The sequence below is a fragment of the Centruroides vittatus genome, unplaced genomic scaffold (genome assembly GCF_030686945.1).
Source record: "Centruroides vittatus isolate TY-2023 unplaced genomic scaffold, ASM3068694v2 contig_563, whole genome shotgun sequence".
Taxonomy (NCBI): Eukaryota; Metazoa; Arthropoda; class Arachnida; order Scorpiones; family Buthidae; genus Centruroides; species Centruroides vittatus.
The window spans coordinates 9114-153253 of NW_027122334.1; the positions used below are offsets into that span (position 1 = coordinate 9114).

The window sequence follows — 144140 nt, forward strand, 5'->3', positions numbered from 1 at the left end:
GAATGAATATTTTGGATTAGAGATATCGTATTGGCAAGAATCTTGCCGAGATATTTTGTTGGATCGATAAAGAACTGATGTACAAAATAGGCTTATTCTTCGATTAAGATCTCTCGATAAAGAATACTATTTCGAGTAAGATTCGGTTGTTTTGTTCTTTGAATTAAATAATATATGATTACTGTATCTGTGTAGAATTTGTGTTAAATTTATTATTCTTTCCTCTTTATTCTGATGTTAGTTATCTCGGTTAACCACGTCGAACTTTCCGCCATTAAAACACCACGTGATTGTATTTTCTCACGTGACTGCCAGACGAAATGTTATTGGCTGATAGAAACGCGTCTTGGCGGCGGCCGCCGCGAAAGATAGAATTCGACCAACTTTCGCGGCATGAGAAAAGCGGCACGAAATAGACCTCTGCGGCGAGAAAAAGTGACGTCATTCTGCCGCTTTTCCTTGCCGCGCCGCATGTGTGCATCCGGCTTAAAGAGGAAAGAATAATAAATTTAACACAAATTCTACACAGATACAGTAATCTATATATTATTTAATTCAAAGAACAAAACAAACGAATCTTACTAGAAATTGTATTCTTTATCGAGAGATCTTAATCGAAGAATAAGCCTATTTTGTACAGTACATCAGTTCTTTATCGATCCAACAAAATATCTCGGCAAGATTCTTGCCAATATGATATCTCTAATCCAAAATATTCATTCGAATCTTCGACGAAATCTTCTAGCTAAATAAAACGAGCCGTACAAAACAAAATTTGTAAACACGTGGATAGCGGAGTGTCGATATCGTTCGCCATCTTAAAATACTGGACGCATGCGCCGAAATGTAAACGGATTGCCGCTTGTGTGGTCGTGCTGCCGCGCGGCGAAGACGCGTTTGCGTCACCGCTTTTCCTTGCCGCGCAGCATGTGTGCATCCTCCTTTACAGAGACATAATCAAGTAAAAAATATAACACATCAAGAGCTTGCGAAGAAACATAAATTAGTAGACATCCATGAACACAGACAGTATTGGAAAACAACACGCACAAAATGGACTATGACAGAGCCATAATCACAGATAAAACAATTTACCAGAACAGACCAGACATCACACTCATTGACAAACACAATAAAATCACATACATTATAGACATATCCATTTCAAACCTCACAATATACAAAACACATGCACTGAAAAAATTAGCAAGTACACAGAACTCGCCCAGGAAATAAAGACGTCTGTGGAGATGGATAGAGTGCTTATTGAACCGTCGTTCTCTCCTCTACAGGTGTCATACCACACACACTACACAAAAGCCTGGGAACATTACAATTGAATAGAAACACATATATCACACTACAGAAGGCCACTATATTGAATACATGTCATATTGTGAGAAATTCCTGAATACACACACACACACACCTGATACACTTCTTTAATTTTTGTTTCGGTTACTATGCCTTGACTTTGGTCCGCATAGTACACAGCCACCGGTGTTAACGAGTATATCTCACTTAACCCAACATAATAATAAGCGCAGAGCGCAATGGTTAGGAGTTGAAAGTTGAAATTTGGTACACAGTGAGGGTACGTCACGAGAACGTACACTAAGAACGGATTTTTTTGAAATTCCCCTGCGGGGAGAGGGAGAGGATTAAGGCTTATCCTAAAGAACTCAGCTTCTACTGTCCTATTTTAGATGCAATTTTTTAACTGCGTTTTAGTAGGGTACCACGTGGGGATGAAAGAAGTATATTCCTTAACAATGGAAGTGTTAAGAGAAAGCGGCGTTCAAGATTTACAGGCGCATATTTTTTTCCGTTTTTGCGGGAAATCCAACATATTTTTAGACCTATCTAAAAACCCTCTAATTAGTCTGGAAAGAGGGGGCCTAATTCTTGCATTCCGTGAAAACGGGTAACATTGGCTATAATGTAAAAATCTTAATCTTCGCTATCGTTACTTTTTGCCCGAGCAACGCCGGGTTTATCTGCTAGTATGCCAATACTAGCGAATAAGCTTCAGACGCTTTTTTTTTTTTTTTTTTTTTTTTTTTTATTTTGCAGAAAAGACCTCTTTCCGCTCAGAGAGCACTAAGAGGCCCAGGGAAGCCTAGGCATAGTTGGCACAAGAGAATAATATGATGGCACAAAGAAGGGACAGCGGGTGAAGCGACATACCCTATTCCAATATTAGAGTTGGAACAGAGCATACGACACCCACAAAAACACACACAAAAACTAGAAACAAGTACATACATCTAAATAAAACAACTATACAAAAACATATAATACCAAGATAGACCCAGTAGAAGCACTAAATAGCCCAGCCAGGAACAGTGACAGTAAGCCGCAGCCAGCAGAAAGAGTTTTATTGGGGACCGTAATGACTAGCACACTGAATAAAGCAATCTTTTAGTAAGTTAAAACCCTCAGTGTCCTCTACTAAAGCGTGGAGAGGAGCCGGCCAGACCTGCAACCGGTCGTAAAGGAAGGTGATCAATTTTCTTCGACAGATATCAAAAAGGCTACAGTCATACAAGATATGCTCAATAGTGTCCGGAACATGGCAACCACAGTTACAATTTGGGTTATTTATGATCTTGAATCTGTAAAGATAGCTATTTAGTTTACCATGCTGCGTTAATAAAGTCGTAGTGAAATGGTCATGATGTTCCCAATTAATTTTAATCCTGTGACTGACAGTAGGAAAGAAGCTATGCGTAACGGCACCATTTGTGTCTGCCTGCCATCTGGAGTCCCAGAGCTTAATTGAACTCTGCCGTAGAATATGCTTAGCATGCCCTAAAGGAAGAATAGAATAGTCTATATTACTATTTAAATGTGCACTAGTAGCCAGGAGGTCAGCCAAGTCATTCCCAGGGCAAGCAGAGTGTGCCTTAATCCAAGAGGCCTTAGTGTTGTACAAGGCGACGCACTTTTTGAATAAGTTGTAGATGTCTAAACTAAGCTTGGTGGATATCTTAGGCTTTTTTAAACAAGCCAATGCAGTCTGCGAATCAATGCAAAGTAACACCTGGTTCAGCTTGTTTTTAATTATGTAATTTAAAGCATGCCAGACAGCTAAAATTTCAGCCTGAACAATGGAACAATCCTGATGTAACTTAAAGTCTAAACAATGCAAAACTTGCATGCCTGACAGGAAAGCCACAGCTGCCCCCGTGCCGCACTCGGACTTCGACCCATCAGTGAATATCTTAAGCAGGTGGTGGTCAGCATAATCGATCAATGCATCTTCATGTGAATATGCAGGGTGAGGAAGCTGCTCCACACCAGCCTGGATAGCATACTGAACACAATAATTATTAAGGTGCAATGTACCTTCCCTCTTAATGTTAAAATAATCATAATGCTCTCTAAGCAGAAGATCCAATGGTAATTTGTTAGCTAAAAGTAAAGCAGTTTCTCTTGAAATAGTCCTATAACCCTTAATTATTTTAATACAAATACGCCGTTGAAACTTTAAAAGCATATCCCTATTCTTTTGGTACTTGAGAGCATCCCCCCAAACGCCTACAGCATATCCCAGATACGGTAGTACAGCACCCTCGTAAATAACATCTAAAGTCTTAGAAGCAAGTCCCCAACGCAGGGTCGCAATTCTATTAAACATGTGTAGCAGTTTCTCAGCCTTCCCCAACTGCACACGGATATGGGGCGACCAGCTAAGCTTGTCATGTAAAGTAACCCCCAGGTATTTAATTGAATTTACATACTCCAAGACCTTCCCATTTAAAGTCAGAGGTGGTTTACTAATCTTACGCTTCCTCGTTACAAATAGTAATTTAGTCTTGTCAGTATTAAAATTTAATTTAGTATCATTAGCCCAATTTTGAAGACTGGCTAGTATGGAACTAGCTTTCTTTTTAAGAGAATAAATATTTTTGTCAGTCACCGTCACAAGCAGGTCGTCGGCAAAGGCAAAGAGCTCACTACCGGCGGGAAGCTTGATCCTAAAAACAGTGTTCATTAAAATATTCCACAAAGCTGGGCCAGAAGCAGAACCCTGAGGAACACCCAGCGAAACATCCCTAGTGGATACTACAGTATTATACCTTAAAGATACCTTCCTGTCCTGAAAGTAACTAACCACGAGATCGTACAGATTCTTTGGTACTTCGGCAGTCCGAAGTTCGCGTAGAATGAAGACGGGCCAGGCGGTGTCAAATGCTGAGGAAATGTCCAGAGAGATAACAATGCATATATTTTTGTTACTTAAGGCATGCTGCATAATATCCCTAACTTTAATCAGGGGGTCAACAGTACTCATCTGAGGAGTGAAGCCAAATTGGTTTTTATTTAGGAATTTTTTAAGATTTAAGTGGTAATTTATCCTATTGATCATTAATTTTTCTAAAATTTTACCTAATACAGGGAGCAAACTAATTGGCCTAAAGGATTTCGGATTATCCAGAATTTTGCCTGGCTTCGGAATGAGTTTCACCACTGCATGCTTCCATGCTGTGGGGAAAACACCAACAGCTAAACACATATTGTAAATATTAACAAGGGAGTCAGGCGAGGTGTTAAAGGCATTTTTTATGATCTCCGCATTCAACCCATCCTGACCAGGCGCCTTCTTATTCTTTTGAGCCAGAATGACCTCTTTAATTTCCGAATGAACAAAGGGCAGATCATCGCCCATATGGTAAGGTTGCTGAATACAGTTCCTTATATCACTGTGAGAATCACTATCATTATCAGTATTATCCATATGAAAGAAATGATTTAAGAGCATATTGGCAATTTCTCTGTCATCGTACAGAGTCTTGCCTTGAACATTTTTGATAGTTAAATTGGGAGAACTAGTAATAAAGCTCTTCTTTAATAATTTATAAACGCGACCCCATGGATCAATGTTGCCCTTGTCTGTACAGAATCTCTTCCAGGATTCAGTTTTTGAAGACTTAATTAAATTTTGATAGCTTCGCCTAGCTTCTAGATAACGCTTCTTAAAATCTGTACGATCTGGACCACAAGATCGCTGAAACCTACGCCTTAACCTATTAACATCTGCTCTGGAGACCGTCAATTCACGACTCCACCAGGGAACAGAGTGCCTATACCATTTTTTGAGTGGAATACTTTTGTCAGCAGCTTTTTGAATAATTTCTATGTATTTTTGAATAATGTATTCCACCGGATGATTATGATGAATTAAATTATTAATCTCTGGAATATCTTCAGAGAATGTACCGCTAAAACTGCTCCAGTCAGCTCTATGGACATTGTAGTTTTTACTAAAAGGCTCGCTAGTTTCTTGAGTCCTAGCTGTACATAATTCAACGTCAAATAAAATATACCTATGGCCTGAAAGTGATTCAGCAAGCGAGACTCTCCAATTTTTGATATTAATGCTACCTTTAGTTAAGGTCAAATCAATATAGCTTTCTCCCTGGTGGGAAGAGAATGTAGGCGGTCCCCCTAAATTATGAATGACTAAATCTAAATCGTATATTAGTTCTAGTATTCTCACCCCTCTCGGATTTTGAAGTCTGTCAAACCAGACAGGCGACCTACCATTTGCATCAGTACCAATCACGTAAGGAAATTTAAAGGCAGAGAAAAGCCTATGAATGGCCAGAATCTGTTCATCAATATCACCAGATGGTTTTAAATAAGTAGAGTTTACAATAAATTTAGAAGTATTCGCACTAATTAAAACAGTGCTAGAAAACTCATTCGATAGCTCCTCGATAAGAGAGGACGAGATGCTTTTATTAAAAACCAGCACAGCAGAGGCCAAACCAAGGCTATAGCAATTGATCCACCCCGGAATACCCAGTATCCGAGAAGAAGCGTACGGATCTTGAATCAATGCTATATCGATCTTGTGGTCCAAAGCAAACTTAATTAAGTGATCTACAGCAGTAGAGCAGTGATCGAGGTTAATCTGCACTATTTTTAGCTCCATTATTGCTTAGTGCTGTCAGTACTTAGTTTAATGTAGTAGTTTAACACAGGGCAGCGATAGCTACGGGCCCCATGCCTGGGATCCACACGGTCCGCATCCTGGCTGCACCTCTTATTATAACGCAGGCAGTTAATACACAGCATTTCGTGAGGTTCCACGTTACATTCTCTTGAGCAATGATTTGCTTCTGCACATTCAGTACAGCGAAGTTCATTGTGGCACATTTTAGTAGTATGTCCGTATTCCCAACACTTGCCACATCTTTTGTAGTAGTGAAAAGTATATACTTTTCTCTTCCTCCAGCCCATGTATAGAGTGTCACCCGCCTCCACAAACATCCTCCTGAGCTCAGGGGTGATGACAAACACCCACGACCGAATACCCCTCTCTTCTCTGCCCAGGAAGAAGACGTGTTTAATATGGTCCTCAGTGAGCATGTGAGCATTTTGTTTTAGGATGTATTCTTTCATCTTCTCTTCACTGATCCCCCAAGAAACCCCTGGGATAATAATCCTTGGGTCCCTTAGACTGGGAGCTCTTACTTTTACATCTCCCCTGCTCTTTAGAGTGTTTAGCAACTTAACTGCTCCTTCTTTATTGTTGCAGTTTATAGCAAACCCTTTTTTGATTTTGCGGACACCCGCTACACCTATGCCCAAATTGGTGATGTCCACCTCCTTTTCAATTTTTCCAATAATCTCCTCGCTGTCAGCATTCTCATCTGGATAAACCAGTACAACTTTATCGTTAGCAGGACGTGAGGGCCTCCTCACAACGTCCGCATAAGTACACTTGTTTCTTGTGGGACTTAAATTCCCCAAACCGTCGCCATTATTAACAGGTTGCTGGAGGGAGTCAATGTGGAGTTTTTGCTGATTGATGACATTATTAAAGCTTTTCTCGAGCTCCTGCATCAGACTGCCCACACCAGCCAGACTCTGTATGGCTTTATCTTTGAGATCCGTCCGCATGTTGCGGGTTGCCTCTAAACATTCTTTGATGATGGACAGCTTCTTCTTTATTTCCTCTCCTAGCCCCATGAGGATATCTTGAGACTCAGCCATGTTAACACAAATCAGCAAAACTTCTTAACCGAAAGAGCAGACAATTGGGATGTCAAGAAAGATCCAGAAAAAATGCTTGAACTAGATTTCGCCAAATGGCTTGGCAGCGCGGACGGCTAGATAAAGACGGACAGCTGGACGACGCCGAAAGGAAAAAGATACGCCGATCAGCTAATGAGCCACGTGTACTGAGACAACTGGCTTTGTCCTTCCGCTACAACAGTTACCCTTATTGCGCCGTAAAAAATGGCTCGACTTTCACGAAAAATAATGTAAACAGTCGTGACAATGTACACAGCCAACAAGCTACAGTTGAGCTCGATCGCGACAATACGAGGCCCGCGATTTACACAATTATGGTCGAGTAGGTTTGCTGGCGTAACAGCACGAAAACAGTTTATAAATGTACAGTAATAGCACAGTGAATAGAGCTTCAGATGATGATCTCAGTAATACCCCACACAGAAGGGCCTTCACAGTAGAAGCGAAGAAAGCGACCACGTGGTTCTAAGAGAACAATGGTCTTTGTTCTGGTACTCCTAGATGAAGCGTATAACACCGTACAAAAGCGCTTGATTCATATAACATTTGATAAGATCACTTACGATATAGTCCACTAAGCTCCCGTGTCGGCGAAAAACTTTACTCCTACGCACGAAGCCCGCAATAAGCCCAAAGCCTACTAAAATGTCTTCGTTATAGTTCCTTATAAATGGCACGACACATAAAACACATATCAGATGAAGGCTCTCGTTGAGACAAGTCGAACGATATATATGTTCCACCAGTAAATCGAAATCGCCGCCGAAAAAAACGATCGAAAGCAGGAGCACATGTACCTACGTGCCTGCTCAAACCTTGACTTCGGTCCAAGGAAATATAATATGCCAATACTAGCGAATAAGCTTCAGACGCTACTGCAGATGGATAAAAAAGACAAGTTTGATATAAAAAATAGAGTAGCGTAGTCGCAGCATTTTTTTTAAATGTTAAAGTTACGGACATACTTTATGCACTCATGTTTGTTACACTTCAAGTACAACAATACAGTCATATTTGAAAATTAATATGAAGAGTTAAAAACTTTATTGAACGACATACAAGAATTAAATCTGCAGAGACTTCGTTTTCATAGGAAATGATGTCACGACTTTTATAGTCTTATAGACTCGGTTACCACTTTACAAGAAATAGAACTTCTGAAGACTTGTAAGCTAAATACTCAATCTTCAGAGGACCGTTTTTTCGGAAACGCTTGAGAAGTGAGTCCTATTATTTGGACTAGGAACTGTTTGTGTTTAGGGCTACATATTCACCAAGTTTCTGCTTGTAAGTTACCAGCTAGTTCAAAGTTAAAACTGCGTGACACCATCCGTTATGAGATTTTATTTGAAAATAATTTTATATTATTAATTATTATAAAAAGACAAAAGGCTCAATTTTGAGGATAGAGATGAGTTTACAAAAAACTATGAATTCCTATAACTAGCAAAGCGCCACTGTAGATATGATACAGGACTCCCCTCGATCTATCCACTTCCTTGACTTTAATTGTCGGAACGTAGTGACGACTAATACTTGACTTCGTGCATTCCTTGTCAACAAAATAACTCTGGAATGAGTTGTCCGATATTGATGAAATTTTCTACGACGACTCACCATCACTCAAGGATGAACTGATTAAAATTTCAACTTTCAAAAATGATCCGTTTTTGTAGAACTGGAAGATAGGGGTTTTTCTTCAGTATGGATCATTTTTGAGAGTTGAAATTTTAATCAGTTCGTCCTTGAGTGATGGTGAGTCGTCCGTAGAAAATTTCATCAAGATCGGACAACTCATTCTAGAGTTATTTTGTTGACAAGGAATGCATGAAGTCAAGTGTTAGTCGCTTCCTGCACGCACGTGAAAAAGTGGTCGGAAAATATGACAAGCATTAAAACGGTAATTTTGAAAGGTAAATGTTATCGCTAACTGGATACACAACAAATATAAAGAATCTTTATAGAATAATAAATTTAAAAAAGTTTTCTTTTTAAAACGTGGAGCAGCAGCGATCAATATTGATGGCTTTACGATCCATTCTCTCCTTCGTCTTCCTATCGTTAGTACGAAATTTCGATCTCTAAATGAAGAAGCTGCACAGAGATTCCAGATTGAGATGAAGTCGCTCAAATTCTTCATCACCGATGAAATGTCAATGATTGGTGCAAGAATGCTTTACATGATCGAGAGAAGATTGAGGGAGATAAACCCCGAGAAAGATGAGCCGTTTGGTGGATTCTTTATCTATTTGTTTGGTGATTTTCGTCAGCTTCCTCCTGTTAAAGATACTCCTCTCTACTCAAGTGTTTTTTACAATGCAATGTCCCAACAATGTAGGGACCCTGTTGGGACATTACATTACATTTGCATTTGATTCTTTTGAGAAGTTCATTGAACTTAGTAATTCTCATAGACAAAATAGCACAGATAGTTCCTTCACAGATGTCTTACAACATCTAGCTTCGGGTGATTTCTCTGATACAGATCTGAACATTCTGACGACAAGAAATCGAGCGTGTTTATCCAGAGATGAACTCGATCAGTTCCAAACGGCAGTAGAGCTATATCCAACAAACGAGCAAGTTAAACAAAGCAAAGAAAACTACTTGCAGTCAACTGGATGCCCTCCTGCTTATATAGCATCTGAAAACACTCCAGATATTGTCCCGCCTTCGTCCAAAGATGACTCAGCTCTTGGTCTCTCCAAGTATTTGTATCTCTCAGTTAATGCCAGAATCATGCTGAGAGTCAACTTATGGGTGCAATGAGGTCTCGTCAATGGTTCACTAGGAACTATACGCTACATTATATATGCTCCTAATGCTCGCCCTCCAGCTCTTCCTCTGTTTATTTTAGTGGAATTCGATAGCTATCAGGGACCTTTCATCTATGGTAATCTGTTTCCAATAATCCCCATAACACGCTTTTCGAACGATGGCAGTATATTTCGATCTCGTAGACAATTTCCCTTTAGCGTACTCGATGACCATACATAAATCACAGGGATTAACTCTTCAAAAAATCAAAATAGCTGTCTCTTTTTTCCCTATATCTATCTGTCTTACCTATGTTACATTGAGTCGAGTGAAAAAAATAACTGACTCAGTATTTTTAAAGAGTCATAATACAGATTGACTCGTAGCGATCTTTAAGTCCAAGGCCCATAGTGATAGACAGAATTTCGTGAGACGTTGGCATAGCAATTAATGGCTTATCTGACCTTATATTTGTACCTTTAAATGATCCAATAGAAATCAAATATATTGTTGACAACGAATGATTTTGTTTTTTTCCCTCATAATCTAGAAAATAAAGGTGCGAGCAGCTTCGTTCCGACTACACGCTAATACAGCGTTACTTAACTAGTTATCATAACTTAATAGCGTCAAAGTCCTATGTATAGAAATAACTCTGCCAAGAATGAAAATTTCCGTTTTATATTTTACAGCCAGGAAAGTAAAAGCTGTAAAAAATAAAACTTTCATAAAGCTTCTGAATTTTTGTGTTTATATTCACTACATAGGGCTTAAATACAAATAAAAAGAAGACACGGTCTCGAAATACATATTTATAACTTCTGAATTTTCAAAATAGATGCTATGTTATAGGAATGGCATGCCTGCCTAAATTGACAACGTCGGGAGAAATTATCTGTCACGCAATATATACGATTTAGTTTAGTTTTTGGTTACTGATAAATTTCAGTTTTTATTGTGGTTTTATGTTCAGTTCAGTATATCACCATACTTTTTTAAATATGTTTCTTTGCATTTCAATTGAATATAATTTTTATTCGAATGTTTACATTTTAATAATAGATAACTGAAAACGTATCCCTCATATTCCGCATCTGTTATTATTTCAGATGCAATTTAATTTTAAATACGATTTTGCTGCGATACCCCAGCTGGTTTGCAGATTGCCTGTCAATGCTTCAGTTCTGTTCAGTATTTTCAAATAGTTGAACTGAGTTAATTATTTAGTTCTATTTTTCAGAATTTTCTCTAAAACATAATTAGAGATTTTCAAATGCACAGAATCTATGAAAGGTGAGATTTAAAAAGAAAACCTCGAAAACGTTGACGACAAATTTGGCCGAAAATATTTTTCGGTTCAATTAGTTAATCGTCAGTAATAATTCAGATCACTCATCTACATTAAAGGAATAAAAATTTGTTCAGAGTACCGTGTATATTTCGGTCTTTAATTTTGTCCTTTGCAACTTTAAATTAGAAGATTAAAATACATATATATTTACTTAAATAAATTATTCTTTTAATGTTATGAATTGATAGACTGAGTCTTTATTCAGTATTGTCTTTTTCCTCTTGTGAAAATCTTGTCAATCCACCAATTTAGACGAAATTGTTTTATATCGATAATGTAAACTCCGCTAAATCGTCGAAGGCTTTATTTAAAATGTAAGTGTATTATTCTCGTAAATAATGTAAATAGTATTTAGAAAACCTTATTACAGTGGAACTTCACTTAACGAGCATAATTCGTTCCAGAGTCTTACTCGTAATGCGAAACACTCGTTAACGAAACAATTTTTCCCATAGAAATTAATGTAAAATACGATAATGCGTTCCACGCTGAAAAATATACTCAAATATTTTATGAATAATGTTTATTCAAAAAAAAAAAAAATTGTACAATATACACTGTTAAGGAGCATGAATCATCATCATCATCTTTTCTTCTAGCGCGGAATGAACCAACCTGAAATGCAAATTCGATTTGCAGAAACAAAAAAAAAGAAAAAATCACAGCTAATCAGTGGCCTGCCCCGGGCGGCACTTTTAGGGGGCGGCAAAATTTCACAATAAATACACAATACACATTACACCTGTACAGTACACAATAATGTTAATTGTTCTCTGACGAAAAGTTCATTGGAATTACTGTATATTTTAGTTTTTTGAATTGAGATACCTAAATAAGGGGGCGGCGAAATTTTCCTCCGCCCCGGGCGGCTGACACCCACGCTACGCCACTGCAGCTAATATGTTTGATAAACACTCCAAACGATATGCCAAATTTTTAGATTATGTAAAGGCTATAATTAAATATTAGAAATTAATTAATTTGACTAGAGGTAGGCAGTTATGTTTCCATCTCGTATTTAAATTTAATAATTATAAATAATTAATTTTAATTCATGACATTTCTAAAATTTAATTTGTAATCGGTCGTTAAATTTAATGACCCAAGGATTTGGCATATCGTTTGGCGTGTTTATTATATAACGGGCTATGGTTGTTGATGTTTATAAGTAATATGTGTGAATACAAGTTTGGAAAATATGCGATCACAAGCGACACCGCTATCATCTTAGTGTCGCTTGTGATCACATATTTTCCAAACTTCCCTAGACGCTCGGACAAGAGTTCTGAATTAGACATAACCGTTTTTCTGATTCATTTTTTCGACATCAATTTGATTGTTTTTTTTCGTTTGTTTGTTTGTATTAAAAACTGATAATTTGGTAAAAGCTGCGCGCCCTCTTGCAATAGTCTCAAGCTCCACAGATTAGAGAACACTGGAATAGGCCATTTTTTGGCGCATATAAACCGTTTTGCAAACATCTGCAGAGTTTTGTGTGGCAAAGCTCCACAAAGTTGCTCTTTGCCAATACAAAACTCTATAGACGGTTGGCGCCTCTATAGACAATGGCGATTCAAACTCGCGTTGCCGATTAATGCCCTGGCACTTTTTAATTTACAATCAAGCCCCTGGTACTAATCAGTCTGTTATGAAATTTAATCAATTTGTAATGAAAAACTGTCTAAATATCGATATTAATACATTATGATTACGAAAGACTTGACAACCGATAACGTTACCATGTTTAAATTACAACAATCGATAACGTTTCCAAGCCTAAATGTCGTGTAATATTATCTCTAGAACGAAACTATAAATAAGTTTACAGTCAGCTTTTAGATAAAATTTATAAATAGTTTTCCTCAGCTAATTCTTACATATATGAAAAATGTCGTTATCAGATTGATACGACTAGGAAAATTGTTCAATACAACGTAGAAATCATCGAAAATAAAGATCGAAAAGTAATCTTCTTCGTAACATTTGTCTGTAATGAAGCACTTTAGCATTGTGTTATATGAGTGTGTGCATAATGGATAGTGTTGTTTTAAATGTTGCTGTTTGAGCGTCGTTTCAAAGCCGGATGCTGTTTCTATCGCCAATCTTCTCACTTTTCATACATACAGCACAACAGGGCACTGGCTGGAATTTGACAATACCCAGCAATTCCGTATCATATCTGATAGTCAGGCTCCTCCATTAGAATTAGGTGATTTGATGAGAATCGTTATGTTCAGAAGAGTTAGCAGAACGTTCCTCCAACGATAAATTATACATGTATTTTGAATCATAATTTTTAAATGTAGATTACAAATAAATAGAAATAAAAAAGTGAACAATCGAAAAGAAAGACCTCTAGAAAGAAGATGTTAGATTTATTAGGCTATTAACAGCTTAAAGAGAATTAAAAAGCAATTATCACCTTGATTACAGTTGAAGGCGTTTGTTTAAATTTCAGAGAGAATCGCGTCCATTTACTGATTCTAGATCTTTAATACCACTCACCCTCGAAACTTATAACAGGACAAAAATCCACAAATGGCGCATTGGAGGAATAGTGGCAGATTAAAACTTGATGTATTTATTTGTTTATTTTCTGATAATATTATATAAAAACACTTATAAAACTAATGTTATTATGGATATACATATATCTTATATATCGACAGTAGTGTCTGAAACAATGGATATGAAATTTATATTCATATTTTTTTCACAATTTTTAGTTAAAAATTGGCTTTTTACACACGGCACGCGAATACTGACATTACTTTTTTCACGCGATTACCGCAAGAACAAATGGTAAATGATCATTTTAAAACTGCTAATAGAAAAATACTTCGTGTTACTTTCCCAGCTGTTAGATAAAACAAAGAGAAAATGTGGCGATCGTTTAAAAAGTTCCCAGATTTTTACATTTTTGGACTCAGGATACTTTGAAATGAAAAAAAAAAAAAAACTCGCGTGTTTATGTATGGATGTGTGCGTGTTTGCGTGTGATTAGTGTGTGTGTTTGCGTGGGTGGCGCGATTTTGTTTCCCTCTCTGAAGCTTAATAACTCCTGTGTTTTTGGTCGAAAATTTCTGAAATTTTGCAGGGAAGTTTATTTATTAAAGGAATTGATGCTATTAAATTTTGGTAATTAAGGGTAAAGGTGATGGGGAGATAAAGGGGATCGTGTGTATCTCCAGTAGGGTCGGACTTAATGACGATTTTATTCGTTAAGAGTATTTACAATTTTGTATAAAACCCATCCCTATCCTCAAAATTATGCTTTTTGTCATTTTATAATAGTTTAAAATGTCATGTTTTATTTTTTTTTAATTTTATAACAGATGGCGCAACTAAATGTTGCCGGGAAAGTTAAGCAACTCTTCATTCTTTTCATTATTTCGTCACTGGTTTATTTTGTAATAGCGAAAATATTGCTTCCTATTTTGCTCGTTCGGCTTATTACACAAATCACATTTTACTTTCCCTGTTGTTATACTTAGTATATATAGAGAAAGCAAAAGTATTGGAATCGTGTGAAATTTGATTCTCGGATTTTTTGCAACCTCCGTGTTGTGAGATCTCCTGAACCCAAAAAAGTCCATGTTCCATGGGAAGTTCCATGGGTATGTATATGTGTGTATGTTGGCGTCTATTTCGCTTAATATCTCAGGATGGGGGTAATAATTACAAAAAACAAAAAAAAAAACGAAATCTGGCACTGTAACTTGTGTATAAGGGGAATTGACGCTATTTAAGTTTTTTGGTGGTTAATGGTCGAAGAGATGGAGAGATAGTGGGTAGTCACGTGTCATCTCTCGAGTTGGGTCGGACTTAATGAAGATTTTACTCGTTATCAGCATTTACAATTTCTTATAAAACTCATCTCTACCCTCAAAATTAAGCCTTTTCCATTTCATAATAATAAATAAATTCTTTTAAATCAAATCTCATAACAGATGGCACCACACACAATTTTATTTATTATAATTACTAATAAAAATTATTTTTTAAAATAAAGTCTCTTAACAGTCGGAAAAGTTACGCAACTCGTTGCTGGATATTTTGTTTAATTGTTTAGGATAATAATTTCATATACAAGTAAAAAACTATCTTATTTTGGAACAATCGATTAACATATTTCCAATTATTTTATACACAATTCTTCTCATTATTTTTATTTATAATCTGTGATAATTATTGCATTTTCTACTTAATTATTGAATAATTGGAAAAGTATTATAAACTTTTAATATTTATATTACTTTAGCTTTTGTTATTTATAATTAAATTTATTTAGAACATGTTGCGTATAGATATAGAACAGTATAAGTAAATAATTTACTTAAACAACTCAATTAACTATAGAAATATATTTGTCTAATTATATGTACGAAAATTGTTCACGAATAGTTTCTTATATCTTCATAATCTAAATTTTAACATTATGATAAATTGTAATTTAACTATATATATACAACAATCAAATTTAATTGTTATATGATCAAAATCATTTACCTTTTTTCTTCCTTGGGGTATGGATTAAACGGTTTTCAGGAGTTGAAGACATTGTCATAAAGCTTTCAAATATACAGTAAATATAGATAAAACATCTGCTGGTAAAAACAAACTTCTTATGTAAAAACGTTCATTTTAATTGTAGCTAATAATGGACTGTATAACATGTGTATAATCTGGCAATGAGCGAGTCTACACAACTGTTACTAGAAAGCACTGATATCATCGAGCGACGAATTTAACAATAAAGCTTCATCGATTACTATACACACGCTTTGGGACATAACCTAAAATATCTCGAACAACCATCCCCAAAAAATTCCTAGGGTTTTTCGACCATCCGGATTCGTCCGAGTTCCCCATAGCTGTAGGCTGAATGGTTAATTTCGACGGCCTATGGCAAGACGATTAAGTCTTGCCATATGGCCGTCGAAATTAACCATTTTCAGTTCTAAAGAAAGAATAAAGAAGAGCGAAATCCATATCTGGCCGAGTGGATAAAAGTACTCGTAGTTGGTAATTGGTCGTGGGTTCGTCCTCTCCAACAGACTAGCCACATGGAGTTTTCTGTATTTTCTTCAAGTCTAAATATGGACGATCTCTTCAGCAGATTGCCCATGTGTCGTTTTGCCATATACAAATAAACCAAACCGAACCCTAAGAGGGAACATGATAACAACAACGAGGAACTCACTACAGAAATAATTATTAAAAATTCCACAGGATCATTGGTATAATGAATATCATAGTATTCCAATACTAAAACTGAAAAATGAGAACCCTCGTGTCTGTGTAATTTCTAATATAAAAGCCGTCGTCTCTGTGTGAATTCCTTATAACTCCTGCAATTTTTGTCCAATCCATTCGAAATTTTGGTTTTATTCGTTTTATCTTCTGACGGAAAGTATAGGCTTCTTATTTTGCTGAAAAACTATATTAGCAGTAGAATAAACGTTTTATCGATTTCGGATCGGTTACCGCTCATATAACTAACGTACTGTACTGTACAGTACATACAACTCATCTTTGTTTTGACAACGTGGTATTAAAAAGACTCGCTATTTTGTCAAAAAATGCCTAGGAGAAAGCGTAAGAGTAGAATTGGTCAAGTAAATTCTAGATGTAAAAGAATAAGAATCTCTGAAGGCCGTGAATTCCGACTTGAGCAACATCGAGTAAGAATGGCTTTGTCAAGAGCTGCATCTCTACTCTTCTCAATTCTTCAATCTTTACTTTTTCATAAAAAATATTCCGTCATGCTTGACGGGTGAATTTCTAGTAAGAATATACTATAATATTTAGAAATTAAAATGATATAAGGAAGGCTATAAGAATAACAAAAATAATCACTAATTACTCTCTTATAAGATAATGATTTGAGTATTTCATAAACTAACTAGAAAACAATTTTGAAATAATCTATTTATCAATTTTTAGAGTTTTTCTAAACGCGAAATACCTCGCATTATTATTTATTTGCAGTTTTCCCTTACCCGCGCCAACCGCAATCAGAAAATATTAAAAGGAAAATTCCGAAAATAACAGCTCGTAAGTTTTAAATTGCATCATGCTATTATTTAAAAATTATTTATAGCATGATGAAATATCGCTCTGACCCGCTTGGGAAGTGAATCACCTCTTTGTCCAGCAGGGTACACGAAAACTGGGCGACAAAAACTAAAAAATTTTTGCACACTTAGCAAGCATACGATTTGTTGGATATTTTTTTATTTTACAGTCGCTAAATCCCGAAAAAAATTCGCTATAGGGAAATTTTGTTTTACAAAAGTACACTTTTTGGTAAATAAAGTATTATTTTAACGTAAGTTTTTCGTTATTTTATGTAATTTAAATTAATATAAACGTTGTTTTAATTTTATGTAAGTTCAATTTATGTGTTAAAATACTTACAACCTGGTTAACTAAATTTTCGTAAAAAGAACTGAAAATTTTTATTGCACAAAACAATTTACAAAAACCAGCAACGAGTTGCTCAACTTTCCCGGCAACCTTTAAAATTTTGGTGGCGCTATCTGTTATCATATTTCATTTTAAATACTTTTTATATATTTATCTATTATAAAATGGCAAAAACCTTAATATTGAGAATAGAAATGAGTTTTATATAAAAAAAAAAAAAAACTAAATGCTACGAGGTAATTTCGAGTAAAATCGTCATTAAGTCCTACCCCAAGGACGACGCCAGCCAATGGGCCAGGGGGGGCAAGATGATGTAAATTGATAGAGGATATTGAATTGTATGTAGGTAAAATAAAAACGATTCATAAATTTTAATCATTTACTATCTACAGGAAAAGAAATATTTTAATTAAAACATTTTTTTAACTTACAAGAAGCCTAAGAAGATTATTTTAATTAAAACTTAGCATTTAAATAATTTTTTCGAATTTCTAGGGGAGAGCAGCTGCCCCTCCTACCCCCCTTGTCCGATCCTATTGGAGATACACGCAACCCCCATAAACTCCCCATCCCCTCGACCATTAACAACCAAAATAGCATCAATCCCCCTAATAAACAAACCTCCATGAAAAATTTCAGAAAGTGTTCAGGAGTTTTGTAAAGAACGGGCGTTATTAAGCTTCAAACAGGATGAACAAACCCTACACACACATTAGAATATTTAGTGGCATTGATCAATTTAAAATAAAACGTTTGTTTTGAATTTCCTTTTTCTTTTTTTTCAATTTGTTTTTGTTGTTTTAAATGTTTTAATTATCCTTATCTCAAACATCTTTTTATTTTATTGAATATCAAAGAATATAACAATCTGAATACCGATTATTGTAGTTTCAAAAAAGCATGTAAACGAATATCATATAATTCTTAACTTTTTTATTATCGTATTTTATATTATATACTTTTTAAACTGTATTTTAAATTATTTTTATTGTATACTATTTATTCGTCAATCAGTGTTTTTGTTTGCTTTTATGTATTTTATTTGGAGTTCAAATATTAATTAGGAGGAAGGAAATCTTTTGTCGTAAGACTTTTCCGAATGTAATTGTAACAAATAAATAAAGTTTATACCTAACCAAATGTATGTATGTATATATATACGGTATATATATATATACATACATACATTTGGTATATCATATATATATGATTCGGTATTATCTGAAGTGTCATGCATTTCCTAGGAATCGGTTTTTTAATTTTTTGACTCTTTCCGCCCTTGAACGCTAAAAGACTTTTTTCAATATCCACCATTGATTCGATCAGGCTCTCAATGAAGTGGCCGGATGCCGAGAGACGGATTAGAAGTGTTCGAAACAGACAGTCATATGATTTTTCGCTCAAAGGATTCCATTCTGGATTCCCCAGAGCGCTTTTAAATATCGCGGCCAACCAGTGGAGTCGTGAATCGAATCTCTCCAAGGTAAACGGGACTTCTTTTTAAACTCTTTCCGCCCCGTGGGCAGTAAGAGGGCCTCTTTTTGTTTGTTTGTCTGTTTAGTTATGTCAACGCAACACTTGGGCGGTCTGCCTAGGGAGAATGCCTTCCGGGAAGTATTTTTAAGGGAAACTGGCCCCTATTTAGGCGTTACAGACGAGGAGAAAACCCGGAAAACTCCACGTGGCCAGCCCGTCGAGCGAGGCGCAAACCCACGACCGCTGGGACGAACACTGGGAACGAAGACCGCTTGGTCACTTTTTTAAAAACTCTTTCCGCCCTGTAAGCACTAAGAGGGCCTCTTTTAGTAGGCCCATTATGGGTTCGACCAGGCCCACAATGGGGCGACCGGGTGGTGAGGGACGGGGCCCGACATATCCGAACGGACCACCCCCCGAAAAATTCCTGGAGATTTCTCGACCCGTTCGGATTCGATCCCGGGTTCCCCATCTTGGTACCAAGGTAGGCTGCCACCTTGACCTTTCGCCATCTAGCCAAAGGTAAACAGAAACGGGAATAGAAACTAAACATTAAAAAATTAAATGTATTCAAATCTAAATTATGAAATTCACATTTAGAAAATTTAGTTTAAAAAATAAATAATCTGATACAATCTTTGCATTAAAAATATTTCAAACAAAAATGTATGCATTATAACTTAACTATTCCAATACTGAAATACAATCTGATATTATTACTTATGACAGAATACTTCAACAGTAAATTTTACACATCAGAATGAACAAAATTTTCCATGTGTGAATTTGTACATGTAAAAATTTTAAATATATAACTAATATTAATTTAGTATACATAAAGTTTGAGATTAAATATAATCTAGTTAAAAATATTTCCCTCTACTATAATTTATTTGCAAAAATAATTAAATTCGACATAAACGAGTGGTGCCCAAACCGGCCTGCGAATCACTTATAAACGATTTTGTCGTGCGGAAAATACAAAATACAGTAGAGACTCGTAAATCGGCACCCCGGTAATCAGAATCGCCGGTAATCGGCACGATTTTCAGTCGGACTGTGTCGTGCTGAATCGAACGTTTTTGATACTAAATTTACTTCTAAAGTATAATTTTCATGTTTTTATATTCTTCAATATATTTATTTTGTTTGTGCAAAATGCAGAAATAATTTTTAACGATACGATAGCCTCAATTATTATTATAAAAATTTTCGTTAGGCTTAAAATCGACGAAAATTCAACACGAAGCGACACGCAACGGAGAAAAATTTGAACATCGGACAGGTTAATATATTTTTTCGTACATAAACCGTAATCGGAACAAATCCCTAATCTGAACAACCCCAGTCCCCAATTGATTCCGATTTTCGGTTCACTACTTATTCGTCGGCGACTTACGCTCAATTCGGGCACCGCCGTGAAGAAAAAGCAATCATTTATTGACGGTCTGTTGGTGTTCGGCCATGTGAGTGTCGACCCTTCTTTTCAGAGGAAATCTCAAACCACAAACCCCGCAAATGTATCGTTCGCTTCTGTGATCGGCCAGATGAATTTCCAAGTGATTCTTGGACGAGAAGCTCTTTGAGCAATTTTTGCACAGGTAAGACCTTTGCTTTCTGCCCGAACGTCTTTTCGTCACCTTTTGAATCTTGGCTTCCTTGATGCCGCCTTTCCAGTTGCTATCCACTCTCTCGCCCAGGTCGACCGTGATCTTCGTCAGTTTATAGCCGGAATATTGATCCTTCGTGCAGAAATCGAAACGTTCGTGGCAATCCACTTTTACTCCTAAATTCACCGTCACGTCGCGTAAAACAAATGGGGGCCATCCCGTGTTTTCTTTGTTCTTTTCGTCCTCTTCCTCGCATCCGGAACCGTCTGTGGAATTTTCCCGGTTCGACCGGAAGTGCACGCGACGTAGTCTTCGATTCATAATCTAACGCTGCCGACGCATTTACTATTCTATTTAACGAATAAATGAAACGAATAACAACTAAAAATTCCTTTTCCGGAAAAACAAACCTTACGAGTCGACTACATAATGTTATATTTCCATTTCTAAACACGTAACCGTAGAAGTCTCCGACACGACGAAAACTAATTCGTTTAGTTTCGTATCGATAGATGGAGGCAGGTACTGTTTCCGGCGAAAGTATGGTTAAAAATAAAATTTATTTTAAATAATAATTATTTATTATCTTGCCTTATTTTTGTATGGTTATGAAATGATTACCTCGAAACAATCGCTTTTAAATTCAAATTAATGAAAACACTAATCGAGAGATGGCGTGACTGTCGTATTTCTATATTTATCATTCGCCATCAAGCGAATATATGATTTTATATAATTTATTGAAATTAAATGTGAAATTGTATAATTTGTATTTTGATTATTTTATCGAGCGTTAGCCAAGCCTCTTGTGTGTCTGACAATATTGCATTCGATCTCAAAATTTGATGGTCAGATTTTGATGAAACTTTGCCATTTTCCATTAATTCCGATGAGGAATTGAAAAATGTAATAAAGTCCATTTAAACTTAAAAAATAAGGGTCCATGACTTCGTTTTCGTTTGGTAACGGAAAAAATCCAGCAACGAGTTGCATAACTTTCCCAGCAACATTTGGTGATGCCACCTGTTATGTGAGGCCCGGAAATAGCCCCCCAAAGGGGATATGTACAAGTTTGTTAAGTCAAACCCTAAGATTATAACTTTTATAAGTGTCGAGTCAGCGACACCGGACTTTGATGCCGACGCTCATAAAGAGTAACGGGAAAAATAAAATTTTAGGTAAAGAAAATTTAGAAAGAAAAATATTAAAAATTTAAGACGCAGTTTAGAAAGCAAAACGAAACTAGAAAGAAAAAAATATCAAAATGAGCGTAGGTGTCATAGTCAACGATTAAACGCGATCATAGTCTAAAAGACGGTGTCGGGTAAACCTTCTCTTGTCGACCTTTCCTGCGACCTAACGAAGCTCCATTTACACCTGGAGACAGGTGGGATACCAATTGGGAAGCGAGGAGGAGAAGAGTTAGCCAATTAGCGATGATTTCGATCCCGAGAAAATTATAAAGCCTCCGATGTCAAGGACAGAAGAGCTTCCTCTAGACTACCTGTTGTGTTCATTTACCTCCAATAGTAGTGTTTCCGTTCATCTTTTGTGCACTGTCTCTTCAGAATTTCGAACTTTTAACACGACGTTGCTACGGGGCCCCTCCAGCGTAGGACCAGACCGAAACCGAAAACAACCTAAAGCTCTGAACTCAAGGACCATTGCTAAAATTATGTAAGCATTTTCGACTAAAATAAACGGTTTCTTTGTGAAACGCTTGTTTTTCTGCCTCCTCAAAACCGCCACCCACATGCGTATAGTCCTTAGCCATCCCGACGGTTGGGAATAAAAACTCCCCCCATTTCGGCGAACTTACAGTTATGATATTTTATTTTTAAAACTTTTTATATTTTTAACAATTATTAAATGGCAAAAAGCTTAATTTTGAGGGTAGGGATGGTTTTTATAAAAAAAATTGTAAATGCTAATAACGAGTAAAACCGTCATTAAGTTTCACCGTACTGGAGATATGACACACAAACCCCCTCTATCTCTCGACCTTTAACCACCAAAGATTTCATACAACAATCCCGTAATATACAAAATTTCAGATTTTTTTCGACAAAAATCACAGGAGTTATTAAGCTTCAAAGAGAGTAAACAAATCGTGCCCCACCACACATCCATATACACAGAAAAAACCCTGAAATATTTGCATTTAGACGTTTCAAGGTGCCCTGAGTCCGAAAATGTAAAAATTTGAAGGGAGGCATTTTTTGATCGATCGCCATAACTTCCTTCTGTTATAAATAACAGAGCCAGGGGACCTATTCTGAGTAGTATCGTTAAGCTAACGAATACGATAAAAACCAGTTTCTATCGGAACCACGTGATTCGCGTTTAATCAACTGTGAAAATGCTATTCCGAGCCGTACGTTTCGTTTTCGGTGCCGATAGCCACGTGCGATAACTAAGCTTATGTTATCGTTCACTCTCGAGCTGCCGTTAGGAACTTAACGAAAGTGAAAACAATATGGCGTCTTTTCGTGTAAGAATGATTTTACTTCACGAGCAATTGGAGAGAGGGGACAGCAGTAACACCGATTAAATTTAATACTCTTTCTTCAACTTCAGTTAATTTTTGATTAACTGAAGGCCCACCTCCTGTTTGAAACGTTGATTTTTTTTATTTGTGAGGCTTTACTTTTAATGTTTGCTTTCCAGTCACTCCATGTCTATGCAAATAATATTTACATTTAATAAGATGTATTGCATTTGACATTTAAACATAATACTAATTCTAATTTGGTTATAAGGTTTATAGAAGTAGAACTTGTGGCAAAATTAAGTTTGTCATTTTATTCTTAATGAATGAATTAAAAAATACATTAATTACATGAAGTTATATAGAAATATACAAAGAAACTTAGACATACTTTGTATAATTGTAAAATGTTAGCATTATGTAATAATAGAAATCTTTATTTTGTAGATTTTATCTAAGTTTAATGTCGGCTTTAATTCATTAGTTTTAGTAAAAAAAATACATTCTATATACGTAACTTAACAGTAAACTATACACTATACATAAATGACTATCTATCACATAAATTATAATTTTTAAAAACAAATATTTGCTTAACGGATGGGCTGACAAAATAGACCCAGTAATAGACCCAGACATTTTAAAACAAAACAAAACTATATCACTAGCGCTAGTACACGACAATGCTAAAAGCACGTGCTTCGCTTAGAAAATGGCGGGTTGCAGTCACGTGACAAAATACAATGTTAACTAAACTGTGATTGGTTAAAGCGTAATAGCTATCGATAGCATGGAACCCAGACGCATCTCGACCGACTACCCGTAGCGAAACCCACTTAACGTGGAGCACAGAATAGCGATTTGTCTAAGGTTCGTTAACTGCCTTTCGCTAAGGGGACTTATCGAATGTCCCGTGTATCGCTCTCGTTCAGTTATCGGAAGAGCTCAGAATAGGTCCCCAGTGGCAGTAAAAAGATATCATATATAAAATTCAATATTATGACGAATTAATTGATTATTAACGAATTTTATAATTGCTGTAGGCATTGAGAGGATCTGTATTATTTATTCATATTTATCAAAAGTTCGATCAGGAGACCTATTCCGAGCTTTTCCGATAACTCAACGAGAGCGATACACTGGACATTCGATAAGTCACCTTACCGAAAAGCAGTTAACAAACCTTAGACAAATCGCTATTCTGTGCTCCACGTTAAGTGGGTTTCGCTACGGGTAGTCGGTTGAGATGCGTCTGGGTCCCATGCTATCGATAGCTGTTACGCTTTAACCAATCATAGTTTAGTTAACATTGTATTTTTGTCACGTGACTGCAACCCGCCATTTTCTATAGCGAAGCACGTGCTTTTAGCATTGTCGTGTATCAGCGCTAGTGAAATAGTTTGTTTTAAAATGTCGAAGAAAGGAGAACGAAGCCAGCAAACTACAAGTCGCCAAGTTCCGAGAATGCTCGTTAATTTTATGGAAGACAACCTTAAATTAATATCAGGGAAGTTAGATGCTTCCTTTACCGTAAAAGATCGCCAGAAATTGTGGCAAGAAGTAGCCGACCGTCTGAATTCCGGTGGAGTCGGCTCACAAAAAGATCCAGAAAGATGGCGGAAAGTAACTGATATGCTTTGAATATAAATATATGACTATCATTTTAATTTATACATATGCCTCACTCGTACCCAGCAGAATTCAATATACAAAAAACTTAAACAAACACCTTAATGTTCGCTGAGAAATTTATTAATTTAACTAACGTTTTCGGCTTATTCAATAAGCCATCTTCAGGTTTTTAACTTTCGAACAAAAAACAATATCGTTCTATTAAAAGAATACCATAGTTTGAAAAAATTCAAATCATTAGTAACGGTCAAAAAATAAAACAAAGAGGATGAACATGGTAATAAAAATAAATAAATATACATAAATAAATAAAAATGGTAATATAAATAAATAAGTATACAAAAATATATAAAAACAAAAAAAGAAAAAAAGAAAAAAAAGGAAGAACGTGGTAATATAAATAAATATACAATAAAATACAACAAATGTAAGGTAAAAACGTTTTACTCGTGCCCATATATACTACTATCTATCCTAACCAGAAATACTTCCCCATAGAACTCACGTGTCTCTTATAAATTTTTAACTGCATATTTCCAAGCTGAAGGAAGACCTTCTGCGTCCCTTGCGTTAATACATTTATCTCTTAGTTTGCTTCTGTAAATTTCTATCTTTTCAGCCGCTCTTGCCAAAGTTGGGGAGTGTACCTGCTTTATGATTTTCGCCTCATTCCAATGTACTAAGGATCCCTCCGTCTGCCCCATCTGGGCTAATACCGTCGTGTTGGAACCTTTTCTAATATCATATTTATGTTCCTTGATCCTTATTCCTAGGTTTCTAGTAGTAACCCCTACATAATCTTTATTAATACCTAATAGCTGGTTCTCGTAGGGAATCTTATACACACCCGCCTTATCTTCTTTTTTAACTAACCCTTTATCGTTTCTAAGTATTTTATACAAATTCGGAGCTCTTTTCAAGATCACCCTTGTATCCTTAGTTCTTGCTATTTCTTTCATAATCCCTCCCAGATACTTATTGTATGTAAATTTCGTGTATCTGTAAGGCCCGTGCCTGGTGTTCTTATCATTACTGGCCTCAAATTTTCTAATAATTCCCTCAATGACTTTCCTCCTATAACCTAATGTTCCTGCTATCTGTATAATTCTTTCTATCTCTGTATCCCGGTCTATCACATTTTCACAGTATATAAAGGCCCTTCTAACCAATGCTCTAAATGCTGCTAACTTATATTTATAAGGGTCATTAGAGCTTGCAGGGATATATAGTGGGCTATGTGTAGGTTTAATGAAAACGCCGGTGGATATATGCCCTTTGTTAAATATAACATTAATGTCTAAGAAATGTACTATCCTGGAGCTTTTCTGCTCTAGCTTCAGGTTAAGGCCCTCTTCGTTCTCGTTAATTCTATCTACAAAGTTAGCAATTACTCGATTGTTCCTCCATATTATAAAAACGTCGTCTACATATCTCTTGTAGAATACTATATCCCTTTCGAAGCCCCGCAATACCTTTTCTTCTACTTTACTAACCACAAGCTCGCAGAGGAGCCCCGAAATTGGGCTTCCCATCGGTACTCCCCTTTTTTGCTTATATACTTGTTCTTCGTACCCGAAGAAGGATTCGCAACATACTAGGTTAGCCATTTCTATAACCTCATCTCTGTGTTGTGTTAACGTTGGGTTATCTCTGAACAAGAACTCCATAAGTGCTTCTACACAGGACTCAATCTTAATAGACGGGTACAAACTTTCGTAATCTAACACAGTTCCCACTTCTTCATCCTTCAAAGCGATGCTTTGTAGCTCTTTAACTACCATAACAGGATCCTTTACCACTAATTTATTATTTTCCATCCGTGAGGAGAGGTACTCTTGTAATCTTTTTTCCAGGAAAAATGTAGGTGCTCTTCGTTTTTCCACAATAGGCCTTATTTCTTTTCCCTCTTTATGTGTTTTGGCGAAGGCAAAGAGTCTAGGGAGCCCTGGTCTAGGGTTCCGGCATTTACGGACAAACGGTAAGATCCTCGCTAGTTTGGTTTCCTCCAGTTTTTTAACCCTTCTATCAATAGCTTGAACTATTTTACTGTTGACCTTCACACATTCCGTTTTTCTGATATATTCCTCTAAGGCTCTATCATATGTTTGTTTCCTCATTATGACAATTTGTTTGCTTTTATCTGCCCTTGCCGCAATCAAATTATTCTCTTTTAACCATCCCTTGGTATACCTGATGTCCTTGCTATAGCTTCCTCCTTTCCATTTATTTTGATTTTTTAACACAGTTTTCCAACGAAAATAGTCCTTCTCCACCGGGTCCAAACCACTAATTCCTCTTTCGATCTCCTGGTAAGACGTTTCCCATATCCCCGCATTCTCCGGGACGAAGTTCGGGCCTTTGTTCAGCAGCTCTTTTACCCTATTGGGTACTTCAATTTGGTCCCATACTACGTACGTTGTAACGTTCTTCCTATTATTTTTTGGAACCTGCTTATAGATAATCCACTTCATTCTCTTAATATAGCGTTTCTTTAAGTTCTTGTAAACACGTTACAACGTACGTAGTATGGGACCAAATTGAAGTACCCAATAGGGTAAAAGAGCTGCTGAACAAAGGCCCGAACTTCGTCCCGGAGAATGCGGGGATATGGGAAACGTCTTACCAGGAGATCGAAAGAGGAATTAGTGGTTTGGACCCGGTGGAGAAGGACTATTTTCGTTGGAAAACTGTGTTAAAAAATCAAAATAAATGGAAAGGAGGAAGCTATAGCAAGGACATCAGGTATACCAAGGGATGGTTAAAAGAGAATAATTTGATTGCGGCAAGAGCAGATAAAAGCAAACAAATTGTCATAATGAGGAAACAAACATATGATAGAGCCTTAGAGGAATATATCAGAAAAACGGAATGTGTGAAGGTCAACAGTAAAATAGTTCAAGCTATTGATAGAAGGGTTAAAAAACTGGAGGAAACCAAACTAGCGAGGATCTTACCGTTTGTCCGTAAATGCCGGAACCCTAGACCAGGGCTCCCTAGACTCTTTGCCTTCGCCAAAACACATAAAGAGGGAAAAGAAATAAGGCCTATTGTGGAAAAACGAAGAGCACCTACATTTTTCCTGGAAAAAAGATTACAAGAGTACCTCTCCTCACGGATGGAAAATAATAAATTAGTGGTAAAGGATCCTGTTATGGTAGTTAAAGAGCTACAAAGCATCGCTTTGAAGGATGAAGAAGTGGGAACTGTGTTAGATTACGAAAGTTTGTACCCGTCTATTAAGATTGAGTCCTGTGTAGAAGCACTTATGGAGTTCTTGTTCAGAGATAACCCAACGTTAACACAACACAGAGATGAGGTTATAGAAATGGCTAACCTAGTATGTTGCGAATCCTTCTTCGGGTACGAAGAACAAGTATATAAGCAAAAAAGGGGAGTACCGATGGGAAGCCCAATTTCGGGGCTCCTCTGCGAGCTTGTGGTTAGTAAAGTAGAAGAAAAGGTATTGCGGGGCTTCGAAAGGGATATAGTATTCTACAAGAGATATGTAGACGACGTTTTTATAATATGGAGGAACAATCGAGTAATTGCTAACTTTGTAGATAGAATTAACGAGAACGAAGAGGGCCTTAACCTGAAGCTAGAGCAGAAAAGCTCCAGGATAGTACATTTCTTAGACATTAATGTTATATTTAACAAAGGGCATATATCCACCGGCGTTTTCATTAAACCTACACATAGCCCACTATATATCCCTGCAAGCTCTAATGACCCTTATAAATATAAGTTAGCAGCATTTAGAGCATTGGTTAGAAGGGCCTTTATATACTGTGAAAATGTGATAGACCGGGATACAGAGATAGAAAGAATTATACAGATAGCAGGAACATTAGGTTATAGGAGGAAAGTCATTGAGGGAATTATTAGAAAATTTGAGGCCAGTAATGATAAGAACACCAGGCACGGGCCTTACAGATACACGAAATTTACATACAATAAGTATCTGGGAGGGATTATGAAAGAAATAGCAAGAACTAAGGATACAAGGGTGATCTTGAAAAGAGCTCCGAATTTGTATAAAATACTTAGAAACGATAAAGGGTTAGTTAAAAAAGAAGATAAGGCGGGTGTGTATAAGATTCCCTACGAGAACCAGCTATTAGGTATTAATAAAGATTATGTAGGGGTTACTACTAGAAACCTAGGAATAAGGATCAAGGAACATAAATATGATATTAGAAAAGGTTCCAACACGACGGTATTAGCCCAGATGGGGCAGACGGAGGGATCCTTAGTACATTGGAATGAGGCGAAAATCATAAAGCAGGTACACTCCCCAACTTTGGCAAGAGCGGCTGAAAAGATAGAAATTTACAGAAGCAAACTAAGAGATAAATGTATTAACGCAAGGGACGCAGAAGGTCTTCCTTCAGCTTGGAAATATGCAGTTAAAAATTTATAAGAGACACGTGAGTTCTATGGGGAAGTATTTCTGGTTAGGATAGATGGTAGTATATATGGGCACGAGTAAAACGTTTTTACCTTACATTTGTTGTATTTTATTGTATATTTATTTATATTACCACGTTCTTCCTTCTTTTTTTTTCTTTTTTTCTTTTTTTGTTTTTATATATTTTTGTATACTTATTTATTTATATTACCATTTTTATTTATTTATGTATATTTATTTATTTTTATTACCATGTTCATCCTCTTTGTTTTATTTTTTGACCGTTACTAATGATTTGAATTTTTTCAAACTATGGTATTCTTTTAATAGAACGATATTGTTTTTTGTTCGAAAGTTAAAAACCTGAAGATGGCTTATTGAATAAGCCGAAAACGTTAGTTAAATTAATAAATTTCTCAGCGAACATTAACGGTGTTTGTTTAAGTTTTTTGTATAAATATATGACTATCATTTTAATTATACATATGCGAAGGAAACCTATTTCAGAAATAATGTTCATGCTATAGCTACTTACTTTAAATTTTAACAAGAAAGCAATTACATTATTCATACAATATTCATAAACAGTTAAGGTAATTATTTTAAGCAATACAAAAACGTAGTTTATTAACTCTCTCTCCAATTGCTCGTGAAGTAAAATCATTCGTACGACAAAAGACTCCATGTTGTTCTATTCTTCATTCTATTCTAATTCTCCTCTCTTGGTTCATATGGAGGTTGTAGCCTAATATTCGCCTTTCCTCCGAAGGGTGGTGTTATGATCGCTTCGCGACCGAAGAGCCAGCCGTTTGGGAGGACTATTTATGGGAAACTGGCCTCCTATTCAGTCGTTATTGGCTAGGAGAAAACCCGGAAAACTCCTAGCAGCCAGCCTGTCCGAGTCGCGGTGCGAACCCACGACCGAACTTCCCAGTGTTCAGGGTCTGGTCACCACCGATGAGCGGCAACGGAGACCACTCGGCCACTGGTGGGCCTCCATGTTGTTTTCACTTTCGTTACCGTCCCTAACGGCAGCACCAGAATGACTCGATAACAAAAACTTAAGTTATCGCACGTGGCTATCGGCACCGAAAACGAAACGTACGGCTCGAAATAGCATTTTCACGGTTGATTAAACGCAAATCACGTGGTTCCGATAGAAACTGGTTTTTATCGTATTCGTTAGCTTAAACGATACTACTCAGAATAGGTCCCCTGGTAGGTTCCAACATGTAGTCCATAAGCGAATTCGTGCTAAGAGAGTGGATCGACATTCTGGTCACACAACCAGAAAATTTTTGCGATTTCAATTTTGGTTCCCAGAGTGGCAGGCAGACTTCTTTAACTTGGTCATCCAATCGTCTGCACTGAGACTAAATATAAGTTCATGGTCTGATGGCTGGCAAAGACACCAGCTTGCTATTCTGATAGCCTGGGTTCGACCTAGGCAAAGGATTCCGGGAAATTTTCATGGGTGGTCTAGTCCAGATGTAGTATGGCCATGTCCGTTGACCACCAACCGCCCGTTTGTGGGCCTGGTAAACCCACAATGGATGTGAAGAATTGAATTGGATTGATGGTTAAAGCATTCTCCACATAGGCAATCTGTCATGGAGAGCTCTTCTTGGCAGATTGGCCATGTGTTGTGTCGGGAGGACATTTTATGGGAAACTGGCCTCTATGTGTTAGACAAATGAAAGTTTTGGAAGAGGTAGAATACTGTCACTAATTGTAAAAAACAGTAAAAATCACTTATTCTAATCACACATATTTAATTTTCAATGTAATTGCCATTTAGAGTGACATTTTTCTAAACGTTCAATCAATTTTTGTATATCATGCATGAAAAAACTTCATATTCTCGTACAGCAGTTTTGAACTTTCACATCTGATAAAAACAGTTGACTTTCAATACTTTTAATTTTGAAAACAACCAGAAGCCTGATGATGCCAGATCTAGACTGTGAGGAAGGTATATTATAAGGTCAAGTGATAAACGTCTTTGGTATGTTTCCTTACTTCAGTGTGGTTTTGTATTATCATGGTTGAAGAAAAAATAGTTCTTTTCACTTTCATATATCCATTGCTTTTTACAGCAACGGATATATGGCTTGCAAACTTTTTTATTTTCGATAGGTATGCAACATCCCACTGAAGGGGCCTGTCGGTAGCCGAGTGGATAAAACCACTGAACACTGGTTCGGGGTTCGCATCCAACGAACTGTAGAATAGAGTTTTCCGGATTTCCCTCACCTGTGTAACACCTAAATAGGGACAAGTTTTCCACAGAATGTCCTGACAGGTACTCTTCTTGACAGATATTTGTATTGCATTGTCACATCCTCATCAATCTAATTAATCCTGCTGTAAAAAATTCAATCGCGGATCACTAGTTTGTATGGAATGAGAAAAACGCTGCTTAATGCTTACACTCAACAACAGGCAGACTGCGTGCGCACATAGAATAGAACGTTATTCGTGGTTACTAAATGGTGGTGACAGCTGTTTCTATCCTAGCACTTCGAAAAACGCTGGGACAGAAGACCTTATTTATCAATCAACCCACGTATATATTTCTGAGTATTTTTAAATATGTTTTGGAAGTTTGAATATTCAAGTTATCATTGCTTTCTAGTGTTATGAATTGCATTCACATTTGTAAAAAGTTAAAATAACAGTTTTTAAAGGAAATTTAATTATTAGTTTTATGCAGGTATCGAAATTTATGTCTTTATAAATAGTATTGATATCTAATGTTTATATTTACTGAATGTACAGTTAAGATATTATCTTATGTTTGAAATACTATTATGGAAATTTGACAAAGTCTGGTAAAGTCCTCTTTCACTATCATGATGGATTCAAATTCTAATTTAATCCAGATACTTCAAATTTTCAGAGTAATTAGCATATGTTTTTTAAAAAAAGTTTTTCTGCATCTGCAAGCACTAAGGGTATATGGGTAGAATAAGGACAGCCAGGCATTGCGTTTTTTAGTTTTTGTCTTCACTCTTTCAACTCTAGACATTAAGAGGGATTTCTCTCGCGCTCATAACAGATTTTGCCGGTCTCTCAATGGGAAAAGCAAGATGGTAAGAGATGAAGTCTAAATTATCTGTGACAGATCACTCTCGGAAAGTTCTTGAGAATTGTCGACCTATCTGGATTCGTTTCCTGGGTCTCCAGAGCGGTAGACTGACATCTTAATGCTCGGCCTTACGGTCGTATACATGTAATCAGAATAAAGTTCATGACAAGAACACTGTGCACCTTTATCAAAGTTGCACAAACGTATATTGCATGCAACCGTTTAAGGCAACATACATTGCAATTTTTGATGTATTTCGTTTCAGAGAAGTTTTACAGTACTATTGTTTCTATTGCAAGGGTTGCATGTAGCAGAGATAAACAGCCAACGATAATCTTGTATTGATTGAAATCACGCAAGATGTTACTCGTGGTCAAAGACTAATTGAAAACAAACTACGGCTACTCCGAAATCTAGCAAATATGTCTGTATTTTTCATCCTATTCACCTTCTTCGTCGATTAAACACATTAAAATAATCGCTGCTGCTTTTTGTTTTTGATCCAAGTGGAAAGTGTGTGCGCCGCTACGATGAGTAAGATTGTGGAACTGCAATTTCCAGATGTAAACAACAGGATGTTTCCCGGATGTGTGATCTAAGCTGTTTGCACTATCGTGACGATGAATTGCACATGCAACTTTTATCAACACTCAACTGTTCATTCCAAAAATGTTGCAGCCTATTCGGGACCTGTTATTTTTCAGAAGAATTCAATGAAATGTTGATCGAAGAAGTAAGAAATAGTAAATTCTTTTTGTCAAATTCTTATATTCAAGCAATTCAGTAACTATTTACAGTAAGCGTCAAAATTCTCCCAAAGAACGCAGGAGACTATTTTAAAAAACTGGAAAATGTTGTAAAGAACATTTAGTACGAAAAACTTTATATTTATTTGCATACGTATTATAATTATTTGAACAACGCAATTATTTTATTAATAATAGTAATAAAATCAATTTTTCTCTGAATTTTCTGACCAGCTATTATCGGCATATTAGAATTGCCATAATAACCTGCGACTATAAACAATTACTTTGAACACAGAAGTCGTCATGCTTCGTCACCAGGCGTTGATGAGTATTTTAAGAAAGTAAAAGAAATTGTTACAGAAATATCATCCACAATATGTGTATCGATAAATTCGTTAATCTACACTTACAATAAATATTAGATGAATCCTTACTTTTATCTGCAAGTAAGATCCAGGAAAAAATCAAACTAAGAGAGATGGCAGCTCAATTGTCATTCAATGTGTAAGAAGTTATAGATATCTTATCCAATGAATCTGAAGTCAGAGACTTAATAGTAAAGGAAAATTAGGGAAATATTAATAAAGATCAAAATTTTAATACTAAATCAAAATTTTTTTTAATATCAAACAGATCTTAAAAATATGTTTTTATAAATTAATTTTTATAAGATTATAAGCAGAATATGTGTTAATTATTCGATCGTATTAAAAAGAAAAATTATATGTACTCGAGATTTTTGACACTAATCAGTTCTTTTAAAACAATTTCTTTTTTTGAGTATGATTATTAGAGATATTTTACAGAATGTACGTAATATATGAAAAGATGCTTTAAAATCATAAGAATTTTTGATAAAGTATCTATTATTTTTTTTCTTTCATTATATCATTTAACTCTTGTTCCGAAAGTGGCAAATTAAGCAGGTGTAGCAGAAGAAAAAAAAAACAATAAGAATGAGCGAAAAAGAAGTAAAGAACGCAACAGGGAAAAAATGAAAAAAGAATAAATGTCTCGACCACTTCCAGAAAGAGAATTTCGAATATATATATATATTATGTGTGTAAAATACTATTAATCTCCTAATGCAGAATCCGTTCGATTCAATTATGCAGCTACTGTTTTTGCTCCACATTAGACTATCTTCAGTACAAAAATTTTGTTTTGGCAAACAAAATAATGAACGTCTAAAAATTTTATCGCATTTTATGCAAGCAGAACTACAAAATCTTTTGCGAGAAAGAAATGTTTTACTCAAAAAATTAAATGGTAGGCCATTTAAATACATATAGGCATATGCATAATATAGAATACGTATAAAACTATCAATGCATTTGACAATGTAGCAAACTGCTGGAAAAAGATTGCAGAATATCCTCGTGCTGATAACAGTCAAGAATGTTTTAAAGGAAAAGTATGATGTACAGGGGCAAGCCACTACTATATTCCTTATGTTCGTAATCGGTGCATCGAATAAATATATATACGTAAAAAGTTATAATTGTATCAAGTTTGCATACTTTTGTGCAATCCTTACTTTGTAAAAGCGTAGAAACGATATACGGAGTAATATATGAACGAGTGTTGGCGCTTGTTCATCGAAGTAACTGTTCTTTGAAACAAATTCTCAGACCCATCAGTGTCCTCCAAACGATGTGACAAAAGCCATGTTGACAACATTAAACAGAACGCTATCGAGACATGCTTTTTTGTTAAATATTTAAATGTTTTTTTTTTACTGTCAGTAGTGTTACGTTAAATCAAAATAACATTACATTACAGTTTACAATTACATTATAACCACATTTAACGTAACCAGTTTATCATCAGTTAAATCTATAATGAAGATTAAAGGATAACCATAGTCTGGGATGAATAGAAACGTTTCTGTCAAAAGGATTATGCAACTCCAATAACGTTAATGCTGTGACCTCCTAAGGATAAGACCAGTTTTTAAGTTCCTGGTTAATCTTAAAAACTGGTCTTATCCCCCTTAACAATTTCAGTAAATGATATAGGAAGTAATCAAATTTCTCGGTTTTTACTTGATGTTTCTTTTTATCCTACCCATGGGATGAAAAGAAATGGTAACTTAAGTTATGTTTCTTCCTATTTTAGAACTACAGGGGTGAAAGGAAACTCATTCTTTGCAAAGACCGTCTGTTATTACTCAGACCTTATATTACACCAATCACAGAATTTGCACAGAAAGAAAAAAAATCTTTTAAAAAACTGCTCAAGTCACTTGGGTAATCTTAAAAACTGATTACATAAATAAAATGAAAGAGCACTTAAAAATATTCAAGTCTCTGAAGTCATCAAGAAAACTTACTATGTACTCAGTATTTGAAGTATGGTGAAGAGCTGGAGTGAGTTCTAGAAACAAGCAGGGAATAATCAAGTCCTAAATCACAGGAACGACACGGCGTTTAATGGAAGGGAAACTACGCCACGGCATGTCTGTGGGCATGTGGATCTGGGTGCAAGCCGGACACACCGTATTCTCACGCCACTGCACGCATTGGCATTTATCTCGGTCTGCGTCTGCTCTGCAAGTTTATACTTTACTCCTCCTCGTGGCGCCACATGGCTTGATCAAGCAAGAAAGTCGTGCTTTTTCATTTTTTGCCATGTAAATAGCATAGCCATATATTCATCATGTGTTTCTCAAAATTCTTTGCGGTAAATTCAACTGCGCTTGTCTGCCGCTGGTCGCTCCAGAAATCTAAGTAAAGAGATATCTCTTTTGTCGTTAGCCCCGACTTCTTGTATTATACGTAGTACCTACGGTTTCCAAAGACAAAGTGCAAACATACTGAAGAAACTATCTCCACGCGCATGTCGCAAGCTACCGGATCTCATCTAGATTGCTGCCACCTTCAAATTTTATACTAGTATTGAAAAAAGTTGCATGGGAGAATAGAAACAACCATTTTTTTGTTGTGTTTCTGTTCACTCCACGAATTCAAAATCGTTACATTCCGAAAAAGAGCAATAATTATGAAAAAAATTCAAAATATCAGAGATTTCAATAAAACTTTAATAAAATGATACTAGGACAACATCCTAACAACTTTTGAATTAACTATAACTTGTAATATAATATTTTTCAACAAAGTTTGTCAAACATATCCAACCACCATAACATGCAAACAAGACTGGCATCTAGAAAAGTGTTGCCAGTCCAAAAAATATAATGTCCGAAGAGATAAAGAAATCAGAAATTTTTCGACGCTGTCATGTACTGTACATACAAAGTTTTCTGGAAGTTTTGTTTCTATTCACTCCAAATTACGGAGTGAATAGAAACAAAACTTCCTAAATTAGTTAGAAAAACCCTTTTAGTAAAATACATAAACTATATAGTAATCTTGTAAGCCTCACTGTCCAGCTTCGTTTGAGAGAACGACTGTGGGTACAAACACGATCAAAATAAAGCGCTTGTTCTGTAGAAGAGTCAATTGCAATCAGAAATGAAAAATTCACAACCGTTCGAGCCTAGAGCAGTGGCAAAAATATAATGTTAATTCTATGGGCAACCATATCGCATAGACTTAACCAGCGATTTACTTTTTTTAACTGTTGGAACAACCAGTTATTCACTCCTTAATCTGAATTCCTGCTTTTTTTTTGCTAATTACACGTTAATTTAAACGCCCATAAATACCTAGAACTAATGGAAGGAGCCTCATGGTACCGGAGAACGAGTAGATGCGAATCATCTGCAGACGGACGTTGAAAGCACTTGTACTGATGATTTTTGTATAGAACGCCAAATTTTAAATGAGATCATGGTTTTATTCAACTAAAATACGATCAATCGATTTCGACTGGTTCCTGCTAGTTATTATTTTTATATTAATAATATGGTCTTTATCTACATTAATGGGAAATAGCACATGTTGACAAATAAACAATGGCAACGTCCAGGGTCGTTTCAGCCATTATGCACATTAGGCACGTTCCTATTGCACAGAAGGAAAATATATATATAAAAAAAAGGATTAATATTGTTTTACAAAAATAGGACTATGTATTGCTGTCTGGTACCTACAAGAAGGGATCACAGCGTCTCTTGCATCTTGAGCTTTAACGCCATCTATTCAAGAACACTTAAGTTACTCCTATGCATGGTAAAAAGTGGTACCATGGTCGTGTCATTCATTTGTCTCATCGCAGCACATTGTTTTTTTTCTTTTTATTTTACTAAAGTTTGTTAAAAATAAATTTTAAATTTCTGAAATTTGAATTTCGAATTACTATGGAAATGCTAGATACTATGAAATAGTCTCCTAAATACTATGGAAAGAAAGGCTAGAGTCGAGAAGCTTTTTAAAAAATTATTGCACATTTCACAATTTCATTTTATGTTTCCTTTAATAAATCGCAACTTTACTAAATAATTAAGAAATCGAAAACTGCTCCTTTTTCAAGTAAACAATGTCATGTATCAACGAAATACGCTATTAAGTAATCATATATCATTCCTTACATTACATCCAATCTCATATACTTGTAAATTATTAAATAAAGGAAGGAGCCATTTCCCTACATTTATACATCATAGTACATTTAAAGAATTCCTTAAATTTAATTTAATGCAAATAATAAACACATTGTCAAATAAGCATTAAATACTATATTAATGTCATCAAAATTCTTAATTATAAAAGAATTTCGATTGTACAAGTTACGGATTAATGCTATGTTTTAGTTATAATGTCAAAAACTTTACGTATGTAATTATTCATATTTTGGATTGTTTGAAATAAAATCTATTTACATATACTTCCTTTACTAAATTCAATATAAAAGGTAGCAATCACAGGATCTTGCAGTCAGGAGGCAATTAGATGAAATTTGGAAGTTTCTGGTTAGTTATTTTATTTTCCAACAGCTATTAAAAGAATAAACAACTAAATGAATATAACACTTTCCGTTTCAGGCATATAATATCGCTTTTTTTACGGACTTATCATACAGGAACTCGGGAGATAATATAGCTGAATTTAGACTTTATCGATATTAGTCGAAATGCATTTCGGGTGTCATATCCGTCATCAGTTCTTATCACTTTTAGTACCTGTGTATTCAAAGATGTTTTTTGTACTATTTCAAAAATAGTCGAAGTTTTCTTAACATATATTATCATCTAAATGCAAAAACCTCTTATTTAAAATATTTTATCATAATTTATATCTAAAAATTGACAAAAAACGCAACTTACAATAACTTTTAAAAATATGACATTTAAAAAAGACCTTTTATCTCATCCATTTGCGATTTACTTCGTAACTGGTCATTGAAGTAGGAGGAGCAAATGCAATAATTAAAGCAAATAGAATGAATAGTATAAAACAAAACGTATGTTAAAAATTAGAGTAAATGAACATTTAAGAGCAACAAAATATAAATACGCAGATTCGGCTGTAGCCGAACACTGCTTAAAAACATGTGAATAAGTTTTAAATATAGTAAAAATTTTGAAAACTGAAAACACAATATAAAAAGAAAATTACACGAATATCTACAAGTTGTAAAATTTTCCCAGGTGATAAAATAAATTTAAATACAGGTATAAAAATTAATGATATCTAGCAACATGTTCTATAAAGACAGTGCTCTCTATTGTTTTAATTATTGCGGCCAAGGACAGCGATCCACTCCTCTGTACAGTACCTATCGTACCAGTCACGCTATCAGCTGTATGGGGTGAAAGATGGAGGGAGCCCGAAATACCTGAAGGCCAAGGTCAGGAATAAAAACACCTTTTTGAACTCCCGTGTCATATAGTAAGCACACTTAAAAATGTTTACGCATGTTCAGACTTCGAATTACGGTATTTATAGAAATTAAATGAATATGCTTTAATTAGAATAAATGTAAAGAAACTAACTGAAAAAGAAGGAAGATCAAATAATAAACAGAAATGATTACACCTTACTTTGGGCACGAGAGCCATAGGTTCGCAATCCCTGGCCTAGGCTTTCAGTTAATAAGGCCCTGGCAGTGTCCTACTTCAGCCATAATTTTTAACTTGTCATCCTGTACGACTCTAGAAGGTGACGCTAAAAACCACTACTTTTAGAATAATACAGAGAAGCAGAGCAGTACCTACGGGGCTATAAAGTGTGAGTGGCTGAGCCCCTCAGCTTAGTCAGTAGTGTCCATATGCAGCATAACTTATACTTTTTTTTTTAAAACTTTCCGCCTTGTGGGCACTAATAGGGTCTCTTTTTGCAAGGCAATTATAGTAGTCCGTCCGGATATGTTAGTCCCGTCCCTCACCACCCGGTCGCCCCATTGTAGGCCTGGGGCGACCGGGTGGTGAGGGACGGGGGCTAACATATCCGGACGGACCACACCCGAAAAATTCCTGGAGATTTTTCGATCTGACCGGATTCGAACTCGGGTGCCCCATAGCGGTAGGCTGTCACCTTGACCGCTCGACCATCCGGCCTGCAGTATAACTTATACTGTATAATATATACTCTTTCTTTTATCACAGAAAGTTAGAATACTGTTTCGTTTTACTTTCCCGGCTGTTATATATACATAGCATGGGAATCGTGTCAAAGTTGATCCTCCGAGCTTTTTGCATATCTCCACGTTTTGTAATTTCCTGAATCAAAAAAGTAAAAAAACGCAAAACAATTCCGTGGATATGTCTGTGTTTGTTGGAGTTTATTTCGCTTAATATCTCAAGATGGGGTAAAGATTAAGAAACGAAATTTGGTATGTTGGCTTGAGGGGCTATAGTGTTATTAAATTTTGGTGATGAGAGGTCAAGAGAGTGGGGAGACAGAGAGAGTCATGTATCTGGAGGGGTAGGACTTAATAACGAATAAAATATTCATTAACATTTACTCTCTTTTATAAAACTCATCCATACTTCCAAAATTAAGCTTTTTGCCATTTCATAGTAAGTAGTTAAGTAACGCTGTATCAGCGTGTAGTCGGAACGAAGCCGCTTGCACCTTTATTTTCTAGATTATGAGGGGAAAAAGAAACAAAGAATCATTCGTTCTCAACAATATATTTGATTTCTATTGGATGATTTAAAGGTACAAATATAAGGTCAGAATAAGCCATTAATTAATTGCTATGCCAACGTCTCCCGAAATTCTGTCTATCACTATGGGCCTCGGACTTACAGATTGACTCGTAGCGATCTTTATTGTAACTCTCTAAAAATACTGAGTCAGTTATTTTTTTCACTTGACTCAGTGTAACATAGGTAAGACCGATAGATGCCTCTTTTTCCCTATATCTATTTTGATTTTTGGAAGAGTTAATGCCTGTGATTTATGTATAGTCATCGAGTATGCTAAGGTAAGGGGAAACTGTCTACAAGATCGCAATATACTGCCATCGTTCGAAGAGGTGTTATGGGGATTATTGGAAACAGATTACCATAGATAAAAGGTCCCTCATAGCTATCGAATTCCACTAAAATAATCAAAGGAAGAGCTGGAGGGCGAGCATTAGGAGCATATATAATGTAGCGTGTAGTTCCTAGTGAACCATTGACAAGATCTCTTTGCACCCATAAGTTGACTCTCAGCATGATTCTGGCATTAACTGAGAGATTCAAATATTTAGAGAAACCAAGAGCTGAGTCATCTTTGGACGAAAGCAGGGCAATATCTAAAGTGATATCAGATGCTATATAAGCAAGAGGGCATCCACTTGACTGCAAGTAGTTTTCGTTGCTTTGTTTAACTTGCTCGTTTGTTGGATTTAGCTCTACTGCCGTTTGGAACAGATCAAGTTCATCTCTGGATAAACAGGCTCGATTTGTTGTCGTCAGAATGTTCAGATCTGTATCAGAGAAATCATCCGAAGCTAGATGTTGTAAGACATCTGTGAAGGAACTATCTGCGCTATTTTGTCTATGAGAATTACTAAGTTCAATGAACTTCTCAAAAGAATCAAATGCAAATGTAATGTAATGTCCCAACAGGGTCCCTACCTTGTTGGGACATTACATTGTAAAAAACACTCGAGTAGAGAGGAGTATCTTTAACAGGAGGAAGCTGACGAAAATCACCAAACAAATAGATAAAGAATCCACCAAATGGCTCATCTTTCTCGGGGTTTATCTCCCTCAATCTTCTCTCGATCATGTAAAGCATTCTTGCACCAATCATTGACATTTCATCGATGATGATGAATTTGAGCGACTTCATCTCAATCTGGAATCTCTGTGCAGCTTCTCCATTTAGAGATCGAAATTTCGTACTAACGATAGGAAGACGAAGGAGAGAATGGATCGTAAAGCCATCAATATTGATCACTGCTGCTCCATGTTATAGAATAATAAGTTAAAAAAAGCTTTTTTAAACTTATTATTCTATAAAGATTCTTTATATTTGTTGTGTATCCAGTTAGCGATAACATTTACCTTTCTAAATTACCGTTTTAATGCTTGTCATATTTTCCGACCACTAGATGACGCTTCTACACGTGCGTGCAGGAAGCGACTAACACTTGACTTCATGCATTCCTTGTCAACATTATAACTCTAGAATGAGTTGTCCGATCTTGATGAAATTTTCTTGGACGACTCACCACACTCAAGGATGGACTGATTAAAATTTCAACTCTCAAAAATGATCCATACTGAAGAAAAACCCCCTATCTTCAGTTCTACAAAAACGGATCATTTTTGAAAGTTGAAATGTTAATCTGTTCATCCTTGAGTGATGATGAGTCGTCCAAGAAAATTTCATCAAGATCGGACAACTCATTCCAGAGTTATTTTGTTGACAAGGAATGCACGAAGTCAAGTATTAGTCGTCACTACGTTCCGACAATTAAAAATATAAGTTTTCATAACAAAATCTGATAATAGATGGCGCTACATACATTTTTACTTTTTTCCTTAATAATATATAAGCTTTTTTTAAATAAAAACTCATAACAGCCAGGAAAGTTACACAACTTTCGTTGCTAGATTTTTTTTATAATGGACTGTAGGTAATAGTCCTAGTTGCATGCTGGAGAAGAGAAAAATACCAGTCAAAATTATTTCAGCTTGTCTCTCTAGCCATCCCAATGATTTACTCCTGGCTATGGGATTACACCAAAGCGTGTGGTCCACGACGGCACACACATTCTCACTTAGTATTTCTGGAAATATTGCTTAAATAAATCGCAGAATATCGATAATACTAGAGAGGTTGCGGTCGAAGTTTTCAACGCGAAAACGAGTACCTCGGACGTTCAGCGCCGCCTTCCTGTAAGCCTAGAAGTTTGACAATGGTGATTGGAACGTCGAGCATGATTCCACTGACGTTCCAAGCACCATTGTCAAATTTCTACGCTTACAGGAAGGCGGCGCTGAAGGACGTCCGACGTACACGTTTTCGCGTTGAAAACTTCGACCGCAACCTCTCTACTATTTGTTGAAAGGCATAACATATCTATAAGTATAGTTGTTTAATTTTCCAGAAAACATTTCCTGATAAAATAATTTTCTTTCATCTGCCAAGTGTTTCAAAAAGCGTGTGTGTCAACAAAGAAGAAACGAACGTAGCCTGAGAATCAAAAATTTTGTCAATCAGTTGTTTCGAAGCAGCGAATGTCGATTCGCTGTTTCATTCGATGTTTCGAACATTCAAATGAATCACTTTCCTCGGTCCGGAATTATCATTCCAGGTGAATTAATTATCAATTAATTAATTAAATAAAATCAATTTCATACAAAAATTGCAACTCTTTCAATACGATTTTGATAGTTTTGAATCGCTATTCGTTACTCAGAATGAACACAACGAAGGGTGAACAACGAATCGATGTTAATTACCATTTGTGTATGTTCTGTGATCAATGGCTATACGTATTTAGCAATAGCGTTCAAAAGGATGTAAAGCCACATAAATCATAACTCACAGGAAAAGCAAGCGCCAATGGTAGACCCCTATCCCTAGGTAGCTTAAGACACCCTAGTTATTTTGCTAAAGAAGTGCTGCCGACTAGCATTAAGTGGTGTAAAAACTTCACAACCTGTGGAATCGTTATAACTCAATTCTGGTTTCTCGTCTGTTAAGTGTGCCGTTCTCATTTTTTTTATCCACGAAATTGTTTAAACAAGACTTTGGGGAATCATCAATTCATTTATAAACAGGTAAGAGTTCATTTCTAACGTACTGTACTAATAGAATAAAATTAATGGATTATGCACTTAGTTAACTGTTTCTGACAAACATAATTGATGATGCACATGTTCCAAAACATTTCCTTTTCTTAAGTCAGACTCATACGCGTTCCAAAGTAAATCCCAACTTTTTTAACATTAGGTCCTTTTTATATTTCGATTGAAAACAACGACAAAGAGGGAAGAAGAAAAAATAAGAAACTGACGTAGCCTCAGAATCAATGGCTAAAGTCATAGAATCTGAGAGAAAATGAAATGGAAGCGACAAAAATATTTCAGGTCCCAAAAACTACTTTGTATACGTCAACGCAACAAGTGAGCGAGGCCTCCCGGGAGTACTTTCTAAGTGAAATTGATCCCTATTTAGGTGTTACAAACATGAAGAAAACCCGAAAAACGCAACTTGGCCAGCCCAAGGCGCTCCATGGTTTTATCCACTAGGACGCTGATACGAGTACTTTAGGTTTCATACTGAAAATGATGCTGTGCGCGTTTTGTGACGGGAAACAATCAGTTTTCTGCAGTAAACTGTAGATGAAATGTGTACAGTGCACTGATTGAGTCCATAGAATGTTCACCACAGGCATCCTCTGCTCCCGAACATGCGGTTTACTAGCAATTTCTGCATTTTCATTCCTCAATGCATAAACACGTTTAAATGATTTAAATCATTTTACGTTGTAATTTGTCCTGTTTTCGTTTTTCATAAAATTCTATTTATATTAAGTCCGAATATGGTTACTTTTTCCAAAGCATCATGGATTGTAAATTCAAAAATGCTCTTTATATTTTAATCGCTTCTAAAGGAGTTCTTGAACTAATCAAAAAATATTTTTGCGTTATAGTGGTAAAAGAACTGGGGGTCCGACTCCGGTAGCCTTCCTCTATTTATTAATCTAATTTAGTTTTGATTAATATTCCATTTAATTACCTATCGATGTAAGGATTAACATGAGATGATTTTTTAAAATTTCTTTGTGCTAAATGTATGAGTGCATGGCATTTTTTGAGTAATTATTACGGTTTGTAAGTAGAGTTGACAACTGCTCGGAATTTTCCAAACAATACGAAAATGCTTTTCAAAAAATTGTTCGGGGTAATGTTCTGAAAAACGAACGAATTGTTTTTTGTTCCAGTTCACTGCTTCCTCCTCATGAGGAACTGACACTCCTAATTATAACTCGAATTATCTTCATTCTTGCTAGATTATTTTTTCATTTGTTCATTCTGCCCTCTGCACTAAGTTTTAATCATAATCAAAGCGGGTTCTCGGCCAGACCAATACAGGATCAGCAAGATTATCAGGGACAGAACCTGATATCCGAAACTGAACGTTCGTGAAAAATTCTTGGCGTTGCTCGCCCGGATCAGATTCCGGGTTAGGGGCAAATAAGTATTACAACACCAAAAATTTGCCCTGGTTTTAATCCCTCCTCTCCCATCATCACAAATCAACGTATCCCATAATTGTCATGAGATCAAAAGTTAATTTACTCGCAAATACAGAAGAATCATTTTCAATTTTGTGGTCACTAGGAAGAAAACTAAACAACGGTGCAATCTTATGTCATCAAAGAGTCAGCCATATCGTCAGATAAAATCGATCTCCTTCCTCAAATTACTGACAATATTTGAATGGTCTCTCACTTTTTACCGAGTAAACTTATTAGTAATGTGTAAACAATTACTTATATGTATGTTTCCATGAAACTCTGTTAATATAATTAAAATTAGATAAACAATATAAGATAAATAAAACTCTATTTATATTTTTAATTCACATTAATATCAAGATCACATTACTAAATTCGAACTTGATTATCGAAATGCGATAAACAATATTCTCATGTAAAAGTTTTGTAACATTTTCATAAAGTAACTCACACTTGTATGATAAACAGGGATATGCGATGTTTTTATAAATAAGATTTATGATCTTTTTTCATTTAAGTATAAAAATTAATTCTAGAAGCCACAGAAAACATTTGAAATATATTAAGTCAAATGAATGCACAATATATAAGATATTTTCCATGCGTAAAAAATCAAAATGTTTATCTAAATTTGATATAATCGTTAAATTACAACTGTTTAAATATCATACTTTCCGGAGTGATTAACTGGCCTTGTATCTTTACTTTCCAAATATGTCTGGTACTAGTAAATATTAACTTTAAAAAAAGCATTCAGAATTAATCCTAATTTTCCAATATACAATATACTGTATTTGTCTTTCATTTCTAAATTATTAGTAGTATATTCGTTAAAATTTGCTAATTGGAAGCATAAATAGATGTTTATCATGATAAGTTACAAATTTCATCTTATGAAATAAGAAATTTCGTTAGATAAAATGCTCTTATTGAATCCAAGAGATGCTTCAATATTTTTCAAAACTGTAGTGATTTCTATTTCAAGTATCTGGCAGTATACAGTTCTGACACAGAGAAAGGGCATTGCTACGGCCTATCGTGTTTCCACCTACATCTGCAGCCAAGGAGAAACTTTTCTGTTGAGTCGACCTTGGTCCAAACTACCCTTCATCAAATTTCAGCTTCAAATTAGCATGTGCTGCAGTGCAAAAATTCAAAAACTTTCTGTGGTTTTCCTGGATATCTTGGGAAATCTTTTAAAGACCTCCCCAGACACACTGAAGGACCTAATGAGTTGTATGAGAAGGCTCCCCACACCAGCACAGAGCCATTGTCACCTTGAACAGAACCAATGTGGCAGAATGAGTCCATGGCTTCATGTTGTCAATGTTACACTCACATCCCTTCATCAGCTTGGTGCAAACTGGATTCATCTGACCATACAACTGACTGACTGTCACTTTGCAGAGGCACCAGGAACATTAAAAGGTGCATTGTCTGATGATGTGTAGTCAGCAGTGACATACAAGTAGATCAGCAGTAGATTGCATATTATAGGTTACGGATGGTATGCAATGTGCTTCATACCATCTGCTCACTTTCGTTCCTTGAGACAAGAAGTGGTCTGTATGTCTATTGCCCTTTGTCAGTCTGTACCAGTCTAGACAGTCTGTCATCCCATCAGCAATATTTCATTAATGGCTGCCATTTTGTTGCTGGGCCCTGGTACATACCCAAAAGATATACACCTTATAGACCACTGATATGGTTACCCTTGAGAACCATAGAGCCACTTTACAGATGGAATGACCCATCTGTCTTGTGCTAACAATGCATTCACAAAGTTAATAAGGTTTACCCAAGTTAATTGTGATACATTGCTAGGAAGGATTGATGTTTGCCTGTTTATAATCTGAGTTTGAGTACATGAAATTCTCCTTGAGGGTTCCAGTATCACTGACTAATATTTTGATCAGTCAGTGTGTATGTTATGGACCAAGTGATTAATTGGGCATTATTCATAATGACCGGGCATTATGAATAATGATGAAAAGAAATTATAAGGAATTCACACACACTACACACACATACATACATACATACATACATATAATGGCTGGGCATTATGAATAATGCCCAATAATCCCCAAAGAACACTGGATGGTAGAACTGGCAACGCAGCAAACTTTTATAATAGTAAATAAAACATAAATAGAATTATAAACAAATAATATTTTCATTTCACACACAAGGATTGATTCATTCATTCTAAAAATTTCTTTTCCAGTATCTTTATCAATTTAAATATTACAATGATATCTATTGTCTTATTAATAGCTAAAATAGCTAAAAACAGTGAACTTACTTCTAGGAAAGGTATTTAATACATTCATAATTCACATCTACTAGTCTTATAAAAACTTTCCAAAATTTTGATTTTCATGTTTTCAGTAAAATGCTAGAAGTAAACCATTTCTTCCATTTGCCCCCATAAAGACTGGCATAAAGATTTGTAAATAATTTTGGTGGCATTCATTTAAAGACATCAGCATATCAATTATTCTTCATTTGAATAACTTATTTTCATGAAAACAGAGGAAACAATACACAAAACAATAAAAAAGATCACTGCAAAAATGGAACTCCATGTCTTTCAAAAGTAACAATTCAATTTATTCTAAAACTGCATATTACAATTATCTGATATGATAATACAAAGAATTAAAACTGATAAACTTAATTCCCAGCATAGAAACTTTCAGAAAAAGAAAACTCAAATTTTTAACAAAGATTAGGTGATATATTGAAAATCATTAGATTTAAGGAAATGCAACCTATTACAAAAGATGTTTATTTTGTTGCACACAATGCATACAATGGATCAAAAGCATCCTTTATAATTTAAAAAATAACCTATTTTTTTCTGTAACTCAAAAACCTGCTGATATTCAAGGTGATACGGGATCATCAAAATTATTCTTGTCTGCTATAAACTTGGAAATTAGTTCCATCTTCCTATCGCCAATGGTTTTTAAGAAAAACTACTTAATTCTTATATACTGTCCACTTTCTATCATTAAACATTTTATAGAAAAAAAAATGTTACCTTACTTTTCAAAAACTCCTCATATTTCTCATATTTGAAACAATCATCTAATATATTTTTTCAACTCTTTCTTCCCCGTGGGCAGTAAGGCCTTTTTTTGCAAGTCCATTATGGGTTCAACCAGGCTCACAATAAGGTGGCCAGGTGGTGAGAGATGGGGCCCAACCAGAAATCCCTGGGGGGTTTTTTTGGCCCATCCAGATTTAATCTTGGGCCCCCAGAGGAACAGGCTGCCATATTAATTACTCTGCCATCCTGTCATCATTCATGTATTATCATCACAGTATTTTTGAATTTTATACAATTAAAAAATTAACAAGTTTAAACAAGAATGATAAAAAGAAATTTGTTGACAATCAACACATTGATATAAGCTGTATAATATAATGAAATTTCTTTTAAATGTACTTTGGTCCTTATATTATATATTCATAGAAGTGAATTATTTAATCATTTATATATAGATAATGGATTATTTATATTGATTTATCATATGAAGCAATGTCATTTTCTTATATAATGTATGACACAATTCTTTTTCTTTACAAGTCAACTAACTTTTAATATTCCACACATCTTTTATTCAATATATATATTATATTGAAATTTATTCAAATAAAAATATTTAATGTAAATAATTGAAAACATTATTTAGTTATAACAATATCAATCATCTGTTAAAATAAAAATTTATAAATATATACAATTATATGATAAAAATTATCAATAGAGAGATGTTTTTTTCATAATGTGAAGAAATTCTTCTTGATTTACTTCACCATCTCCATCTTTATCAGCCTCATTTATCATTTCCTGGAAAAAGTAGTTTCAATAAAGTAACTTTTTTTTACTAAAATTACATTAATTTATAAAATTAATTTGATGCAAGGCAATAAAATTTAAAAATGATTCATTATGCTATTCAAGCAGAAATAGTGCTCTTTATAAAATTATAATTAATGGTTTTTAAAAAACTATCAATCTAAAATATTTTAGCAACAGCAGAAGTTAATATTAATTATATTTCTCAATTGATCATTATATAATTAAGTGGTCTTTATACATATGGGCAGTGAACTATATTAAATTCTTTTAAATAAATTTAATCTCTAAGCTAAAGAATAACTCTAGAATTTGTATACTTTTAATCTTAAAATTTTAATTCATTCTTGCTTTTATAATATAAATGTTTAAAAAAAAAGGAAATTAAAAACAATCAATTATAATTTAACTATATATTCTCTCTCAAATTTCTGAACAATAATCAAATTTAAAATTCAATGCTTGGTATAAACTAATTTTCATTACCAAATCATTCCTAAATTCCTATCTTGGAATTAAGCTAATATAATTTGCTACAGGGAAAAAGTATTTTAAAATAATTATTATGCAAGAAATTTGAATTAAATATAATAATAATAATAATAATATTCAGTCATTCTATGGCAAGCACACATACAACATAGAAACATACACATGGCATATATAGACTACAAAAAAGCATTCAACAGCATTTCACACAGTTGGTTACTACATATTCTACACATGTACTGTACAAAATACACCCATCAGTCATTGCATTCTTCCAAAACACTATGCAGAAGTGGAGAACAACACTACATCTCAGGGTTTATAACATTTCTATACAAACAAACCAAATATTTATTAGGCGAGGAATTTTTCAAGGAGATTCCTTGAGTCCTCTCTGATTCTGCCTAGCCTTTAACCCATTATCCAACATGAAAAAACAACACAGTTTACACTATCACATATCATGTACAGGGACGACATAAAACTTTATACATCCACATAAAAACAACTTCATCAACTCCTACAAATCACACATTCATACACCAAAAACAGACAAATGGAGTTTGGCCTAGATCAGGGTTGAGCAACACGCGGCCCGTTAAACATGTTTATGCGGCCCGCCAAGCATTTCTAAAATTGAATTTATTAATATTTTATTGACTTTCTCCCATCAATATATTGTTATAAAATTAATTATATTAAAATGGTAGTACATACTAAACTGAAACAATTTTTTGTAACGAGTTACTCACTTGTCAGCGACTTGTTCAAACATACAATACAAACGCGCCGCGTCTGTGCTTGTGTTTGCTGTCACACAATCAGTCAGACTGGTAAGCTGTTAACTAGCAATTTTAGCAATTCTTGTGTTTCTTGAAAGGCGTTAGTGCAATATTATTGTCAAAAAGGTAATATTACAGTTTTTTTATTCAAAATTAAGTTTTCCTACAAATTTTTTTAACTTTCAAATTTTTAATCCATAATAGCATGTCGGAAAAGCAAACAAAAAAACGGAAGGTTGCGGATGAGCACAGGCATTTCCAAGAAAAGTGGAAATTTGATTATTTTTTCACTTTCGTCAAAGATAAAGCTGTATGCTTAATATGCTCAGAGACTGTGTCGACATTAAAAGAATATAACATAAAAAGGCATTATGATACAAAACATGAACAACAATATAAAAACTCAACAGGACAACTCCAGATAGATAAGTTTTTAATCAAATGGAGAAAAACTTGGGAAACCAATAGGCTATTTTTAAAAATCAAGCTATTTTATCAAATACGGCAGTAAAGGCTAGTTTTGTTGTCAGTCAAATACTGGCAAAAGAAAATGAAACCCTTTGCAGATGAAGAGATGATAAAAGAATGTCTGACTGCTGTTGTAGAAATAGCATTTCCTGATAAAATAAATATTATTTCAAACACTAGTTTATCAAGATTCACCATTGCAAGGAGAATTGAAGACTTGTCCGAGAACGTAGCAACAACGCTTCGTGAACGCATTGCAAACTTCGAATACTGTTCTTTGGCACTTGATGAGAGTTGCGATATTAACGATACAGCACAACTGGCTATATTTTTACGTGGTATTGACACCAAATTTAATATTACCGAAGAATTGTGTTCACTGATTCCAATGCAAGGGACTACAACCAGCAAAGACTTGTACGATGAACTAAAGTCTGTGTTGGAAAATTTTTCAATTTCATTAGAAAAGATTATTGGTATATCGACAGATGGAGCACGAGCAATGTCAAGCATGGAGGTAGGAGTATCGGGAAGGCTATTTCAAGACATTAAGGTCACAGGAAGGGAAATATTCGTTAACCACTGCATAATTCACCAGGAAAATTTGTGCGCGAAAAGATTGAGTTTGCCAAATGTCACAGTACCAATAATTAAACTGATCAATTTTATAAAGTCGCGCGCGTTAAATCACCGTGAATTTAAAGAATTCCTGAAAGATTTAGAAACTGAATATGGCGACGTGGTTTTTAATACCGAAGTACGTTGGCTTAGTAGAGGCGTAATGCTAAAAAGAGTATACAACTTAAAAAGCAAAATACAATTGTTCTTGGATATGAAGGAATATGCCTTTCCTCATTTTGGTAATAAAGAATGGATGTGCGATTTTGGGTTTCTTATCGACATGACTCAGCATCTCAATGATCTTAATGTGGAACTTCAAGGCAAAGGACAGTTTATTCACAATTTGTATGATAAAATTCAGGGCTTTGAGCGCAAATTAAAATTGTGGAAACAGCATCTTTTGCAGAATAATGTGTCTCACTTTCCACATTTAGAAAAAGAAAACGTTACTACTTCTCAAAAATACGCACAATATATAGACATTTTAATCAACAAATTTCAATTATGATTCCAAATGTTCAAAGCTGAGAAGACAGGGTTTCCATGAAAATGTTTTCCTCACCATTTAATATCGATGTGGATACAGTTCTCGAAGACTTTCAAATGGAAGTGATTGACATGCAGAATAATACCGATTTAAAAAATGTATTTTTCTCAGTAAACATCGGAAATTTTTATAACTCTTATGTGAGCCCTGAGAAATTTCCGCTTTTGACGAAAAATGCAAAGCAAATGATGTCTCTGTTCGGAAGTACGTATATGTTTGCAAACAATTATTTTCAACCATGAAATTAATCAAAAATGACCATCGATCAAGACTGAGTGATGCATGATTAGAAAGCTGCGTACGTGTAGCTACCTGATCAAGTTCGGCTGATATTGATCAGCTTGTATCGAAAAAACAATGCCAAATTTCTCATTAAAAATTTCAAGTAAATTCGTTTTTCTGTTTTTTTCTTGTTTGTTTTCTATTTTGCATTAAAATTTGTATATGAAATCTTTACTTTTTTTAAATTTTATTTATAATAAACATTAGAATAAAAAAATATAAAGTTTTGTACATTATTAATAAGTGTTACTTTATGTGCAGCCCACCAAAAAATTTTAAAATTTAAATTGGCTCGTTGATTAAAAAGGTTGCTCACCCCTGGCCTAGATAAATGCAAAACACTTCATATAGAAAAAGGAATACTGAAGAAAGAAGATTTTGCACTTGGAAATGAAGAAGTTATTGAATCCATGGAAGAGGGCAAGTTCTACAAGTATTTAGGATTCCAACAGGCCAAACTAACAGAACATACACAAATAAAGCAAGGATTAATTAAAGAATATCAAAGAAGGTTAATGCTATTCTCAGAACATAGTTAAATGCAAAACACGCAGTTAAAGCAATAAACCATATGTCATCCCAGTACTCACATATTCTTTTGGAGTTATACATTGGGCTCACACAGATCTCAAGCAACTCCAAAGGAAAACAACAACAACACTTACTAAGCTTAAACATCATCATCCTAAATCTGCCATAGAAAGATTAACCCTTCCCTGTAAAGATGGCAGGTGTGGCCTGATTGACATAGTTAGCCTTCACTACAAACAAATACAAATAAATACAGTCACTGCGAGAGTTTTTCTACAGAAAACAAGAAATATCACAGTTACATAAAGCAGTAACTCTAGCAGACTCAAATAACACACCATTAAACTTACACTCACATCATATGAACATGACACAACATATAAAAAGGATAGACACCATTAAACAATCGTGGGCTTGAAAGGCACTCCATGACAGGCATCCTTATGACCTGGCCCATGATTTTGTTGACAAAACTGCGTCAAACAGCTGGTTAGCTCGGGGATGCCTCTTTGGGGAGACGGAAGGATTCATGATTGCCATACAGGATCAGGTCATAAATACTAAAAACTACAGAAAACACATACTCAAAGATGCAACACTCACAAATGACACATGCAGAAAATGTCACATCATGCCAGAAACTATACAACACATCACTTCTGGTTGCAAGCTCTTGGCACAGACAGATTATCTACACAGACATAATCAAGTAGCAAATATAATACACCAAGAGCTTGCGAAGAAACACAAATTATTAGATATCCACGAACCATACTACAAATACATTCCACAGACAGTATTGGAAAACAACATGCACAAAATGTACTATAACAGAGCCATAATCACAGATAAAACAATTTATCAGAACAGATCACACATCACACTCATTGACAAACACAATAAAATCACATACATTATAGACATATCCATTTCAAACATTCACAATGTACAAAACATATGCACTGAAAAAGTCAGCAAGTACACAGAACTCGCCCAGGAAATAAGGTATCTGTGGAGGATGGATAGAGTGCTTATTGTACTACCTGTTGTTCTCTCCTCTACAGGTGTCATACCACACACACTACACAAAAGCCTGGGAACATTACAATTGAATAGAAACACGTACATTACACTACAGAAGGCCACTATATTGAATACATGCCATATTGTTAGAAAATACCTGAATACAGACACACATACTGACACACTTATTTAACTTTTATCTTGTTTTGGTTATTATGCCTTGACTCTAGTCCGGCATAGTACACAGCAACTGGTGTCAACAGAGTATAACTCACTAAACCCAACATATTATTATGCTTATTTTATTTGTATTACTTTATTAATTATTATTATACTTAATTAATACCCAGCTATATTGCTTCTAACTTCCACAACACCTTATTATTATTATAACTTATATAATGCAGATAAAAAAAAAACGTATATTTTATTTCAAATATATCACAGATGTTATATTTTTCTTATACATTAGACTCCATTAATTTGAACTCATATAATTTGAATTTCCTCTTACTTTGAACTGAATGTTAGTCCAATCTGACTCCTATTTAAATCGATATAAAATTCTCTCAGTAATTCAAACTGAATTGTGCTGCCTCCTGTTTATTTGAATCAAGAGCATGTGTTACTAAGATTAACATCTTCCCACTTTTGAAATTTAAAGATAAAATTTAAAATTAATTAATTAAAATTATATTAACTAAAATTTAAAAACATTTCAAATCAGTTGGTGCATTATGGTTTATGGTCGTCATGACTTTTTGTGGACCATTCAGAGCCTTTGCTTTGTATTTCTCACTGATTAAACATCCTACTTGTCATGTGGTGTTAATGTGTTGATAAAATAATTTCTTTATGGAACGCCAAACGATTGCCTAGAGATGTCCTTTGGCCGTGTGCGTAGGAGTCGTCCCCAGCCAGCGCTGTATTTAACCATGCAAGGTTATATCTAAATTAATATACTTCTGGAAGCGAAGGCTTGCTCGGGGTCCGGGTGGTGTAACTGGCAAGAGCACTGCATGGCAAGCAGAGGTTGCAGGTTCAAGCCCCATCCCGGGTCAGTTCTTTTATTCCAGAAGGTTCTGAATTTATTTAATAATTTATTTATTTAATTATAATTATTAATTTACTTAAGAGATGGCACCTAACGTCTACCTGTAGCGACAAATTACTTTATACCAATAATTTAATTAGCCATATTTTAGCCCGATATTTAGGCAATTGTTTGGTGTTCTATTATATACTCATTGGGCGTTGAGATGTTGTTTGTATAATTTCTTTTTGTTTAATCTGTAGTATCCAGATGGTCTCCTTGTAATTTGAACTGTTTAAGGCTACCTCCTGAGTGATACCATATATATCTACATTAATGAGAGTCTACTGTATATGAAAAAGGCCAAGTGAAAATTTATAATATTAATAATTCGAAGTTTTGTACAATAAGAAGAAAAAAATGAAATGAAAATTTTTATTGTGAATACATCATTGGGTTAATTAAAAAATATATAAACTATATTATTCTGTGAAAAGAATGCTGTAAGCAGTGATGTTTCAGATCTTAATTCTCTTTCCGAAATCTTACAGAAGTTTAGAAGCGCATTAGTGTAATTTGAAATAATATAAGTTTCAGTATGAAACATCGATGTAAGACATTGTATTGCTTTGACAAATGGTAACACTTATTATTAACTTCTTGTTTACAGTATTACACAGCACATGAGTTTTCATAATTTTTTCTCGTGCATCAAATTTTATTAAATAATTAAATCTAATTTTTGTTTGATTATTATTAAAAAACACATTGAATTACATAATATCAAATTTTATAAAGTAACTTTAAATAAACTTAACACTACAACTATAAGTGGATAAACTAGTAAGTCCAACATAACACAACCCAATCATCATAGAGAGCCTCACAAAGAAGTACCAAGCCTAACCAGAAATTTAAGTGGCAGCTCAACAGTACAGAAGTGTAACATTCAACAAACTGTTAAAACACAAGTACAGTAAGATCACTGAAACTGAGAATATATTGTTAACCATCAAAAGGACTCCAACTACATACACATCCATTAGGAACAATAAGGACATCAGAAGATTGCTACTGATGGGGATGTCCTTATTGTTCCTAAGTCTATACACCATGGACCAGTTTAATGGACAATAGAATAAGCAAGAGGCTACAGTACATTGGGGCCACCATAAGACCATTATACCAATGCCTTCAAAAGCACTTAACTTCCATTAAAAAAAAGCAAGCTACTACTGTTCTTTCCACCTCTGTATTAGAAATATACATCCATACTCATCTAGATCAGGCAGGGCTTTTACATCCATCAACAGAAAAATCACATATTTAGAATCTGAAAAAAATTGAAATATACAAAGTTACAAAGGAAGGCACTGCCATCAACTCAAAGACAACTCCTCCCTAGTGCAGGACTGGACAGTTTTATTTAAGCTCCAGAATACTACTTCCTAATACCAGGCACATAACAGTCACAACTGACCAATCAGAATGCAATCTTTAACATTTAAACAATTCCAGCACATTTTCTTTACAAACTATTCAATGCAAGTTGGAATTTGGGTACTTAATATAGTAACTTTAAACATTTTTCAAAATATAGTCAAACCCTGTTTATGTTTTCCAAAGAAATCAGAAAAATATCATATAAGTGAGAAGAACATACTAGTGAAACTATTTCTGAATTGCTTTCAGAGTGAATACAGTCATCACAAAAATACAATATTACTAAAATTAACACTATACAACTGAATTTGTAGATGTAACTCTTAATAAAGACATTCAAATTTACTATATGCATAATACATTTGAACAGCATATAATAGGAAAAGTAAAGCAGTGTGGAATTGGTCAACTTTTTTAAAAATACTTGACAAGTTTTGTTTCTTTCTTGTTTTTTCCAATTGACTTGTCACACATTTACCAGTATGTGATGAATTAGTTGTCTCTTTCTGACAAAAAACACCAGTCACATGAAAAAAATGAAGTGTCATTCTAAAGATTAGCTCACACTGACAGTTGACAGAAAATAGTGAAAATGAATAAGAAACTGAAAAGCAATTTTTATTTGCTTAGCAAAATTGGTTCTCACTACAAATCACAAAAAGTGAAAATTTTCAATGCGTTCGATTGGGGAGTGATTTACTAAAATGGGAAAATTTGTCAGAAGTAAATACATAATTCACTATTTCAATGATTGATTAAATTTTTCCATTTCAAAGTGAATAATGCATAAATGAGAAAAAATGCTGTAGATCCTACAGCACTTTTCAATCACTTTATGCATCATATTTTTTAGTATCATACAGTGTAGAGTACAAAAAATATGATGTATAAATGCAAAATCATATAAATGAAAAATATAAAACTGAAGTGTTTTATAACGGAGAAAGACTGCACAGAAAATATTTAATGTATAATGTGTTTTAACTAAATAATCCTATATTTATAGGCATAGTATTTCAACATACTCTATGAACTGATGACCATTGTGCAACCAAAAATAAAAAAAAAACAAAAGAAAAAGTCATACACTGGTCATCATTTCATAGGGTACATTGTTTACTACACCCCAGTGTTGTGTGTTGTTGCATGGTATTTAATTCAGCAAGTAAAATATCCGAAGGATAAAAGGTACAATTTATTCAATTCTCTCTTCTACATATGCATATAGGTGGAGCTTCATCTATGATTGTTTGTTTATGAATACATACAAATTATATAGCAGTGAAGAGGGGTTGAAAGTTCATGTCAACCCAAAATGCAGAAGGAAGAATTGAATAAACTGTAGTACATTTTAACCTTTGGATATTTTACTTGCTGAGTGAAATACTATACCTATAAATATAGGATAATTTAGTTAAAACATGTAAGAATACAGCAAACCTATAATTAAGAAAAATTTAATGTATAATTACAAAAAACATACAACTGAGAAACATATAAATAGGGTTCGATTGTATTTTTAAATTTCATTATGTTCTTTAATTTTTGGAAACCAGTGTATTTTATACATTATTGCAAATGTATAATCTTATTAGATTTATAATTCTGATTGTCTTAACTATAATGAGAATATATAAACTGAAGTACCAAAAAATTAGATATTCCTACATAACAATGTGTAGCTCCTCCCTGAGCCTGAATAACTGCAGCAACAGGACATGGCATAGACTCTACAAGGTACAAGTTGTTGCAAAGATATTTCAATTCAGACACATTCAATGGTTCTCCATAATTCAGTTGCATTTGTTGGATAATTCTGCAAGGCATTGAGTAACATTTGCACAGTGTTCCATAAATGTTGTATGGAGTTCAAGTCTGGCGACTGAGGTGGCCAAGGGAGTAGCTGAAAACCTGTCAAATGTTCTCAAACCATTGTTGTGCCACCTGTGCCATGGGGAGGAGTACTATCCTGCTTGTACAAACCATTACTGTCAGGGAATACAGCAAACATAAACAAGTGCAAAGAGTCTGTCACAAGATTAGTATATGTCACAACTGTCAAAGTCAACTGCAGTCTCGTCATTAGTCCCTGTTCATGCTAATAGAACACACTCCAAACCAGAACAGAGCCACCACCAGCTTGCACACAATGGATTCAAGGTTTCATGTGCTTGTTGCCACACACAAGCACAATAATCAGCTCAAAAGAGTTGAAAATGAAATTCAATTGACCACATAACAGAGTGCCAGTCATCCAGTGTGCATTAGTAGTAACAGCAGAGTGGGTCAGCAACTACCAAACTCCAAGGAATGCAGTGTACATTGCACAATATGTTGACTGATGGTTCAGCAGCACCCCTGTTAAAGTTTGATGTGATCTAGTGAGTTGCCATTTACTGTGTAGTTACTAACCTGTTAGTCAACAGCAGTCTCTTGTATCAGCCATGGGTACCCACAGTGTGCACATGATGCTGATGTCTGTCCTGAATTTAAGTATTTATGAAACATTTGAAACTGTTGCACGAGAAAATCCAAAAGCATTGGCCACCTCGTTAATAGAGTCACACATTCTTCTTTCTCCAACAGATTGTCCATGATAAAACAGCAATAAATCCTTTGCACAGCCTATTGCTACTCTAACCAAGCTCATACATAACCAATAAGTATCACACCTATAGTGTCAAATGCAAATGTTACAGCTAAAGGCATTTCCCATGGGTAGAAGGAAACAACATTGCATAAGCTGCTGTCATAATTTTTTTGGAACTTCAGTTTATATTTACAAATAAACCAAGACATAATGAATACATCTTCTCTAACATCAAATGGGTCAGAAACAAAACATGAATTACAGTATTTCTACTCCCAAAAATAACTAATAAAGAAACATGTAATAAAAAGATCAAAGAAAGAGAGAAAACACACACACACACACAAAAAAAAAATGATAATAATAATAAAGAAGAAACTAAAACATAAGAGAAAAATTTTATTAAAGAAAAACTGTAAGCATAAACTAATATGAGGTAAATGATCAAATGATCTTAAAGAGAAATAAACTATCAAATTTAAATGGTCAATTTTTCAACCTACTACAAAGATGAAAAGGAAAAACAAAATATTCTAAATTATGTTATCCTCTTGTAGCAAAATATTGAATTTATTTTAACAGTAAGAAAGTTCTAATTTATTCAAATTGAATAAAATACTTGAAAAAAGATAGAATTGAAATTACTTTATTCCCCAAAAAACATAACATATATTACTGCCTTTTAATTTGAATTTAACTTTTTTCTTTATTTTCTTTCTTTCTGCAATAAAAATAATTTTGATCCTCAAATGTATTTCTGTATTCATTAATAAAATTATGAAAAGTTTGATTAACACAAAGTACAACATCAAATATCTAAACTCATTTAAATTGTACAATCATAAATATCTTGTGCATTCTGAGTATAAATTAGAGACCCAGTGGAATAACATTCTGAAGATGAAACAATATAGTGCATTGTAAAGGATGATTTTTTTTATCTTAACATGAAAATTAGTCTCAAATCAAGCTTTTGAAATCTGCCAAAAGTTAAAGAAATAATTGAATGAATAGAAAAAAAATTATTGCATTGATCAATAATTTTTTATTGAGCACTCAAATAAAATTATTTTTAATTTGCCTTAATGTGATTCTTTAATAAATGAAATTATCTGTCAAAACTTAATAAACTCAAATGTAATTACTTGTAATTCTTCATCTGTTAAATTTTCACCCAATTCTTTAGCTACACATTTCAAATTATTAAATGAAATTTTTCCGGTGTTATCACTGTCAAATAGTTGAAATGCTTTTAATATTTCTTCATTTGTATCCTTTTCTGCCATTTTAGATGTCATTAATTTCATAAAATCTTCAAAAGCAATTTTACCTGTAATGATGTATTTACATTATCTAAATAAATCTAGAAAATACATAACAAGAAATCTCACAGAAAATCACTTTAAATATAAAAACCTGATGCTTACCTATATTAAGTAAAATATCATATTAAGAGTTAATTCAATTACAATGTTATATTTACACAAAAAAAAAAGTAAGATAAGTCTATTTCTGTAGAATATCGTATCATTTTATCTTTTTTATTGATTATGATTCCTGTCTGTGACAAAAGGACCTTCCAGGGATGGCATAGAATTTGTTTTTTGTGAGCCCGCAGGTTTTGAGGGCATAAATTCGAGAGTTTAAAGGGGGTTCATGACCCGCAAGTTCGATAGGAAATCGATCGGATGTTGATTACACATCCGATCCGATCAGAAAGAGAAATAAAAAATCCAAGGCATCGCGATCAGATCAGAAAGAGAAAACAAAAGTCACGGTCATCACGAATCAGCAAATTAGTCATCGAACATTGATTAATAGACTGGCTCAATGCCAATAACGATTGTATAAAAACCCAAGCAACTCTGGAAAAGGGCGATCGTCCAGGAAGGTCTGAATCCAGTGTCTCCAGTCCCGGACATAAGACTGATTCCAGCTTCCATAGTCCAGGAGGTCGTCGCATACGGTCATCGGACCACCTATCAAGGTATATCGACTTTGTAAACTCTCTCCCACTCGAGGTTAGGCACGTGACTAATTTATTAGTTAGATCGCGATTAGCGATAGGGATATTTTACCCGCATTTTAGCAGTAATTATCTGTATATCTTTATTGTATGTTCGCTTTTGTTAGTTAATAAACCTTTATTGTTTTTGTCAAACCTGTCTCCTGTCAAAGTAAGGACGCCTGTCGACTTACTGACGCACCTCCCCACTCACTTTTTGCCCTCCTAGCCATCCAACGACAACGAGGTCGGGTTTTACCAACCCATGCAGCGTAAGTGGTCAGCGAGGTTTTCCCCCTGATCCTCTGCTTATCTCACATTTACTATTAGGATCTGATTATCCACTGTCAGTGTCAGATTTGTCTAATTATCTACTGTTTGATTTTTTAATCTTAATCATTTAAGCTAAGCCTAAAAATGTTTACAAAACAAAGAATGGCTTAGAGAGATTTACTGGAAGGTGAACAATCTAAACATAAAATTTGAAAAACATCTCATTTATAATTAAGTTTATTTTTATTGTGTAAAATTACAAAATTCTACAGAAGTTATATTGCAATTTCCCATGAAAAAAATTGAGTCACCTGATTAATAAACATTTCTATTTATATCATAAATCAAAATTAAAAATAAAAAGTGGTCTGAAAATAATTTAAAAATGAAAAGATAATTGCAAAATATTAAAATATAGAAAAAATACTAAACTAAAAAAAAGTTGTAATATTATTTTATAATTAGCAAACATATTTACACATGTTACATACATTAAAACAAAACGTTTATGAAATTAAAAACAATATTTTTACTTTACATTTATTAATTCATATTACAGTTATATCCAATACAATGCAAATATTCTATTATATTTTCCCTATTGTAATTTAAAACTTTTCTCAAAATTCTTTGGTCAGCTTCATCATAATATCCACATTTGTGCTGAAATTTGTGCTGACATTGAAAACCTGCTACTGTTCTTTCATATAATTTTTAAATTTTTTATAGTCCATTTATAAAAATCCATTAATTTGGATGACTTGCAATTTATATTTACAAATAAATCCACCAAACTGAATGCTTGCAAAGCAAGCAAAAATTTCTGTCACCCAATTAACCATTGCCCACTTAACTATTCACCTAGCTGTCGCATACCCATCAAAATAGGAACATTTATTCCGATGTTATCACTGTCAAATAGTTGAAATGCTTTTAATATTTCTTCATTTGTATCCTTTTCTGCCATTTTAGATGTCATTAATTTCATAAAAATCTTCTCGAACTGCTCGAAACAATTTCTGGTCAAGTTAAATATTTCCTCGTCCACTGCGAGCACGCAGAGCGGAACCGGCCTGGCCATAGCGCGATCCCAAAGGAAGAAAATGAGCCTCCTCCGCCGTCAATCGAACGAGCTGCAGTCGAAAATAATGTGAGATATCGTGTCGGGAACCGGCATTCCACAGTTGCAGTTCCTGGAGTTGATAATCTTAAAACGATGTAGGTAATAATTCAGTTTCCCGTGCTGGGAGACTAAATTATTAGAATATCTATCATATTAAAAGCCGCCTCGTCCTTCCGACGACAGAGTCATGCCGATCTATCCCAAGGAAGAGGATAAGCACTCATGAGTTGTCGACAGTCCGTATTATATCGAGTGAATCGACGAGCGTCCGAGCTTGCCAAGTTTCTCTGCCAACTCGCACGACGCTTGTTGTTAGACTTGAAAGACTGGACACAATAATGAATGCATATTTGAAAAAATGATATTTTAGGAGTGCATAACTCCTAAATATCATTTATTCCATGTATGGGTTAGGTTTTCCTTGTTAGCAGATAGGAGTTAACATCCCTGCAGTTAGTTGTATTGCTCTCAAACTCAATCCTTTTTCAAGTTCTCCTGGAAACAGTCCTGTTTGACAGTAAAATGTTGTGTAAATATAATGTAAATAAACTAGTATTCTCTATACTTGGTATGAGTAGTTTGAATCTCTGGCTTTTCCTGAGAATCAGTCATTAAACAATGCATATACTTGCTATACTTACAGTTCTGAATGTAGGTTTTCTAAATGTTTCCAATGTGAAACTTCAGGTCATGAGAGAATTAACTGTACAGCTGCATTAGGACTAGCACATTTTCAATTGTGCTCTGCATGGTAATGAGAAAAAGAGATTCAGAGAATGACTCAATATCTCTTATGAAGATCACCCAATCAAAAAGTAATGTTTTCACTGCAAAAACCTATGAAACACATTTGTTTCCCCAGATGAATCTCAAATGCCACACAAAATGCTGTGCTAAAAATAGAAGAGATTCAATTAAAACACCAAAAATTTCACTGAAGCCAGGGTCAATTAAAGGTGTGGGTTGAAAAAGACAAGCAAGAATAAACTGTACTAACAAACAAAACCTGAAAGTTTTTCTAAAAACTTTCAAAGCCATCTGAATCTCAGTCTACAGAATGTATTGATTGGTTTCATCTTGCTTTAAATTTTAACAGATGAGTTGAATCTGTAACAGCTAAATGTATTTTACCAAACTTTAGGTTAATACTATTGAATTGTTAAACTGATTGCTATCTTAAAGATCCAATTTTGGAACATTAAAGTTTCTAATGGCTTTTTTAAGTTAAAACTAAGATAGCAGATACATTGAGTTTTAATATAGAACTGCTGTATTTTGAGTATGTTAAAAAATGAGGCATGTCTCATTCCAAAGTACAGTACATCTCATCTACTTTAAAAATTTTTGTACTATCTGTACTATCTAATTACTAATGCAAATACTATCATATTAAAATTTTATCATCATTCAAGATCAGGCTTATAGCATAAAAATTAATATAGAAAATTCAATATTAATCCAAATTGAGCTCTATCCATACTTTCATTTATTCCAAAACTCCATTTAACTAATGGAAAGCATTAATACCGAATCATAAAATATAGAAAGTAACACATTATATATTCCTGTTTTGCATAAAGATATGTGTCATTTGTGCTTAAAATAACCAAAATATTATTTCAACTTTAACTTTTTGATATTAAATTTGCATTGAAACAGTATACAAAAAAGAGAAATGAATCTCTGACTTGACATGCAAACAGGTGCCAAAAGGGATTTTGCTAAATGCAGTAAAAATTCATGATATCAAACATCTACCAGAAACTCATTTTGAAGGTTTGGTTTGGTTTGGTTTAGATATGGAAATGCAATATATGGGAGGCATTTCTCTTGGCATATCATCCAGGAAAACTTTCTATGAGAAACTAGCTCTCTACTAAGGTGTTAGAAACATGAAGAAAACTTGGAAAATTTCACGTGGATAATTCAGCTTATTGATGAGATGCCAGTGTGATGGTTTTATCCATTTAGTAACTGGGAGGCCATTTTGGAAAAAGCAAGGAAACATTGGGTTCCTTAGGATTCTACTGAGATTTGTTGTCAAATATCATATACTCTCTACAGATTGGAGTTGCTGTACATTATACACTTGAGAACCCTTGTGTAACTCCAATATATCGTGTATGTAGAAACAGACTAACGTTTTCAATCCTTCTATTTTCAGATCTTCCTCATGTCCAGTTTTTCTTGAAACAGTTTTTCTTCAGAACAGAATGATTTTCTAATGTTAAATTCTACTATAAGCCAGAAATCTGTCTAACACTAATACTGAAGAGAAGAAACTGAAGAGGATTTTGGGTACAAAAAATGTAACTTAACGTGGATAAAGGAGATTAAAATTCCAATTGTAATCAATAAGTAATATTGTCTCTGGATATAATGATCATTACAGAGCATATTCTGAGAACTATTTCAAGCCATCAAAAAAAAAAAAAAAAAAAAAACAACAGGCAGGTCATATGACAATGGGACATGTGACCTGCCTCTTGAAAATGGAAAAATATTCCATATCACTGTAAAACTGGTTAAACCAGAATTACATATTAGTATTAGTCATTCCAAAACGTGCCTTATCCATTTCATAAACTTCAATATATTTCCAAATCTTTCTTGAAATTGTAATTCCATTGGCTAATAGCTCAAATTATGTTCATTCTATAATATTAGTTTATAAATCAATGTGATCATTGTAAAGTTTAAAGCTTTAAATATTTTATTTAATACAGTAAATTACACAAAAGTGGATAAGATGCACTTTGAAATGACATGCTTTAAATATAAAACCATAAAAAAACTATTTACTATTTAGACAAAATAATTTTAAACTTTTAAATGTCAATGCAATCATCAATCTTTTAATAACGCATTTAAGTTAAAATCAAGTATAAGTTTTTCCTATTTTTTTTTAACATTTAATTGTAAGACCATTAATTCATACATTACAGTGGAACCTTGCTTAACGAGCACCTCACACCAGTATTTCACATAACGAGCAAAACAAATTGTAAGAATTTGCCTCGCTCAACGAGCTATGTTTTGCATAACAAGTGATGAGGAGAGGGGAAGTCCCAAATTGTGCGCAAGCAGCATGCTCCATCAGTCTGTGTTTAGCTAGCATCTTAGTGTTGCTTGTGATCACACATTTTTCCAAACTTGTGTTCACACATCTTACTTATAAACATCAACAACCATAGCCCGTTATATAATAAACATGCCAAACGATATGCCAAATTCTTGGGTCATTAAATTTAAAGACTGATTACAAATTAAATTTTAGAAATGTCTGAATTAAAAATTAACTATTTATAATTATTAAATTTAATACGAGATGGAAACATAACTGCCTACTTCTAGTCAAATTAATTAATTTCTAATATTTAATTATAGCCTTTACATAATCTAAAAATTTGGCATATTGTTTGAAGTGTTTATCAAACATATTAGCTGTGATTTTTTTTTGTTTCTGCAAATCAAATTCGCATTTCAGGTTGATTCATTCCACACTAGAAGAAAAGATGATGATTCATGCTCCTTAACAATGTTTATTGTATAATTTTTTTTTGAATAAACATTATACATAAAATATTTGAGTATATTTTTCAATGTGGAATGCATTATCGTATTTTACATTAATTTCTGTGGGAAAAACTGTTTCGCTTAACGAGTGTTTCGCGTTACTAGTAAGACTCTGAAATGAATTATGCTCATTAAGCAAGGTTCCACTGTAATTATATAATTATATTTTTATATTGTTGAATGAAATAAATAAAAATGCTCTTCTTTACATTTGTATAATTTGAGTGCCTACTCATTTTGATTTTATTCAGCCACATGCAATGTGGCAAACCACTGAACTAGTCACAGAAGATGATTGATGTCAAAAAGACAAAGTTCTTCACGATACAATCGCATCTTCCAATACAACATCAGAAATCTGTCAAGAAATGGCTGATTAAATTGAGTTAAAGAATGTTACTAAATTGAAACTTTTACATGAAAAGTTTCCTGATCTCTCTGAAGAAAAGACAAGCATGAGTGTCATAATCATCTTCACCTCCAAAAGAAAAAGCACCTGTAAACTAAGAAAATGCTGTCTGAAATACCACTACAAAAACTGCTGTCTGAAATACATAATGACTACAAATATGAAACAAGCCAATGGAACTGTTATAGTTTTGATAAAACATATTTATTTATCATCTCATTCAGTTACACAAATGAGCAAATGCATTTTCATGTAAAGTACCATTTGTTGTGAATTACAACTGTTAAAATTTCAAATGAAATTTAAAAGAATTTGAAGAATCAAACATTTGAAATATTCTTTTACCCCAGAAGATGAACTACTAGTACTTTGAAATTTTCTTAATTTCAAAGTACTAGAAACGAAATTTATGATATGTAAATTACAATATGAGGTTTTCCAATAAATCAGAATAATAGTAAATTTGGAAGGTTGGAATTATAATTCTTTGTTACTGTTCAAAACTTTATGTAATAAAGATTTTATAACATAATTAAACTAGTACTGGAAAGATAAACTATTAAAAAACAAAAACCGTAATGTTTCCAGCAATAAAAACTATTCAATAATAACGTTTTCGACTGTTTTAAACAGCCATCATCAGTTACAACGAACTTAAACAAAAAAGAAAGCAGAAAAAAATAGAACACAAGCAATACAAAATATTTAAAATTCAAAAATAATTCCAAAGTAAAAAATGCCGACGTATATTAGAAACTAATAAAACTGCGCATGCGCTAAATATCGTAGTAAGAATAAAAATAAAAACAAAATAACAAAAATACTTCCGCAAAAATATTTCTATTACAAGAAAAGAAACGTTATGCATTTCGGTAAAACGACTTCCATGCCGTGGATAAAGCATCTGCATCCCTATGGTTAATGCAACCCGTGTTAACGTGGGCTTTGTATATTTCCAGCTTTTCTAGATGTTTCAGCATTTGTTTGTTGGTCGTGGCCCTGATAATAGATGCTTTGTCCCAATGAACGTCGACATCTTGATGCTTAGCGAAAGCTGCTAGCACAGTAGAATCTAAGCTCTTATTGATGGAGTATCTATGCTCCTTAAGCCTCTGCTTTAAATGTCTCATAGTTGCACCAACGTATACCAGATCTGTGTTAAATCGGCGATCTTTTAAAGGTATAGAATATACCCCCGTCTTAAAACTCTGGTTTTCTTTCTTCTTGTCGTTTCTTAATAATCGATATACTGTAGGATTACGCCGATATAACACCTTCATGTTGTTATTTCTGGCTACTTTCTTAATCATCGTGTGCAAGAATGGAAAATAATTGAGAATCACTTTTCTTCCTTGATTCATAGGAGGAAGCTGCCGATTTTTTGCCTTCCGAAATTTGTCGATAAGCCCATCAATCTCCTTACTCCGATATCCGTGTTGTAATGCTGTAGTGCGGATGTAATCTAACTCCTTGTAGGTGTCAATAACACTGGTGCAATGTGTGTGAGCACGTTTGATCCAGGCGTGAAAAGCTGCATACTTAAAATTCATAGGATCGAAAGAATTTTTTGGTATAATAATGGGCTGATAGCTGGGTTTTCTATAAACGTCCGTCCATATTTGACCCTCCTTGCATGTGATTGAAAGATCAAGGAAATTTACATTAGAAGCACTTTCTTGGTCCAGCGCTAAAGTCAAACCATACGGGTTTTTGTTGATTTCTTGAAGGAACTGCAGAGCGCTACTATTATTTTTCCAAAGGATGAAAACATCATCAACATATCTTGCATATAAAATGATTTGGTGTTGAAAGAAGGGTATGACTTTGTTTTCCAAGCGACGTAAAACAAGCTCACATAAAATAGAGGACATAGGGCTCCCCATAGGTACCCCTCTTTCTTGCAAATATGTTTCATCTTCAAATTCGAAAAACGATGTGTAACATATTAAATTTGCAAGCTCCAAAATGCTGGAATGGTATTTCGTTGCATTATCTATATTAGCAATAAGAAAGTCTCTCAGTTCACAAAAACACGGCGGCAGTCTTATAGACGGAAACAAGGACTTAAAATCCATCACTGTCATATATTCCTTATCCTTGAGTGTAATGTTGTTGAGTTTTTCCACCAGTTGCACTGCGTTTTGTATAGCATAGGGGTATTCTTGAATCTTTGGCCGGATAAACTTGACAAGCTGCTTCTCAATGGCAAATGTAGGGGATCCGCACTTCTCTATTACAGGGCGTATTTGGTAACCAGGCTTGTGCGTTTTACCAAAAGCGAAAATTCTAGGCGTTTTTGGAGCCTGTAAAACTGAATTATGCATACGTAAAATACGAGCCAACGGGGTTAAAGAGAATTTCTTGACTCTTTGCTGCAGCGATTCCATATATTTGTTGGGAGCATGTTGACATTCGGTGGTTCTGATGTATTCATGTAATTTATGGTTATACGAGTCACGTTTTGTAAGGACAACACCTTTAGATTTATCTGCTTTAATAAGTACTATATCATTCATTTGTAGCCATTGTCTTGACATTTCAATGCAGCTGTGGAAACGTCTTGCTTCTACGTAGCTTAGATATTTTCATTTGCAATTAATTATCAAGGATATGAATACTCTGGGCAAGTATTCATCAGATGGAAAGCAAGGTTTAGCTGCAAATGAAAGAAAGTCTAACTTAGAAGCAAGACGTTTCCACAGCTGCATTGAAATGTCAAGACAATGGCTACAAATGAATGATATAGTACTTATTAAAGCAGATAAATCTAAAGGTGTTGTCCTTACAAAACGTGACTCGTATAACCATAAATTACATGAATACATCAGAACCACCGAATGTCAACATGCTCCCAACAAATATATGGAATCGCTGCAGCAAAGAGTCAAGAAATTCTCTTTAACCCCGTTGGCTCGTATTTTACGTATGCATAATTCAGTTTTACAGGCTCCAAAAACGCCTAGAATTTTCGCTTTTGGTAAAACGCACAAGCCTGGTTACCAAATACGCCCTGTAATAGAGAAGTGCGGATCCCCTACATTTGCCATTGAGAAGCAGCTTGTCAAGTTTATCCGGCCAAAGATTCAAGAATACCCCTATGCTATACAAAACGCAGTGCAACTGGTGGAAAAACTCAACAACATTACACTCAAGGATAAGGAATATATGACAGTGATGGATTTTAAGTCCTTGTTTCCGTCTATAAGACTGCCGCCGTGTTTTTGTGAACTGAGAGACTTTCTTTTTGCTAATATAGATAATGCAACGAAATACCATTCCAGCATTTTGGAGCTTGCAAATTTAATATGTTACACATCGTTTTTCGAATTTGAAGATGAAACATATTTGCAAGAAAGAGGGGTACCTATGGGGAGCCCTATGTCCTCTATTTTATGTGAGCTTGTTTTACGTCGCTTGGAAAACAAAGTCATACCCTTCTTTCAACACCAAATCATTTTATATGCAAGATATGTTGATGATGTTTTCATCCTTTGGAAAAATAATAGTAGCGCTCTGCAGTTCCTTCAAGAAATCAACAAAAACCCGTATGGTTTGACTTTAGCGCTGGACCAAGAAAGTGCTTCTAATGTAAATTTCCTTGATCTTTCAATCACATGCAAGGAGGGTCAAATATGGACGGACGTTTATAGAAAACCCAGCTATCAGCCCATTATTATACCAAAAAATTCTTTCGATCCTATGAATTTTAAGTATGCAGCTTTTCACGCCTGGATCAAACGTGCTCACACACATTGCACCAGTGTTATTGACACCTACAAGGAGTTAGATTACATCCGCACTACAGCATTACAACACGGATATCGGAGTAAGGAGATTGATGGGCTTATCGACAAATTTCGGAAGGCAAAAAATCGGCAGCTTCCTCCTATGAATCAAGGAAGAAAAGTGATTCTCAATTATTTTCCATTCTTGCACACGATGATTAAGAAAGTAGCCAGAAATAACAACATGAAGGTGTTATATCGGCGTAATCCTACAGTATATCGATTATTAAGAAACGACAAGAAGAAAGAAAACCAGAGTTTTAAGACGGGGGTATATTCTATACCTTTAAAAGATCGCCGATTTAACACAGATCTGGTATACGTTGGTGCAACTATGAGACATTTAAAGCAGAGGCTTAAGGAGCATAGATACTCCATCAATAAGAGCTTAGATTCTACTGTGCTAGCAGCTTTCGCTAAGCATCAAGATGTCGACGTTCATTGGGACAAAGCATCTATTATCAGGGCCACGACCAACAAACAAATGCTGAAACATCTAGAAAAGCTGGAAATATACAAAGCCCACGTTAACACGGGTTGCATTAACCATAGGGATGCAGATGCTTTATCCACGGCATGGAAGTCGTTTTACCGAAATGCATAACGTTTCTTTTCTTGTAATAGAAATATTTTTGCGGAAGTATTTTTGTTATTTGTTTTTATTTTTATTCTTACTACGATATTTAGCGCATGCGCAGTTTTATTAGTTTCTAATATACGTCGGCATTTTTTACTTTGGAATTATTTTTGAATTTTAAATATTTTGTATTGCTTGTGTTCTATTTTTTTCTGCATTCTTTTTTGTTTAAGTTCGTTGTAACTGATGATGGCTGTTTAAAACAGTCGAAAACGTTATTATTGAATAGTTTTTATTGCTGGAAACATTACGGTTTTTGTTTTTTAATGATTTTATAACATTTTGATATTTCCTGTTAATTATACTTTATTTTAAATACAACACATTTTACCCTATACTGAATACTTTTAAACAGTGGCGTGCCGTGACATTTGATGATAGGGAAGCTGTGTTTCTGTAAGAAGCCGACTTACAGGGGCAATCAATTAATTGCGTGTCAGGGCCCATTCGTATTCATTTGTTCAATAAGCCAGTAAAAACCGTATACTTCTTTAAATGTATTTTTAATAGATTATCTGACGTACTTAATAAATAAGAAAGTTCAATATACTGTAATTACCTCCGTTATTAGATTCAATAAATTTCCTACGCCCTCTAAATGCCAATTCTTGCTTTGAGAAAAAACATATAACGTCTATTAATTTAGATACATCTATTAATCGTAATTATCTTGTTATAATTTTCAATATTTATTTTATATTGTCTAGCAATGTTAAATTCTATTCCGCTTTGAATTCCAAATTGCTTCAATTTTACAAAAGAATCGTCATTCGTCACAAATTTTATCGTCAAAATGTCGAAATTTTTTTGTCGACGTATTTATATTTAATTTAGGCATTGGTCTTTCTCTTTTAATAATGTTTTCTTTTTCATTATATGGTCTCAAGCCAAAACTTTTTTAAAATAAATTTTTGAATCACTAGCCACGATATAAGTCAGAAAAACTTACTTGGTAAAACAAAATGTGTGATGAATTTACCTACCTAGTACAAAAAATTCTTCAATTGTATGAATATACTTCTAAAGAAACTTATAATTAAATATAACTTTGTGAAGAAATGTACATAAAAATAACAAAATATTCTTTACTTTTTAAATCTTAAAACAATCCACTTAGTGAAATACTGTAGCTCCCTACGAGTGGCTAATGAATGAAATCGGAGACGGTCCAGGTAGGTGTGTGCGTGCCAAATCCCGAGGGTGCCGATACCGGTCAATGTCAAATGTCTCTTTTGTCGCATCTAGAGATTGCAATCCAGCAGTGTTTTAAATCCAGCTGGATTTTTGCTGGATTGAAATCATTCCAGCTGGATCTAGCGCGGATCCAGCATGGATGTATTTTTGGTGCAATAAAGTGTTATCTGTCTATCTATCTATCCTGCAATTTATGTTTTTTTAATGAAATAAAACATTTTTTAAAAATACTTAAAAAGCTTTTATTATTTAGACTGGTCACTATAAATCAGTAAAACTTCTTACACATTTAGGTAGTAAACTTAACTTTGGTTCGGTTTAACATTTGAGATACAGATAATTAACTTTAAATGTTTAGTTAGATTATAATTATAATGTAATCTTTAAGTTAAATAATAGCAAAGGTAATTCTACTGATTAATTTATATTAATATATTATAATAATGTAAGGACGGATAATCAGTGGCTAAGTGGCTATCAGTCTTACCAGTTTTCATATATAGGCTCTACATATTAGTCTGTAGTTATTTATAGGTATATAAAACTATGTACTGGAAGTAGAATAAGTTAAATAAACTACACCTTTATCAATCCAGCAAAATTTAATAAAATAATAACGTTTTCAATCGTTTTTAACGATCTTCCTCGGTTACAAAAAAAAATAGAACATTAAATATAGAACATAAAATGTGTTCGGAATAAATATGAAAATTAACGAAAAACGCCCAAACAGACAAAATATAGATAAATAAACAAAATAAATAGCGGAAAAAATATATACAGGGTGTTTTTTTTTAAACTGACGGTACTCAGAAACATCTGTAGAGCAATCTAGCAGCCGGACTGTCGCCAAATTTGGGAGAGTGACTAAAGATGACATGGAAAAGAGATTCCGCGAAGAAAAAAGTAGTACCTAAATTCGCCGGTAGAGGAGGATTTGGCGCTGTTGTAGCGAAAAAGCTACCAGCACTTCACTGAAGAAAGGGTCATCAGTCGCTTTTTTCCACTTGCATGGGCCGCCTCGCTCCCCGGATCTAACCCCATGTTACTTTTTCCTGTGGGGTTACTTAAAGTCCAAGGTCTATCTTGGTAGTGTCCCAAACTTGATGACTTTGAAGGACAACATTTCTCGAACTGTGATGAACATTCCTGCGGACATGTTACGTTCGGCCATAGAGAACACGGTGTTCAGGATGCAATGAGTTGTCCAGCAGGACGGTGATCACATTGAAGAAGGGAGAAGGTTATTTGCTGATTAATTAAACTTTCGTTATTACACTGAAACCTCTGTCTGATTATTCATTCGTGTGTTTGTTAATTGCAGCTGGATTTTATGCAGATTCTTAGCTGTTTTGCTACAACAGCGCCAAATCCACCCCTACCGGAAAATTTGGGTACTACTTTTTTCTTCGCGGAATCTCTTTCCCATGTCGTCCTTAGTCACTCTTCCAAATTTGGCGACAGTCCGGCTGTTAGATTGCTCTACAGATGTCTCTGAGTACCGTCAGTTTAAAAAAAACACTCTGTAGCCTATATAAGATCCAATGAAACCAGCATTGTCCGTTAATAACATTAATTAATGTAAAAGGATCTCCACATGGTAGACAATGAGTCCGCATCTCTATGGTTTATACAACCAGTTGTCATGTGCGCCTTGCAGATTTCCAATCTCTCAAGATGTTTGACCGTTTGCCTATTCGTCGTCGTTTTTATAATTGTCACTTGATCCCATTAGACGTTAACATCCTTCTGTCTTGTGTATGATGCCAGTGCAGTGTTGTCAAGGTTCTTACTGATTGTATATTTGTGCTCTAGAGCCTTTGTTTTAAACTGCGCATCGTTGCACCCACATAAACAAGCTTGGAATTGAAACGTTGGTCGTGTAAAAGCACCGAATATATACCCGTTGTTGAATTCCGATCCTCTTTCTTTTTATCGTTTCTTAAAAGTTTGAAAACAGTGGGATTACGTCGGTATACAATACGAAAATTATTAGACCTTGCAGTACATCTATGTATCTTGTTTAAAAATGGAATGTAATTAAGCACTATTCTTTTTACATTTATTCCAAACACATTTTATGTTCTATAGTTAATGTTGTATTTTTTTGTAACTGAGGAAGATCGTTAAAAGCGATTGAATATGTTATTATTTTATTAAATTTTGTTGAATTGATTAAGGTATAGTTTATTTATAAGTAATTTAATTATTAGTGTTAGTAAAGTAGTGAGTAAGTATCAGGTCAGTCCATAAGTTCGTGCGTATTTTTATCTACAAAAAAAGCAGCAAAAGATTTTAATTAAATTTTATTTCAATCTATAATGTATTCACCATTATTTTGTACAATTTTTTTCCATCTCGATGGTAGCTTTTTAATCCCGTCTTCGTAAAATAATTTTGGTTTTGAATCAAAATATTCAGAAATAGCCTTTTTTACAGTGCAGACTAGTGCAGAGAGAGCATTGTCGTCGAAGTCGACAGATCTTCCCGTACGAGCATTATCCTCCACACTAAAATCGTTGTTTCTAAATCTTTCAAACCACTTCTGCGCAGTCCTTGAACTAATTACGATTTGATTATGTACAGTATTTATTTTTTTGGCTGCATTTGTAGCATTCTCACCAAATAAAAAGTATAAAACGTGTCTTTTATATTCGTCGGTTACTTCCATTTTAACGAAAATAAACAACTGAAATGTTCACAATTCTGAACAGTATTATACGAATGAGATCCAATTTAACACTTCAGGTGTAAAAATTATCACATTAGACTGACATTTTTAACAGCAAAACAAGATTTTTCTCAAAGTCATAAAAATGCACACGGACTTATGGACTGACCTGATAATTAGTAGCAGTCTAGTAGTTAACAAAGCGGCAACGCAACGACGTAGTTTTTTGCACAATTATTTAGAAAGTTAATTGAGTATTTGCGGATCCGCAGCAGGCCGAAGAATGCGCTGGATCCAGCTGGATTGCTGGATGAGGGATCCAGCAATTGCAATCCTAGTCGCATCACTAGTATATCTCAAAGGACGCGACAGGGTTGTTGCAGATTTTAAACGTTTCTCACCATAGCTGTAAAAATCTAAATATGTCAAACTTAACAGATTGTCCGTCGTTCGCTTTCTAACTAAATTCATTTTAGAACCGAGTGTTCACGGAAATTTCCAAAATTTACAACTTTTCGGTCACTCTCATTGAACTGGAAAAATTTCTGTCTTTATTACATCTAATATTACGAAGAGATCAGACCCCACTGTACTCGGCAAGAGATTGATTCGGTTAAGCTTCTGTTTAAGTAAAATTTCGGCTCTTTCATCAGAGTTTTATTTATGTTTCTATTTCCCTAATTGGTTAATTATTTAACTACTTCTTAAGTAGAAATAAGTCGAAACTAGTTACTTTGTACTTGGATATCTGTAGTCTCGGGAAAGAAGTGGAAAGAAATTTTTATGACAACCGATACATAAATCGTAAATTTAAGGAAAATAAATTTTAGAGCTTTTTTGTACCATTGTACGTCTCATTCATTAAATCTGGTTGTAAATGATGCTGCCAAAGTAACAGTTAATTTTTTAACACTGTACTAGAATTGTACACGTTTTTTCTCCATTCCCTTACAGCTGGGACATACTAAATCGTAATATCACTGGTTTAACATTGAAATCTGTAAGTAATATAAGATGGGAGAGCAGAATAAACGCAGAATAAATATATCAAATATTTTAATGGATTTTTTTTAAAACTCCTGTCAACTATACAGAACTATCATAAAAACATACCAGTAAATTCCTATCGGTTGGGTTAAGTTATAAATCTAGTCTAGGATGGGCAACCTTTTTTATAACATGGGCCAGAATAAATTTTACGTTATTTTCCGCGGGCCGTAGTAGTTAATTGACGCCTTCTTGTGACTCGTAATTTTTTTAGTCTGCAAATATGAAATAAATAAATAAAAAGTTAATTACTACATTTATTTCTCTTATCGTTTTCGAAAATTACAAAGAATTCGAAAAATAACTATTAATTAGTTATTTTTCCAATTTAATAATCTATTAAAGATCTCGCGGGCCGGATAGAAACTTTTCGCGAGCCGTAGCTGGCCCGCGGGCCGGGGGTTGCCCGCCGTTGATCTAGTCTGCTCATGATTCACATAATCGGGCGAGGGCGGCTGAACATCTAGCAGGCAGGCGGCTAACAGCCCACAACCGATCTTGGATATAAAATTAGAAGCTTTATGCGTGTGTTGCTTCTACCAGCTAAACCGTGACGTTGGTGCTCTGTAAAGTGCATGCGCCAATGCCTATAATCTGGCTGCTTGGAAGTTGACAGGCAGGTGGCTAACAGCCCACAACCGCTCCGGGATATAAAATTAGATGCTTTATGCGCGAGTTGCTTCTCCCAGCTAAACCGGGTGAGGTTGGTGCTCTGTAAACCGCATGTGACAATGCCTATATAATCTGGCTGATTGGAAACTGACCCGGTTTCGACACTCCTTCCGCCACCGAATTATTCAAATATACAATAGCAATCTTATCGTTTTTTTCACATGTAGTATAGAAATTTGTAAAAGATTCATAATGCAGTTATAATAAAATATTAATTTTAATTAATGCAAAGTACGTTAAAATATGAAAATTTATATTTTATAAAATACAAGGGAAGATCATTGGAAGGTGGAATCAGTGCTTCCATCACTTCCAATGACGGCACGCTACTGCTTTTAAACTATATTTGCTGCTAATTAGCATAAAATTCTTTTTAAAAAGTCAAAGCACATCTTAAATTTAAAATAATAATAATAATAATAAATTATTAACATATTTTTTTAAATTATATTCATTTTCTAATAATAAATAAATATTACATTATATCACTGTATGAATAAATATCAATTATCAGAAGACTTGCTCATGAAAATTGTTTTTATATAACATGCAAGTATAAAATATTGATGTTTCTAAATATAAAAATTTTCTTACAATATTTTAATTAAGAGTTTAATTGGTGCATTTTATAAATTATACTGGTAGTTATATCTAATATTTGTACACTATTACAATGATTTATTTCAATTTCTTGATTAACCAAAAATATTTAATTCAATAATTCTAATTTTTTATAAAAATTTCAAAAGTCCTAATGCATGAAATCAAATTCATATGTTCTTTGCAAATAAAAACCAAATTGTTTATTACATAAAGTTATGTTTAATAAACATTGATTTTAAACATTTCACTCACATTCAGTTATAAAAGTAAATAAAAAAATCAATAAACATAATCCATTTTTGTAATATATTAATTTTTTTTTTTCTAATTTCTGATGTTACTGCATTGATGAAATTATCAAAATCGTACAGTGGATGTTACACCAATAGTTTTACTAACTTAAGAGAAAAACTTTTACAAAAAAAGGTGTTAAAGATGTTTAAAGAACATTTTATTTTGCTGCTAGTGCTTTTGATGCAGTAATGGGTGTCGTCCTCAGGCAGAAACAATTCAAACAAAACATTTTGAATGGGTTTTTTAAATTGAAATAAAGGAACAGCATTAACCATTTAAAACATTAAGATTTCTTGTTCTAAATGTAGTTATGTTCTAAATGGTTAATGCCATTCTTTTGTTTCAATTTAAAAAAACTCGTTCAAATCTGTTTCTGCCAGAGGACGACCTCTGGCAGAAACAGATTTGCCCATTACTGCGTCGAAAGCACTAGCAGCAAAATAAAACGTTCCTTAAACACCTTTTTTTGTAAAAGTTGATTAAATATTTACTCAATAATAAAATACTTGCTAAAAATAAGTAATTTCAGTAAAACTATTGATTACTAAAAAATGGCACCTGTTACCGCTGTGATTTGCATGAAAAATCTTCTTTCCACAAACGTTTTCGAGCTTTCAAAATAGCTCTTCTTCAGGTAGAGAAAATTCCGACGAAACACTTCGAAAAAGGAACGTAAACATTTAAATAAAAAACCGAATCTAAAAATAGAACGCAGATGTTTAAACAAAAATATGGAACTCGCGTAACGAACATTAAGGTGGTCATGCGCATTCGTGCGCTGTTGTTGGTATTTATAGATCGTTGTTTATGAGGGCCTGCCATGCTATAGAAAGATTAATCTCATCCTTCCGATTTATACATGTGGTCCGATGGTTAGCCTTACAGATGGATATAGCCTCCCGCCATTTTAGTTGCTCCAGGTGGGGCGTAGCGTCGATGATGTCGGCTTTGTCGAACTCCGGTTCTATGTCGGGATCAGATGCAAAGGTGGTTAGGGCCGTGGTGTACCGCCCGTGCCGAAGGTCCGCTTGATGTTCTTGCACCCTGGTATTTAAAGATCGCTTGGTTGAGCCGATATATACAAGGCTCTCGTTACATCTGTTATCTTTCAGCGGGATAGAGTACACGCCAGGAAGCCTGCCACAAACTGGACTGCCTTTTCCATTTCTGAGGATGTCGTAGATTGTCGGGCATCTTCTATAGGCTATTTGTAATTGTTGTTTTCCAGCGATCTCAGCGTATATCGTTTTAACATATGGGTTAAAGGTGACTGGGAGGCGTGTACGTTCATCTTGGCCAGTGTTGGTCTTCGTGTGCGTAGTGGGTGCGTATTGTGAGCGTTGAAGTCGCTCGATTAGACGGTGTGTTAGACCATGGTAACCGTGCTTGGCTGCTATCCTCTTGAAATAATTCAATTTGGTGTTGAGGGCTTCTACGATGGACGAGTGGGAAAAGGCCCTTTTAATCAAAGTATTAAATGCTGCAGCCTTGTAGGTGAATGGGTCAGATGAACCCACCGGTATGTATATAGGGTCGGCGTAAGGTTTACGGTATACCGATGTGACGATGGCGGATCCTTCTACTTTAATGTTTATATCCAAAAAATGGACCTCAGTATTGCTAGATTGTTCCATTTCCAGCGTTAGGCCGTAGGGATTATCGTTAACGGTTTGTACGAAATTTGAGATGTCAGGTATTGTCTTCCACATGATGAGGATGTCGTCCACATACCTCTTATAGAGTAAGATGTTCGGGAGGAACAGCGGAAGTATTTTTCCAGTTGCCTAACGACATGGTTCGTTAGGCAACTGGAACGAAAAATACTTCCGCTGTTCCTCCCGAACATCTTACTCTATAAGAGGTATGTGGACGACATCCTCATCATGTGGAAGACAATACCTGACATCTCAAATTTCGTACAAACCGTTAACGATAATCCCTACGGCCTAACGCTGGAAATGGAACAATCTAGCAATACTGAGGTCCATTTTTTGGATATAAACATTAAAGTAGAAGGATCCGCCATCGTCACATCGGTATACCGTAAACCTTACGCCGACCCTATATACATACCGGTGGGTTCATCTGACCCATTCACCTACAAGGCTGCAGCATTTAATACTTTGATTAAAAGGGCCTTTTCCCACTCGTCCATCGTAGAAGCCCTCAACACCAAATTGAATTATTTCAAGAGGATAGCAGCCAAGCACGGTTACCATGGTCTAACACACCGTCTAATCGAGCGACTTCAACGCTCACAATACGCACCCACTACGCACACGAAGACCAACACTGGCCAAGATGAACGTACACGCCTCCCAGTCACCTTTAACCCATATGTTAAAACGATATACGCTGAGATCGCTGGAAAACAACAATTACAAATAGCCTATAGAAGATGCCCGACAATCTACGACATCCTCAGAAATGGAAAAGGCAGTCCAGTTTGTGGCAGGCTTCCTGGCGTGTACTCTATCCCGCTGAAAGATAACAGATGTAACGAGAGCCTTGTATATATCGGCTCAACCAAGCGATCTTTAAATACCAGGGTGCAAGAACATCAAGCGGACCTTCGGCACGGGCGGTACACCACGGCCCTAACCACCTTTGCATCTGATCCCGACATAGAACCGGAGTTCGACAAAGCCGACATCATCGACGCTACGCCCCACCTGGAGCAACTAAAATGGCGGGAGGCTATATCCATCTGTAAGGCTAACCATCGGACCACATGTATAAATCGGAAGGATGAGATTAATCTTTCTATAGCATGGCAGGCCCTCATAAACAACGATCTATAAATACCAACAACAGCGCACGAATGCGCATGACCACCTTAATGTTCGTTACGCGAGTTCCATATTTTTGTTTAAACATCTGCGTTCTATTTTTAGATTCGGTTTTTTATTTAAATGTTTACGTTCCTTTTTCGAAGTGTTTCGTCGGAATTTTCTCTACCTGAAGAAGAGCTATTTTGAAAGCTCGAAAACGTTTGTGGAAAGAAGATTTTTCACGCAAATCACACCGGTAACAGGTGCCATTTTTTAGTATTTCATCCCCAGTGTCAGAGTGAAGTGTAATTTTACTAAACTATTGATTCTTACCAACTTATGCATTTTCTTTTAATTCTTTTGTTTAAAGACATATTTGATAGGCATTTCCAAAACCCAGAATTTTTTGTTGTCAATCCATATAAAACGAGCTATAAACAAAAAAGTCACAGGACTACATATCAAGCATGCACTGTTCAAGATGCCATTGCTTAAACTTGTTGTCATGGAACTGCATGTTGACAGCCAACGTGTACAAAGTGCATCATGTGACATCTGCCATACTTCCTGAAAACTTTTCAGATTCCAAAGAGACCATGAACCACAGTTTGATAAACATTTGTTAACTTCGGGTAATACTGTAACATTCTACAACAAAATCCACCAACTTAAGATTTAATAATGACGGTTTATTTTTTAGGATTACCTCCACAAAAAAAAAACTTTAAAATTCAAATCAGAATAAATGTTTATAATTATTTTAAAATTTTAACTAGTTATATAATAATAATAATAATAATAATAAACATGTCATATTGTGAGAAAATTCTTGAATACAGACACACACACTGATACACTTCTTTAATTTCTGTTTTGGTTACTATGCCTTGACTTTGGTCCGGCATAGTACACAGCCACCGGTGTTAACCGAGTATATCTCACTTAACCCAACATAATAATAAAAAATAAATATAATAAATAAATAAAATATATATATATATATGAGTTTTTCTATTTGGAAATACAGTAGAGCGTCGAAAAGTGGAACGTCGGTAATTGAAATGGCCGGAAACTGGAACGATTTTCAGTCGGACTGTGTCGTGCTGAATCGAACATTTTTGATACTAAATTTACTTCTAAAGTATAATTTTCATGTTTTTTATATTCTTCAATATATTTATTTTGTTTGTACAAAATAAATAAATAATTTTTAACGATACGATAGCCTCGATTATTATTATAAAAATTTTCGTTAGACTTAAAATCAACAAAAATTCAACACGAAGCGACACGCAACGGAGAAAAATTTAACAGGAAGCGACACGCAACGAAGAAAAATTTGAACATCGGAGAGGTTAATATATTTTTTCGTACATAATCGGAAATTGGAAAAAATCACTACTTGGAACGACCCCAGTCCCCAATTGGTTCCACTTTTCGACGCTCTACTGTACATTATTTAAAATAATAGATGTAAGATATGTTAGAGCAGCACTTCTGCAACTTTTTGTGTTCACGGACCAGTACTTTTGTAAGATTAAATAAAAATTATAAAACAGAATAGCACTGGTCCGTGGACAGTTTGAGCAGCACTTGTGTTAGATGTTAGAACACACGGATGCAAAGTTCAATTCATTGCAGGCAAAGGATATCAAGGTCAAGTTAGCCCCTGAACTTTGTTTTAATTTTTTTCATAAATAATTTGTAAGTGAATAGTTAAAATAATGAAAGTGTTAACACTGTCCCCACTTTATCATTAAATAATATACAATTAATTTTTGTACTTTCATAATATGAAAGCACCAAATAACATCACAGAGAAATTCACTTATTAGTAAAATAAGGCATAAGAAGTGAATTTCAGAATGAATAAAATGAACCTACACAGGTACAACAGAGTTACATTACAGAGCCCTTTCCCTTATAAATCAAACATTATGTCATTTGTGTACTGATTTAAAAAGTTTAATTAAAGAAAAAAAGAAAATAACATATATGCTATATCATTATTAAATAATACAAGACTAAAATACAAACTAATAGGATTCATTAGACAAAAAAATATTCGATATTAAAAATTTAAGATTTCCTATTTTAAAGTTCTAGAAAAGTTTTAAGGCAGCTATACAAGTAATTTGATAATTTATTATGCTTTTTTATGAAGTTAACACCAATTTATTTTTCAGGATTATCAAATCTTAGGTCAAAGGATCTTATTGTAAAAAGTTACAGTATTACCAGAAACATAACAAGTGTTTATCAAACTGTGGTTTTTGGTCTCTTCAAAATCCAAAAAGTTCTCAGAAAATATGTCAGAGATGTTACATGGTTGATGTTTAGAGGTAGTCATGTGACCAGTGACATTGAAACAGGGTCACGTGACACATTTCATACACAACTGCTGTCCAACATGATACTCCACAATGGAAATGAACTTAAGCGATGGAGACCCAAATGGTGTAGAGTTGGTAAGTAGTCCCATGGTTTTTTTGTTTATAGCATTTTTTTATATAGGCCAGTAACAAAACATTCTATGTGTTTTGGAAATGTCTATCAAATATAAAAAACTGACACACAAACTGGAACTGTATACTAAACAAACAAGTTGACACCTAAATGCAAATTTCAGCGTATAATAAACAAATAAACTTTAATGTTCAAACGTTTTTGGCCATCTTTTAGAGGCCCTCGTCAGAAAAGAATGCACAAAACAGAAAAAACAGTTCTATCTTTTAAAAAGTTTTAGCTTTTGAACATAGCTGTGTCCAATTTTTTTAAACATTTAAAAGATGCCGAAAATGTTTGAACATTAAAGTTTATTTGTTCATTATATGCTGGAATTCATATTTAGGTGTCAAGTTCTTTGTTTAGTTTATCAAATGTATGTCGTCAGCAAAAAAAAAAAATTAAAAGAAAACAGATAATGGTAAGAATCTATAATTTTAATTTCTGTATCTGATTACTTTTTAAGATTTAGATTACTTAATAATCTAAACTTTAATTTTTATCTAAAATTCACATATTTGAAAAATTTTTCTAACCTGATTTATCTTTATCAATTTCAGCAACAATGGATTTAATTTCTTCTTTTCTTGGTTCAAATCCCAAAGCTCGCATAGCAACCTTTTTTAAAATTGAATTCAGTAAAAAAATTCTACAACTCTTTTAATGTAATTTAGAAACGTCAAATTTATCTTATTGATAATAAAATGCAATGTCATTTAATGCAAATAAAAAAAATCTTAGTAAACTAGAATAATACATATAAATATATTGAACTTTATAGCAAGTACAAAACAAAAGTAAACTACAAATTAATATTAAAAAAGTGCAAAATTTCTTTTGTATTGTGCCGTCGTTTTAAAATTGAAAAATGAATTAAATGCTTATATACAGTCAAACCTGTTTTTATGCGGTGGATAGGGACCGCATTAAAAAAAACGCATAAAAAAAAATCTCGCGAAACTTCACGAATGGCTGTAAATAATAGTTTTCGCAACACAATTAAAAAAATATTTTTTTTATGCGGTCAACAGGGACCGCATAAAAAAAGTCTCACATAGAAAATAACTCAAAACCGTACGAAATAGAATTTATTGACAACAGATGTCAGCACTTGACTGCATCATCTGGTCTATCGTCTGTTTTACATATTTTTGTCCAGGTGGTGTTTTGTTGACTTAAAAAGTAAATTATTTCATTTTTCGCATATTCATGCAATAATATTACTATAATAAACTTATTATAGCATAAATGCACTTATTTAGCTATAATAAGTCAACGTGAAACATGACGAATCGCACGAGACTAGTCGCCAACTATACCGCACAAATAAAAAATCGCACAAATTAAAAATTTGCATAAAAAAATCGCACAAATAAAAATCACACATAAAAAGACCGCATAAAAACAGGTTTGACTGTATTTGATAGTTTATTTGATAGCTTTCTGGTATGGTTTTTTTTAAAAGTTCGGTATGATAATTTTTTAAAAGCATTTAACTCTGAAACTTTCACAGTTAAATGCTTTTAAAAAATAGTACTGTATTATGGATTTAGAATATTTAAATGTTTAATAACAGTACAAAATGGCATTAAAATATTTATAGATTAAAAAAGCACTACTTATTAAAATCATTACGAAAATGTGAAAAAATTTAATACTTATTAAAAAATAAAAAAAATTGTATTTTATTATTTCGTAATAAAATTTAAAATCAAACTAACCTCAAATAAATAATCTAGTAATGTATTAAATTTCTAAACTAAAACTCTAAATCATAAATGACCAATAAAATCTCTTTAGGGAAATACATAATGTTTAGTATAGCTCTTGTCAATTTGATATTATTTAACTCAAGTTTATTAAATACTAGCTGACCCGGCCACGCGTTGTTGTGGCTCAAAATGTATCTATTATAAATGTGTAACACTTCCCCTGTGGGGGGAATTTCAAAAAATCCCTTTTTAGTGTATATTCTGTTGACATCACCTATTAAAACGCAATTAAAAACGCAAAAAACCGCATGTAAAATAGTATAAATAGAAGCCGAGTTCTTCACAGTAAGCCTTAATCCTCTCCCTTTCCCCGCTGGGGAATATCAAAAAATCCCTTTTTAGTGTATATTTTGTTGACGTCACCTATTAAAACGCAATTAAAAACGCAAAAAACCGCATGTAAAATAGTATAAATAGAAGCCGAGTTCTTCACGGTAAGCTTTAATCCCGTCCATCTCCCCTCCGTAGGAGGAATTTCGACATGTATATTATATAAAAACACGTGAATATTCGAATGCAACGTTGTGTCAAAATTTCAAAGGAATCTGTAGGAACAAACAAACGTTGTATTTTATTTATATAGGTAAGTAGAAAATGATCTGCTTAGGTCCATTCTCACAGAAAAGCATAATGCCTCACAGAAAAGCAAACTTAGGTCATCTGAAGTTAGCGCTATCTGTTGGACATAAAAGCCTTAATCCATATATAAATATATTTTTGAAAGGAAGGAAATGGTGTAGGGGTCTGCAACATAGGTCGGCCGACCAGACCTACGCGGGAATGTATTAAACAACTTCCCAAAGTTTCATGGCAATCGGATAAATGGTGTGGTAATGCATGAAGGACAAACACACACACACACACACACTCGTTTTTATATATATAGAAGATTTACAGAAAGTAATTTAATAATGACAATCATGTTTAATTATGTTCTAATATTGCTACTACAGTACAGTCCACTTTTTGTAATCTGTTTGGAACTTGCCTACACTGATAACAATAACTGAATGACAACAGTAAATAGGATAAGTGAATAACTTAAGTTAACAATTCACAAAAATTGATTTTGTTGATCCTGATACTAAAAAACACAAAATTTAATAACTACAAATAAATTAATTTAAAATATTCTAGAAGAAAAAATTGATCCAAAGTGAGACTCAAACATGCCACTCCTGCATACAATGTAGACATGTTGCCAATGAAATAGCCACTGCTTAATGTACAAATGCAGCAAGTAACCTGTATGATTATATCTTCTAAATTAATTGGTCTAAAAACAAAAATTGAACAGAGGTCAGGGTAGAGTATTTGGCATCACATCTGCACAGTATGAGGTAGTGAGTCTAAGTCTCACTCTGAATCAATGAAAATTGATCTAGGTCTCAAACCCACAATTCACATTCAAATATGCTTCCAAACTGAACAAAAATATTAAGAATGATGTTATGTTTAAATATAAAGTACCACTTTTTATTTTATGTTTGAGAACAAGTCATTATTTCATTTGACATTCATTTGACAACTCTGTATTTAACTTTCATATACCAAGCATGACTAAAATTTAAAGCATTAATAAAATATTTTCAAACTTTATTTCCTAAAACAAGAAAAAACAAAAAAAAAACCATTTATAAATTGTTTTTAATCAGAATTAAATACTGAGTGAGTTTACGATTTTATTATTAATCTTTAACGTTTTCTGTTTACTTCTAATCTGCTGATAGATAAAATTTCCATATACCTCGGTTTTTGTTGACTTTGATTATCGTCAATTTTTTTCTGCGATAAATTTGTCTGTTTTTGTCAGTGTGCCCACGTGACCTTGCTGCTAATTTTGCGAAAACAAAGGGCAACCCACACAGTTTCCTGCTCATTGTGGCATTGTTTCTCGTGTGAGCATTACACTCTGTGTGTCTAGCCAAACAATTCCATTGCTTTCCTTTCTTTTTAGCTCCATCATTAGTCTTTTATATTCATTTTATATTAATTGTTTGTTTGTTAAGTTATGGCAATGCAACACTTCGGTGATCTGCCTAGGGGGGATGGCTTCCAGGAGGTCTTTTAAGGGAAACTGGCCCTATTTAGGCATTACAGATGTGGATAAAACTCCACATGGCCAGTCTGTCCAAGCAAGGAGCGAACCCACGACCAAAACTCCCAATGTTCAGAGTATGAAGACCACTTGGCCACTGGTGGGCCTTTATATTAATTTCTTATTGTTTTTAGTATTAAACACTATATTTATTCTCTATAAAATGTGTTTTGGTGTGTATTTTGGAGTCTAGAACAAATTAATTGGCTTTAATTGATTACATGGAAATAATTGCTTCAGTTTTCATCAGTTTCATATTTCGCTGATTGTTTTCAGATGAATTATTGATGAAAACCAAGTGTTGGGGTAGGATCGTGTAAGAACATGATTCCTGCCTTTTTTTACAACTGGTAACGGTTGCCATTGCAAAACGACAGATGAGGAAGGAACTGTTAGATTTTGAATGCGTAACCGCTGATTGGTTGGCAGATCATCACACAACCAGTGGACCTCCATTAAAGCTACGACCAGCGTAAATCACTGATTGGTCAACCAGCCTACTGCTGACGACTATAATAGGTTAATGTCAGAGCGGAAGATTCAAGTTCGCTTTGGAGCTTCAGGTCTACTTAGAGTTCATCCAGGAACTTCACAAGTTCACTTCAAGTTTGCTTCAAGTTTGCACTCCTGGATGCTTCAAGTTCACTTCAAGCATCCAGGAACTTCAGATTGATAGCAAGTTCATCCAGGGACTGATAACACATTGCTAATAGTCTTCAATACAGCATAATCTTCGCAAAGTGCCTTCTCGACAAACTAGATCAACTAATAGAACTATTTAAACTTTGTTATTGTTATTGGCACACCGAGTAGGTCGCCAATCAAATACGTATTGTACAGTTTAAACTTCACTCCGAGATATCACTATATCTTGTTCCTGATATTTAATTTCTTTAATACATATCATTATAACAATTGCTTTGTTATAATGAAAATATATTAATTTAAGTATGGATTTTATTAATTGATAAAACATTTTAAAAGTAAAATACTATATATACCCATCATCAATACTACATATTATACATAAATGAAATTACTGTAAAAATACAACATATGAATTTGATAAACTTGCTGGGACAATAAGTATAAACTTCGAAAACTTTTGTAAATTTTCAAAGTTTATACTTATTGTCCCAGCAAGTTTATCAAATGTATATACAGTTTTGAATTGATCATGCCTTGCTGAAGAGAAGTTTTTAAAGTATTACATATTGAGACAGATGCAAAGCCACTAAAGTAAGGTTGACTCTACCATGAAACTGCTGTTTCCTAGTGGTGTATGAAAGGAATGAAAGTATTATCTACTTGAAATAGAAAAGGAAAGTATTGTCTATTTGAGAACTTTTGTAAATTTCCTAAGTTTACAATATATGAATGCAAAATTTATTTTTCTGAAAACATATTAAAAATTTCATCATCATCATACACCATTCATGAATTTAGGCCATGTTGACCCATTTCAGTCTCAGCTAGACAGGATCTAGGAGTCGTTTTTGTGGACGTCCAGGTCGTCGTTGTCCTCGTGGTTGATACTGTAAAACTGCATGAGGTATCCTACCCGGCAACATTCGATATACATGTTGAAGCCATTTTTCTCTATATGCGGAGAGTTTTTCGATTAATGGTCTCATGTGAAGTTCCTCCAAAATATCCTCATTTCGACAACGATCCAGGAGCATATATCCAGCAGTTTGGCGCATAAACCTCATTTCAGCTGCCTGTAATCTTTTGATATCTTTCTTCTTTAGAACTCAGATTTCAATACCATACAGGAGAGTCGGAACAGCCAGAGTTTTATATAATTTCAGTCTGGAGTGTTTTTGTACAAGGTGTGGTTTTAGAGTATTATTTATTATTCCTAATATTTGTAGAAATTTTGTGAGCTTATTATTTATGTCATTCTCACTTTCATAAGAAATATTACATCCTAGATAAAGGAAATTATTAACTTGCTCTAAAGTTGTGTTATCAATTAAGATTTTGCTATGTAGTGGCTCTGTGCCTCTAAATGCCATTACTTTGGTTTTAGCAGTTGAAATTTTCATGCCATATTCTTTTGAAATTTTATTTAAGGTAAATAAACCTTTTTGTAAATTATCTTCAGAGTTAGCAATAACCACCTGATCATAAGCAAATAGCATGGTATTGAACTTTATGTTGTTTGGAAGCTGTATTCCTAATATATATTCTTCCTGCCATTGATGTATTATGTCAGGGATGGCAAACCTGTAACACATAAGAGAAATCATCTGGCACGTATTGTATCACATGATTTCTGTCTTTTTCAATCATCCTTTCAGTTTATCACCTGATCATCTTTTTTTCAATCAGATTTTTTACATTTATTGGAGTTAAAGCGTATTCATCTAATTTCTTTAAATATCATTATTCAAAGTCTAAGACATTGGCACGCATTAACATCTTTGAAGCTAAGTATGCTTATAATATGGCATGCAGACTCAAAAAGGTTCGCCATCCCTGTATTATGTCATCTATATGAATGTTAAAAAGTGTTGGTGACAATGGACATCCTTGTCTTACTCATGATTTATTCTTCTATATTCTGAAGTGGCATTGTTGAACTTAAGTTGTATGGTATTTTTTTCATAAATATTGCATATATTTTGAAGTAAAATATTTGGTATGTTTCTGTTTAGTAGGATGTCAAAACGTTTGGGTCTTCTTATCATGTCAAAAGCTTTGGTATAATCTATGTAAGCTAAACGTGTATTCAGATTAAATTCTCTTCGTTTCTATAGTAATAATTCTGAATCTATACAAGATCTGCCTTCTCCAAATCCGTTTTGATATTGCAAAAGAAATTTTTCACCTTCTTGTTTTAATCATTCATTTAGAATTCGGCTAATTGTTACCTAGTAGTCACAAAATGGTGGCGGCTGGATTTTTTCCCTACGTTGGAGACTGCGACGGGGAAAAAATTTTTCCCTAGAGTCGTGACGTCGATGCCTTGGAGAATTGTTCCTGTTCTGTTTCATACCTGAGTTCGACGTTGGCGAGTGTCCTGTAACCTCGAAACGGCGACTTTCGTGTGTGTAAATTTGGGATGGTAGAGGGAGCCTTTTTCGTGACATGCGAGAGTAATATCGGCGGGTAATTCTTAGTGGTTTTACGAACGAATATGCAAAAGCTAGATCTGTGACGTGAATTCTGTTCATTTCGATTCAATTTTATGCAAATTGCCTACAGTTCGGTTGAACAGTCGTATTTCTTTTCATAACGATTTATCAGTTTCGCATTAACTATTACCAGTTAATATTTGTTATTATTACTTCCTGTATTTGTAAGTATTCCTATTTCTTTTATTGCAATATTTCGCTAAGCGTTAGAAAAACCTGTAATTAGAAATTAAGGAAAGGCTTTGTTTTTTTTTTTTACCTACATCCCAACCTCCCCTCTTTTAGTTTATTACAAATTGTTCGGAAATGAGTGATTTAGTCGATTTGCTTTCCAACGACGAATTTTGGTTGAAATGCACTTGCCGTGATTTTTACAAGTTGATGGAAGGCGAATTTTTGGAGTTAGGTGTACCTCCTCTTATCGATAGCGCATTTAAATTTGCTGCGAAATTAGGAATACAGCCGACCGAGGCCATTTGCATTTATTGTGATTCCCTATGCAAATTATACTACCGGAGTAATAGAGAAAGCTGTTTCCTGCGATGCACGAAGTGCCGTACAATGACTTCAGCCTTCAAAGGTACATTTAAAAGTAAATTTGGTCGCATTTCCTGAGGTAGCATTCTGTCGTTTATATGGAACTATCTTTGTCTGGAATGTACTGCGACGACCTCTGCGATTGCAGCAGGCATATCTAGAAAGGCGGGTGTCGATTGGTCCAATCACATAAGGTTGGTAATGCTTATTGCTATGAGTAATATGTCATCATTTCAAATCGGAGGGCCAAATAAAACAGTGGAGATTGACGAGACTGTCATATGTAAGAGAAAGTACGAGAGAGGGCGTATATTAAAGAGCACGAAATGGGTGGTTGGCGGAATCTGCCGGGAAGACAAGAATTGCTTCGTATGTCAGGTTAACGACAGATCAGAAAATACTTTGAATTGGATCGTGTATAAATACGCAAATTCAGGCAGCACTATAATAACAGACGAATGGAAAGGATACATGCATATTGACGACATCGAAAGGGTAGCAGTCGAACATAGAACAGTAAATCATTCAAAAAATTTCGTCAATCCCAAAACAGGAGATCATACTCAGAATATTGAACGCCTCTGGGGCTATTTAAAAAACAAGAAACACCTGCCAAAACACTATACTAGTGATCTATCCGACTCGTACATGTACTTGTTTATGTATAAGAAAATCTTGAATTGGCCCTCCAGGAAACCAGGCAAGAGATTTCAAATTTTTGCTCAACACTTACGCAACATATATCCTGGCAGTGGAAAAGTGCCGATTTGGCGCGAGCCCGAAACCGTTCCTTCGGCGCCTGCGGCGAGTACGAAGCAGAAAGGAAACAAGAAACAAGAAGAAGGGAAAGATGTCAAAAAGCAGGAAAGTGCTTTCACATCAAAAGAAGAAAACGTCAATCGACCAATAAAACAGTGGCCGAAGGAAAAAGAACAGGGAAGAAAAGAAATGCACCGAAAGAAAATCTGGAGGTTAGCGAAACCGGGAAAAACTTGGATCGGACAGGAAAGAAACAAAGGAAGAAGTAGCCAACGTTCATCGGAAAGTAAGTAAAAAATTACTTTTTCGCTTTTTTTAATTTGTTACATTTCGGTTAAAATCCGCGTATATTGTCGAGCTATTCAAGATGGCGGCCAGTCACGTGGCCGTCTTGAATCGAGGGAAAAATTTTTTCCCCGTCGCAGTCTCCAACGCAGGGAAAAAATCCAGCCGCCGCCATTTTGTGACCTAGGGTAACATTAACTATATGGATGTTAAAAAGTGTTGGTGACAATGGACATCCTTGTCTTACTCATGATTTATTCTTCTATATTCTGAAGTGGCATTGTTGAACTTAAGTTGTATGGTATTTTTTTCATAAATATTGCATATATTTTGAAGTAAAATATTTGGTATGTTTCTGTTTAGTAGGATGTCAAAACGTTTGGGTCTTCTTATCATGTCAAAAGCTTTGGTATAATCTATGTAAGCTAAACGTGTATTCAGATTAAATTCTCTTCGTTTCTATAGTAATAATTCTGAATCTATACAAGATCTGCCTTCTCCAAATCCGTTTTGATATTGCAAAAGAAATTTTTCACCTTCTTGTTTTAATCATTCATTTAGAATTCTAGCATAGATTTTATAACAGGTATTTAACAGGCTAATGCCTCTGTAGTTATCTAATTTTAATTTATCTCCTTTTTTGTGAATAGACAGTATAATACTCTTCTTCCATTCAAGTGGTATACGGGCTTGTTCATATATATTATTGAAGAATGTTAATAATCTCTTGTGAAATTTATCACCAGCATATTTGTATAACTCTGCATTTATGCCATCATTTCCTGTTGCTTTTCCATTTTTTGTTTTGGTTAAACTTTCGAGCAGTTTTTTCTTTGATAATTCAGTTCTATTTTGATTGTTGCTTTCAAAAATCTTGTTAGTATATGTAGGATCTGTCCAAAGTGTTTGATAATAATTAAGAAACTGGTCGTTTGTCACACCACAATTAATCTTTATGGGTTCTTTAATTTCTTGATTCATAAATTTTAATATTTTGAAGGCATTTGGTCTTATTTTGTAAAGATCTGATTCTAGTTGTGAAATAAATTTTGTCCATGATTCTCGTTGTCTTTTCCTTATTTCTCTTTTTGCAATTGCTCTGCAGCATTTGTATTCTATTGCATCTTCAGCTTTTTTTGTACTTAAAAATTTTTTGTATACTGTGTTTTTCTGTAATATTAGTTGTTTGATTTCATTGTCTAATATTTTCAATTTCTTTCTTCTACAGGAATTGACTTTTACTGTGTCCAGAGACTTATCAATAACTGCTTTTATTATTGTTTTGATATTTTCCCATTCATTTTCTATATCTTTCTTCTGGGATTTTCTCCATATCTTGTTCAATTCTTCTGGTATATAACCATTTGATACTATCATCCTATAATAATTTTACTTTCAATTTTCATTTGGGTTCATGTCTAACATTCAGTTTCTTTTTTAGCCCTCTAGGTGGGATTCTTAATTTTGCTTGGGTTAGGAAGTGATCAGAGCCTACTTCAAATCCTCTGTATGATCTGACATCTAGAAATAATTTAGACATTTTTTCATTAGCAATAAAATAATCAATAATTGACTTGGACTGCTGTTGTTGCCAAGTATATTTATGTATATTTTTATGGTTATAAAGCGTATGCATTATTTTAAGGTTATTACAGACAACAAAATCAATGAGTCTAATACCATTTCTGTTACGAGTATTCACTCCGAAGGTTCCAATATTTTTATTTACTGGAGTGTTTCCCACTCTTGCATTCAGATCTCCTGCAATTACGGTGTAATTGTTCTTGTTAATTTTATTAAGAATTTCTTGCAACTTTATATAAAAATCTTCATTTTCTTCTTCTCGGCCTTCTTCAGAAGCGTATGTACCAATAATGGTTAAATTGCCTCTGTTAATTTTTAAGCAGATTTCTATGATTCTCTCTGTACAGTATGTGTAATGAAGGATATTTTTCTTAAAATATTTATGTATCCATTATACCTGCTTGGGCATGAGTTTTCTTATTTACTCCACTATAAATAAGTGTATAATTTTTAGTTTCTTTTGTTCCTTTTAGTTTCTTCTTTGTTTCTGAAGTGACAGCTATGTCAATTTTTCCATTCTGGAATACTGAATCTGATTCTTCCTCTTTCCCATTAATGCCTTAAACATTCCAAGTAGCATACCTGACAATGTTATCTTTCTTCCAATTATGATTATTCGTTGTTCTCTGCCATATATTGTTGTCTGTAGTATCCATCCACTCTCTGTTTCATTGAGACTTGTAAGTAATATTAAAGTTCCTCATGTCTGGTTACTAGCCATACGTTAAGTGGTCCAGTAGTAGGACAATCTCACAAATATATTTATATTAGAATATAGGTATTAAATGAGCAGAGAAATAGATTTTCTTTATGCCATTCAAATATTAAAAATTTACAGGTTTGAATCCATTTTCAAAAATTTATTATACAACTTTAAATACATAATAATAAAGTTCAAAGTATTTTGCACCATTTATCCTTTAAAAACTTGAATGTATATGAGAAAGATATTAAATTTTATCAAATATGGAAGATAATTTATGTAACAATAAAGTATAATTTATGATTTTGATCTTAAAATAATTCATTATTGTTCTAATTTAAAACTCAAATTAAAGTTAAGTGTAGTTTAAATATATATTTTATAAAATAATGTTGATTTATGTTAGATTCTACTTGCAAATATTTTAAGTAATTTGATATCAAAAATTTCATTACATAAATATTTTTTAAAATTTATAAAATATTACTTTTAATTCCTTTCCATCTATATAGCCTGTTCCATCAGGATCAAATAAATTGAAAGCTTCTTTAATATCTTGCTTCTGATCTTCAGACAATTCAAATTTTGTAGCACTTCTTCTGGAATGAATTAGAGATGATCTTTTTCCAGATGAAGCCTATTAAATAAATGCTATTTAAAATTAACTCACAAATAAATTCTAAATTAAAATTTTTTAAATTATACTTTATTTCAATCAATTAAATTATTCAAATAAAAGAAACTTTCTGTTAATATAATTAAAATTTCAAATTTTAGTGCCTAAAAGTATCCAAAATACAAGAAATTGCCCATTAATCAGTTGTTAATTAAAAATCAAATTGTTAACATACTTATATAACAGCTGACAGACTTTTGTATGTTATGACAATTAAAATAACTTCACTGATTAACATTTTATTTTACTTTAAAAATATAATTAAATAATAATAAAAAAAATTCAAATTATAATCTTAGATTTAAACTAAATATATGAATTTAAAAAGAAAACTACAATACTAAAATAAATAAAGACAATTAATAGAATTATATGTTTTTGGAAACAATCATCATCATTAGATCTTATATATCAGTAATTTGAATTCTGATGTTCTAATTCTACTTCTGCAAAATCTGACGGAGGATCAATCTAATGTTTTTTTGGAGTAATGCCTTCATTAATGAAGCGTGCAATGCCATAATGTTGTAAATGCCAAAAAACAAACTTTTCAGGAGAGAGAAAAAACACTTTTTCTAATGAACAAAGTTTAATCAAATGCTATAAAAATTATTTTAACAATTTACACTTGAAATAAAACATTGGGTTTAATTTCAAACATCTAAGTATGATAGTAAGGAAACAAAAAAAGTTTAAAAACAGGGTTAGAGCCATAACGTAAATGCCAAAATTGTGCAAGTGCATAAAGTTGTAAATGCCAAAAACAATTGCAATCATAAAATTAATGTTTCTACAGCTGAAAAACAGTTTTGAATACCAAAAACTTACATTTAAATTATTAAACACAATTTACAAATTCAATATCAATTTTAACATTAAAAACTGGCAATAATCTATTAGTGACTGCTTCCTGGCTTCAACAATGTTGGGCCCGCAGTTTTGGTACTTGAACTGGGCTGTAATCTTTATCAATTGTAATATAATTATGATAAATAAAGGAAAATATAAACAATAAGGTATTAATTTAGTGTAATAAAAGTTAAAATGTATTTAAAAACTTCAAATTTGAAAGATTAATGGCAGACCGAATATCATTTTGAAATATCAAATAATAAGGTGATACAGGTTAACTATTAATAAACTGGGATTCAGTTATCTGGTTCTGCGTAAAAAACTCACTGCATTATAAATTGGAATAACAAAATGATGTAAATGTAAACCATAACATTTTACACGCCAAAAGCCATGTGGCTTGCACTTTGGCACTTAAAACATTATGGCTTGCACATAAATTCATCTTCAAAATATAGCCACTTAGAGCACCACTATCGCCACAATATTTTTTTTGTAGGAAAAACCATTGCATTTAAAATTCATTTCTTCAATAAAATGTATTTTGAGAAAAATGGCATTTACAACCTTATGGCATTGCACGCTTCATTTTATTTTAGCATTGTAGTTTTCTTCTTACTTCATGTGGAGTCAAGTAACCTGCTCAAATATATAAATTTTATTCCAGTTAACAATTTATTAAATGTGTATTTTTCAAAAATAATCTCTAGTAATGTTTACATAATACAGTAGCTCCACATTATATTGCTCATTCAGATATTTCATTTTATTTTTCTTTCAAATATAAAAGGTGGTTTAGCCAATAATTTTAAAAAACTCAGTTGTTATTGAATTTCTACTGCAAAGAAATATTACCTTACTCCAATCATTGAAACTACTATTGTATGAAATACATCCCATAAATAAGTCAGCATGGAGATCAAAAACAGATAAAACAGATGGATAGATACAGTAGACTCGTGGTAATCCAACAAATGTTTTGCAAGGTGGTGTCGGATGATCATATTTGTCAGAATATAGAGTACTGCCACCAACCCCTTGTAGTCCAGAACTTTTTTGAAAAGGAGTACCTTGTAATCCGACAAATTACATACTTATAAAAATGGTAAGATCAAATCTGTATATATTACCATAATATACGATATGGGACTTAGTGAATTAAACAACACAATAGATAGCATAGGGTTTATTATAAAATTAACGTCATTAATGCTATAGCACTTGCAAAAAAATAATAACTAAACATATTGATGTCAATCAATTGCATACAACATATGTAAGTATTTCCAAGGTACATACTATGTATGATCTTAATTTGAAAATGGATAAACAAATAAATTTATGGTGCATGCAAATATTCGTCAATTTTCTTTTGTTTTACATTGGCTAAATGCAAGAGTAAGGCCTTGTCTCTCAGTCTCCTCAGAAGTAAAAGTTCATTGTATGATGCACCATTCTCTTCAGACCATTGCATACTGAGCTCAAATGTGTTAATCGCATCTTTAGCTGACACTCGTGGAGTAGTTGCAATGACTTCATCATCATTGTCTTGATTTATTATTGGAATAGAAAGTTGGTTGACAATCTCCTCATCAGACATTTGATGGAACACACTTTCTTCTTCATCCATTCAACAATACCAGATTTCCAAATTTTCCAAACTAATCTGTTTCAGTAGCAACTTGCTCTATGACTTCCAAAGTAACACTGATTTGAGGAGTGGTGCCAGTAGTGGTGACAATTTCTGGCCATAAATTTTTCCATGATGATGTAATGGCTGATGGGGGCAATGTATTCCAAGATTGACAAAGGGAGAAAACCAAGTTTTTCATGTTTAATTCTTTTAACGTTTTTTCTATAGGTTAGTCTTTTGATATGGCTGTCAGCAGCAGTTTTTTCTTGTAGTCTTGCTTGACAAACTGAATGATATGCTGATCCATTGGTTGATCAGTGCAGTGCAGTTTGATGGAAGAAACATTGCAGTGATACATTTATCCTGTGTTGTTAGTTCTTCAGACGGATGACCAGGAGCATTATCAAGAAGCAGTAATGCCTTTTGAGGTAGATTATGATCTTTCAACCATTTCCTAACTTCTGTCACAAAGCATTCATCAAACCATTTTTTGAAAACGTCTTTTGTCATCCATACACTTTTTTGTCCATAATAGTGTACAGGTAAATCAATGTGTTTGAATGCTCGTGGATTCTTTGATTTTCCAACGACCACCATCTGCCTGTGCGTGCCCAAAGCATTAGCACAAGGTAACATGGTTACACGTTCTTTGCTCACTTTACATCCAGGTACAGATCTCTCATTATGTGGAACAAACATTTTGCTAGGTATTACATGCCAAAAAAGCCCTGACTCATCTGCATTATATATCCGTGAAGGGCAAAGATCTAAATCTTTCACTTTTTGTAAAAATTTCAATTTAAATGGCTCTATGCAGGATGCATCATTAGAGAATTTTTCTCCTGTTACAGTCATCAAACGTATTCCATGACGACTTTTGAAGCATTCTAACCATCTCTTGCTAGCTACAAAGTCGCCTTTTTTTGTTATCTCCTTGTAAAAAGCTTTGCTTTCACGGCCAATATGGGTTCAGAAATAGGCATACGCCTGTTTCTTTCCCGAAGAAACCATTATGTACAAAGCCTCTTAAACCTCTGGATTTTCAGCTTTCTTGAGTGTCTGCCTCTTGCCTGGCTCAGTCAATGGTTGATACGGACTTTTGAACATTCTCGCAGTTCTTTTTAATATCATAAATTGTGTGAACATCCTATGCCGTATTCACTTGCCAAGCTACTAAAAGATTCATTATGATTTAGGCGGTCCAGAATCTCACTTTTTTCTTTAATTGTTAATGTTTTGTGCTTCCGCTTTTGGGTTTGCAAAGTCATTGTGACACGTGTAGATATGCATTGTGTGATGCAACAGCAATATATGAACGCCTGCAATCACATTCACAATCTATCAAGATGGACTAAAGCAAAGTTTTACCTTTATAAAAAAGTTGTACTTATATTTTTGTAAATTTATTAAATGTTTAAGCATGCATTGACGAAGATATGCCATAATAAATGTGCTTTGTATGTACTGTTATAGGCATGTCGGATTATAGGGGTGCCGAATTAAACAGGGGCCAGATTACCGTGGGTCTACTGTATATGTTATATTGTGTCATCTGATATATCACTCATTTGGTTTATCTACTTGAAAAACACACCTCTCAGTATAATAATAAACTGAAAATTCTGGTCTTATTTTTCTTAGATTGAAAAATTGCACGAGTATTATGTAGAGCTAATGAGAAGCATTGGAGAAACTTTGCCATATCAAACAACAATGAGATTGGAATTGTATTCAAAGTTTTATTTTTGATTAGACAAATGTTATTCATGCTTGGATTCTATTTAAACTTATTTGCCTTCTGACATGCCCAATATAACAATGAACTACTAAAAATTCAAATTATTTTGTTTAAGGTTTAATGTTTAACTTCAAGAACTTTCTTAAAAATAACATACATAAATCATAAATCATTTTAAATGAAATCTTGTATTTATTAAAATTATTAATAAAGTTAACAAATTAATAAGTTAAACAAATTAAATAAGTTCATTTTTGTAAATTTTCATAGTTCATAAAATAGCATAAATTCCTGAAAAAACACAAACTGTTTAAAACTGAAAATATATTTGTATATTTTAAATAATAACTTATCCATTGAAATAAATAATGAAATAAGTAATCATCAATTTGAAAATTTATAAAATTAATATTTTACCAGAATCCAGAATCAAAAACTTTTATGAAAATCTAAGTTTAAAAATGTTACTATTTTAAATGGAAGGGTTATTATGGAATTCATGGCACCTATTTTATTTCTGCAAAACATGCAGCAACACTAATTCTGGAGTATATATTTGAAAGTTTGTTGGACATGCTTCTGAATGTCACCACTAGGTAGAGGGTGTATGTGCTGTGGTTGCTCATTACCATGCAATTAAACAGTCAGTGTGTTGCTGCACCATTCAAAGATGGAAGTAAATAAAGTGGAGAGTATAAATATACCTAAAAACTGCAGTCTTCTGCAACAAAAATGCACAGTGTCACAAAGAGCTATGAGAAGCATGCTTTGCCATATCAAACACTGATGAGATGAATTTGGGCATTCCAATGTGGATGCATATCAACAGCCACATAGTGCATAGTGGACATTGTGTCTGTTAAGCAAGAGACAAGTCAGTGGCAGTAATCAAATAATACTCACTTTTTAGAAGCAGTTAGGTGCTAGACTGTGATGGAATTATCCAAGTATACAGATATATCTATGTTTACAGTGTTTAGCATTTTACAACATATCATCAAAATGCACAAGGTTGCTGCCAAGTGGGTGCCATATCAGTGAACTGAAATCCAGAAGGATATGACACATTTCATAGTGTCATATTCTTCTGGAGTGATACCATTGCAAAGGGAATAATGTATTAAATTTTATAGAGTAGATGAAACATGCACAAACAAACCTAAACTGAAGTGTCAGTCAAATGAATGGCATCATACCGGTTCATCATGAAGATAACAAGGATCAATAGAATCGATCACCCATGAAAGTCATGATTATTTTGGCTTATGACAGTTAAGATGTTCTTATGTGTCATCTGGTTTGTGAGAGCCATACTGTGAATGCTGATTATTACAAATCATTCCTACAGTACCAACTGCATTGTGCTGTTTTTAAGACATGTCCTGAACTGATGGTCAATGCCATAATCCTCTATAAAAATGTCTCAGACAGCAGCATTTGTTACATTGGTGGGAGTGGATAGTCTTGAAACACATTCTGTATTTTCCAGACTTCAGTCAATGTGATTTTGATTTGCTTCCCGAAGTAACAAAGCTGTTGCGTAGAAAACACTAAACAGGACATCTTGAGGGCACTTTGGCAAGATGTAGCACACATTAGTGACTCACATAAGGCCAATAGTATTCATTGCTTTCTCCATCACTGGTAATATATTGTGTACAGTCTTGGAAATAACTTTGAAAGATATTAGAAGCTTGTATTGTGTATTACCATGTTCATTTTTTTTCATTGTGTTCGCTGTATCACCTATTAAACGATGATTTCCATATACATGTGTTCCCCTGGATTCCTTCCCTGACCCAAATCAATATAGGGGTGACATTCAGAACATCCAATATATTCTAGAATTAGTCATCACATGTTTTGCAGACAGAAAAATAGCTGCCACAAATTACATAACAACCTTTGTATAAAGGATCTAAACAAATCATTATTTAATTTCGTTAAATTGAAACTTTCAAATTCAGTATGTTAAAAATAAGTATATTAAAAAACTTTAATTTAGCACTAGCAGTTCATGTATAAATCTAACAGACACAATCAATTAGAAAAATACTATTCATTCCACTTTACAGATGTGAATTTATTTTATATTATTGTAATTTGAAAGAATTATCACTTCTTTTTTAATAAGAAAACCTATTCTTACGAATATCTGAGGATGGAAGCACAATTTCACAATATACAAAATCTTAATATTGGTATAATAAAATTTTTTTAGTCTTTCAATCTTCATTACAGCAGCAATTAAAACATATTACTCACAAAAATGACAGTTTTACAATACAATATCTTTGTACAGTTTCATCACATATGGACACTAGCTACTTGATGTACAAACTATTTACATATTATTAATTAGATATAAATTAATAAATGAATAGAATTAAGTGAAATTTACATATATTCACATTAAACTTCGGGTTCCTAAAATATATAATTACATAAAACAAAAACAAAATATTGACAGGACAGATTTTTTCAATATACAACATACAAATAATGAATACAAACTAATCAAATTCTAACTAATTACTAAATAAGTTTAATAAATAATAAATTACCATGAATACTGTTAAAGAATTAATTCTTTACATTAAAAACGTCTCGTCCTAACTTCTATTACTTGTTCCATCTGAATATAATGTTTACGATTTTCAATTGTTTTAACTCTTTTAAAAAAGTAACACGCGACTAATCACTCAAACTACAATAACAAACACAACTCGGTCCCCATGCACGCATCTTGAAAACAAATCAACACAAGATGGCGCCAACCGTGATGACAATTTAACCATTTTGGCGCCAAATTTACTGCAGCTGACGTAACTTCAATGCTACAATCTGTCTTACATTTAACAAATAATAATAACGAATTCGTATAAATAAGTATTTTCTAACTGATTATTTTAGATTATTATAATGAAATTTTTTAAAATTTTATTCAAATCTTATTTTAAATTAAACTTTAAATAAACACCTCCACTCCACCTACCTATAATGTATACATTTGAGATCGATTATATAATACCTACGTTTAAACAAAGTCTAATTCAGAACGTTTTTGCATTAATGTAACCATTGTTTAAAGGGGGAAAAAAATGTTGAACGTATCAAAATAAGATCGTAATGCAACACATATCAGGATACAGTAGGTGATTTCAAAGGACTTATAATTTCTAAACATTTTAAAGTGTTTTATTTTCCTATTATCTGTGTGTACAGTACATGTGATATAGGCCCTATTTATACAGCCTATATACAGGCCGTCGAGTCGGACCTGAGGAGCTAGGTATTCTTCCCTGGTTCTAGAGAAAACTAAAGGATCCATAGTGGTTTCTACACCTATAAATTAATGTCATTTTTACGTAGGTAGATCCAAAAAAAGGGTTACAAGCAGCAGCATTTGAAAAGTAATTAATGTGGAGGGAATATTTTTTCCCAAAGTGGAGACAGATGGTACTAGTTGTCTTACAGCGGTTGTGCGGGTAGGTAGTGTAAGTTCACTGACGCGTCAGAGTGATTGAAATGGCAAGACGTTTAGAAAAGTGGTCACGCTTGGAGGTGCGAGCTGGGATTCATTTCTTATGGGCATCTGACGCAAACGCCCTGGCATGTTGAGTGATGGTGTCATCCTCCTGCATGACAATGCCAGGTCCCATACTGCTTGCAAAACTCAACAATTGCTGCAAAAGTTCAAGTGGGAAGTCTGGAGCCACCCCCATACAACCCCAGATTTGGCACCCAGTGACTATTTCCTTTTTCTGAAAATGAAGAAACACTTATCTGGAACAAGGTTCTCTTCAGTGATGTGAAAACAGCTGCCGAGAATTGGCTCAATGGGCAGGGACGTGATTCTACCAAGCCGGGTTATACAAGTGGGTCTTGCGTTCAGATAAATGCCTAAATAGATTTGGTGATTATGTGGAAAAGTGATTGGCAAGTATGCCTCTTAATTCCTTTTTGTATTTTCTGTCTATTATTAATAAATAATTTTTTATTCCCTTGTAACCTTTTTTTTGGATCCACCGACCAAAAATCTTGAAAACTACTTTTTATTAATTTAATAAAGAAACATTCTACATACTCTATTTCATTTGTTGAAAAAACAAAACAAAATAAAAAAAACAGAATGGGCCTGTTCCACCCAGGGACCCCATACAAGACTATTCACAGCTTGTCTTCTAAATATGTAGGTATGACAGCCGGATGTATAGCGGTCAAGGTGACAGCCTACCGCTCTGGGAACCCGGAATCGAATCCGGACGGGTAGAAAAATCTCCAGCAATTTTCAATATATAAAATAAAATGTCTGTGTATCCTCTAAACCCCTTCAATCGCAATCCACCAATTTTTTTAGTTATTCTCTAGGACATACGGAAAATAAAAGCTACCATAAATCAAGAATCAAGAATCTTTTTCCAACTGTTATATAAAACTCGACATCAAGAATTTAATATACAGATAGAAAGGGATGGGGATTCCTTTCTATATGAAATTCTTAAACCCTTTGATTGTTACCCACGAAATTTCTCATAGTCTCTAGATTCCTGTGGACAATATAGATCACAGGACCTCCAACCTACAATTCTCGAAGAATATTTATCCGGCCCTCGTAGCTTGTTTTATTGACATGTTTTTATCGTAAACTTTCGAAAAGTCAAAAAAATCAACTGTAATTAATAATTGTTATAGTGTAATATATTTCACTGCTTCTATTACTTTTTTAATGCGTTTCAAAGTACACGATTTTCTACATAAGATCTAGATAATATTTCGAACATTAATTTTTACTTTTCCCAACTGTTATATGAAAGAAGAAGTATGACGTTCGGTCAAAAAATGACCCTCTAAGATCTTTACATTTTTGGACTCTGGAACTTGAAACGTCGAGAAATGCAAAAAAGTTGGGATTTTTTCCTGTATATATGGATGTTTGTGTATGTGTATGAGCATTCGCAGAAAATTTTTCAGTGGGAAAAGCATAGAGACAAATAATTACATAAAGAAATTTTTATTTAATTATTTAAATTTTTGGGTTTTTTTTTTAATAAGACAGATAAATTTTAAGACAGATAAAGTTATATGATCGAGCGTTTAAGGTTAAATATCTCAATCACTTTTACGATGGAATTTTTTACTCGATTCCAGGGTAGAGTAAGTGTTCCGTTCCCCCTCTGTGGTCGTGTGTGTATGCGTGCCTGCATACGTATGTGTGGTGTACGATTTTGTTTACTCACTTTGAAGCTTGATAATCTATTTGCCGTTTGTCGAAAATTTCTGAAATTTTGCAGGGAAGTTTGAGTATTAGAGTGATTGATGTTATTAAATTTTTGTGGTTAAAGGTCAAAATGGGAAGCTAGAGAGGGCCATGTGTCAATCTCGAATGAGGTCGGACTTAATGAAGATTTACTCATTATTAACTTAGCGTTTACAATTTAGAAATTTAACTCGTCCAGGAAGACTTATTTATACAATATTAGGATTTGTTAAACAGTGTCAAGAAAAAGAAGTCAAATATACTAAAGTCTGATTAATAGAAGTATCACAGAAGTTTAGTATAACACTTTTCTGTCTTCTGGTGACGGGTGTTAGACTTTTTAACAAACTTATTATACTTTTCACCAAAGTATGCATTCTGAATGATCATGTGACGCTCCAAATTAAAAGGACCTATTTTTCCTTGATATAACAAGTACTAATACAACATAAATTAAGTCTTTGTGATGAGTTAAATTACTAAATTTACGTGAAGGATAAAAGCAAATAATATAATAAGCATTTACAATTTTTTTAATAAAACTCATCTCTACCCTTAAAATTAAGCTTTTTGCCATTTTATAATCCAAACAAAAACATCTGATATGTAAAAAAAAATTTCAAGTAAAAAATTATGACAATTTGGATGACAGTCAAATTTTTTCTTGGAAATTTTTTCTTTTTTCTTTTATCTATAAAAATAAGCATGTTGCAACGAAGCGAAATTAAAATATTAAAAAACATTAGTACAGGTAAAAATCCTGATACTGCTTTGAAACCGATCGAACACTTTCAATACCTCGTTAATAAAATCGTTACAAAAGTTTTAATTTGCATAAATTTGAGCTCGTTATTTTGGATAACGTTTTGAATGAAAATTATTCGTTTCCATCCAATTTTATCCTTATAACTATGAAATTAAGTGATAAAAGTAAAATAGCTCTATGGGTGTATTCCCCTGAACTTTGACCTATCAACCCGGAAGTTTCATCAGCACCTCACTGATAACGAGAGATGTTTTAGGTTTAAAATTTCAGCTTTCCAGATCCAGTAGTTTTTCTGTGAAAGCATCTGCAGTGTCGGATGAAGAAAAGAAAAAAATACAGCATTTTTGCATTTTTCGATTGCTTATATTTCGGCAACCCGTTTATAGAAAAATCTGAAATTTTGCACAAAACAAGCGTCTTCGAGATATTCTTTTATTTTCTTTTTCTTTTTTTTTTCATTCTTTTCGCCCTGTGGACACTAAGAGGGCCTCTTTTTAGCAAGCCCATTATGGGTTCGGTCAGACTCACAATAGGGCGGCGGGGTTGTCCCTCACCCGGTCCCTGTCTGGCCGTCCCTCACCATCCGGTCGCCCCATTGTGGGCCTGACCGAACCCTTAATGGGTTGCTAAAAAAGAGCCTCTTAGTGTCCACAGAGTGAAAAGAATTAAAAAAAAAAAAAAAAAAAAAAAAAAGCCTAAATGACCGTAATTTCGAGTGAATTCGTATTAGTAATTTTATGTGAATCTGAAGATAAAAATAATAGAGCAATTATTAGGAATGAAAACAAATAATGTCAGGAAAGTCCAGCAAGGTTGCTAGCTTTCTCTTACTGGCTGCTAAAGAGAATTTGCAAAGAGAGGGATTTTATTAAGTGTATGAAAAATTTTTTACATACGTAAAAGGAATTTTTGTGTTGTTTCAAAACTGGATTTTTCTCTGTAATTGATGAATTCAGCCTGCTAACAGCAGGAGAGCAGTTTTGTAAGTGAATTTCTGTAGGATGCATGTAGTGAATTTTCAAATTTATTATAAAACTATCGTATAATCTATATTTTTATTATTACTTTATTGTGTGTTCTACTGTCTGTTTTTATAATACAAATATTCATATTATTTAACCTAAATAAAATTACCTCTAGTCCCATCGCGCTTTTAATAAGCCTTAAAAATAAACTTTACCTAGGGTCTCACAAATCCTAGGACTATTTCTGCATGTAATTTCGAAACCCCCTGATTTCATCTCCATATAAACTCCTAAAACGAAGGATTTTGTTTGATCGACTTAGATCAAGTTTTACAGAATTACTGTAGGATCCTGTCGAAAACATAGTCTACCATAAAACTCCATCCAATTCCCCTTATTGTCAGTCATTCCTTTCATATTTTGTGGTAATTTAAGTTTACTGAATTATGTTTTTATCTCAGATGTTTGTATTGTAATTATTATTATTAATTCTAACAAAATTATTTGACTGAAACTTTATTCTTCCTGTTTGTTTTTTGTTTTTTTAATTTCTTTCTATTTATTATTCTATTGTGTATTTTTCTAGAGCATACAACATAAAAATATTCTCAATTCTTGTACTTAAATGTTTAAAATTTTACAAAGCTAATAAAGATGTATCAAATAATAAAATAAATTTTGAAATTTGTAAGTTTTAAGTTATAAACAGTAAAAATCAAATATCTTTTAAAATTGACCTATTTTAAATATTTATACTTAAATTTAAATTTATCATCCTAAGTTTTATATTTAATTTTTATAACTGTGTAAGTTGATGTTTATTAAATTCGTTTAATATATATGTATATATACCAATATGCGATATATATAAGAACTTAAATATATAAAATATAAAGTTAAAGTGTTAAACAGAAATAAACCTTTTGTGCAATTTAAACGTGTTATTTTGTATTTTATACAATACTTGATTCTAAAAATTATGTACAATATCGAAGTTTTCTTTCGCTATCATAAATTTTACTTGTTTTGCAGAAGTTTGACCTTCACTCGAGGAAATCGCTAAATTCCAGACATTGTCATTCGAGATTGCTTCACTTTCGCAATGGAAGACTGCAGTTATTACTGTATTTTAGGTGTAATCATTTTTATAACATTTTTATATTTTAAACTGGCAAAAGCAACATTCAATTTCGAAAAATGTGTTTTCATTAGCGGTTGCGATAGTGGACTAGGACATAAAATGGCAATTTATCTTCACAGTTTGGGCTGCACGGTATTCGCTGGTTGTCTCTTTCCCGATGGAAATGGAGCCAATCTGTTGAAACAACAAAAATCGGAGAGACTAAAAATAGTTCCTTTAGATATTACAAATGAAGAAAGTGTCGAAAACGCTCTAGAATATGTCAAGAACGAATGGAATCAGAAAAGTAAGTTTTAATAGTTTGTAAAGGTCTTTTTAGTGCATATCGGAAAAAAGTGTTATATATATATAATATATATATATATATATATATACACTTTATTATATATATTATATTATATATATTTATATATATATTATATAAATATATATATAATATTATATATATTATATATATTATATTATATTTTATTATATATATATATTATATATATAACTTACGTTATTTTCATTTTGAATAGTTATGATTGTCTTTATTAATCATATATTTAAATATTGACTAACATTATTTATCTAGAGTAAGTAAACACGCCAATTATCTACAGATATAAATAGCTGATTTAATTTTGAAATGTTCTATTATCTCAAAATTTGTAAAAATCACAAAAATATTCTTCCATATTTTTAAAACATTATTTTATAAATGATCTTTCTTTAATGTTTGTTTCTAAATGTTTAAAAAAATTTTGAAACATTTTAAAATAAACAATAACAAAATAGTATTTTGAAATATGTTCCAATTCGTTTAAGTAAGAAAAAAAGATATTTACGAAATTATTAGCAAATACACGTACAAAAGTACAACTATAACGTGTAGAATGCGTTATAATTAAGTTATTTTTTAAAATGAGTATATTAACGTTCAGTATAAAGAAAAATGAATTTATATATACTGTAAAAATAACCAATCACCCATTCAATATGCATTAAATCTTTAAATGTTTCTAAAGTTTACAAAATTAAACATAGGTTACAACATAAAGTTTCTAACTTGTTTTAAGTAATCTTATTCTAATTCTTTATCACGATAGCCGGTGGCAGACGAGATAAGGGCTTCAACCTAGTGTTGTGAAGGATGAGAATCCTCACAGTTTTTATAGGACTTTCCACTGTTGTGGGTCGGATATGTCTATTCTCACTATCCATTGACCCATTATGACCCTAGCTAAATTAATGGATTTAGTTAGACATTGATTGGAGAAATATAAAACTCTCTTAGTACTTTCTGGACAGAAAATTTAAAACAACTTCTTATCAAACAAAATTTTTCAATGTATTTAAGAAAAATTCTTCCGCATTATCAAATAGTTGTTCGACATAATTTTGCAATTGGCAAATAAATAAAGTAATTTTTACGGTATAATTGTTATGATCAGTTAATTTGTACCAGAATATACGTACTATACTGTACCTCAGGCAATTTATGACGGATGGAATCATTCAAACGACATAAAATGTCCAGAAATGTAGCGAAGTGTACAATGGTACAGTACTTTCTCCATGACAATGCGTCTGCACATGGATCTTACTACGTATAATTTTGAATTTGTGACGTTCTTAAAAATAAATGTCACTAATAAAACTTTCATTTTAGCAAATTTAAAGACAAATTAATATTGTTTTATTATTAGCAAATTCTTGTAATGGAAGGTCTAGCGTAGTGAATATGTTAAGTGCTTATAATTTTTATCATTGTAATTACTAAGCTTTTAAATTTTTACTGCAGATTCATTGTAGAATAAGATTTCATCTATGCATAGTAATTACGTTACAAAATTGAAATTGATGACGATTAACGGAATAACTGGAAAAAAAAAATGGAATCTATTCACTGCATCTGACCACCGGTGCAAAGTAGATATTCCTGTAATTGCTCTTCTCAACATTAATAATATGCTTTAGTATAAGAAAGAAAACCTAAAAATCTTTATTTATTCCCATTTCAGTACAATCTACATTCATCACATTCGTTTTAGCATAATCATAGGCCAAAATCGTAAAATCGCTTTTTGTTACTCCATAAAAAAACACTACTACACTACTATTTTATTATAACTCGAAGTTACACAAAAATACAAAGTTACTGTAATAATGCAATAAAATTTAAAAAACAAATAATTTTATTTACTAAGGTTCAAATACAACAACAACGTAAAAAAAAAAAAAAAAAAAAAAAAAAAAAAAAAAAAAAGTGAATAGCCTATCCACTTTGCCCGTTGGATGCCATGATAGAAAATTATTAAAGTAGGGAAGCATGTAATAGCAGAAAAATTTAATCCTTCGTAATTTTAACGAACAATGTTATTATGTTTCATGAGATATATTATATTCGTCAATTACAAGACACAAAACCAGTTCAAACAATACCTTTGTTTAGTAACAATCGAGAAATGCATACACACACATGTCGGCACAATTGCATCTCTGAAAGACACGATTAGGACCTTAACAGAGATGTAGACCATATCCATGCAGTCAGTCAGATTAATCTTTATTTGAGACCCGAAACCGCTAGGCACAGTCGGGTAAGACGTACTGTACTATACATAGGTTACGTTGTACGATATATGCAGATCATAGAAAATAGTGGTATAACATGGGTTTGGGGTCTTGCTCGTTTGTCTCTGTCGGTCTGTTCGTCTCGTCTAGTTTGTCATTGTGTTCGTTTGCTTTTCGCACTGCTGTCTAACTGTTAAGTAGTATTAAGATTCGCGATCGCGATCAGTTTTATTAGTATTAAGTAGATATAAGTCTTTCTACTAACTTCCATTTGGCACTACTACACCCAGCTATTTGTGGCGCCACTCAATTATTGGTGTTCGCTACACTCAGGTTTTCTTTTAGACCCTTCGGGGGACTACGGCCTTGAAGGTCTAAGAACTGCACGCCAACATTAAACATAAAGGGTATTATAGCCTTATGTACGTCGTTTACAGGAATCCTACCTTTCTCTACTGTCTATCTCCTCTCCTCTTTCTTCCCTCTCCTTTCCCTTACCCTCTTTTCTGCCGGCTGAACGCTTTGTGTACGGCCGATGTCGTTCTTGTATGTAGATAGGAGCAGCCCCGTGGAGTTGCTCGCTCGTTGCCCTGAGTGCCTTGATGACCCCTGAGCTAGTTGATGGACAAGCAGTTCTAGATTTTAGTTATGACAGTGAGATTGTCCCTTCAGGTGCATGAGCGTTGGCACAGGCAGTGGAGAAATGGATCTGATGTAGAATGGGAATCTTACCAGCAATCACTGGCAATACAGCATTAGAGGCCATTGCAGCATTACAGACAGTTTAGCAATGTTATCTTAGCATTAGTAACTGCGGGTGAGATGGATCAACGCGTGCCATTGCGCATTCCGAAGGTGCTGATGGTTGTGTGCCTGCGAAGTAGCTTCACCTCAGACGACGGGCGCTTAGCAAATTATGGGCAGGGAAACACAGTTATAAATACAGTTGATGGCTTCAGGGTCGAGACCCCAAATGTTCCTCGCGACACGGAGAAGACTGTTGAAGATGAGGTTGGTACGACTTATAATGTGTTTAATATGCTGCTTCCAGGAGAGTTGTCGATGACCACGCAAGGTTGGTTAGGTACTGGACAATTTTCACAGAGGAGGAGTCATGAAACCTGATGCAAGGAACACGTTTGCAGAGGCTGGTAGTGATGGGGACAGAAAACACAATGCCCTTTGTTTTGCCCATGTTGAAGCAGAGTTTATTTTCGTATTCCCCAGAAATTTCCGAGTGTAATCATTTACATTCAACGATAAGAAGGGTCTGAAGGCCGTATAACCTTCACAATTCGCGTCAATTTGGCCATTCTAGTCACTACATTACAATTACGACAAATATTAATACTGTATTTATATACACAAGTTATCTAAAATCGCGTGAAAATAAAACTAAATACATCATTTATATATAAGGTTTAATATAAAATAAATAGAAGGCACAAATTTCGTGTTAATAACAACCACTTGGCTTTTTTCCACCTTTATTTAGTTGAGTCAACTAAATAAAGGTGGAAAAAAGCCAAGTGGTTGTTATTAACACGAATTTGTGTTTGATACTTCTAAGAATAATACAACACGGTTTCACAAAAATCAAATCAATAAAATAAATATTTGATATTTTTCCAATATAGGCCTACATAAGTGTAGTTAATATATTTATTTTGTGTTATTTAGGTCTAGTTTTAATAAACAACGCTGGAGTTTGCATTTATGGCGAATTTGATTGGTTAACTTGGAGGCAGTGCTGCTATCAAATGGATATTAATCTTTATGGTACAATCCGAATGACCAAAATGTTTCTTCCTCTTATTCGGAAACATAAAGGTTTGGGTCTAATACAAGTACTATTAACTTTTTAATTATTACTATAGAATTTTCTATTACGATTTAATCTACTTATATTGTTTTCCATCATCACAATAATCTTTTAGAGAAGTTTTGAAAAGTCCTTTCAGATTTGTAAGCTGACAGGATAAAATCTAACGATCTATCCTATCAACTTCGAATGTACGATGCACTAGAAATGAAAGTCTTTTAGATAAGATCTGATGATAATATATTTCGATAAAATGATGTTGCAAAAAACTTTCGTATAAATAAATACAATGAAGGTTTGTAAATAAAATTTGAGACATCCTAAAGCTTCACAATCCTAAAATCTTATGAAAAAGTTTAGAAGAGATTTTTGTACTTCTGTTATGTTGCTATGGTTTTAACTAAGCAAAGCGTTTTCAATAAAATTTATAAGCCTCTTGAACATAATTTCTTTTACTTCTCTTGAACTTGCATTCTATATCATGACATTTTAAGCTTAATTGAACTAGTCAATATATCATTGAGAAAACAGTGCTAATATGGATTTTAAAAGTATATTTTTTTTGCAATAACCAAATGTCGCATTCATTTTTATTAATACTTTCCCGGATGTTATATAACAGAAGGAAAGTATCGTAATAAAAAAAACTTGGGTTTTTTTTCCTGTATGTATGGGTGTTTGTGTGTGGATGTGGGTGGATGGGACACGATTTTTTTCACCCACTTTAAAGCTTAATAACTCCTATGAGTTTTGTCGAACATTTCTGAAATTTTGCAGGGAGTTTTATGTATTAAGGGAAATGTTTTCAGTAATTTTCAGGAAAATCGGACCACTGGTTCGGGAGATAACGTTATTAGGGGCGAGGACCGTATCTCAAAAAGCTTCCAAGGTATGAAATTTTTCTGCTCTAAATTCTTCTACAAATTTTTACTTTACTAAATAAAAACTTATTTCTTCATCTCAAAATTAACCCCTTTACCTTTTTATTATAATTAATAATACAAAAGTTATTTTAAAGTAAAATCTCTTAACAGATAGCGCCACACACAACTTTTTAAATATGCTAATATGTTTCTTAAATATTTTTCGCCGGGAAAATTACGCAACTCATTGCTAGACTTTTATTTAAAACTGATATGCTACATTTGGTTATTATTTTTATATTTTCATTTATTAATAACGATTATTATGAATTTTTTATATTTTTATTTATTAATGAATGTCTATATTCATAATTTTTCCATTTAGTCTCATTTAATTTCGTGAGCTATTTTCTCTATTTATAACAAAAACATGTTGAATGAAATATTTAAAATTTTTTGAAATAATTATTATTCTTCGATAGATTTGTATGTAGACAAAAACTTTAAAACGCTGGTATTTTATCTTCGGCAAAATTTTATTTTTAAGTTCTTCCAGCAAAGATTTTATTAAACGTTTTCATAAAAATTCATTAAATTCAAGAAAAATTCTTATTATAATTATCATAAATAAAATACCAGTGTTAACTATTTTGTTATCCTCTGCTAAGCGATGAGTTTTTTTTCTGTCAAACATTCATTGCACATTGCTGGTGAACACAATTTATGTTTAAGGAAAATGATTTCAAAGTGTACGATCTTCGTTTATCAAGAAAATTGAAAAGAGAAAAAATTTATTTTTAAAAAATCAAATTTCAGGAAAATTTGGGGAAAACTATTTTTATTCCTTTGTTTGAATTAATTAGATGCGATTACTTAAATGGACATTCACATAACCTCAAAAAATTTACGTAAGAATCTAAAAGAAATTAGGAGATTGCTTGATTTGAATGACAATTTAATTTCATTGTCTAAATATTATGTATTATATATATATTATTATTAATTATTATGTTGGGTTAAGTGAGATATACTCGGTCAACACCGGTGGTTGTGTACCATGCCGGACCAAAGTCAAGGCATAGTAACCAAAACAGAAATTAAAGAAGTGTATCAGTGTGTGTGTCTGTATTCAGGAATTTTCTCACAATATGACATGTATTCAATATAGTGGCCTTCTGTAGTGTGATGTATGTGTTTCTATTCAATTGTAATGTGCCCAGGCTTTTGTGTAGTGTGTGTGGTATGACACCTGTAGAGGAGAGAACAACAGGTACAATAAGCACCCTATTCATCCTCCACAGATGCCTTATTTCTTGGGCGAGTTCTGTGTACTTGCTAATTTTTTCAGTACATGTGTTTTGTATATTGTGAGTGTTTGGAATGGATATGTCTATAATGTATGTGATTTTATTGTGTTTGTCAATGAGTGTGATGTCTGGTCTGTTGTGGTAAATTGTTTTATCTGTGATTATGGCTCTGTCGTAGTACATTTTGTGCGTGTTGTTTTCCAATACTGTCTGTGGAATGTATTTGTAGTATGGTTCGTGGATGTCTACTAATTTGTGTTTCTTTGCAAGCTCTTGGTGTATTATATTCGCTACTTGATTATGTCTGTGTAAATAATCTGTCTGTGCCAAGAGCTTGCAACCAGAAGTGATGTGTTGTATAGTTTCTGGCATGATGTGACATTTTCTGCATGTGTCATTTGTGAGTGTTGCATCTTTGAGTATGTGTTTTCTGTAGTTTTTAGTATTTATGACCTGATCCTGTATGGCAATCATGAATCCTTCCGTCTCCCCAAAGAGACATCCCCGAGCTAACCAGCTGTTTGACGCAGTTTTGTCAACAAAATCCTGGGCCAGGTCGTAAGGATGCCTGCCATGGAGTGCCTTTCGAGCCCATGTTTGCTTAATGGTGTCTATGCTTTTTATATGTTGTGTTGTGTCCATATGATGTGAGTGTAAGTTTAATGGTGTGTTATTTGAGTCTGCTAGAGTTACTGCTTTATGTAATTGTGATGTTTCTTGTTTTTTGTAGAAAAACTCTCGCAGTGACTGTATTTGTTTGTAGTGAAGGTTAACTATGTCAATCAGGCCACGTCCGCCATCTTTACGTGGAAGGGTTAATCTTTCTGTGGCGGATTTAGGATGATGTTGTTTATGCTTAGTGAGTGTAGTTCTTGTTTTCCTTTGGAGTTGCTCAAGATCTGTGTGAGTCCAATGTATAACTCCAAAAGAATATGTGAGTACTGGGATGACATATGTGTTTATTGCTTTAACTGTGTGTTTTGCATTTAACTCTGTTCTGAGAATAGCATTTAACCTACTTTGGTATTCTTTAATTAATCTTTGCTTTATTTGTGTATGTTCTGTTAGTTTGGCCTGTTGGAATCCTAAATACTTATAGAACTCGCCCTCTTCCATGGATTCAATAACGTCTCCATTTCCAAGTGCAAAATCTTCTTTCTTCAGGATTCCTTTTTCTATGTGAACTGTTTTGCATTTATCTAGGCCAAATTCCATTTGTATGTCCTTGGTGTATGAATGTGTGATTTGTAGGAGTTGATGAAGTTGTTTTTGTGTGGATGCATAGAGTTTTATGTCATCCATGTACATGAGATGTGACAGTGTATACTGTGTTGTTTTTTCATGCCTGATATTGTAGCCATATTGTGTGTTATTTAACATGTTGGATAATGGATTCAGGGCTAAGCAGAACCAGAGAGGACTCAAGGAATCTCCTTGAAAAATTCCTCGCCTAATAAAAATTTGGTTTGTTTGTATGCAAGTGTTACTAACCCTGAGATGTAGTGTTGTTCTCCAGTGCTGCATAGTGTTTTGAAAGAATGCAATGAGTGATGGATGTATTTTGTACATGTGTAGGATATGGAGCAGCCAACTGTGTGGAACACTGTCGAATGCTTTTCTGTAGTCTATATATGCCATGTGTATGTTTCTGTGTTGTTTGTGTGCTTGCCGTAGAATGACTGAATCTATGAGTAACTGTTCTTTGCATCCCTTGTGATTTCTACGGCAACCTTTTTGTTGTTCCGTTAGAATGTCGTGTTCTTCAATATGTTTGTATATTTTGTTTGCGATACAGGATGTCAATAATTTGTAGAGTGTTGGAAGACATGTAATTGGTCTGTATTGTGTGGGGTCTGTGGTATTGTTGTTTTTAGGTTTCATGTAGGTGATGCCCTGAGTAAGAAAATTTGGCATGTCTTGTGGATTGATGATGATGTGTGTTAGGTGTTTAGCTAGTTCCTGGTGCAATGATGTAAACTTTTTGTACCAGAAATTGTGAATGTTGTCTACACCAGGTGTCTTCCAGTTGTGTGTTCTGTTAACAGTGTATTGGAAATCATGTATGCTTATTTCAACACAGGGCATAGTTGGTATGTTGTGCAAGTTTCTGTTCTCCTCCTTGATCCAGCCTGCATCAGCATTGTGCGTGACAGCACTGGACCAAAGAGAAGACCAGTATGTTGTGAGTTCTTCTTCTGTTGGTGTGCCACTGTGTTGTGTATCAGTGTTTGCATTGTTATTAACTTGTCTGTAAAAGAGTTTTTCATTGTTTGTAAATAATTTATTTTGTTGTTTTCGTAGTGTACATGTTTTGTATCGTTTGAGTCTATGTGCTTTGGCAGCAAGTTTTTGTTTTAGTGTATCAATGTATTCTGTAATGCGTGCGTTGTGATGTTCGTGTTTTGTGTGTGTTTTTATTTTCTTGAAAATGTTTTTGAGCTGTTTCCTTAATTTGGGTGTTATGTTGTTTTTAGTGTATTGTGTCAGCCTGCCTAATTGCTGTCTAATGTCATTTATTTGTGTTTCTATTCTTCTCTGCCAGGCAGGCTTGTGATAGAATTGTGTTTTCTGTGTATTTGTCTGTGATTGTACTTTCAGTCCATGTTGTGTCACTACTGTGACTGCCCCAGCATAAACTAATGTATGAATGTCTGAGAGTGTAGAAATTGAATGAATGTAGTGTGGTAGTAAGTGAGTGTTTACATAATTTAGTGTTTTTCCTACTTCCTTTGACGTGTTGATTTTTGGTATTCGTGGTCGTTGTGTGGGATCTGTGCCTGTATATTTAGTGAGTGTTTCCTGAAATATAAGTGAGAGCGTATTAACTAAATCCATGTCTATGTTATCAGTGATGGATGAGGAAGTGTCTGTAGTATCATTAGTGGTAATTGTTGTATGTGTGTTATTATCAATGCTTGTTACTGGATTATCCTGACAGGTTACATGATCTTCATTAATGTTAGATGTTTCTGTCTGTTGATGTATTTGATCAGCAACCTGTTGTTTGATAAGTTCAAGTGTTGTTTGTGGGATAAGGTTGTTGTGTATAATTGTTCTTTTTTGATCAACAACCCTTTGTTCGGTGACAGTGAGATGAGGATACTGTTGTGTGAATCTATGGTGTAGTTGTTGTCTGTATGCTGTCATGTTTGTTTCGAGTTTTGTGATGGTGTAATAAGTACGGATGATAAACTCGTTCATTTCTACTGTCCATTTCATCCGTTGGCGTGGTTTTCCAGCCTTTGTGGTCTGTGGATGCATTGCCAGAGAAACACCAAGGCTGGGTTGGTTCCTCATATCTGTTGAGGGCATTGCAGTAGCCATGCTTGGGCCGGTGCTGCTTTCGCCACCGGTAACCAAGGGAGACTGTGGCCTATTTTTCGAACGTGAGCCTCTGCCTAACTCACGAGCGCGGACCTTGTTAACCCGGGCGACGTCCGAGCCGGTATCACATTTAGATCTGGTTACTACCATGATACATATCTCCACAGAATGTGGGTGTGTGGTCACTCTTAGCTTCGTTTCTCCCCATAGACCTTACTGGCATGGGTGTCCCTACCAGGAGCTTGTGCTCCAGCCTGCATTGCCCTATGGATCAGTAAAATTACTGGGCTCTCCCACCACGACCAGGTGGTGACCACGGGAGAGTTATTATTATTATTATTATTATTATTATTATTTTAATCAGTTTGGTAAATTCAAAAATCCAATTTTACTAGAGTTAAATTTCACAAATAAAAATTTCTTTTGTTCATGATTTGGCTACAATTATCAAATGCCACCTGTTTATCTTTCGTTAATCTCGAGATTAATGAAAATCGAAATCAGATATGGAAAGCTTAGGAACTTCGTATATACCTAATCGGGGCTTCCGGCCCCGATTAGGTATATACGAACTTCTGGACTATATTGGATGTCACATTATTTCAATTCAACATTTTCTCGAGTACGGAGTTAGGTATGACCCGATTGTTATCAGGAAAAGTGTGTTATATAGGGGCAAGACACCACTAAAATTCAGACTAAGTACGGAAAGCTTAGGGCTGGAGACCCCAATTAACGGAATTCCGGTCTGGACCGAAAGACACTTGACTTTTTTTATTTTAATGTTTATCTATTTGTTGGCTGGCTTTCTCGGATACACCTATACATTTTTTATATATGCCTACACATAATATTTTTTATTTATCATATGCAATTGTTTATATAAATCAGTTTTATTAACTTTTTAAATTATAATTATTTTTCCTCATTTCAATATCACATTAAATGAATTAATGTAACTTGTGTTTTTACTTTTTTGATTTCATTGTTCAAATTGAAGAAAAAATAAGTATAAATTGTTCAAAATAAAAAATTTTAAACAAAATATTAAAATCTTCTTAAAGGAGTATAGACTAATTCAATTTATTTATTAATAAAAATAAAATATTCGATATTCCATTTAATTTTTAATTTCCTGTTTTTCAGGTCGAATTATTAACATTACGAGTATAAATGGAAAAATCGCATATCCGGGTATTTCAGTTTATTGCGCTACAAAATTTGCCCTGGAAGGATTTTCTGATGTTTTGCGTTATGAATTAGATAAATTTGGTGTTAAGGTAATAGTGATCGAGCCAGGAGATTTCGCTCGAGTTACAAATATCATGGCAAATCATTCACAACATTCCGAAGAAATGTGGGAGAAAATGGATGATGAGAATAAGAAACTATATCAAGGATACTTTCAGAAATATCACGATATCACTTTGAAAAATTTTGGAATTGGTAGTCCTAAAAATATCGAATCATCTTCTATGTTAGAAACAATAAAAGAAGCTGTGTTTGGAGATTCTCCATGTCCTCGATATGTAGTATCTTCTGCAACTTCAAAGTTTATTTATAAACTCTTACAAATACTCCCAACCACCTGGAATGATGCACTCTTTCGACTCATAACGAATAAAGCATTACATTTACAAATCGAAAGTAATTGATTTTTGGCATCAGATTCACGCATTTCATAAATAATTATTCGTTTTATAACCTTGATATGATTTGATTAACTTTTTTCTTCGACAAGAAAGTTTGAGAAGAAAAGTTTTAGAGACTTTTGGATGCTGTTTTGTTTTGTATGATATACCAGAAGACATTCTTTTTCACCTTATTTCTTATACTTCCAGAAATTTTTTTTAATAATAATTTGATTCATACATATTTATGAAGAAGACTGATCTTAGTTGAAAGATTGCAATTCATAATTTTATCAGTGGCGTGCCGTCATTGGAAGCGATGGAAGCGCCGATTCCACCTTCCAATGACTTTCCCTTGAATTTTATAAAATATAAATTTTCATATTTTAACGTACTTTGAATTAATTAAAATTAATATTTTATTATAACTGCATTATGTATCTTTTACAAATTTCTATACTACATGTGAAAAAAAAACGATAAGATTGCTATTGTATATTCGAATAATTCGGTGGCGGAAGGAATGTCGAAACCGGGTCAGTCTCCAATCAGCCAGATTATATAGGCATTAGCACATGCGGTTTACAGTGCACCAACCTCACCCGGTTTAGCTCACCCGGCTAAACCGGGTAAGCGACACACTCGTAAAGAGTACAGCTTTATATCCCGGAGCGGTTGTGGGCTGTTAGCCACCTGCCTGTCAACTTCCAAGCAGCCAGATTATAGGCATTGGCGCATGCGCTTTACAGAGCACCAACGTCACCCGGTTTAGCTGGTGGATGCTTCACACATAAAGCTTCTAACTTTATATCCCGGACCGGTTGTGGGCTGTTTAGCCGCCTGCTGCTAGATATTCGGCCGCTCTTGCCCGATTACGTGAATCACGAGTAGACTAGATCAACGGCGGGCAACCCCGGCCCGCGGGCCAGCTACGGCTCGCGAAAAGTTTCTATCCGGCCCGCGAGATCTTTAATAGATTATTAAATTGGAAAAATAACTAATTAATAGTTAATTTTCCAATTCTTTGTAATTTTCGAAAACGATAAGAGAAATAAATGTAGTATAAACTTTTTATTTATTTATTTCATATTTGCAGACTAAAAAAATTACGAGTCACAAAAAGGCGTCAATTAACTACTATGGCCCGCGGAAAAACGTAAAATTTATTCTGGCCCGTGTTATAAAAAAGGTTGCCCACCCTAGACTAGATTTATAACTTAACCCAACCGATAGGAGTTTACTGGCATGTTTTTATGATAGTTCTGTATAGTTGACGGGAGTTTAAAAAAATCCATTAAAATATTTGATATATTTATTCCGCTCTCCCATCTTATATTACTTACGGGTTTCAATGATAAACCGGTGATATTACAATTATAGTATGTCCCATCTGTAAGGGAATGCAGAAAAAATGTGTACAATTCTTGTATAATGTTAAAAAATTAACTGTTACTTTGGCATCATTATTTACAACCAAATTTAATGAATGAGACGTACAATGGTACAAAAAAGCTCTAGAATTTATTTTCCTTAAATGTACGATCTAAGTATCGGTTGTCATAAAAATTTCTTTCCAATTTTTTTCCCAAGACTACAGATATTCGAGTACAAAGTAACTGGTTTCGAGTTATTTCTACTAAGAAGTAGTTAAATAATTAAGAGATTAGGGAATGGTGACATAAGTAAAACCCTGCTGACTTAAACAAAAGCTTAACCGAAGCAATTACTAGCTCAGTACAGTGGGGAACTGATTTCCGTGTACACCTGGTACTAAAACGAATTGCAGTAGTTAGAAAACAAATGACTATTAAGTTTAACATATTTACATCTATGGTGAGAAACGTTTAAAATTTACAACGGCCCTGTCGCGTCCTTTGAGATATACTAGTGATGGGACAAAAGAGGCATTTGACATTGACCGGTATCGGCACCCTCGGGATTTGTCATGCATGCATTCACTGTACACCTACCAAAATCGTCTCTGTTTCCATTCGTGAGCCACTCGCAGGGAACAATTTTAACTCAGTGGATTGTTTAAATATTTAAAAATAAACAATATTTTATGTTATTTTTATATACGTTTCTTCGCAAAAGTATATTCATACAATTGAATATTTTGTACCAGGTATGTATAATTGTATATCCATCACAAATTTTATTTTACCAAGTAAGTTTTAATAATTTTATTTTTAATTTTAGCCCTTATATCATGGCTAGCGATTTAAACTGTAATTGTGATATTGAAAATTTACTTTAAAAAAGTTTTGGCTCAAGACAATATAATGAAAAAGAAGCCATTATTAAAAGAGAAAGACCAACGCCTAAATTAAATATAAGTACTTCGACAAAAAAATTTGTTCGACATTTTCACGATAAAATTTATCAAGACGTAAAATGGCTTTGTGGATGCATAAAAATGCAAAAATTGTTTTGTTGGCCTTGCCTATTATTTTCAAATGAAATTAGTGTGTGGAATAAGAATGGCTTTGACGATTTAAATAATTTGAGTAAAGCTAGAAAAAGACACGAAAATCGTAAATGTCACATCGATTCTTTCGTAAAATTGAAGCAATTTGGAAATCAAAATTGAATAGAATTTAACATTAGTAAACAATATAAAATTAATATTGAAAATTATAACAAGATAGTTACGGCTAATAGATATATTGTATCTAAATTAATAGATATTACATGCTTTTTAGCAAAGCAAGAATTGGCATTTAGAGGGCATAGGGAATGTATTGAATCTAATAACAGAGGTAATTATATTGAACTCGTTTCTTTATTAAGTACGTCAGATAATCAATTAAAAATGCATTTAGAGAAGTCTACAGTTTTTACTGGCTTATCGAACAAAATTCAAAATGAGCTCGTTAATTCGTTAGGAAACGTTTTATTGCAAGAAATTAAAAAATAAATTGAAAACGCAAAATTTGTTACTATAATTGTAGATGAAACAACGGACATTAGCCACAGAGCCCAGATGTCGACTGTATTTCGTTACGTGAAAGAAAACGGTAACGTCGAAGAAAGATTTGTGGGCTTTACTGATGTGAGTGAGAACAGAGACGCAAATTCGTTATTCACTCACATTAAGAGTTACTTAGACGAATTTCAATGCACTAAAAAATTAGTGGCACAAACATACGACGGTGCTGCCGTAATGGCCGGACAACATAATGGTGTCTGAGCTAAAATTAAAGAAATATCCAAACATGCTATTTTCGTACACTGTTATGCTCACAGATTGAACCTAGTTTTCTCTCAATCTGTTGGATATATAAAAGAATGTAAAATATTTTTTCAAACTATGACAGGATTTTCTTCATTTTTTTCTAAATCTTCTAAAAGATCTCACGCCTTAGACCTAGAAGTCAATAAGCGTTTTCCTTCAGCCACACCTATTAGATGGAATTACAATAGCAGGATTGTAAACTGCGTTATGGAGTATAAAGAAGAATTAAAACTTTTGTTGTTGAATATGGTTGAAAGTCCAGAACAATGGGATTCTGATACTACAATTGCCGCAAGAGGATTATACCATTATTTAATAGATTTTGATTTTCACTTTTTATTACTAGTTTTTCATCAAATATTTGCACATTCAGATATCCTTTTTGATATATTACAAAAAAAAAAAATTTTAATATAGCATATTGTATTACCAGAATAAATCACTTTATTGATTTTTTACGACAGAAAAGAAATGATTTTGATTTGATTTGGGACGCTTTGAAAAAAGATGAAACTTTTTTAGAAATTCAACCAAAAAGAGGAATGAGACATACTGATATTGAGTCTAAAAAGGATTTATATAGACGTCTGTTTTATGAAATAATGGATACATTGATACAAAATTGTATTGACAGATTTGCCGACATAAAATCTCTAGAATTTTTATCACTTTTAGATTTTAATAATTTTAAATATTATGAAAAACAATTTCCCGAAGAGAGTTTTAATGCTTTACGTAAATTTTATGGAGAATTTTTTAATTTATGTAAATTACGTAGTGAATTGCAATATTTATATTCGTGTCCGGACTATATTGGCAAGTCACTCTTAGACATAAAAAATATTATAATTAATGATGACCTAAACAAAGACGTACTAATAGAATTATATGGTTTAATATCATTAATTTTTACAATACCATCTACCAGTGCGTCTGTTGAGCGTAGTTTTTCAACAATGAAGCGAATTCATACATTCGCCAGGAACACTCAGTCGGAGGAAAGATTGTCGTCACTAGCGTTGCTTTCTATAGAAAAAGAACTTTTAAATACGTTGAGGGAATCAACGACGAGTGACTTTTATGATAAAGTAATTAACGACTTTGCGGGAAAACATCGCCGAATAGAGTTAATTTATAGAAAATAAAAAAAAGAAACAAGTTTTTCTATAATTGTATTATGTATGTATTATTTGTATTTTAGAATTAAAGTACATAAATTGTTTATTTTTGTCATTCGCACGTACGAATGGACCCTAGACCATCACTGACGCGCAATTAACTGATTGCCCCTGAAAGTCGGCTTCTTACAGAAACACAGCTTCCCTATCATCAAATGTCACGGCACGCCACTGAATTTTATTCATTCGTTCTATTGCTGATTTTCAACGTCTTAGTCTTGGTCAATGGTTCTGTTTTTTCTTTACACAATATTTCAGCAAATGTACTGTACTTTGATTAAGTAAATTTTAAAATTTTTACTCAATTCATTAAATTTATGTATCCATATTTTATAATGTTTTAGAATTTTCATATTAAATATTAAAATAATGAATTTTTTCTTAATGTAGTCGTATTTTTTATTATAATAACTCTTTTATACATAAAACAAATATTTAGATATTTTTTTCTCTGTAACTGTAATAATATAATATAATTTTCTGAAGAAAATTTGAAATATTTTTCATAAAAGTATATTAAATTTTATTTTCTTCTGTAGCTAAGGTTGTCGTCGATGGAAACATTTTTCTGCTAATTCTTCTGTTTAAATAGTTAAATTTTGAGACTGACTATCCACCGTCAGGCATAAATTCCAAATTATTTCTAACGTTAATTTTAACTTGGTTATGAAGAGAGAATATTTGTAATCACTCCATATATGTGATATAAATGCAGCATTTAGATTAAGATTTTTTTATTTCTGAATAACAACGGACATAAATAAATGAGAAATTTGCAAATTAATTTATCGAAAGAATGCTATCAACATTGGCGATAAATTTTGTGGCACCCAATACTAAAATCCTTTAGATATTCGTTTTACATAATGTTACATATTTTGATTTTATATATTTTATTTTCAGATTTGTTTGCAAAGATACTTAGAAGGCAAAATTAGAAAATATTCCCTTTGGAAACTCCTTTTAAGACTTTAAAAATTCTATTCTGTCAGAGATTTATAAATATTTAACAAATTCTTTTCTTTAAATAGGTCTTTATAAGTTTCATTTGCGGCAATGTCTATTGATTCTTGACTTGATTGACTTTTCAAAACTTTACATGCTTTGAAATAAAATATAAACAATGATAAACATGTCAGTGAAAACAAGCTAATGCGGGTCATAGGTTAATGACATTAGATCAGAAATTAATTGTTTAATTTATATAGCCTATATTTTAAAAATTGCATTTAATGTCTGTTGACAATTGAGAATAAACAATATTGAATTTTAATATAATAAAGAACAACCATTCAATTTTAGAGGTTTTCAATGTGAAGAATTTGCTACGTTTGATAAGCTTTTTATATTTAACTACATATTTAAAAAATTGAATTTACCATTGAAAATTGCAGAAAGCATGGTCCAGTCTTATATTATCGTGAAAAAAATTGAGCAATGAAATATAATAATTAACATTTATAATTAATTCTCTGAGAGTCAAAAATAAACTTTCCAAAACACGTACCAAAATAAACTTCTGTCTATTTTCACTCTCATAAATTTTGTCGTATATCCTCTCTATTATTCGACTATTTCGAAATTACAACTACAGTAGAACATCGATTATCCGACCCCGATCAACCGTTACATCGGCAAAGTCAGATGTCCGCTAGTGATGTGGCGCTACAATATTTGGCTATGTCTTGGCTACTTTAATATTGTTTTTGTTAAATTTTTGCGTGTTTTAGCTGGCACGATCATGAAAGGGAGGCCAGTATTTAAACCAGGCTTAATTTTCTATTTTTTCCTTTATTTTTGTATTTATTTTTGCAAAATAAAGAAATAATTTTTAACGATACAATAGCGACTATTATTACTTTTAAAAAAATTTTGTTAGACTTAACATCGATGAAAATTCAACGCGAAGTAGGTTAATAGCGATATACTAATATACTAATTACATCGGATATACTAATATACTATACTAATAATGTATTTTTTCATACTTTTCGGTTATCCGTTTTTCAGTTATCCGACCAACCGCAGTCCCCAATTGATTCGGATAATCGATGCTCTACTGTACTTTATTTAGATTTACTAAAAATTTATTCATAATCATTCATCGATGAAACTTTAGTTTTTATGAAAGAATAGACGTGTATTATATATAATAAAGTGTAAGGATACTTTCCGAGATTAATTCTTATCTCTTTCGTACTTATTTGCTAGCTGTAATAATTATTGACTAAATAATGTCAGATACCTTGTACTACTTGCAACAGAAATATGAATATTGTTCCGTATTAAATTTGCTTGTAATTATAAAGCAAATTGTCTTTTTATTCTAAATTATTTATAATAATAATATTGATAATCCATTAAATATAATCTATCAATTTACTTCTATGATTTGAAAATGTTTTAAAAATTGGTTAGATTCGATAACGTTATTCTCCGCCAAAAATGGCGGAGAATAACGTGCTATTGAATCTTGGAATATTAAACATAGATCATATTGCGAAATAAAACTGTACGCTGAACCATTAAATTGTTTTACTTTGGCACAGCAATCAGAAAGGTTGTTTATCTCTGATCATGTAGAGCAATGATTTTCAACCGGTGTGCCGCGAAAATTTTGTAGGTTATTAAATAAATCATTTTTGAAAGAAACCCAAAAAACAATAAGTGCACATGTCAAAATTAAAACTTCTTTAAATTGATTATACGATGATTATACGAATTCATTGTTATAATAAATAAACACAGTAGAAAAATATAAATATACATAACACAGTAGAAAAATATAAATATACATAACACAGTAGAAAAATATATTCGTAAGCAAAATCATATCTGCATAACACCGAGTTATTTCATTTAAAATGAAATTTTCTTTATTACTTATTCTGCTAGAAACGTATCAAAAATATATCTGTAATTGTCCATATTTAGTTCAAATTATTTTAACTTAGAAATAGCAGGACACTTGGCAGATTTATAAAAGCCATTATAGTGCCACTTTTAAATGCAAATTGGGACTTAGTTAATTGCTTTTCTTATGTAAATGAAAATCAACTATTATTGTATTTTACGGAACAACAATACTGTTTTATTGGGTGTACTATAGATTACCATCTATGGAATTTCAGTACTTTGAATATGTATTTGGATTCAGGGGACCAAGACGAGTTCAACGGTACCCTATTTTTGGACCGGAGACGAAAAATAAAAAAGTTATCATACTTTTTAAGTTACCATACTTTTTTAATGCTCTCATGCAGACGGCACCGTAGTTGCTAGTACTACCATCTTGCGGTAAAGTCTGCAAACCATGACGTCGGACTACGGTCATCTCCAGTAGGGTTAAACACGCGATACAAGAGCGGAGAGAGCGACGCGACTTCCGATCATCGCGCGATCGCCATTTCGGTTAACGTTACTTATGGCAGCGAACATGGCGGCCGTTCCCACTGTTCGTGTCTCCCGACTGACTTCCCGGAGGGGAGCCGCCGGCAGGCCGCCGTGTGCTAAACGTCACTAGTTATTGATTCACGGTAGTTATTGAACAAAGTAAAAAAAAAGGGGAAACGTCTACTAAAGGCAATTTTAACGGCAAGCGACGCGACTCCCGATCGCGATAGCGAGGCCGACTTAGCGGAGAGAGCGATGCGACTCCCTATCATCGCGCGATCGCTGGAAAAAAAGTATGATAACTATTATTTTTCGTCTCCGGTCCAAAAGTAGGGTATCGTTGAACTCGTCTCGGTCTCCTGAGTTCAGGTATATACTCAAAGACCCGAAATTCCATAGGTGGTAATCTATGGTATCCCCGTTTTATTTAATTCACAAAAAATATAGAAACAAAGAGGTTAAGTGGCAAGTAATATGACGATAGAATGTTTACAAAGAACTTTAAATCACGTGACTTTTTTTGCGAAAATTTAACTGTAGGTTCTAACTGTGCCTTGCGATAAAAAAGGTTAAAAAACACTGCTGTAGAGTATAAATTTATTTTATAATTATGTAATTTTTACTTGAATTGTATGGATAATCAAATAATTTTTCATTAATATATATTTAATAAAATAGAAAAAGAAAAAATAATTTAATGACACTGCATAGTAAAGCAACTATTCCTCAATTAAAATAGTAGTAAAAAAGAATACGATACCTCGTATATAAAGTAAAAAAGCTTTACATTTACATTTATGATATATGCATCTCTGAAACTTCACATTAATTTTAAAATACTACGTGTTACATAAATTATTTACTTAAAATTTTTCTTCAATTATTTATGAATTACATCCAGTACTATCTACAGTTCATTATAACATTATGAGAGTTTTTATATCTATCATAAGAATCACAATTCAAACCACAGCATAACTTGAGAAACCTAATTTAGAATAAAATATATAATAATAATAATCAATTAATTTTTAAAATATTGAAAATTACGTGGATTAAATTAAATTCAATACTTTTTAAAATGTTAATTATATTATCTTATGATAGACAATATGAAATACACATACACTTTAACGCTTTGTTTAACATAAATTAAGAAGCATGAATCAATATTGTTAGTCATATTAAATTACGGTTAATACTCAAGAAACATAAAATTTACTTATATAACTCTTAATAGTTATATGTATATTATACATACATAAATTTAAATTTATAGTGATTCTCAAGATAATAAATTCTGCAATAATTTTAAAATATAATATATATCATTATATGTTTACTAATAAATTATTTATAAAATCAGAGAATTGAAATTGATTTTTTAGTTGTGTTATTAACACTATTGACACTTAAAGATGAATAGTGTATTTCGATATTTTCAGTTATTATAATTTGGAAATGCTCTCCGAGGAATTTCCTGACATTCTAGATTGAGAATTGGCAAACTTTGACATTAAAGCAATAGTAATGATACTGAAGATTTCACTTCTTGAGGCAAAGACGTTCACAACATTTTGAAGAAATATGAACAGAGATTGATGATGACAGTATAAGGTTACACCAAAGGTATTTTCAAGATATATTATAATATTTCTTTTAACAATTTTGGAATAAAGCAGTCCTAAAAATATTAAATTGATTTGCAATCTTGACACAATAAAAGAAACCATTTTTTCTGTTTTCTCTTTCTTATTTAAACCCTTAAAAGCTGTTCATAAATTACTCTATCTATTTTCAAGCAACCGAAGCGATGGATCAATTTATTTTATTTTCTAATATTTTGATGTAACTTAATAGAATATTCTCAAAATGCTTCAAATAAGGACATCGATATATTTTGAATAATTTAAACGAATGAATTAAATATATCTTTGCTATTTATAATCATGTAATACTTGTATATTATTAAAATATTAAAGTACTAAACTCAGCTGAGTAAAGTAAAAAATTTATATTAGTTATTTAACGTTTTATTAGGTTCAAATCTATAATTTTTTACCTTTTATTTTAATAGATATGTAAACTTATAATTCCATTTAATAATAAATATTGAAAAATGTTCATATAAATTTTTGTTGTTGAATTGAATAATTCTTTTCTTATCTTTGAAATTTAGATCATTTTAAATATTTGTGTAAAGCAAGTAAATCAGCTAACATTTAATTTTTCATAAAAATAATAACGTACAATTAATATAATTAATAAATGTATTATTTTTGTGGAAATTATTTTATATATTTTTCTAAATTTAATGAAATAGCATTGATTATTTCATATTTTAATCAACAGATGGCACTTAATAGAGATACTCCATTTATTGTGTTATTTATTGCTACTAGTTTTATGTATTAAAATTTTAGGAATAAACCTAATAATTAATCGTTTGATAAATAAGCTTAATATACAATTTATTAATTTATTTAAGTAAAGATAAAATTAAAAATTTTCAAATATTATTTACATATTTTAATCTTCGTAAATTTGGTAATTAAATTACAACTTTTTAAAACATTTCCGTGGGATTTCGAAATGTTTAAAGATTAATTTTAAAAGATTAATAAAAATGAAAATTATAATTTTATAATTAGTCAATAAGATTGATGGACGAATATTCTCATCATTGTTTTTTGATTTTTTTCCTTAGTTTTATAGAATTATAGCTTTATAAAATTAAATTGTGAAATAATTATTTTTATAATTTTTCTGTTTTTTTTTAAATGTAAATTAGAAGTTAAAATTACCATTTATATTACTAAACATTATATTAAATTCTTTACATAATGAAATTAATTGTCTTGTTTGATGTATTAAGTCTTGTTATATTTTAAAATTATTTTGTAATATAAAACGGCATGTAATAAGGTTTCATAACGTCATGTTTTATTTTTAAAAATTTTAAACATTAATTATACTTTTATATCATAAAGTATATACACTTACAGCTTATGAAGTTACATAGACTTTACACAGAAGTTAAATTTAAACATTTCGATTTTGTTTTCAGAAATAACTCGTGTAATTTTTCTGAATACTTTATAACCACAAACCATTTCAAATTACTATATATATATTAATAAGAAGTATTTGAATTATACTTATTACGTGTCAATTATATCAAATAACTGCCATTTTTATACATTGATTTTCAATCATCGTTCTATATCATATTCAGAGGTCTAATAAAATTTCCATAATGATCGGAAAATAACATACTACAATACTATCTTCGGAAATTTATGAAGTCATTATAAAACAGTCATTTAGAAAGATATTATTAAATCTATACATATATTACAGATGTAATATTTATCTTCATTTTACAGAACTCCATTCAAAGAGTATGGAAATGTATATCTATACATTATTTTTAGAAAATATTCAGTCGAATATCGTGTCACACTCATCCTGTAAACTGAATTTACGAACGTAGTTAGTGGCTCGTGTCACTTAGCGAGAGATAAACAATCGAAAAACGATCGAGAGATAAATTTAGAATTTTCGTGTAGGCTTTCATTTCAGTGTGTGTTTAGTCTCAGGTGTCATGGCAACCACAGATCTGTTCTTTACACTACTTAATTCGTTCAAGATAACATCATTCATTGAAAATTCAACAAGGTTTATAAATCCTTAATTAATTCAAATCAATTCGAGCATTTATAAAGTGAGTTTAAATTATTTACATTTTTTTTTTAAATTTAAAATAATTTATATTGTTATAAATGTTATACGTAATATTTTTATAACTTTTTCTTATTTTTCATATATGTATAATTATAATATAAAATTATAATATAATATAAAATTATAATAGTAATACATTAAATATCTTCAAAATTTTATATGACAGTCGTTATGTTTACAAAAAAACTAAAAAAACAATAACTATAATATTTTATATTCTTGTAGATTTATTGAATTCATCGTATTAAGCTATGTTGAAATATTTGGCATCCGGCAATTGAAACAAAATTTTACTTTTAGAATATTTGATATACAACATCTAAGATGACTGAATAGGTTCTATTGGGATGCTGTAGCCATGACAACCATCACTTCTAGATGAAGGCAGACGAAATTTCTAACGTTGACATTTCCGAATCAATCGGAAATTAAAATTAGTATTTTCCTCTTTCAGTAAAAGATCGTCAAGCACTTCGTGTTTAGAAAAAATATAATAAAAATTAACAATTTTTATTATTAGTTTTGTAATCTATAAACAAATTGAGAAATTAAATGAAGAAATATTGTTTATATATATATATAAAGCAAAGGGTATTTTTTCTAAACTGATACACTCTTGTTTCTTTTACAATCTACAAGAGTGATACGATTTTCTTTTTCTGAGTAAAACAGAATTTAATAAGGAATTTCAGATTACGTTTCCTTTTCAATTCTAATTTTACTTAATTAGAAGCTATTTTCTACACGAAACTAATTCGGATATAAGAATTAAAATATTTAGCAGAAAATGGCAATTAAATCTAACACTACTTTTTAATTAAAAATCAAATGAAAATCTACATGAAAAAATTATTCCGACAGAAAGAAACCATTTCAGAAATATTGCAGGTAATTGAACAGAATTACGACGGTTCTTTTAAATTGTTGTATGATATTTAAAACAGACTCGTAATGATAATTTAATGAGAGAATATAATATCATTTAAAACTTTTAACATTTAATTATCATTACTGTTAAAAGTTTTATTTTTGTAAATTATAACATCTGAATTTTCTAAAATTTAAGTCTTTGTATTGTTTTAAAATTATAAAAGTATAATGTTCACGAATTTAAACCTGGTTTTAATTGTAATTTTCAATATTAAATTATAAAAATATCATCTATTATAAAATGTCAAAATTTTATTTAGTGTTCAGTCAAAACAATTAAGCTTATGTAAATAATAGTTTAAAAAATTAAATTATATTTTATTTATATGTTAATTTGATTACGAAGTGTGGTTTTCTAAGTTTATGAAAATTCAGTCACGTTTAATTTTTTACATATAATTACTTGCATTAAAAATTATTCTTTATTTTTGAACTTAAAAGGTATAAAAAGTTAGATATATAAATTTGTCTTTGATTTACATTGTATTCACATATGTTAATTTAAATTAATTTCTAATTTATTATTAAAATACATCGCAAAATGTATTACTTTTTAAAATAATATTTCCAATAATTTAAACAAATCTTTAAATGAATAATAATAATTTCATTTATAATTTAATTTCTATATAAAATGTATTTATTTATTTGTTTAATTTGAATAATAAATATTTAATAACATTAGCTTGATAAACTAAAAACTAATTTTTAATTTTAAAAAATAACCGCACTATACAAACAGTATAAATGAAAATAAAGGAAACTTTTATTTAAACCAATAGACTAGCTATTCTCTCTTTGTCATCCAGAAGTTACATCAGTGTAATAAGTCTTATTAATAGGTTATTATCATAGTAAACTAATGATAATAACAGTTTAAAAAAGGACAAGAATCAATAAGTATAAATGAAAAGATTGTCGTTTAATATAGTATTTAAAATGAAATATTGAAAATATATTTACATTTTATCTGTTAAGGTAACTGTCACTAACATCAATTAAGTTGTCCTGTTTCTACGACAAGAGAAATCCTAAAAAATCCTGTAAATTTTCTTCTACGTAATATAAACTTAAAACTATTTTTTTTAAAAAGGCATTTTCCGTAATTAAGATAAAAAGTTTTACATGGCTTTTAAAATTGAATAAAAAGTATTTTTCAATGATAAATAATATATTTAGATTGTTTTAATATATTTAATAATCTTCAGATAAATAAAACTTATAAAATGTCTTCAAAACCAGAAACTCTTTAATGTTAATTTAAGTTAAGATCTTACTATTGTATACAGATTTTATAAGACATTATTATGATAAAAATTTTAAATCTTTTCGATTATAATTCTGTTCGATACAACAGATTTTAAATTTTCATTTAATACAACATTGAAAGGCTGCCATGTTTTTCGCTTGCTCCATGAAGCTCTGTATAAAATTTTAAATATTAATTATTTATTAATTAAATAAGTCATAAAAAGAAAACATCTATTCTATTCTTTAGAAATGCGCAAAAAACAGATAAAATTCTGTTTTAAGATCTTATTTCATATGTAATAAATAATAAATGATTTAACATTTGTTTGTTATTCAACTTCGTTTAAACGTCAATTTTTAATATTCATAATTAAATATTTAAATTTTTTCATCTTACGCAATAACAAGAAAATAAAAATATAAATTATGTAACTTTATCAAATAATGAATAAAATTTATTAAATAAATGTCTTACAAATTATTTACATCGTCAAACTGTAATTGCATTAATACAGAAATAAATTTATTAGATTAACGATTTAATGCCTAATGAATGCTATTTTCTTAGAATACAATAATTACGTTTCATTTTAATTGTTATTTTCTAGTGACTCTCTGTCTGTATGTTTTTTATAAATTTATTTTTTATTTATTTATTTTAAATTTTCATTTTTTATTTCGATTTTTGCACACGAAACAATAAATTCGTAAAAAAGTACAAAAATGTAATTTAAATTTAATGATAATTATTATTTATGACCTTAAATTAAATTTTAAATTTTGTTAATCACTTCAATTCAACTCGATAAACTTTTATCGTATAAGGAGCAATTTCTCGGAGGACAAAAATTGGGATACAATATTGTCGTTTTTTTTTTTTTTTTTGTGATCTTTGTGCCTTAGGATGCTGACAATAGTTCTCTATATTTTAAAATTATAACAACTTCTCTTCGTCCAGCAACCATTAAAGAAGAATATAACCTTCACAAAGCTAATTGGGCGGGTTTCATAAATGCTGTCTCAAGTAAGCTTGACTTTTCCATCTTGGAGGTTTCACTCTCATCTGAACTCAGCATTGATAACTTCTGCCAGCAAATTAATCATGTTATTCATTCAGCCGCATCTATCTCAATTCCGAAGAAATTTGCTCATCTCAGGTCAGTACTGTGGTGGACTCCTGGGTTCACACTCCATCGCAAAGAAGTTAACAAGTTGAGACAAAGATATCAAAGGCAGAGAGATTCCACTTTAAGAGTAGTTTTTGAAACTGATTATAGAGAAGCAAAGAGAAGTTATGTCAAGGAACTACGCAAGGCAAAAGCAAGTTCCTGGAAATTGTACTGTAACACAAAAGGAAGTGATAATCCTTGGAGAAATATATATATAATTATTAGTCGCAGTAAATCAACTAACTCTACTTTTAAATCTGTCCAGGACTCTGGGGGGTTTACTCATGACATTTCTTCCATCCTGCGCTGCTTGACGGATATGTACTTTCCTGATGACAATCCAGCTGATGATACCGAATTTCATGGGAAACTGAGATCCCTTATGACTGAAGCACATTCTAGCTAATCTACGGATTTTCCTCTTGTCACCGAAACTGAACTTAAGCAGGCTGTGTTTTCTTCCGCACCTACCAAGTCTCCTGAACCTGATGGCATTTATGCAGAAATGCTATACTCATCTTGAGCAACTCCTTTTAAAGTTGTTTAATGGTTGTTTACATAATTCATTTTTTCCGTTGTGTTGGAAAGTGACAGAGGTTAATCTTATTCCGAAAGGTTCAACTAGCACAGAAACCCATAAACGGTTCAGATCAACCTAGGTTGTAGGTAAAGTCTAACCTTGGGTAAAGTTTTTGAAAGGATTCTGCTGAACAGGCTCAAGTGGGAGGCTTCTCATAACTGGTTCTCTGATAAAAAAAAAAAAAAAAAAAAAAAAAAGAAAAAGAAAAAAAATGGGGATTTATAAAGGGAAGATCAGCAGAGGGTGCCCTGTTTAATTTGACAGAATATATCCAGAACTTAATGATAGGAAATACACAGCAGTAGTTTTTCTAGATATTACATGGGCTTTCGACAATGTTTGGCATCCTAGCATCATTAGTCATCTTATTAAGCTGCGCTGTCCGCCTTATCTGATAAGTGTGATATGTTCTTATCTAAGGGATAGGAAGGTTTGTCTGGTATCACAGAGTGTTTTTTGTGAAAAACATCTTATTAAATCCTACCCGCAGGGCGGTGTACTATCTCCATTTTCTATGGAATCTTATTGTAAACTCTCTTTTGTGCAATAATAGTATAATTGTCAAACATTAAACAGAATCTGCTCAGCAAATAATTAATTCATCACACTACACCTTTTGTGTTGCCGAGATAGTTTTTATTGCAAAACTAACGTTTTCGGCCTACTCTATAGGCCATCTCAGGCTTAACAAAAGAAAAATGGAACATTGGCGTTCCATAAGATAGAATACATATGTTTCCTATTTTATGGAACGCCAATGATCCATTTTTCTTTTGTTAAGCCTGACGATGGCCTATAGAGTAGGCCGAAAACGTTAGTTTTGCAATAAAAACTATCTCGGCAACACAAAAGGTGAATGTGATGAATGAAGTACAAATGTCTTCATATAAGCATTTGCAGACAATATTGTGATAGCCTATCAGCATGCAGATCTTCAAATAGTGCAGGAGAAACTAAGTACAGCCCTGGATTCTGTGCAAGACTGGGCACAAGAAAACAAACTTTTATTTAGCACAAACAAAACTGAAAGAATGCTCTTTACCTCTAAGTATAAGTATTCGTTCCCATCTCTCAAACTCAATAATGTGATTATTAATTGGGTCAGCACCCACAAGTACTTGGGTGTCTATCTTGACACTAACTTAACCTACAAAAACCATCTAGAGTACATTTTAGCTCGGGTCAAACAATTTGGTAATCAACTCATGAGATGTGCATGATGTACTGTACCTGGGGCTTAACTTCTGCAGCTATCTCAACTTTGATCAATGGAGCTATCCTGCAAGACGACCTATGCTTCTAAACTTCTTAATGTGCAACATCTTTTTCTGTTGAAAAAAGTTCGTTGCTGTAGAACTGTATCTACAGATGCTCTGACAGTTCTGGCAGGTGTTCTTACTTGGCCCCTGCAGGCTAAGGTACTCCAGTATTATGTGAGGACAGGTTGCATCAGCACTTTCCATGAGCGTCTCTTTTGGAGGACTGGTATCAACTTATTCCCACGTGGGTGGGCTGTTCACAATGGCTCTTTGCATCCAGCTGACTTCAACCTGCCTGATGTGTCTCTTGATATTCCTATTCCTGGGTCTGCTATTCTGAGTGACGTTTACATCTTCACAGACTGTTCTAAGTCTAAGCTAGGTGTTGGCTCAAGTGTATGTATATATACCCATTTACACGAGAACCCTCTGCACATTTTTAGGCAGCGTTACAATCAGGCTACCACTATATATCAAGCCGAATTAGTTGCAATCCATCAGGCAGTTCGATGGAGTTTGACACTTCCTGACCGATTCAAGTTATTTCAATTTTTAGTGACTCTAAAGCTGCTTTGACCTCTCTTATGAATATTGACTTTCGAAGTGATCAGATTAGGAATATTCAAGAAACCGTAAGCTTAAGTTCGAAATATTTTAAATTCTATGTCCCAGGACATGCAGGTTTGATGGGTAATGAGATAACAGATGCTGCAGCAAAAGATGCTTCTAAAGATGAAAATTTACCTCTGACTTTACAACCTTATTTTAGAAATGTCCTGACAAGGATAATTTATGACCATCATATATCTGCATGGAACCAGTTATGGACTTCTTCTACTAAAGGAAATGTCACCAAGATGTTCTACCCATCAGTTTATGATTTCCTCAAGAATTCAATTAAGAATTTTTCCTATCCTTTTCTCAGATACTAACTGGACATGGTAATTTTAATTGCTATCTAGCTGCACGTAATTTGGCCAGCAGTACCCCTGCTCATGTGCAACGGGTAAAGCTGAAACTGTAAATCACATAATCTACGAACGTCATATCTATGAAGTTAAACGCTTCAGGCTAATGCTGGAAGTTCTGTCCTTGGGATATGGTTGGCCCTGTCCAGCCCATATTCTTGTGTCCAAGGAACTGTGTGCTTATTTTGTTATTTTTATTAGGGATATTTTTAAGTTTTTTTTAAAAATATCCTTAATAAAACGGTTAATAGCTTCTTCGAATTCCAGTGTTAGTTAACCATGTTTGATAATGTATGTGCTTTGTTCATTTTCTTACCTACCTCTTGTCATTTTATGTATGTAATTAGTGTAATTATATATATACATACATATATATATATATATATATATATATACATTTACGATTTTAGCCATTGCTGACGGAAAATTCTTTACATAATTTACATATTGAAGCGGATGAGAGCCTACAATAAAAAGTCGACTCTACCGTAAGACTGTTCTTGAGGTGTGAAAAGGACGTATGTTGAAGAAAGATGAAGAAACTGTAGAAATTCTGTTAAACTCTTTGTGGAAATTTGTTAAATTATTATTCTAAATTTTAATTGTTAACACGAAAAAGTATCTTAATTAATCATTATCATCATCATGCCTCAATTTTTTATTTATATATATGTTTTTCAGATTAACTGCGACGACTAATTTATAAACCTGATCAAATTTTACGATGTATCGCGACTTTTAGGACACTGAATTTCAAATTATACGAAATATATAAACTACGTGTTATATATTTCACATTTCTAAACAGTTTAACATTAGAAAGTTGAACTTATGATACCAGTTATGCCTAATTTATTTTTAAATACTATTTGCATCTTATTTGATATGAAATTATTAGCATTTAAAATTAAAATTTTACAATTAAATATGCGTTAATACATGTTAATTTTCAATACTATAACAAGAAATACTGTAAATTATAATAATGAATATAAATTATAAATATTGTATTGTTATAATAATAACTTTAATATAATAAGTTAACAAAATTTAAACAAATATCGTCTTAATACAAATAGGACTACATTCAATAAATATTGTTTATTCAAAATATTTAGAATATATTGATTGATCCTAAAGCATTTTCATTCTAATCAATGTAACTCTATTCTCATTAATTTATAGACATTAAACTATGAGAATTTCGGATTAAATGAGTAAAATCATCTTAGTAAACTCTTATTGACTGTATTTTTATTCATATTCTCTCACAGTGATACTCAATATAACATTTTAATCATTTTTTTGTGTATTAAGTAATATTTCTTGTATATATATATATATATATACTAGCAGGTAGGCCCGGCGTTGCTCGGGCAAAAGTAACGATAGCAAAAATTAAGATTATTACATTATAGTCAACCTTACCCGTTTTCACAGAATGCAAGAATTCGGTCTCCCTGTTTCCAGACTAAGTAGAGAATTTTTAGGTAAGTCTAAAAATATGTTGAATTTCCCTCAAAAACAAAAAAAAAAAAACAGCATCTGCGTCTTGCACCTCGCTTTCTCTAACAATTCCATTGTTGACACTTCCATTATTGATGGAAGTGTTAAGCCTTAATCCTGTCCCTCTCCCCCGTGGGGAGGAATTTCGAAAAATTCCTTCTTAGTGTGCGTTCTCATGATGTACCGTAACTGTGTACCAAATTTCAACTTTCAACTCCTAACCGTTTGGGCTCTGCACTGATTATTATTATTATTATTATCAACTCGTCTCGATTATATATATATATATGTATATTAAGTATATATATCTATATACTTACTATATGTATATAGTAAGTATCTACCACATAATTTATTGTTATGATATCTAAAACTAATTACAGTATGTAATTTCGTTAGTATTTTTATATACGAAATTTAACGAAATCACATCATAAAGTTTCTTAAAATTCAAGAAAAACTGTGTTAATTTTTGACAATGTTTTTTTCGAAATATATACCGTATTTTACGGACTATAAGACGCACGTTTTTCTTCGAAAAATTGCCTCCAAAATTCAGATGCGTCTTATAGTCCGTAAAATACGGTAATTATTGAATATATAACTGCTGAATTATACAGGGTCCGATGGATATTAACTTTTAAATATGTTAAAATGAATTTTCATGTACAATACAAGATTTCAAACAACATAACTTTTTGCCATTCACATTTCGAAGAGGGCATCGCTCCATTGATACGCAGACACTCTTTGCATCCTCGAAGTATATGAAGATCGTCCACAAAATATCGAAATTTAAGACAAAGATTCGTCATGCAATCAACATATTCTTGAATATGTTGCGCTACTCTATGCCTAAATGACATACTTTGAAGATGAGAAGAGGGTTTGCACGTGATATAATCTTCAAAACACAAACAACAAATTATGTTATGTAAAATCTTGTAAAAGAAAATTCATTTTAAAATATTCAAAACTTAATAACCGTCTAGTTATAATCACCCATTTTCTGTCGGTTCCTTTATTTAAAATATTGTAATTATTAATTAGAAAAAGTTAAAAACTTTTTATAAATTTATCATTCAAATTTATATAGGAATTAATTTTTAATTGGTTTTAACTATTCTATTCATTAAAAAAATTGATAATGATTTTTACATATTTCTATAAATTAGATACAGTATATATTTTTTCATAAGACAAAAAACACCTTGATGCTGAGAACGTTTAAATTTAATCAAAAACAAACGTTTTCGGCCCACTCCATGAGCCATCGTCAGGCTAACTACATTCGAATACAATTTCGAACAAGCAATTTCAAATTGAAATAAACTACAAAAAAAGAACTCACGCGCTACGCTGGATAACGTAAACTAAAACTAATATAAACAACATAGAAAATAATAAAATAAAATATGTCAATGTTACATGTGTACATTGTAAAAATCTATAGTCTATAGTTCTCTAGGCAATCCTTTTGCCGTATCTAATGTATTCCTGTGACTTTTTTAATTAAAAACTTCCAAGCTGATGGTAAAATCGCCGCATCCTTGTAATTTAAGCATTTTTTGGTTAAGCCGGACTTATAAATTTCACATTTTTCGGTTGTAGCCGCAAGTGTCGGCGAATGTATCGGTGTTAAGATCCTGGCTTCATCCCATTTCACCACGGACCCCTCAGTCTGCGCCATTTTTGCTAACGTTGTTGTGCATTTACCCTTCGCCACGTCATATCTGTGTTCCTTAATCCTTTTACTTAGGCTTCTCGTCGTGACCCCGATGTATTCTTTATCAATCTTTAACTGGTCGTTGCTGTACGGTATCGAGTACACACCTGGTTGTTCACTCGGTCTAATTGCATCTTTGTCGTTCCTTAGTAGCCTATATATCGAGGGAGCTCTTTTGTATACAATAGTGCTGTTCATGCGGCCCGCAATACCTTCCATGACCGATGATAGACGTTTATTATACGTGAATTTCGTGATACCGTTTGTCAGATCCCGTTTTTTCTTGTTTACTTTAGGATTCCTGTAAGCGGCAATCAAACGTTCAACAGTTCTTGGACCAAATCCCAACACCTTAGCCACTTGCCTGATTCTATCCAGCTCTCGCATCGTATCGAGTATGTTAGAGCAATACTGAAACGCTCTTCTAATTAAAGCTCTAAACGCTGAGAGCTTATAAGTAATAGGATCATTCGATGTTGACGGTATATACAGCGGGTCGTGTGTAGGTTTGATATACACCTTCGTATCTATTGACCCGTTCCTAAATGCAATACTAATGTCCAAAAAATGTAATTCGTCGCTACTAACTTGCTCCAAGCTCAGCTTTAGGCCATGATCGTTGGAATTCATGGCACTTAAGAATTGTTGTATTCTTGCGTGGTTCCTCCATATAACCAGCACATCGTCCACGTACCTTTTATACATGATTATGTCCTCCTTGAAGTTGTTAAGTGTGATGCGCTCCATTTTTCTTACAACTAACTCGCACAGCAAACCAGACATTGGGCTGCCCATCGGGACACCTTTCAGCTGTTTATAGACTTTACCCTCGAAAACGAAAAACGATTGAACACATACCAGATTTGCCATCATCTCAAGGTCCTTACGGTATTCTACAGCCGTTGGATGTAAGCTATATAACACTTCCATTAGCGCATCAAAACATGAGGATGGTTTGATCGATGGATACATGCTCTCAAAGTCCATTACTGACCCAACCTCATTATCCATTAAGGCCAACCCTTGCAGCTCCTTTACCACATTCATCGGGTTCTTTGTAACAAACTGGTGATCGCCAATCAACTCCGATAAATACGAGTGCATACGCTTTTCCAGTTTATACGTGGGGCCTTTACATTTCTCGACCACGGGTCTAATTTCCTTGTTGGTTTTATGCGTCTTTGCGAAACCAAACAACCTGGGTACACCCGGGTTCGTGACGTGCGCTCCTTTCAGGAAAGGGAAGATTGATGCCAAGGGAGATTTCTCCAACCTTTTTACCTTTCCGTCTATTTTTCTTACTATGTCATGTTCAACCCTTTCGCATTCAGTTTTTCTTATGTAATCTTCTAGGGCCTCAACATAACGTTGCTTTTTCATTACTACCAAATGCTTGCTTTTATCAGCCCTGGTGATTATTAAACCATTGTCTGTCAACCATTTCTTCGCTCTTTTAATATCGGTCCACTCCTTACGCTTCCCTGCATATTTCTCACTTCGGAATGCCGCTTTCCATCTAAAATATTCTTTTTCTATCTCATCCATACCCAGGAGCCCCCTTTCAATCTCAGCTATCATGCCTCGCCAGTTTCCATTACTGTCAAGAGCATAATTCGGTCCTTTATCAAGGAGGCGTTCGACATTTCGGGGGATGTGGACCTGGTCCCATAATATGTACGGGGTTGGTTTCACCTTATTCGATTTTTTATTCGGTTGCTTTAAACATAACCACTGTAGCTTCTTCTTGTACTTCCTATTCAAACGCGTTTCTATCTGGTCAGTCAATTCGACTACCTTTACATTGCTATCTGCCAAAGCATTCGGGTCCTCAGTAAACATTTGTTCCTCCAGGTCTACCAGGTCCTTAATAGCTCTATACTTCAAGTTTTTTGCGTTCCTAATTGATTTATTCAAACAAAGCATTCTTACTTTTTCTCGCAAGGATATGCATTATTCAGGAATCCTGATCCGAAATATCGACACCGGAAACATGCCGTTTATCCGACACTCTTTTAAGAATTCCAACTTGGAGTTTAACTTCACAATACATCGAGGTCACGACGAGAAGCCTAAGTAAAAGGATTAAGGAACACAGATATGACATGGCGAAGGGTAAATGCACAACAACGTTAGCAAAAATGGCGCAGACTGAGAGGTCCGTGGTGAAATGGGATGAAGCCAGGATCTTAACACCGATACATTCGCCGACACTTGCGGCTACAACCGAAAAATGTGAAATTTATAAGTCCGGCTTAACCAAAAAATGCTTAAATTACAAGGATGCGGCGATTTTACCATCAGCTTGGAAGTTTTTAATTAAAAAAGTCACAGGAATACATTAGATACGGCAAAAGGATTGCCTAGAGAACTATAGACTATAGATTTTTACAATGTACACATGTAACATTGACATATTTTATTTTATTATTTTCTATGTTGTTTATATTAGTTTTAGTTTACGTTATCCAGCGTAGCGCGTGAGTTCTTTTTTTTTTTTTTTTTTTTGTAGTTTATTTCAATTTGAAATTGCTTGTTCGAAATTGTATTCGAATGTAGTTAGCCTGACGATGGCTCATGGAGTGGGCCGAAAACGTTTGTTTTTGATTAAATTTAAACGTTCTCAGCATCAAGGTGTTTTTTGTCTTATGATTTAATAGAGTCTGAGTGAAGTTAGACGAATATATTTTTTCTTTGATTTTTGCTTCATATCTTTTTATAACTGTTACAAGTTTCATAGCTCTATTACCATATATTGATCTTATTTTTATTTGAATATCCAATTATTCTACAATATGTATGAACTTAATTCAAATGTGATTTTAATCGGAAGTTTAACAATAAAGTCATTATCTAATGTTATGCATTTGAAGTCATTGATTAATTTAAAACATTTGATTGCGATGCTGTTATAAGACTGAAATTGCATATAAAAAGAGAAATGAAAGGCTTATTTTTTATTTTAAAATAGGTAAAATTCTTTTAAATAATTTTTCACTGTATCATAACAATTATAATATGATATTGTAATAATATTTTAACTTACTATCGAGATTTATAATTGTCATGAGAATTTAATTTAGATCTTTTTTTCTGTTATATATTAACTCCTTAGTAGTATTAAAAAAACGAATAATTTATTGTATAAATACATACATATATATACATAAATATATACAGGGTGTTTTTTTTAAACTGACGGTACTCAGAGACATCTGTAGAGCAATCTAACAGCCGGACTGTCGCCAAATTTGGGAGTGACTAAGGACGACATGGGAAAGAGATTCCGCAAAGAAAAAAGTAATACCCAAATTTGCCGGTAAGGGTGGATTTGGCGCTGTTGTAGCAAAACAGCTAAGAATCTGCATAAAATCTAGCTGCAATTAACAAACGCAAGAATAAATAACCAGACAGAGGTTTCAGTGTAATAACGAAAGTTTAATTTATCAGCAAATAACCTCCCTTCTTCAAAGTGATCACCGTCCTGCTGGACAACACATTGCTTCCTAAACACCGTGTTCTCTACGGCCGAACGTAACATATCCGCAGTAATGTTCATCACAGTTCAAGAAATGTCCTTCAAGGACATCAAGTTTGGGACACTAACAAGAGAGACCTTGGACTTTAAGTAACCCCACAGGAAAAAGTAACATGGGGTTAGATCCGTGGAGCGAGGCGGCCATGCAAGTAAAAAAAAAAAACAGCGACTGATGACCCTTTCTTCAGTGAAGTGCTAGAAGCTGTTTCGCTACAACAGCGCCAAATCCACCCCTACCGGCAAATTTGGGTACTACTTTTTTGTTCGCGGAATCTCTTTCCCATGTCGTCCTTAGTCACTCTCCCGAATTTGGCGACAGTCCGGCTGTTAGATTGCTCTACAGATGTCTCTGAGTACCGTCAGTTTAAAAAAAAACACCCTGTATATATATATATTTTTGTATTTATTCTATATATTATATTATGCTTACATAAAGACTTTATTGTTTGCTGGTTAAATTGCATTATTATTTTTAATTTTCATTTAGTTACAGTTGTACGAAATTTTTGTCAATTTATTTAAAATAATAAATTTTAAGTAAAAAAATGCTAAATTATTCTGCGAATTATTAAAAAAATGATCGTGATTAACGTATTGTTTTCAGTATGTATTGTAAAAATTCTGTTTTCTTTTAATTATAATACTGTATTTAAATTTTATATGATTTAAAACAAGTCGATTAAATAATTTAGAAATGAAAAATCAATATATTCTTAATGAACAAACAAAAAATTATAATGGGATTTAGATAAATTTATTAATTGAATATTTTCTTCTTCACTTATCAATTTGTTTTCTTTTCATATAAATCATTCTGCTATTTGTTACTTATTCTATTTTTTTTATTTCGTATTTCTTTGTAGATTAATAATTAGATAATTAAGTATTATTGCTAAAATACTTGAAAATAGTTAATGAAAAATTTCATTCTCCTCATTACATGACATAAATATATTTCACTTTATTTCATTTCATAAAAATACTTTATTTGAGACATTGATTTATCTTAATATTATAATTAATTTATTAACGTATATCGTTTCAATACAAAAGATCTAGTCATATGCCTAGATCGTTTGTATTATATATCTTTATTATATTTTATATATCTTTGTATTTTCTTTGTATATTGGCTAAATGCTAATCCTAAATAATATGAAATATATGAAATAATAATAAATTTATGTGTAGCATTTAACTAATGTTAATTCTCAGAAAAATTATGTTTTGTTGCAATAGATTATTTCAGAAGATTTATCTTGAAAATATTAATAGCGACAGATTGACATTTAAACTAATATTTTGCAATGACAGTAAGGAAATTAAATAACTGTTTTATTCTAAATTAGAAGAATGAAATTTGAATAAATATTTTAATTAGTTTAAGTACAATTCGTCTACTTTGATCAAGGTTAGCCGTTGTCATAACAGAATCATTATTTAACAGCTATAAAATTATTAAATATAAGTTGTCAATAAACTGCAAACAATAATAATAAATTAAATAAAAAAATATATAAAATTTAAATAATTATATCATTTAGAAAACAGATTTTACAACTTTAAACTGAATGTTTTTAGATATAGAAATATTTTGTACAGTATTATAATTTTAGACTTTTCTTTGTTAAATCTTTTATTTTACTTTTAAAATATGAAATATGTTGTTTAAATTACTTTATTAAGTTTCTATGTTATTAATAAATTAATTTCACCGCTTTATTTGTATTGCTGTTCCGCTTTTATTAGTATCAAGAGATTATCTTTTTTGAATTTGATAATACAGTAATTTGAATAGTTTATAGAATATATGACAATATTTATTTATTGCTTGCCTAAAATAAAAATAATACAGACGTAAAAATAGTAAGATATCAAATTTTATGTATTATTTTATTGCGTTTGAATGAAATTAAGTTTATGTATGGAATTATAAATGACAAATATATTTTGAAAATTTTTTATTTTCAAATTACTTCATAAGGAAAAGTACTTAACGAAATTAAATTTGTAATCTTCTTTGTCTAAACTTAAAAACTAGATAAAGTATTTGCATTATAAACATCTAATTTCGTGATTAAATCTATAAGTCTATAGTTCTTAGAATAAAAATAAAACTAAAATAACACTACTAATTGATGTTTCATGAAATGATAAAAATACCAATAAATTTAATAATTAATCATTTTTTTTTATAACAATCTGTTCTTAGATGTGTAAGACATACACTACCTTTATCTATAAAGCATAAATATACCTTTTAAATTTCAATCTATCTTATATAAATAGAATGAATAAATTATAATACATAATATTATTAACAGTTATGAAGATAAAACAACTAATAATTAATTAATATATGAATTTTAATTTTAGTTATTA

At 33.0% G+C, this 144140-nt stretch overlaps 6 protein-coding genes across 6 annotated transcripts; 2 read left to right on the plus strand and 4 right to left on the minus strand.

Moving 5' to 3' along the window:
* Nucleotides 1–20493: 20493 nt before the first annotated feature.
* On the minus strand, nucleotides 20494–20991 carry LOC136978892 (zinc finger protein 175-like). The gene has a single exon (XM_067274727.1). It carries the CDS (start codon nucleotides 20989–20991, stop codon nucleotides 20494–20496), a length of 498 nt encoding a protein of 165 aa, XP_067130828.1.
* Nucleotides 20992–25302: 4311 nt separating this feature from the next.
* LOC136978893 (uncharacterized) lies at nucleotides 25303–27261 on the minus strand. The gene is made up of 2 exons (XM_067274729.1): nucleotides 25638–27261; nucleotides 25303–25589 (listed from the first exon to the last, which is right to left on the minus strand). The coding sequence occupies exons 1-2, from the start codon at nucleotides 27259–27261 to the stop codon at nucleotides 25303–25305; spliced, it is 1911 nt and encodes a 636-aa protein (XP_067130830.1).
* A 344-nt stretch (nucleotides 27262–27605) lies between these two features.
* On the plus strand, nucleotides 27606–46078 carry LOC136978894 (uncharacterized). Its single transcript, XM_067274730.1, has 3 exons — nucleotides 27606–28849; nucleotides 40780–40889; nucleotides 45543–46078. Exons 1-3 carry the CDS (start codon nucleotides 27606–27608, stop codon nucleotides 46076–46078), a joined length of 1890 nt encoding a protein of 629 aa, XP_067130831.1.
* A 1995-nt stretch (nucleotides 46079–48073) lies between these two features.
* Nucleotides 48074–100421, minus strand: LOC136978910 (uncharacterized). The gene is made up of 5 exons (XM_067274746.1): nucleotides 100211–100421; nucleotides 93235–93384; nucleotides 82406–82487; nucleotides 59450–59634; nucleotides 48074–48486 (listed from the first exon to the last, which is right to left on the minus strand). The coding sequence occupies exons 1-5, from the start codon at nucleotides 100211–100213 to the stop codon at nucleotides 48397–48399; spliced, it is 510 nt and encodes a 169-aa protein (XP_067130847.1). The 5' UTR covers nucleotides 100214–100421; the 3' UTR covers nucleotides 48074–48396.
* A 4542-nt stretch (nucleotides 100422–104963) lies between these two features.
* Nucleotides 104964–117572, plus strand: LOC136978903 (D-beta-hydroxybutyrate dehydrogenase, mitochondrial-like). The gene is made up of 4 exons (XM_067274738.1): nucleotides 104964–105062; nucleotides 105670–106064; nucleotides 110018–110167; nucleotides 116800–117572. The coding sequence occupies exons 2-4, from the start codon at nucleotides 105740–105742 to the stop codon at nucleotides 117306–117308; spliced, it is 984 nt and encodes a 327-aa protein (XP_067130839.1). The 5' UTR covers nucleotides 104964–105062; nucleotides 105670–105739; the 3' UTR covers nucleotides 117309–117572.
* Nucleotides 117573–137983: 20411 nt separating this feature from the next.
* LOC136978895 (uncharacterized) lies at nucleotides 137984–140146 on the minus strand. Its single transcript, XM_067274731.1, has one exon. It carries the CDS (start codon nucleotides 140144–140146, stop codon nucleotides 137984–137986), a length of 2163 nt encoding a protein of 720 aa, XP_067130832.1.
* Between the last annotated feature and the right edge of the window lie 3994 nt (nucleotides 140147–144140).

What these genes read in the sequence shown, in the direction of transcription:
- LOC136978894 (XM_067274730.1), top strand. Translation starts at nt 27,606, where the DNA reads ATGAGGAAACAAACATATGATAGAGCCTTAGAGGAATATATCAGAAAA. An exon ending in ATACTTAGAAACGATAAAGG is followed by an intron (nt 28,850 to 40,779) that starts GTTAGTTAAAAA and finishes TGTTGGATTTAG; the next exon opens with CTCTACTGCCGTTTGGAACA. An exon ending in ATCATCCGAAGCTAGATGTT is followed by an intron (nt 40,890 to 45,542) that starts GTAAGACATCTG and finishes AAATTTCGTTAG; the next exon opens with ATAAAATGCTCTTATTGAAT.
- LOC136978903 (XM_067274738.1), top strand. Translation starts at nt 105,740, where the DNA reads ATGGAAGACTGCAGTTATTACTGTATTTTAGGTGTAATCATTTTTATA. An exon ending in GAACGAATGGAATCAGAAAA is followed by an intron (nt 106,065 to 110,017) that starts GTAAGTTTTAAT and finishes TGTGTTATTTAG; the next exon opens with GTCTAGTTTTAATAAACAAC. An exon ending in TCTTATTCGGAAACATAAAG is followed by an intron (nt 110,168 to 116,799) that starts GTTTGGGTCTAA and finishes CCTGTTTTTCAG; the next exon opens with GTCGAATTATTAACATTACG.
- LOC136978910 (XM_067274746.1), bottom strand. An exon ending in TAGATGGAAAGGAATTAAAA is followed by an intron (nt 82,488 to 93,234) that starts GTAATATTTTAT and finishes ATTTTAAAAAAG; the next exon opens with GTTGCTATGCGAGCTTTGGG. An exon ending in TAACAGATGAAGAATTACAA is followed by an intron (nt 48,487 to 59,449) that starts GTAATTACATTT and finishes TACTTTTTCCAG; the next exon opens with GAAATGATAAATGAGGCTGA.
- LOC136978893 (XM_067274729.1), bottom strand. Translation starts at nt 27,261, where the DNA reads ATGAAGTGGATTATCTATAAGCAGGTTCCAAAAAATAATAGGAAGAAC. An exon ending in TAAAAAAGAAGATAAGGCGG is followed by an intron (nt 25,590 to 25,637) that starts GTGTGTATAAGA and finishes GTATTAATAAAG; the next exon opens with ATTATGTAGGGGTTACTACT.
- LOC136978892 (XM_067274727.1), bottom strand. Translation starts at nt 20,991, where the DNA reads ATGAATCGAAGACTACGTCGCGTGCACTTCCGGTCGAACCGGGAAAAT.
- LOC136978895 (XM_067274731.1), bottom strand. Translation starts at nt 140,146, where the DNA reads ATGCTTTGTTTGAATAAATCAATTAGGAACGCAAAAAACTTGAAGTAT.